General features: G+C 42.3%; 2 protein-coding genes across 5 annotated transcripts; one reads left to right on the forward strand and one right to left on the reverse strand.

The window, feature by feature from the left end:
- Positions 1-10,109: 10,109 nt before the first annotated feature.
- LOC134205678 (uncharacterized) lies at positions 10,110-65,059 on the forward strand. 4 transcript variants are annotated; one of them, XM_062681189.1, is made up of 6 exons: positions 10,110-11,310; positions 47,279-48,954; positions 49,017-49,225; positions 60,323-60,672; positions 60,735-60,898; positions 60,956-65,059. In XM_062681189.1, the coding sequence occupies exons 1-6, from the start codon at positions 10,685-10,687 to the stop codon at positions 63,796-63,798; spliced, it is 5,868 nt and encodes a 1,955-aa protein (XP_062537173.1). In that variant the 5' UTR covers positions 10,110-10,684; the 3' UTR covers positions 63,799-65,059. The 4 variants fall into 4 exon arrangements, with proteins under 4 accessions (XP_062537173.1, XP_062537174.1, XP_062537175.1 ...); XM_062681190.1 differs by having other exon boundaries at positions 60,968-65,059; XM_062681191.1 differs by having other exon boundaries at positions 60,735-60,877.
- Positions 65,060-80,527: 15,468 nt separating this feature from the next.
- Positions 80,528-81,635, reverse strand: LOC134209802 (uncharacterized). The gene has a single exon (XM_062685832.1). It carries the CDS (start codon positions 81,124-81,126, stop codon positions 80,821-80,823), a length of 306 nt encoding a protein of 101 aa, XP_062541816.1. The 5' UTR covers positions 81,127-81,635; the 3' UTR covers positions 80,528-80,820.
- Positions 81,636-132,446: the final 50,811 nt, after the last annotated feature.

A 132,446-nucleotide genomic window follows, 5' to 3' on the forward strand; every position in this document is an offset into this window, starting at 1 on the left:
TCTCTGCTTTCTGTTCCGTAGAGCACCATAGCTCTTGCCATCCGGAAGATGCTCCCAGTCGAACCATTCCTCGAGCACGACGACACGCCACATCGTCCTTGACGCCAAATACCCGGATGAGAAGCTGAAATTCCCTGATCCCAAATCCTTAGCCCTGTCCATCCTTAAACATTGTAAACTAACCTCGATTCACCACGAGTACGCTGGCTTCTACCCCTCTCTTACTAACTGAAAAATTAAATGATATTGATTGTATATATCACAAAGAACCATGGCTCCGTAAAGTGTTATACACGCCTGAGCCTACCAAATAAACGAACTTGGAAAAAAAAAAAAATACCGAGCTGATGTTTGTTTTTAGTGAATCCATATGTGCACTCCACGAGAGTTTCGAGTCAATTACCAAGCCAAGGCGTTTGAAAATTTCATTCGTGTTTGTACTGTGGTAGGATAACGAAGTATCATCAGCAAACATCCGAGGTTTTCCATGCAGTTTCAAATTCGACAAGTCATTTATGTAGAGGAGGAATAACAGTGGACCAAGAGAACTGCCTTGCGGAACACCGATGGTTAATGGACGTTGAGAGCTATTGTTATTATTCACGTGGACAAATTGAGTTCTTCGGGATAGATAGCTATGGATTAGGTCATTTGATATTCCTCGAATCCCATTGAAATCCAACTTGCGCAATAATATGTCATGGTCGATGGTGTCAAAAGTCTTTTTTAGGTCAAGATAGAGTACTCCAGGGTCTGGGTCATTTTCAAATAAAGAAATCACTTCCACCATCGCCATACCTTACGCCAACGCCCAGAATTAAATTAACTAACCTTATTCAGGGAAACGCCTACATCCAGAGGATAACCCAACAAACATTGGGAGCTCATAGAGCGCTTATACAACCAAAACCAGTCTTCTACAGCTAAAAAATAGCTTATTCAGCTTGAATTGCTTGTTGGGGAATCACATCTACCATTGCCGTATTCTGAACAAACTTCTATATCCACAAAAGGAATCACCTTTACTTAAAAAAGGGATCAAATCCGCCATCGTGGGAAAACACCTACTTTTAAAACAGGTATCCCATCCACCAGGTAAATGCCCAATTTTAAAGAAGGTATCACATCAACTATTGCCTTAATCCGGGCAAACGCCTAATGTTAAAGAAGGAATCACACCCACCATTGCCCTAATCCGGGCAAAAAGTGATCACATCAACACTTGCCTTAATCCGAGCAAGCGCCTAGTTTTAATGAAGGGATCACATCAACCATTGCCTTCATCCGGGTTAGTACCTGCTTTTAAAGAAAGGGTCACATCCACCAGCGCCTTACGCCAAGCACACGCCTTCATTTAACGAAAAAGATCATATCCATTATAGTATTTCGTGCAAATGAATACTTGTAATTCCAGGCAAGCGTCTACTATTGAAGAAGGGAACACATTCACTATTGCCATTCACCATTTCCCCAATCCGGGCAAGCGATTATTTTTAAAGAAGGGATCACACCCACCTTTGCCTTAATCCAAGCAATCGTCTACTATAAAAGAAGAGATATAACATTCATCATTGCTTCATACTCGGCTAATGCATGTTTTCTTCGAAAGGATTATGTCTTTTAAATATTATTATCGGGCTGTGTTACATTCACCATTTCGGTTTTTTTTTCAGTACCACTTAGTTTTGTGACTAGTTTCATGAACACAAAAAAAATATAATATATGTCCGTTATGCCAAATGACCCTCACTTTGGTCGCTGTTCTTAATTATGCCAAATGGCCGTTATGCCAAACGGTCTTTATGCCAAATGACCTTATGCCAAATGGCGTTATGCCAAATGACTTTATGCCAAATGGCTCGCTCCCAGTACTCCAACCAGTTTTCTGGAGTTTATAGCAGCATATATTTCATCAATAAGATCACATGTCGCTGTCAGTGTGCTAGATCCTGTTCTGATGAAAAAATAAGATGGTGATCCTTGATAAATTTCACTGGTACACCGTCCGGTCCACTGCTTTTGTTCTGTTCAAGATTTCTTATCTCAAGTATGACTTCATGTTCAGTTGGAATATTGATGCATTCAATGGCGTAAGCGTATCGTACTTATTGATGTCCTGACGACTGTTGATAGTTGAGGCAAGCTGGAGTCCAATAGTACTAAAGAATTGATTGAATACATCTGTTGTTTCTTTTCCACTGATCGACCTCCCATTTGACGATAGTTTTATCTCTGATGAGCCGTCATTCATCCTTTCCCAAACTCTGTTCAGGTTACTCCAGTTCTGCTTATGGTTACTGGATCCGAACATTTTTTCGTAGTAATCCTTTTTACATTTACAAACATGAGTTTTACTTCACTATCATTTTTTTTCATATAGGTATTTGTATTTGAATTTTTTCTAATTTTCGTATATTTATTTCCTCACATTTCAATATTTATATGTTCTATATTTACTTAATTTCATATTTTCATACATTCATATTTCTTAATTATGCTATTTTTGATCTTCATTTTTTTTTTATGCTTTCATAATTTCATAATGTTGTATTCTTATATTACATTTTTTCCTATGTGTAAATTTTTATATTTTCATTTCATCTTATTTTCACATTTTTGTTCTTTCATGCGTTCATATTTTCATATGTTTATGTTTTCATGTTTTTATGTTTTCATATATTTATGTTTCCATAGATTTATATTTTCATATTGTCAAACCGTCATATTTTCATATTTTTATATTTTCATTTATCCATAGTTATCATAACCTTATAATTAAATGCTTCATATTTTATCATTTTATTTTTTTCAAGCACTTTTTAATTCAACTATCTATGCTCATTCCGCGGATATAAATTAGACTCGATTAGTGGGTGATCTGGTGACGCTGATTTCTTGAAGCTGAGGTCCTTCGGTCAGGGACCCTGTGAACTATTTTTTAAATAATGTAATCTGAAACAAGTGTAGCTGGTGAAGTTTGTGTCCACCAAGAATCAATTTGCTCTCCTTTGATTTTCATAAATTTAAACGTTTTTTTCTAGAAGTATATATACTTATTCTTGATACTGCTATACATTTCCTTAAATTACCACGGAGCTCCAAATATTTTAAATAATCTCGCATAAACATTTATAAACAATCATCTTGTCATAAACGATAAACCTAACCAAGTGACAATTATTGATCTTCACTTTCAGAAACATTTGGTGCTGACGAAGATTCTGAAGCAGCTCACACTACAAAGTCTAATATTACTACAATTTATTATTTCAGAAATATACTGCAGATTGCAAAATCAATGCAATTGTTTTGCCAAAATCTATTTATTCATATTACATTCAAGAACAAAACATCATTTTTTACAATATCAATAACAATAAAAATATAATATTTACGCTTTTTTTGCCAAGAAAAGCACCCCTTAATAACCCATCCAAACTCCAACTCCAGATACCTATGCTGCCGCTAACCGCAAGTCGAGCACATCTGTATATGGAGCCCCATATACAGATGCGCTCAACTTGCGGTTAGCGGCAGTATGAAGGTCGCACGAGTTCTCCGCATCTTCTTAAGTAGGTATCTAATCAACACTTCCCTCCCAAATCTCTACTGATCGTAAGAATCTGGCCAGGTGTTGAACAAAGGAATCGTTGAATGAAAAACATGCCAAGCCCCAGGTTGTTTTTCTGGCGCATCTAACGTCCCTATCGACAGCCAACCCAGGATAGTGTGCGGTCAGATATGCTATTTCTCATAGCAACGAGCTTTTTTCAATCTAGTACCCACCTCAATGCTTCTTCCATTCCTCGATCTGGCCTTATCCCGATGGTCCCTTAAATATCGAGATGTAGAGAGTTGACTGTATTTGACCATAAAAATATTAAATTAAAATTGTATTCAAATAAAAATCAATTCAATAAAAATTTCGCGAAAAAAATAGATTTTGTTTGGTTTCGTCAAATTTCGAATCAAACGGAACCTTAATTTTTAAATTTCGAATCAAACGGAACTCCCGTCATGCATCACAAGCCACATACCACACATGCAATGCAATAATTCCTATGTCAGCGTCTGCTCGTGACATAGGCGTAACTAGAGTCTCGGTCTAGGGGGGGCCATGGCACCAGCTGGTGGGATGTAATTTTCAAAGGCGATTTAAAGCACTATGCGCATGGATTGCAATAGAAATTGTTTGACTAAGTTTATCGCTCATTCGTCCTAGAACTAACATAAAAAAATCGCGAATAATACAATTGATTTCCAATGATGCTGTGATTGCTTCAAAACGCTGTGTCTGTGTCAACTTGTCTTCTCCATGTTACTAAATGTGGATAATGGTGTAATCTAAGATTCAAGAATCTTCTTCGAATTATCTATAAATGAAATTCGACATGAGTATATTTCTGAAAGTTTTCAAGCATTTCCATGATTACTTAATGCATAAAGATCTCGATTTTTTTGAAACTTGAAATTTTTGAAACTCTTTAGATGTGGAATAAATTCCACGAAATTTTGTAATCAATATAAGTATTCATGCAATTCCAAAATGTATGCTATGTGCTGAAATAGTAAAGTACCGATGAACACAAATTTGGAATCCTAAAGTGTTTTTATGAGTCATAAATTCCATGAGTCATAAAATTATTAGTCATAAATCAAATTCCAGAATAACATAGGGTTTTTGTAGTTACTGATGTTATGAAGAGGCTTTATTATGGTTTTCTTTCTCTGCAAAAATCAAAGAGACTTGAGAAGCAACCAAATCGATCTGAATTGTGCTGCAAAAGAAATGTTTTCTGATACGAACTGGTTTCTAAATCTATTTTTTTTATCCTTAAAAACAAAATCTAACTAAAGCAAGCACAAAAGAGTTTTCCGATGATCCTTATGAAATCGCCAAAAAATTTAATGGATCAAGATCTTTTGTGGATTATAAAAATATTTCTTTAATGCAATCTCTGTTGTGAGTGCGAAGGTTGCCTAAGTTTTGTCCTAATACTTTCAATGGAATGCGTTGTTGTTTTCTGTCATTGTAACATTGTAAATTCTTAAGTTTTATAATTTTATATCTTTCTGTGCCAGAATTATATAGCGAGAGCAAAAAGCTCCATAGGAATTTGATCAACTGTTTTGCGGCATACCTTGCGTTAACTCGAAGATTTTCGAAAGAATGGTCGTTCGAAATTTCATTGACCGGATTTGTGTACATGTGCTCATTTTGATGTAGTTGCTTCAGTCTTTTTTGAAGCGGATGGTAGTTTAATAGAACAGAAATATTTATATCTTAATACAATTATGTTTTTATGTTTCTGCGACCAGGATACTAGTCAAACAAATGCAGAACAAATTTATTATTTTAAGCTAGCAACTGAATTAGAAGCGGTATTGATTTTAGCCTCAAAATCGAGAAATCGAGGGTCCAACTTAAATATTTCGATGCTTTGCTGAACAAATGATCATAGATGTGATAACGCAACAAAAAATATGTTTATAGAATTCATAATCAAAATTAAGAAATATGTAGGAAATATGTAAATGAAATAAAACTGACTAAGTTGGAATCACTTTTCAAAATTTTCTGGGGGCCACAAGTAGGTCTGGAGGGGCCAGGCCCCCGGCCCCCCTCATTTACGCCAATGGCCCGTGATCATCTGATTAATCCTTAACTAATTTCCGATGCGTGTTGGAATTGTCATTGAAGGCAATTTCCGGTCACTGATATTCAATATGAGGGCTGCAAAATGGTGGGTTGACATAAATGAAGAAGCGTCCAATATAGCTCTGGTCCTAACGAATTCCTATCTCACGCTTCCATGGATCGACCGATGACAAACTACCAGCTAATGGTTGCGTACTTAGCTGGTAGTGCAGTCTGGGCACTGTTGTCTTTCTGACATCAGCTAGAGTGAGAAGGTACACCTCGAGCGTCTGTTCACCAGGAGGCTCAAACAGCGTCTGCCTGGTTTCCAGCGGCTGATTAACGAAATGCTGTATCGCATCAGCTATACCTAAGGTGGCAGCCCCATCATCGCGATGTAGGTAACGCGACCCCGGTAAGGTAGCTTACTGAAGCCTTTCAAATACCACGAAAAATGGAGATAGAAGAAAAAGAGAACGTTATTTTTGGCAACCGACCCGGCAACGAAATAAGGACTATGATTGGAAACTCGGTACCTGGAATGTCAGGACCCTAAATGAACCTGGACGAGTGAGCCGTGGCTGCTATTCAAGAAGTCCGATGGCCTAGATCCGGAGAACGTGAATTCCGAGCCGTGGACCCCACGACCAATACTGCATTCAAGTATAACATCTATCACAGCGGCGGTGAAAAAGCAGAGCATGGAGTTGGTTTCGTAGTGATGGGCAAGCAGATGAAGCGAGTGATGCGGTGGAAACCCATTAGCGAACGAATCTGTGTGTTGAGGATACGGGGCAAATTCTTCAATTACAGCCTAATCAACGTTTACGCACCGACAAACGATAAATCCGACGACGTGAAGGACACGTTTTATGAATGTCTTGATAAAGCCTATGGAGAGTGCCCAAAGAATGACGTGAAAATTGTTATCGGAGACGCTAACGCTCAGGTCGGTAGAGAGGACTTTTCCCGTCCCATAATCGGTAGGGAGAGCCTTCACTCCGCTACCAATGACAACGGCCTACGGCTAGTAAATTTTGCTGCTGCCAGAGGGATGGCCATCAGTAAAGCAATTCCTATTTTGCACGAAAGAATATCCGAAAGCACACCTGGAGACACCCAAATGGTGAAACTTGCAACCAGATAGACCATGTTCTGGTGGATGGGCGCCATTTCTCGGATGTTATCGATGTGCGGACATTCAGAGGTCCGAACATTGACTCTGATCACTACCTTGTTGTCAGTAAAATTCGATCACGGTTGTCAACTGTATCGAACGAAAGATCACAGCGAACGATGCGTTACAATATCCAGCGATTGTCGGCGGAAGGAGTATCGGCTGAGTACCGCCAGAAGCTCGACGAACGGATAAGTGCAATCAACGTTAGCGACAACATCAACGATCTATGGGAGTCGATCCATGGAACGGTGAGCACAACAGCACGAGAAGTGGTAGGCACTGCACAGAGGCGACCCAGGACGGGTTGGTTCGATGTGGAGTGTCAGAGAGTGACAGACGAGAAGAACGTTGCCAGAAGCCGGATGTTGGTGTCAGGTACCCGATCGAATAGAGATCGGTACAAGGAAGCAAGAGCAGCCGAAAAACGAACCCACCGCAGGAAGAAAAAAGAGTACGAAGAACAAGTTATTAGTGAAGCGCAGGAAAAAATGGAGCAGAACGATATGCGGAGGTTTTATGAGTCTGTCAATGGCGTGCGGAGAAAGACAGCGCCATCTCCCGTCATGTGCAACGACCAACAAGGGAATTTGCTGACAGATAAAACTGAAGTGGAAAACAGGTGGAAGCAACACTTCGAGACTTTGTTGAATGGAGGAAGTGACGGTGCATCGGTGAACAGAATAAATATTAGCGACGATGGACAAGCTGTGGAGTCACCTACACTAGATGAGGTTAAAAAAGCTGTCAAAGAGCTGAAAAACAATAAGGCTGCGGGGAAGGATCAGCTCCCGGCTGAACTTCTCAAACATGGCAGTGAGCAGCTTTATGAAGTTCTGCACCATATTATGTTGAAAATATGGGAAGACGAGGAAATGCCTGCTAGCTGGTTGGACGGCCTCATTTGCCCTCTCTTTAAGAAAGGGCACAGACTGGAGTGCGCCAATTACCGAGGAAAAAAACCCTCCTTAATTAGGCGTACAAAATTATGTCCCGTTTTCTGTTCAACAGATTGAGACCGCTTGAAGAGTCCTTCGTCGGCGAATACCAAGCAGGTTTTCGTGAGGGCCGATCAACGACGGATCAAATGTTTACCCTGAGACAAATCCTTGATAAATTCCGGGAGTACAACTTGCAGACACATCATCTGTTTATTGATTTCAAAGCGGCGTACGATTCAGTGAAACGGAATGAATTATGGCAAATTATGCTTGAACATGGTTTTCCGGCGAAACTGATACGGCTGATTCGTATAACGTTGGACGGATCGAAATCAAGTGTAAGGGTGGCGGATGAAATATCGACGTCATTTGTTACCTTAGATGGATTAAAGCAGGGTGATGCACTCTCGAACCTACTGTTCAATATAGCGCTCGAGGGAGCGATTAGGAGATCTGGTGTGCAAAGAAGCGGTACCATTATCACAAAATCGCATATGCTCCTGGGATTTGCGGACGATATCGATATTATCGGAATTGATCGCCGTGCCGTGGAAGAGGCTTTTGTGCCTTTTAAGAGGGAGACAGCGAGGATTGGACTAACGATCAATACCAGCAAAACGAAGTACATGGTCGCTGGCAATCAACGTGGGTTCATTAGTGGTGGTGGTAGCGAAATGGTGCAGGATGGTAGAATATTTGAAGTGGTAGAAGAATTTGTGTATCTTGGAACATGAGTGACGTGCGATAATGATGTTACCCGCGAGGTTAAAAGGCGTACTGCAGCTGCAAATAGGGCTTATTACGGACTTCGTAACCAGCTTAAGTCCCGTAGTTTGCAAACGAAAACAAAACTCGCGCTGGATACTACTCTGATTCTTCCGGTGGCTTTATACGGCCATGAAACATGGACGTTAAAGGAGGCTGATCGGAGAGCTCTCGGAGTGTTTGAGCGTAAGGTGCTGCGGACAATACTCGGCGGTAAACAGGAGAACGGTGTCTGGCGGCGTCGCATGAATCACGAATTGTACCAGGTGTATAAAGGGCTGGATATTATTAAGCTTATACAACACGGCAGACTACGGTGGGCTGGTCACGTTGTTCGTATGCCGGAAGAACGTCAAGCGAAGATAATATTTAATAGAGAACCCGGAAGAGGCCGCAGGCTTCGTGGAAGGCCGCATACACGATGGCTTTTTGCAGTTGAAGAGGACCTGAGGGCGCTCAATGTTCAGGGCGACTGGAAACGATTGGCCCAGGATCGAGTCCAGTGGAGAAGGATACTCCATTCGGCGTAGGTTCATCGAAGAGCTGTAGCCCATCAAGTATCAAGTATCAAGTAAGTATATTCAATATGAAAAAAGGGAAATCAAATTATGTGAACATATGGCAAGAAGATTCAAAAACTTACTCAGATGTTTAAAAAAGCACATAATTTAATTTCAGTAGTCTTTTTGAAGTAATTTAGAATCAATTTACTTGAAAGTTCGGAAATATTCTCGACCAAAGGATTGCAAAATGTTGGCTTTTTGGGGAATTCATACATTTGAAACCCTTCAGGGATGGTGGGATGTTCTATAAACTTAAAAAAAATTCCGGGAAATTTGGATAATTCACTCAACATTTTGTTTTTCTAATAGGCATACATTTCATACTCTAATGAAGTTAGCACTAAAGTGATGCACAATGGAAGACCTCAGTGATAACAATGATTCACAAAAACCCGACTATTCATACTATGAGCTTTATTACTTGATAAAGAGTATCTTTGTATCTCATATTTTATTCTTACTAAAAATTAGATCTGGTAACTACGACATCGTGATATGTACTATTTACTAAATGTTAAATTTTGTATTCTGAATAGGTTATTAGTAGTACGAGGTGAACCGGCCCAGGGCCGAAAACCTCACAAATAAAGATAATAATAATAATAAATCCAGGTTATTAGTCGAGTTGACAGTGCCCAAGGCTGAGGATCAAAGTACCTAATGTCGAAATGGTTCTTATTCTACGTTTGCTTTCTTCTACACTCAATGCGGTAAAAATGACAACGTTCCCTGCCACTATCTTCCATCGGAGCATTCAATGCTGTTCTCCCCTGGCAAGGACATTCTCGTCCTTCGCAGGGAGTAGGTTTGTGTACATACACCCATACACGCGCACACGTGCCCACCCGCCGCTCGCTCGCCTGAGAGGAGAGAGCGCGCGCGGAAAATGCTTCGCTCCTCGGCTGTGGTGGCGGGTGGGCTCCCACTGAATACATTGAATCCATCATACACAGAATTTCATCTCCTGGAATTGAGAGCGAGAGTATGCGTTCGGGGTGGGAAAGTGAAAAAATAGAATTAAAGATGAAAAGTTTCATCTTGACGAGTTTTTCGCCGTTTTAAAGTTGCAATTTTTACAGGGAAAAGTTTGACTTTAATGGTTGAAAAGTTTTCCAAAACAGAACGTGCCCGGGCCCGGAACTGGATTACGTGAATTCAAGCGCGGTCAATTCTTTGGAATAGTGGAAAATTGGGCTGAAGGCTGATGGAATAGTGATTTCTGTTGGATCGGGCTAGGATTTTCCTCCCAAAAATTGCAAAAGTGGGCTCCATCATCGTCGTCATCGCCGTCGTCAGTCGGGCAGCCGTCGACATCGCGGGGCTGGCATTCAGCCTCCAGGATTTTTTTGTGCTGTTCGGCCCTCGCTCGCAATGTATGGTGATAAAAGTTAGACATTTTATTCGATTGCGATGTGAAAGTGAATGTGAGAGTGAAATAATGGGGGCTGCGAAAAAAAGATATCTGATGCAGTCTGCCAGGATGATGGAAGCTCGGGCGCTTTCTTAGGCATTTAAAAGAAGTGAAAATTTCTGTTCAAAGTGGTTGGAAATGGTGACTATTTCCTGTGGCGAGTCGTTCGAGGAAAAATAGTAGCCAGGAATGCGTGATACGATGTCAAAAGTGTTGGACAGTGATACGGAATCGGAGATACCAGCCAGTATTCAAAGTAACAACAATAGTGAACCAAATACGGATAATGAGGAGAAACCGGAAGCGGACGCCCTTCCTGTTGAGAGGGCATCGCTTTCAGCAGTGGAAAACGGAAACATCAGCGATACGGATAGCATATGCAGCAACCAGAGCAATGCTCGAATATTGGCCAACGGAAATGCTCTCCAGACCGCCGGACCAAGTCTTCCTTTAGTCAGAGCACCAAGCCCACCAGCAGCTACTACCAACGGTAACAGCTTATCCAGCTGTACATCGAATAACCCAAACACCAGCGGCAACATCAGTTCCGGTAGTAGTAGTAGCAGTATCAGCAATCCGAATTCGAACCGCAACACGGCAGGTACGCCGGTGGCCCTCGCGGCTGCTGGTGATCGGGTGAGGAAGTACCGGCACCAGAACTTTAGCAAGAATATCTACATCGGTACGAAAAATGCGGAAAAGTGGGACACCTTGCGGAATCTATTGCAGTTCAAGAACGACGTGGAATTCGTTACCTTCCTGCTCCGGCTTGCGGAGGTGGATGATCGGAAACGGAAAAATCGAATAGCGAATGGGTGAGAGAATAGAATTTGTCAAGTCCTTTTTTGTGGGTGGGTTCCAGACAATAGAAGATAAATGCAGTTTTCCTCCGAAGACAATACGCATTCGTATTCGAACGAATTGGATTATACTGATTGGGTTGGGGAGTTTTGTCGGTGATGGGCGGTTGTTGGTGGGGCTCGGTTGAGAGATAAGTTATGATAGAGATACCGAAGTGGATACAGTGGGATACCATATTTAGGGAAGGGCTGCTCAAAAGAGGCAACAATGTTTATATTTGGGTGTGTTTGTGTTCGCGGTCGATTGAGAGAAAAGAAATCTTCGGATATAATTTATTTGAATTGTGTGCACGTTTGCTGTGAAGCAAGGGTAATGTTTAATATTTTTCTACATATTTCAATACGAAGCCCCAGCAGACAAGCAATGACAGTGACAATGCTATTATTTGCTAGCTCAGCAATCGTTTCGGATTGGTAAAATGAAACATGTTAACCAGAATTCAACCTCTTAATAACGTCAAACATTTGCATTTCCATATTCGAAAAATTCTACGTTTCAATAATATAGATAATAGCATTTATTAATATTTACTTTCATACGTTTAAATTGAAGATTGTTGCTTTTTCACTTAGTTACTATCATCTAATGATTAGCATAGCAGAAGTTGTAAAAAAAGCCAATATGAGCAAAGCTACTAGAACGCTAACGGCACTGTACTAATTTTAAAATATGTGTTTCTATAGGCTAAGCTTTACTCACAAAAAAAGCATTCACGAATTCGTGAACAAGCATAATTAGCACGGCTTCAGAAACATTAGTTGCGTTTTTTAATCGTTCTGGAAAACGTGACTTGTGATCAGTGAATCAGTGATTCTAATCACGGTGAAGTTTTGCTGGTTCACGAATTCGGGAACGCTTTTTTTGTGTGATGAATTGATTGCCAATATAGCTTCTATTCGTGTGATCAATTGCTTTTGTTACTCCACATTCCAACTGGAGCTTGACCTGCTTTTCAACTATAAATGGCATTTCCTCAGCTAAATAAAAGATAAATGCCTATTTTTCGGGTATTGGCCACTCGACATGGTCATTAATCTGCAAAGCTCCGATATATATTATATGCAAGATTTGGATTTAAAAATGTATTGGAGGTAACCTCTGTTATTCGATGGAACTCGAGCTCATGACCCTCAGTACGCTAGATTAGTGCTTTTAAACAACTAAACTACGAAGGACCATCGTCGGCCTTCACATATTAGCGGCTAATGAAAGAGCCCAAGATTCCCAAATCGGACGCATAGTCGAAGCACTCACTTTCCCAAAACTATCAAGGTTAAACACATTTGACCGACCGCACAAAGCAGAAAAAACTATTCCGATGATCACGCGATTGTACTGTGTGGTCAACGAAAAATGATAAGATGCGCATCAATTTTCATTTGTTAATCAGTTTCCGCACTCGCACAAAGCAGAACAGACTTCCCAACAAGCAATGGAAGATGATAGAGCGCTTATGCAACAAAAATAGTCGTCTTCAGTAGAAATACTAGAATAAGAGATCGGCGAAGACGCCATCTTGTTTCCAATCGAACCGTCAAAAGCGGTTCCATTTCGACTTGTTTACTTTTTGCACTCATAAGAAGCAAGCAAAAAGTTCAAGTGCTGCCAGTATCATTTTCACGATTTCATGCATTTTCATACGTTGCCATTTCGACGGTTTTTCACTCCGCCGGTCTCTGGTTATAGGGTTGCTAGTCTTCAACTACAACACAACACTAATTAGGCCGTTACAAATATTTAATTAACTTTTTGTCCTACTGGTCTCTGAAAGGTCAAGCGGGGGGGCGGGAGGTAATAAAAAATAAATATTAAAATGAAAAAAATAAAAAAGCTCCTCGGATTTGTTAAAGAATGTTTTGAAAATCCTCAAAATTATCCGAATTTTATTTTGTTGCCCCCTCAAAATATTATTTTTTGGCAAAAAAAATCCGAGGGGGGAGACAAAATAGTTCTTAAATATTTGTATCGGCCTTATTCACGATCGTCCTGTCCTGTGTGATCATCGAAACACGAAAGAGCGCGCACTGTTTTTTATTCGCTTATCACTCGTATGCAAAGTAGAACAAACTTTTCCGATGATTGCGCGATCGTTCTTTTTGATCAACGAAACACGATATGACGCGAACTTATTTTTATTTACTTACTAGCAGACCCGGCATACGACAGTATAGACCGCTTATAGCTATGGAAAATTATAGACGAGAATAGCTTCCCTGGAAAACTTACCAGACTGATCAAAGCAATGATGGATGGTGTACAAAACTGTGAAGATTTCGGGCGAACACTCCAGTTCGTTCGAATCGCGCCAGGGACTAAGACAAGGTGACGGACTTTCGTGCCTGTTGTTCAACATTGCACTAGAAGGTGTCATGCGAAAGGCCGGGTGCAACAGCCGGGGTACGATTTACAACATATCCGGTCAATTTATTTGTTTCGCGGATGACATGGACATTGTCGGCCGAACATTTGCAAAGGTGGCAGAACTGTACACCCGCCTGAAACGTGAAGCAACAAAAGTTGGACTGGTGGTGAATGCGTCAAAGACAAAGTACATGCTTGTGGGCGGAACCGAGCGTGACAGGACCCGCCTGGGAAGCAGTGTTACGATAGACGGGTATACCTTCGAGGTGGTCGAGGAATTCGTCTACCTACACACTTGAAATAAATCGCCGAATTCGGTAAAATTGTACCGAAATCTCAACAGCAGAACTGTTCGGTAAATAATTTAACTGATTTTCGGTGATTTTGACAGTTGAGCAATGGAAAAAATTACAAAAAACCTCAATTAATTGCATATTATTCGGCAACTCGGCCGTACGAAAACCATTTTTTTGTTAAATATCTTGGCTGTGCATATGCACAGCATATGTTTCGAAAATGGACAAATTGATATGAAATTTGCGAAAAAGAATCCACGTGTCTTGGAGGGACTCGAACCCTCAACCTCCTACTCTCTAGATAGGCGTGATAACCCCAAACTCATCAAATGCTTTAGCCAAGCAAGCCTTTGGCACAGCAGAGTGCGATTGAATTCGCATTCTATACCGTCCCGCCCAGACAGTTACTGGGGGGCATGGAGTGCGATCCTCTCGTTTAATAAACAATGTGCACTCGCTTGGCTGTGGATATACAATAGTAAAGCGCATGTGGAGATTGGACAAATCAAGCATCCGAAAGATATTCAATTTGCAAAAAAGAGAGCTAACCGCGGTGGAGGTTGGTACTCGGATTCTGATGGCTTTTCCGCAAACGTGACCTTTAAGTGGTCTTGTTGTGTAGGGGTTATCACGCCTATCTAGAGAGTAGGAGGTTGAGGGTTCGAGTCCCTCCAAGACACGTGGATTCTTTTTCGCAAATTTCATATCAATTTGTCCATTTTCGAAACATATGCTGTGCATATGCACAGCCAAGATATTTTACAAAAAACCTGTAAAATATATTACCGAACAGTTCTGCTGTTGAGATTTCGGTAAAATTTACCGAATACGGTGAAATGAGTTAAGTGTGTCGGATCATTGCTAACGGCTGATAAAACTGTCAGTAGAGAAATACAACGGCGCATCATAAGTGAAGTTTCTACTCCGGGCTCCAGATGAAACTGCGGTCAAAAAAGATTCGCCACCGCACCAAATGTGTCATTAACAAGACGCTAAGGGGTGATTCAAATATGACGTCCACTACTTTTTGGGATTTCTGGACCCCCCCCTCCCCCCTCTGTCACGCTTTTTTGTATACCTAGTACATGTACTGTCACAAAATCTTAGACCCCCTCCCCCCCTATAACCTGTGACATCATTGTTGAACGATCCCTAATAAGATCGGTTGTCTTCTACGGACATGAAACATGGACAATGCTCGAGGAGGACTTGCAAGCACTCGGAGTAATCGAGAGACGGGTGCTTAGGACCATCTTTGACGGTGTACAAGAAGACATTGTGTAGCGGCGAAGAATGAACCATGAGCTCGCCCAGCTCAAAGGCGAACCTAATATCCAGAAGGTAGCAAAAGCCGGAAGGGTACGATGGGCAGGCCAAGTTGCAAGAATGCCGGATAGCAACCCTGCAAAGATGATGTTCGCTTCCGATCCGGCAGGTACGAGACGACGTGGAGCGCAGCGAGCGAGATGGGCAGACCAGGTGCAAAACGACTTGGCGAGAGTGGAGCGTATTCGAGGATGGAGAGATGCTGTCTCGAACCGTGTATTGTGGCGTCAAATTGTTGATTCAGTAATATCTGTTTAAATGTAGACTAAATAAATGAATGAATGATACACGCGCGATCTAATTTGAGTTATCCAAGGATCTGTTTCTTATCGTTTTCCACCTTTCTTTTATGAGTGAGTAGATTTTCCTTCTAGCTTGACATGACAGCAGCGAAAATTTCCAACTGATCGCAGTTTCTGTCTACTTCGTTCTTCTGAAAAATCGTTCCGTAGAGTTTCCCATGAACTATTTAATGGTAATCAACACGTTGACTTAGAATACTTCCCTTAAAGGGTGGTATGGACTTCTAAAGTACTGTGTAAATCGTGTAAATAGATAGGACAAGTAGTAGTCAAGGAATGATTTTGCTGCTGACATTCCTTGAACAGTACGGAGCTGCCAAGGAAAACGAATGATTAGGCAATAGCAGGCGTGTTGCAGTGAATAAAACACGGCGTCTTTCCTTGCGGAATAATGCACTGATGTATTCAAGATGAATACACCACTAGGTGTTCCAATCTGCCAAATTCACGATTCAGCCATCTTGGATTTTAGTATGGGAGAGCCAGCCAGTTTGTTTATGTTTTGCACCGAAAATGAATTTTTCACCCCCGCCTTCTTCTCGTCCATAAACTTGGCAAATTGAAACACCTAGCTGTGTATTCATCTTGGATGTATTATTCCGCAAGTAAAGTGACGTTTTGTTTTTTTCAAAGTTTTTTTTCGAGATTAGTTACAGATCAACTATTTCTCGGTTTTAGTGATCTGCAGATGTACCGATACGGAAGAAAGTAAGTTCTTGCGAATGGCCATGTTCTCGAAAGCGGCGAAATCAATTAGTGGCAGGTTGTTTGCGTTCTTCAGCCAGGAGTTGAACTTTTCAATGCCAGGACTAATCGCTTCCTCCTGGCCAACCTGGGCCTTAAAGTATCGTATGATGATTTCGATAGGGCAGCTTGAACATCTGGCGTATTCATAATGCGCGTACATATAATGGGTTGCCATCATCAGTGCATTTGGAATGTGTATGCATCTCTGAATTTTTTTTCAGCACTACAAAAGGTATTCCCAGATCGTGTTGTTGCAGCTCTGGTAGATGACATGGCTACCTCTAAACGTTCGCACCATTTTTCAATTCTAATACACCTCCTGAAGTGCTACGATATCGAATCCGAAATTATGCGTTTGCGCTCAACGAAAAGATTTGCAGTTCCAATTGCTGTCGTAGCTGTGGTCTTTGCCGACCGTTCCGGTTCGTATTCGCTAGTTGATTATTATCGCTTATGAGCGATGATAATTCCTTTTTACAATGTGCTCATATCGCTCTAGTACTGTTGGATAGTGCATTAGTATTAGGATTAGGATAGTGCTAGTATTAGCGAATATGTAAATGGGCCATTAGTTTTTAAAGGTTGGCTAGAAGGGCCTCCAACACCAAACCATACATTTCCGAAACATCATAGTTTACAGTTTTGCTTAGCGACCCTCGCAGGCACTTGGACGATGTTCAGCCGCATCTAACGAGGCGAACTAGCCAAAAATGCCAATTACTACCACCATATAAGTAGAAATGTGCGCTGCCGCGCACGTAGCCATCATCAGTGGTTTTCTCACGCCATAGCGGCCGTCAAGAATAAATCGACGCGCAATCGTAAGAAAATTAACCACGCCGCCAATTATTTTATATCACGCCGATTTGCCTATTATTTGGAAAACGAACCGACGGTAGCAATTTCTGGACAATTTTTTTAAAGAATACCGTAAACGAATTTCCGGGGGAATTTGTAGATGATCTAGGGATTCCTTCGGAAGTTCCTCCAGGAAATCCTTCGAAATTTCCTTCAGGAAATCCTTCGGAAGTTCCTCCAGAAATTCCTTTGGAAGTTCCTCCAGGGATTCCTTCGGAAGTTCATCCAGGATTTCCTTCGGAAGGTCATCCAGGAATACCTTCGGAAGTTCCTCCAGGAATACCTTCGGAAGTTCCTCCAGGAATTCCTTCGGAAGTTCCTCCAGGAATTCCTTCGGAAGCTCCTACAGCAATTCATTTGGAAGCTGCTCCAAGCATGCCTTCGGAAGTTCCTACAGCAATTCTTTTGGAAGTTCCTCCAGGAAGTCTTTCGGAAGATCCTCCAATAATTCCTTCGGAAGTTCATCCAGGAATTCCTTCGGAAGTTCTTACAACAGTTCTTTCGGAATTTCCTTCGGGAATTCCTTCGGAAGTTCCTCTAGGAAATTCTTCGGAAGTTCATCCAGGAAATCCTTCGGAAGCTCATCCAGGAATACCTTCGGAAGCTCATCCAGGAATACCTTCGGAAGTTCCTCCTAGAATTCCTTCGAAATTTGCTCCAGGAAATCCTTCGGAAGTTTCTCCAAGAATTCCTCCGGAATTTCCTCCAGGCATTCCTTTGGAAGCTCCTCCAGGCATGCCTTCGGAAATTCCTACAGCAATTCCTTCGGAAGTACCTTCAGGAATTCTTTCGGCAGATTCTCCAAGTATTCCTTCGGAAGCTCATCCAGGAATACCTTCGGAAGTTCCTCCAGGAATTCCTTCGAAAGTTCCTACAGCAATTCCTTTGGAAGTTCCTCAAAGCATGCCTTCGGGAATTCCTACAGCAGTTCCTATGGAAGTTCCTCCAGGAACTCTTTCGGAAGAACCTCCAATAATTGCTTCGGAAGTTCATCCAGAAAATCCTTCGGAAGTTCATCCAGGAATTCCTATGGAAGTTCCTCCAGGAACTCTTTCGGAAGATCCTCCAATAATTCCTTCGGAAGTTCCTACAACAATTCCTTCGGAATTTCCTTCAGGAATTCCTTCGGAAGTTCCGCAAGGAAATTCTTTTGGAAGCTCCTCCAGGCATGCCTTCGGAAATTCCTACAGCAATTCCTTCGGAAGTACCTTCAGGAATTCTTTCGGCAGATTCTCCAAGTATTCCTTCGGAAGTTCATCCAGGAATACCTTCGGAAGTTCCTCCAGGAATTCCTTCAAAAAATCCTACAGCAATTCCTTTGGAAGTTCCTCAAAGCATGCCTTCGGGAATTCCTACAGCAGTTCCTATGAAAGTTCGGAAGTTCATCCATCAAATCCTTCGGCAGTTCATCCAGGAATTCCTTCGGAAGTTCCTCCAGGAATTCCTTCGGAAGTTCCTCCTAGAATTCCTTCGAAATTTCCTCCAGGAAATCCTTCGGAAGTTTCTCCAAGAATTCCTCCGGAATTTCCTCCAGGCATTCCTTTGGAAGCTCCTCCAGGCATGCCTTCGGAAATTCCTACAGCAATTCCTTCGGAAGTACTCTCAGGAATTCTTTCGGCACATTCTCCAAGTATTCCTTCGGAAGTTCATCCAGGAATACCTTCGGAAGTTCCTCCAGGAATTCCTTCGAAAGTTCCTACAGCAATTCCTTTGGAAGTTCCTCAAAGCATGCCTTCGGGAATTCCTACAGCAATTCCTATGGAAGTTCCTCCAGGAACTCTTTCGGAAGAACCTCCAATAATTGCTTCGGAAGTTCATCCAGGAATTCCTTCGGAAGTTCCTACAACAATTCCTTCGAAATTTCCTTCAGGAATTCCTTCGGAAGTTCCGCAAGGAAATTCTTTGGAAGTTCCTCCAGGAAATCCATCGGAAGTTCCTTCAAGAATTCCTTCGGAAGTTCCTCCAAGAATTCCTTCGGAAGTTCCTCCAGGAATTCCTTCGGAAGTTCCTACAGCGATTTCTTCGGAATTTTCTGCAGGATTTTTTTCGGAAGTAGGAATTCCTTCCGAAGTTCCTCCAGGTGTTCCTTCAGAAATTCCTTTGGAAGTTCATCCAGGTATTCCTTCGGAAGTTCCTCCAGGAATTCCTTCGGAAGTTCCTCCAAGAATTCCATCGGAAGTTCATCCAAGAATTCTTTCGGAAGTTCCCACAGCGATTTCTTCGGAATTTCTGCAGGAATTCTTTCGGAAGTTCCTCTAAGAATTCCTTCTGAAGTTCCTCCAGGTGTTCCTTCAGAAATTCCTTTGGAAGTTCATCCAAGAATTCCTTCGGAAGTTCCTCCAGTAGTTCCTTCGGAAGTTCCTCCAAGAATTCCATATGAAGTTCATCCAGGAATTCCTTCGGAAGTTCCTACAGCGATTTCTTCGGAATTTTCTGCAGGGATTCTTTCGGAAGTTCCTCCAGGTGTTCCTTCAGAAATTCCTTTGGAAGTTCCTCTAGGAAATTCTTCAGAAGTTCCTCCAAGAATTTCATCGGTAGTTCATCCAGGAATTCCTTTGGAAGTTTCTTCCAGGAATTCCTTCGGAAGTTCCTTTAGCGATTTCTTCGGAATTTTGTGCAGGAATTCTGTCGGAAGTTCTTCTATGAATTCCTTCGGAAGTTCCTCCAGGTGTTCCTTCAGAAATTCCTTTGGAAGTTCCTCTAGGAAATTCATCGGAAGTTCCTCCAGCAAATCTTTCAGAAGTTCCTCCAGGAATTCCTTCGGAAGTTCATCCAGCAATTCCTTCGAAAGTTCCTCCAGGAATTCCTTCGAAAGTTCCTCCAAGAATTCCTTCGGAAGTTCCTCCAGGAATTCCTTCGGAAGTTCCCACAGCGATTTCTTCGGAATTTTCTGCAGGAATTCTGTCGGAAGTTTCTCCAGGAATAAATTCAGAAGTTCCTCCAGGTGTTCCTTCAGAAATTCCTTTGGAAGTTCCTCTAGGAAATTCTTCGGAAGTTCCTCCAGGAAATCTTTCAGAAGTTCCTCCAGAAATTCCTTCAGAAGTTCATCCAGGAATTCTTTCGAAAGTTCCTCCAGGAATTCCTTCGAAATTTCCTTAAGGAATTCCTTCGGAAGTTCCTCCAGGAAATCCTTCGGAAGCTCCTCCAAGAATTCTTTCGAAATTTCCTCCAGGAATTCCTTTGGAAGCTCCTCCTGGAATTCCTTTGGAAGTTCATCCAGGAATTTCTTTGGAAGTTCCTCCAGGAATTCCTTCGGAAGTTTCTCCAAGAATTCCATCGGAAGTTCATCCAGGAATCCTTTTGGAAGTTCCTCCAGGAATTCCTTCGGAAGTTCCTACAGCGATTTCTTCAGAATTTCCTTCAGGAATTCTTTCGGAAGTTTCTCCAGGAATTCCTTCGGGAGTTTCTCAAGAATATCCTCCAGGAATTACTTCGGAAGCCCTGCTAAAGTACTGTGCAAAAAGATAGGATAAGTAATGGTCAAGAAGCGATTGCGCTACTGAGAATTCTTGAATAGTACGGAGCTGACAAGGAAACCGAATAATTAGTATTCTAGTGAAGAAAACACAAACTGATGTCTTCCCTTGCGGAATAATGCAATGATGCACACACACACACTTTTTGCAGCGGTACAATGTCGAATCCGCATTGCTTCAGTACAATGGCAAATGTGCTCTCCGCCTAATGAAGTTAGGCGATTTGCAGTTGCATGTCCGAGCTTAAAATCCCTATTAAATTTAATAAAATTAAGTCCTATTCATCGCTGTAGTTTTCTACATTTGTTTGCGAACCGGACTTTGCGGACTTGTTGATTATTCGTTGCTTGGATTTTAAAATGCTGGCTTGCAAGGCATGACACGAACCCGCTGAATTTCCGATGAACCCTTAGTTCATGGCTTGAGGTTCTCCGCAGGCGTTAGGACGATGTTCAGCCAACCTAACAAGGGAAACAGACGCTATTGTGGTCCGCGCGTTCTTGGTGAACAGATGATCGATCAGATTTGCACCTCCGGAGAGCAATAAACGACTAAAGTTCCCATCAGTTTTTTTCCTTTATTATTGTGTTTTTATTTAACTTCTTCTTCTTCCGGAGGAATTCCTAATTGAACTTCCGGAAAAAATCCCAAATGAACTTCCGGAGGAATTCCTAATTGATCTTCTGGAGGAATTCCTAAATAAACTTCCGGAGGAATTCCTAATTGAACTTCCGGAGTAATTCCCAATGGAACCTCCGGAGGAATTCCTAAAGGAACTTCCGGAGGAATTCCTAAAGGAACTCCCGGAGGAATTCTTAATTGAACTTCCGGAGGAATTCCTAAAAGAACCTCCGGAGGAATTTATAAAGGATCTTCCGGAGGAATTCCTAATTGAACCTCCTTAGGAATTCTTAATCGAACTTCCGGAGGAATTTACAAACGAGGAATTCGTAAAGGAACTTTCGGAGGAATTCTTAATTGAACTTCCGGAGGAATTCCTAAAGAACCTTTGGAGGAATTCCTAAAGGAACTTCTGGAGGAATTCCTATTTGAACTTTCGGAGGAATTCTTAATTGAATTTCCGGAGGAATTCCTAAATGAACTTCCAGAGGAATTCCTATAGGACCTTCCGGAGGAATTCCTAAAGGAACTTCCGGAGGAACTCCTAAAGGGACTCCCGGAGGAATTCTTAATTGAACTTCATAAAGGAGCTTCCAGAGCAATTCTTAAGGGAACTTCCGGATGAATTCCTAAAGGAGGATGAGGAGGAATTCCTAAAGGAGGAGGAGGAGGAGGAGAATTCCAGAAGGAACTTTCGGTGGAATTCCTGAAGAAACTTTTGGAAGAATTCCTAGAGAAACTTCTGGTGGAAGTCCTAGAAGTATTTCCGGAGCAATTCCTAAAAAAAACGTTTGGAAAAATTCCTAGAGGAACTTCCGGAGGAATTTCTAGAGGCTATTCCGGAGGAACTGCTAAAGGATCTTCTGCATGTATCACAAGAGGAATTCCAGAAGGATTTTCCGGTGGAATCCCTGAAGGAACTTCCGGAACAATTCCTAGAGGAACTTCCGGAGTAACTCCTAGAGGATATTCCGGAGCAATTCCAGAGGAACTTTTGGAGAAATTTCTAGAGGATCTTCCGGAGGAATTCCTAGAGGATATTCCGGAGGAATTCCTAGAGTAAATTTCGGATGAATCCCAAGAGGAATTCCAAAAGGATTTTCCGGTGGAATTCCTGAAGGAACTTCCGGAGCAATTCCTAGAGGAACTTCTGGAGTAATTCCTAAAGGATATTCCGAAGTAATTCCCAGAAGAACTTTTGGAGCAATTCCTAAAGGAACTTCAGGAGGAACTGCTAGAGGAATTCCAGAGGAATTCTTGAAGAAGCTTCTGGAGGGGTTCGTAGGAGAAATTCTCGAAGGAGTTCATGTAGTAACTTTCGGAGGATTTCCCGAAGTAATCTCTGGAGGAATTCCTGTTAGAACTTTCTAAGGAATTCGTAATAGAACTTTTGAAGGAATTCATGGCAATACTTTCGGAAGAATTCTTGATAGATCTTTTTGATGAACTTTCCTTGATGAACTTCCGGCGGAGCTTTCGAGGACTCTCCTGGAGGAACTTTCGGGATACCTATTGGAGAAAATACCGAAGGAATACATGGAGGAACTTCCGGAGGACCTCCTGGAAGAACTTACGGTGGGCGTTTGACGTTTGCTCACTACCGTCATCTGGTTCGTGATTTACCCAACTCAGTGAAAACAATAGATGTCGTTAGTGTTTGTGCGACGATGAATTTGATGAGTGAATGTTCAATGTGCTATGTCTGTTTGTCTGTGGAGTAACTTTCGGAGGAATTGCTTATAGAACTTCCGGAGGAATGGATGAACTTCTAGAGAAATTTCAGAAGGAACTTTCCGAGGAATTCCGGACGGATCTTCTCGAGAAATTGCTGGAACTTCCAGAGCAACTTTTGAGGGAAGTTTCAGAAGGAATTTCTTAAAATTGCTGAAGAAACTTCAGAATGAATTCCTGACAGAACTTCCGGAGTAATAGCTGGAGAAATTTCAAGAGGATTTCCTGGATGTATTTTTGAAGAAACTTCCGGAGAAATTTCGGAGAATTTTCAAGGCATGAAATAAGTTCACACTGACTCACGCTGCCGCACCACCGGCGTGACGCCTTCGCCGCTCAATGAAAATGATCATTTTATTTTCAATCGACGTACAGGTCTACTCCTGGGGACCCTCAGAGAAACTACCAGAGAGACCTCTGGCGGTATTCCTGAGGAAATTTCTAAGACATTTATTGGTTGAATCTGGAGGAACTATTGAGGCAACTTCCAGAGGAACTCTTGGGGAAATTTCAAGAGGAACTCGTCGGAGAATCTTTGGAGGCATTCTTGAGGGAATTGCCGTAGAATACCGCGCTCAGAAATCCGGATGATTTTGAGGTGGTCTCTGAAGGAATTTTGTAAGCAATTCTCGGAGGAATTCCCGATGGAGTCAACAGAGGAAATTTTGTGAGAATCTAACATGAAGAAATTTTCTGAGAAAATTTGAGAGTTTCCAAAGGATTTCATTAGGGAATCTTCGCGGGAATTTCGGGTGAAAGTTTTGGAGTAATCTTATGACCATCGGTACTCCGGAATTTCCAAAGGAATTCCTGGGTGGAACCTCTGGGGTAGTTCTCGGAGGTTTGTCAGGATGCGTTTCCTGGGGGAGTTCCTAAGGGAATTTCTGGTTGGTTTCCGAAAGAACTCTGTTGGAAATTTCCTGAGAAACTTCTTGTGTACCTCCAGGGGAATTCCTGGGCGATTTCTCAGGAGATTTTCTGGGTAAATTCACCATAGCACTCCTGGGGAATCCCTCGAAGAAACTCCCTGGCGTACCCCTAAAGAATCACTTGGGAATACTGGGAAGTAATTCTTGTGGAATTTTCGAATGAATTTCCGGGAGAATTTTATTTAAAAATGCTGGGGGAACTTTCAAAAGATTTCCTAGAATTTCCTGGGATTATTCCGGAGGAATCCATGGATAAGATTCCAGGGCCATTTCTAGAAGAGAGATCTAATATCCGGAAAAATTTCTTTGTAAATTTCTTGAGGATTTACTAGAAAGTTTTCCAAAGGTTTTTTTTATTCAATAACTTCAATTAAAATTCCTAAAAGAATTCCCGGGGGACTCCTGACAGTATATTTTTGTGAATTCTGGAGAAATCTGATCAGGATTTCCTAGAGTTTTTTTTAATTTCTGGAGGAATTCCCTTCTTGGAGTGAAGTCCGGTGGAATTCCTGGATGAATTTGAAAGAGAATATTCGGAGGACTTCCGTTAAACTAACTGTAAACTTGTGCATTTTGCTGTTTCATCAATTTTTAAATTTGTTGTCTTGTGTGGTTGCAATAATACCTCCATTATTGATACTATTACTCAAAACGGTTAGAGACATTTGTTCACAAAACATTAATTTGGAAACCCCCCATTCTCTATGAGTAATAGGTCATATATAGACAAATAAATAATATATAAGTTTACGCTGACCCACGATGCCGCACTGCCACCGCCGATGTTAGACGGGCCGACTGAAAATGATCTATCCGTTGCCGATATTTTAATCAGCGCATAGATCAACTCTATATTCAATTTCTGTCAGTAAAAAAGCTCAAATATATTATATATTTGCTGAGTCTTCAGGAAGTTTGATCATGAGAACAATTTATTAATAAGAATTAAAGCTTGCATCTGTTACACCAGAATACTGCCTGGCCTGCAAAAAGGTCGATGTTGAACGGATGTTTTGTTGCGATTACTGTGGCTCCTGGTGGCATTTCGATTGCGTCGGTGATCAAAGCTTATCCAATTCGGACATTTACTTGTCCAAACTATAAATAAGGCAAAGCAGATGATTTAAAATAAAGGACCAGTTATTAGACCAATCACTTACCTGATTGATGATATTTACCAAATTGATTGACGGATGAACACTAAACATATTTCTTCGCCTACTTTTTCGACTGCATTGAATAGCCAAAATTACTTTGGTAATTAGATCATATTTTCCTTGAGCATTTTCCTTGAGAACTGCATACTAAGCTTAAGCTGAAAGGCAGTTGTTGTTGCGAAGCGATTTGTCTTTTGGAAGCCAAGCTATGAAAATTTCCAGATTGACGATGAGGCTCACCATTCTCACACTGTGTTACATGAAGTCGTAAATCTTAGGCCGGTGGCGTTTTGATCGCCTTTTCTGCTTGCAACCTGGAATAGCTCTGGGTAAGACCGACCCTGTCGTATTGTCTAGTCAGTATAATAGTAATATACCTTCCACCAGATCTTAGGGCGCATCTGGGTAGCGTGAACGATCACATTGAATCCATAAGGAACGTTTATGGAAGATTGTATCACAAACGCCCGAATGACACTCGCCCAAATTCCATTCGCCCGAGTGACAAACGCCCGAATGTAACAGTCGCCCGAATTCCATTCGCCCGAAAAGACCATTCGCCCGAATGGCCACTCGCCCGAATAGGTCATATATTTATGTATACCTCCAGATTCTACAACAACATGTTATTTTCCTAATTATATTAAAAGAAAAAGTATGTCAATCACCTAATAAAACATAATTAATGTTACCTTGCAGACAGTTGAAAGACTCGAATTCCTCTTGTTTGAGGCAAACTGTATGCAGCGGAAACAACTTTTCAAGCAATTAGTTAAAAAACCTCAGTACCCGGTCCTAGGCTGAACTAACTGCTGGAAAAAATCGAGTTTGGGGTTTAAATACGTACTAACTCTTCTTGAACTGGTGAACAATGGTAGTAAGAGGAACACAAGGAAGTTCTTATTACTGAACAAATTCTCTTGCTTGAAATGGTCTTGTAGACAGAGCTAAATCCCGGGTTTTAAGAGCTTACTGGTGATATTCTAGAAGCAAGAAAAGGACGTGGCTAGGGCTCCGATGCATGGCCAAAACAGTATTACTGTTCTGTTTTCTCAAGAAAGGATTGATTTTCTATTGATAAGGGGCGCGCCTTCAATGGGATTACTCTCTATGAAGGGTCTAAATAGCGGGACCTTGCCATGGTGGTCTTGAGAAAACAAAACAACAACTGTATCGAAACCGATACTGCATTGCACTGGAGTAATTTGACATGCACTTAAACACTAAGGATACGGGTAACGCTACAATAGATCTAATAATTGGTCACAGTAGCACACCCGAACAGGAAAAAAAAAATGCCTATCACCTGGAATATATGAACGTACCAGTTTGTTTAGTTTTTCATTCTTTTCTGCTATTTTAGATGTCTTCTTAGCCTGCAGTGGTCGCATTTCTTCCTTCTAGTTGGAATTGTTTTGGAACGCTGTGAAAAGGAGGACTTCCTCATTTCAAAAGCGTATTCCACTTATTGTTCCACCCTAAAATGTCATTGTCGTTCGAGGAATATTGTTTAGGGTATTTTCATAGACCGACCATACTACCCTTTTACGCATAATTGTCCCATGTTAGTTTTTGTGGATTCTGACTTTTCATCATAGAGCAGTTGTAAGTAACGGCTAGCTCAGGGCTACTCTTTGGTTCAGGGCCGGCTTTCACGTACTTGGAGGACTCCAGATATGCAAAGTGGACATCGACACATCAAAGGACAATCGCATAGAGACGGACTTGCATGCATACCTAAGGCTCATAGTCTGATAAATAATAAGAAATTTGAGATTTTCATTTTACCTTTTTTTTTATTCAACGTGCATAGGAAAGGTAGGGGGGGGGGGGAGAGGGGGAATAAAGGGAACGATGCGGCCGATCAGCTACTGTTGGGGCCCTTTAACATGCGACGGGGAACGAGATTAAGAGCATTGACATACCTGGATCTTCGGGCAATGTACCGATCGAAGAGGTGCTCACGGTAGGGGAAACCACATCGGTTACAGTCACTGACGAGCGGGGGCGAACCCTGCCGGGCCTCGCCAGGATGCCACCTCCTTGTCGACCGATTCCCCGCACCTAGACCGTGTATAGCCACCCGAAATGACGTGGGGGACTCGGGTATCTATCTGCACGCTCACTTTCGGTATTTTCGATGACTTGGCAATTCTTCTCCCGCGTTCTCGACGATACTCTGCTTGAATCCTCTGAGCTCGGCCACCGGTTGAAATTTCGTCCTGGCTGCTATTACGGTGGTCAGCGTTCAGTGCTCACGGTAGGGGGAAATCACATCGGTAGCAGTCGTTGACGAGCGGGGGCGAACCCAGCCGGGCCTCGCCAAGATGCCACCTCCTTGTCGACCGATTCCCCGCACCTAGACCGTGTATAGCCACCCGAAATGACGCGGGGGACTCGGGTAACTATCTGCACACTCACTTCCGAAACATCGGGGTTGGATAAGGCTCCGACGACGTTTTCTGGTAACTTGCTGCTGTCTTCCTGGAGCAATGCCACTAGCTTCTAACACACGCGGAACAGGTGTCTTACACGTGGGTATATGGCTCTGGAACACTGGGGTCACTGGTTGGTGGCGCAAACACGGCTCACCGATTCTCTGGACCAACCAGAAGGCTTCTGTTGGGTCGGGAGGGAATATAACTTCTTCCGAACTATCTGTACGAACCCTTTAGATTCCGATTTCCCAAATACTTAGGACCACTACTCCGTTTCCACGACACACGTTGTCTCTTTTTATCAAATCGCGGCGTTAAACACCAAACCGTCTGACTTGCTTCGTGGTTCTTCTCCAACTCCCCGTTCATCGGTTATCGTCCAACCTTTCTGCCCATTAGCTCTCATCTCTCTTTCGTTCTCTCTCTCATTCCCCTGACCGTCGACTCCCGATGATTCCGGAAATGGGTAAACGTTCCCATTCCAATCCGTTGGGGATGCTAGCCGTGCTCCCGTACACTCAGCAACCGAATTAGTAACTAGTTAGAATAGGTTTAGTATTATTTTTTGTAATGACCCCTAAAAAAACTACACAAGCGCGTTTTACGTTTTTTTAGTTGTGTCTAATTAAACTTCATGCTTAGTTTTACAAATTCAATCAGTTAGTAGGTTAGTACATATGTGTTAAACAAAATTTAACAATTTTTCATATATAGTATAAACCAAAAGCAAAATCGAATATAATTCAAATGTTTTTTTTTTATTTTTTATTTTAATGAAATTGGAGCCTTCCTAAAGACTAATTACGACTTGAATTTCAGGGTTAGTAAACAAAATCTAGCTTTCTAATTAAGGTTAATATTTTATTGGGAAAAAACACACATATCAGCCTTTAGGTGATTGTTCAAGGTCAATGACCGGTAACACAGTCTATTTTGATGCATACTTTTAGAAAACTCTAACAGATTTTGAACTTTGTTCGGAAAATCATTGAAAACAACTTAGCCTGTCCCACTGGTTTAATGGGGGCAATTTGTACAATACTTATTCTAAGCAACATAATCACTTCAACCACGTGGATGGTTCACTTCCATAGATAAAGCATGTGGAGACATATATCAATCGCAGTAGTCATTCACGAAATCATGCACTGAACGGGGCTGATATGCGTAGAAACCACAAAACAAGTGCTCTATTTCTCAGCATAACTGTCCCGCCAAACTATTTTAACGATCATTGTCGCAAATTATATTTGTGGTTGAAAAATAAGAATGATTTCAATGAAATTAAGTCTTCTGAATGGTTCTGTGATGTAATAAACTTATATTTCATTTAGGTTATACAGGTCAGCATGAAAATTAGGGTTCAATTTCAAATACCGTTTTCCCAATTTTTGTTTTTTGAATTTGGTACAAGCATGCCTAGAACGGCAGCATAGTGAAGGGGAGAAAAGGGACAGGACAGGGAAGGACAAAAGGTCGAAAGGACAATAGGACGAAGGGTCAAAAGGTCGAAACAAAAAAACTTCGTCAAAAGGTCAGACGAAGGAAAAAAGGTGGAAATGAAGAAAGACCCTTTGTTTTCTTCCTTCTTTATTATTTTGGAAGGGTGTTTTTCGACTGGATTGGTTGGCTTTCCCAGTCTGAAGTATCAAAACGATGGTTTATTTACTTGCCCGACGTTTCGGCCGATGGGTTGCGGCCTTTTTAAGGGTCGCTAAAACATGTAATTACATTTAACATATAACATGAACACATATAACATAAAACATAAATGTTGAACTCACTACAGTCCATCGTCTATCGTAAATTATTGTAAACCACGTTCGATCAGTGGTGGATAGGGTGCTTTTCATGCTTGCCTGAATGTTGAGTTAATGAGTGATTACAATTCGAAATGTGTGGTAAATTATAAAACTTACTTTTTGTAAATTTTTGAAAAAAATTGTTTAAAACTGGGTTTGTTTGTTAACATACAACAACTGTAACTGCTATTTCAAAATGGTAGGCACATTAATAATGGGTATTGGCCTTCGTTTATGGTTGTGTGTCGTGATCTTTATTTTGGGTAATTTGATCATGGTTGGATGCAACATTTGGCATATCGAACGTGGTTTACAATAATTTACGATAGACGATGGACTATAGTGAGTTCAACATCTATGTTTTATGTTATATGTTAAATGTAATTACATGGTTCAATTTACATCCAGCTGTCTGCGTTGTTTGGATTCCGGATGGCAGGTTGATGCAGCATATATGGATCTGAAAGACGCTATCGATACTGTGGACCATGAAATTCTGCTTGCTAAGCTGATGTTACTCGGCGTCTCATCAACGGCTGCCGACTGGTTTAGGTCATATTTGCAGAATCGTTTGATGCGTGTGAAAATTGGCATGTCAGAATCAGAAGTTTTCGCAAACAAATCGGGAGTACCTCAAGGCAGCAATCTGGGCCCGCTACTATTCTCGATCTTTATTAATGATATTTTCATGGTTTTAAAAAAAATTGTCTTCCTATTACTTCCACTAATTCGGAAAAAGGAAAACAAAATTTTTAAAACCGTGTAACATTTTCTTCTAAGACGCTCGCAAATAATTATTAATGATATTTTCATGTTGTTGTCACAAGTCTGCCGCCTCTTCTAACCAATTAGTTTAAGTAATATTCATTAAGACATTCATTGTCAGTTGAATCATTTCAATAAATAAACAACAATAAACAACACATGTTTTAGCGACCCTTGAAAAAGGCCACAACCCATCGGCCGAAACCATCGTTTTGATAGTTCAGACTGAGAAAGCTAACTTCCGAATAGTTTATAATTTTGTCTTCCTTTTACCTTCTATCTTCTTTCTTGTTTCTTTTTTCTTTTTCCTTCTTCCTTCTTACTACATATGCTTCTTTCCTTCCATTCTTCTTCCTTCTTTCTTCCTTTCATATGTCTTCCATATTTCTAACTTCTTTCTTTTTTTGTTTTCATTTTTTCTTCTTTTTTCCCTTTTTTTCGCTTCTTTCAACCTTCCCCTATCTTATTTCTTTCTTCTTTTTTTCTGTCTTTCTTCTTTCTTTCTCCTTTTTTCCTTCTTTCTTTCTTTTTATCCTTTTTGATTTCTTCCTTTCTATCTTCTTTCTTCTCTCTGTATTCCTTCTTCCTCCCTTCTTTCTTTCTTTTTCCAGTTTTTCAGGAAACAGTTTTTTTCCTTCTTTTTTTTATTTCTTCACTCTTTCTGCCTTCTTTCTTTCTTCCGTCTTTCTTCTTCCTTCCTTCTTTTTTCCTTCTTTCTCCCTTTTTTCTTCCTTTTTTCTCTCTTCCTTTTTCCTTATCCTTTTCTACCTTCTTTTTTTGTTTCTTGTGTCGTCCTTCCTTCTTCCTGCCTTCTTCTACTTTCCTTTTAACTTCTTTCTTCATTCTATCTTCTTTCTGCCTTCTTTTTTCCTTCTTCCTTTCTTCTGCCTTTTTTTCTTATCGATTCTTTTTTCTTTCTACCTTCTTTCTTACTTATTTCTTTCTTCCGTCTTTCTTCATTCTTCCTCCTCCGTTCTTCCTTCTTTCTCCTTTTTTCTTTATTTTTTCCTCTTTTCTTCCTTCTTTCTTCTTTCTTTCTTCTCTATTTCTTCATTCTTTCTTTCTTCCTTCTTGTTTCCCTTCTTCCCTTCCCTTCTTCATTCATTCATTCTATTTTGCTTCTCTCTTCCTTTTTTCTTCTTCCATCCTTCTTTATCCCTTCTTTTTTCCTTCTCCTTTTCTTCCTTCTTTCTTCTTCCTTTCTTCTTTTTTTTTCTTTTATCTTCATTCTTTCTTACTTATTGCTTCCTCTTTGTTCCTTATTTCTTTTCTATTTTTCCATTTCCTGTTACTTGCATCTTTTTTTTGCATCCTTGTGTCTTCTCTCCTTCTTCTTTTTCCTTCTTTCCTCACTTCTCACTTCTCACTACTCACTATTCACTTTTCACTTCTCACTACTTACTTCTCATTTCTCACTTATCAATTATCACTTCTCACTTTTCACTTCTCATTTACCTTTTCTTACTTCTCACTTTTCACTAATCATTCCTTGTCTTTTTGTCCTTTCGACCTTTTGTCCTTCGACCTTTTGACACAGATTCGGAGAAAAGTGGGTCTCTAGTGGTCTTTTTGTGCGTCAATTGACGACCATTCACTTGAGTCCGCTACGTTAGGTATAAGTACGTTAGGAATAATGGACGTTTGGTATAGTTCTGCCTTCTTGATGTCATGTGCTGTTCTTTGGGTCGTTTATGTATAACATCCATTATGCCTAACGGGTACACCCCCTATTCATATAATACTTGCTTAATATTCTTCCTTCCGTAAGTTTACTAACGCTGTCAAGAAGAGCGCGAAAGTTTTCACCGTAAACTAGTACAGAGGTGTAGGGACGATTATCGTTGGGGAATGGATATGAAATGGTGAACGAAGCCTGAGATACCTGGTACAGATCATCCGAAGCAGGCTCGAAACAAGTGGAAGGTATTACGCCTAGAAGTTTTGGTTCGGCGGCCGGCGGTTTTGGCTCGCTGTGATGGCGTTTTTTAGCAGCACGGACAATGGTTGGACGAATAGCTTCGGAATCCACAGTTCTCGCACAGTACTCCTTTCGGAAGTCGGCATTGGTCCATCCGATGCCCAAACTTGCCGCAATTGAAGCAGTGGCGACTGGAGAGAGGCTGATGGGACTCGATCATGTCTTCGAGTGTCGCGTGCGACCGAGTTGGTCCACGGGGACCAGCGGTTCCGCCCTGGGAACCCTTTTGTTGCTGGTTCGATTGCGAGAAGGAGTGGCCGAATTGAGGCGCCGGCTGGGACGAGCGTTGCTTGCTTGTTTGCTTCTCCTTTTTCGGTTTAGGGGTCTCAGAATATTCTACCGCATTCACCGACTTCTCCGACCCAAAGACCTTATTGTACACGGAGAAGTTGACAGCGTCTATCTTCTGACCGGTGGACACCAATGTCTGGAGGTCGGCGATAGGAAGGAAATTCAGCTGTTTTTTATAATCGATCCGGACATTCTGCATCAGAATTTGAACCTTTTCATGTTCCGGAATGGGAACACTCATAGTTCCAAACCGTTCCTCCATACTGTGTTAGTACTGGAGAAACGTTTCGTTCCGCAACTGGTGACGCTGATAAATTTTTATCATGGTGTCTAGATCGGGGTGCATGAATGTCCACCTGAGCTCTAGAACCAGGTGCTGCCAATTCAACAAGCGACCGGCGGCCCGCATGGTCATATACCAATGCAAGGCGGGTCCCTTGAAGGGTGAATCGCTGAATCGAATAGCTCGACTTCTGAGGCATGCTCAGATACGGCCATGGCATGGACCATTCCAAGGAACTGGTTCAACTTCAACCCTTGATCGCCATCGTATTTGGAGATTGTCCACTTGGACACAGGTAAGCTGTGACGCCCTGATTACCCGAGAGCGTTGCACTGTAGGGAGTGAGAGATGGGTTGGCGTAAGGAAATGAAGTTGAGGGAGCAGTTCCCGTCCATGGATTGGTCGATTGAGTATTTCTCAAAGTCGGATTCTGAGACCACGAAGGGTTCGTACAGGCACTGCTCAGTGACGGATTTCCGAGCCAGGGGTTGAAACTCGGCGTGCTATTCACAGCCGAATGGACTGACCACGGCATTGAAACCGGCGCCGTACCTATGACTGGATTTCCGAGCCAAGAACTAGTAGCGGAGAAGCTACTGAAAGGCTGAATACTCGAAGCCTTCTGAAGGTGGTCCTGCCAAGAGGTAGAACACTGAGGCAGTGCTGACGAATAGCTCTGAGGAAGCGAGAATGTGACGCTAGTACTCTGTCTTGAGTGAGAAGCCACCGTATGGGTTTGTGAATTCGTAGAATAGGCGAAACTGTAAGCATAATGTTCGGTGGAAGGCACCGATTTACCGGAGCGCGCAGTGCCGGTATTGTTGAAGTCCTCAGAAACTGAGCGGAATAGGGAGTGAACGGAGGTTTAATCATCGGAATACTAGGTACTCCGGGCTGTACATTCGATATATTCGGCAGAGTTCCACTCGGAACACCGGATATATACAGTACAGAACTCTTATCCCGTTGCTTATCTTTTCTATCCAGCTCCGCTTCGAGCTCTTTAATCCTCGCCATCAACGAGGTGCAACATAACCCAAGTAACCAAAAGTTCCTTTAAGAGTACGTTTTTCGCTTAAGCAGCTCTGTGAAGCTGATTAAGCGAAAAATGTACTCTTAAAGGAACTTTTGGTTACTTGGGAACCCTCTGCACTGAACAGATCCACCAGCGAATGGTCCTCCGGATCCTCCCTGTTTTCCACTCTTTGTTCCTCAGAACCCCCATAAAAATGATTCAATAAAAGTTTCACCACGTCTATCAACATCGCTTTTAAAAAGTTTTCCGCTTCTCCCAATTGCCTAGCATTGTTAACTAGAAGGACAATTCGGTGGCCAAAATGCAGCAATCTTGCTTGCCCTCTCACCCTGAGAATCTTGTCATTCTCCTTCAGAACTTCTACGATCTCGTCAAAATTCCATCGGCAAAATTGAATCGTTTCCTCCCAATCCACATCAAGTGCTACCTCGATGGTTTTCTGATTTTCCTTCTCGTTCTTCAAATGATCTCAAAGGCTTCTGTACCTTCGAGAATACGTGGGATCGTCGCGGATCACTATCGATCGGATATTGAGCTCAAATTCGAGCTCATAGGGCATTAAATGGTCCACCCTTAAGGAGTGGTACCATTCTAGAATTTTGTCGACTGCCTGGGAATAATCCATCAGTGCTTCGGCCATTTTCGAAACCGAAAATGCTCTAAAAAGATAATAAATGCGAAAAATATATACAATAAATTCTACCAAATAATCTAAACCTACAAAATTTACCCCTAATTAGCTATTATCCTCAAGAAATGTGAGAAAAAGTAGCTTAAATAAAAAAGAAGGCTAAATTCAAGCCTATGCTGTCGCATAAATTATGCGTAATAAAGAAAACACGTTATTCTGTTTTCTTAAACTAAACCCTAACCTAAATTATAAAAATAGAAATTTACAATTTGAAGCACTATGTAAATGAGAATTTTATTTAGAATCACTTATTATAAGCTTAACTATTTACAATGTATCAATGACTAAAAGATTAAATTTCTAAAGCCGATAGAAAGGCGACAATAATAAAGGATTTCTCATCATCCGAACCCATACGAGAAAATGGAAAATTGATGAATGCAATTATTATAATGAATACAACCTTTTCACTTTATAAGAACAATTGGAATAAAGGATTCCAATTCCTCCGGAGCTTACTTGAAGAGGGTTCCACTTTATGGTTAAAGTGGAAACCTTTTCTTTTAATTTTTCTTTTGCGTTGAACGCCAATTGTTAGAGATTCTTTGCTGGGGGCTTTCGTCTGCCCTTTAGTGACCTCAGGGTCGTTCTTCTGGTAGCTCTTAGGAGAAATTGGAGGGGTAAAGGTGGAAATACTTCAAAAAAAAAAAAAAAATGAAGTGGACCAAGCAGCAATTTAGTTGAATACATAGGGAAATAGGAAAATGAGTACATTACCGAAACATCGACCCCCTCCGGTGCCTCATGGTGAGTCTTTCGTGCCTTCCCGCCGAGGAAGGGCCAGTGGGGATGACATAGTAAGGCTGGGAAACGTGGCTTCGGACACCGTTTGGAAGGTTCGTTGACCAGCGAGGCTACGATACATTCTTTCTTCGCTTTCACCTCTGGGATGAATGGGCGTGATGACGCGGCTTCCTGGTAGCCTCCACTTGGCACCTGCCATCAGCGGTCGGTCGATTCGTTTGGATGTTGCACTTTTCCTTTCCTCCGTCACTCGTGCCCTTCGGATGCACGGATGGAAGAGTACCCGGAACTACTTCCGATGTTTTTCACTGGGACACTTTCGTTCTTCTTGTACGCGGCCGGACCAAAATCGACACGTGGCTCGCCGGCGGCGATCGAACAAGGGCTTCACAAGATGGCGGAGCTGGTACACTACTTTCTCGTCGACTATCCAGCCAGGTCCGAAGCGGAACGTGGCAAACCGCACTTGACTTCTAGTTGAACGGAGTTAAACGCACCTCGCGACACTTTCAACACTTTTGGCGACGAGTACCAGTTGGAAAAACTACTCAATACCGTTAGGCTGGATGCGTTGATACGAACAATCAAAGTTCACCTTCTAGAGAGCCTGTCCCAGCGATGACAGGCCTTTTTATCTCCTTTCGTCGTCTTCGGTGGATGCTGACCCGCGCCGATGACGATGTCAAAAAATGTCATAACGTTTGTGATGAACTGTGGCTCGTTGGGGGTCGGCCGCAGCATGCGTAACGGGTTTTGGCAGGAAGGTAGGGATGTGCGGGGACGTATTTAATTTCAATTTATGTTCTTTTATGTAATTCATTCTATTTATTCTTTATTTTATTCAAAGTCGTTTTTCTACGTTTCAACTTTAGACTAGTATTTATTCGGTATTCACAAAAAATGTAGCTTATATTTAAATAATATAAGGGTTTTATGTTAATTATTTACACTACCGCAAATGGAACCATTTCACGGGTTACAGCATGAAAAATAATATTGATTATTATTCGATAGCTGATAAGATTCATTAAAGAGTGCATGCTCGAGTTTGCCCACACACATGTGAAAGTTGTTGTGTAAATCATCGCACAGATGGCGTTAGTGGAATAAATTGCCACGAATTTTGAAGAACTGTATATGAGAAGGCACGTCGGTTTGTCGGTGATGCTACATCATATCCTTCCACCGTAGACAGCAGTCCATTAGCTACGATTATTCAATCACAAATCAGGCTCTCTCCCGTGTTTCGCAAGTTCGTGATTTGGGTGTAACACTTCATTCGGCACTCACATTCCGGATACACTATCAGTCATATATAAAGGGGCCCTCCTTAGTCGTGCGGTAAGACGCGCGGCTACAAAGCAAGACCATGCTGAGGGTGGCTGGGTTCGATTCCCGGTGCCGGTCTAGGCAATTTTCGGATTGGAAATTGTCTCGACTTCCCTGGGCATAAAAGTATCATCGTGCTAGCCTCATGATATACGAATGCAAAAATGGTAACCTACTGGCTTTGAAACCTCGCAGTTAATAACTGTGGAAGTGCTTTTTTTTTAACCATTTCATTTATTTGGAAGGCTCAGTCGTGTGTGACACTTTGCGGAGCCGCAATTCTTAAGTATGATATCAATACAATGTGTATATCATCTTATCATTAACAGTTAGTTGGGAAGGGACAAAGACCAAAATACTCGTGGTGACTCAAGGTTAGAGATTACTTTATTCAGGATGGACGGGGTAGGGATTTAGGTTTAGGTTATTTCAGCTGCACATCCGGGTTATTGACGTCGTGACTGGTGTGGCGTAGCGTCGTGCTCGAATTATGGTTCGTATGATTCAGTTCATCAGGGAGCATCTTCCGGATGGCCATAGCTTCGTGGTACACGGAACAATAAGACAAAGACAAGAAAAAAAACTGAGAAAGAAAAAAAAAATAGGGGTATTAGACTTTAATGTCAGATGAGCAAAGAAAGGCATAGATGGCCTGCAAATAAACCACATCGTGATCCCCCAAAACGCCTCTTACTTCCCTGTAGGGTTGTTTACCTCGGGCCACAAGGGTATCCAATAGTTGCACTCTTGACGCGTCATTTTTCGTGCAATACCAAACTACGTTATCGATGTCATCGTAACCGGCTCCACACCTACATAGGCTGCTATCGACCAGATTTATTCTATAGAGATGTGCGTTTAGTGAATAGTGATTGGACATAAGCCTCGACATCGTGCGAATGAAGCCTCGGCTTAAGTCCGCACCTCTGAACCACGCTCGCGCAGAAACTTTAGGAACTATGGAAAATAGCCACCGTCCGAGTTCATTGTGTGACCAATTCATTTGCCAATTTTGAAGAGTACTCTGACGGACTAATGGGAAAAACTCGTTATTCGAGATTTGTCTAGCATAAACTTCACCTTCCTGTGCGCCCACCTTTGCTAGCGTGTCCGCCTTCTCATTGCCATAGATTAGGCAATGGGATGGGACCCATACAAAGGTAATCTTGAATGATCTTTCGACCAAATCACGCATCTGCTCTCTTATGTTTGTAAGAAAGTGAGATGCGTGCTTAATAGGTTTCATCGAACGGAGTGTCTCGATAGAACTAAGAATATCCGAGAAGATGAAATAATGGTCTACGGGCTGATTGGAAATTATCCACAAAGCGAAACTAATTGCTGCCAGTTCAGCAACATAAACCGAACACGGTTCTTGAAGTTTTCGGAAGGTGGTCGAATTCTCGTGGAAGACACCGAAACCAGTGGATCCGTTGATACGAGATCCATCAGTGAAATATCTATTGTTGCAATTGACATGATGGTATTTTTCAGTGAAAATCAAGGGAGTAGAAATATTTCGAAGATGATCCGGTATTCCTTGAATAGCATGTTTCATTGACAGATCGTATTCAATGGAGGAACTGTCGTTGGTGAAGTTAACTCGAGGTGGGTTATAACATGGAAGACAAAGATCTGACGATATGTAATTGAGATAGACTCTCAGAAATCTTGACTGACGAACCAGGTCAAGCATATTATCGAAGTTTTCTAAGACAAGTGTGTTACTTGTTCCACATTTGATTAGTATTCTAAGTGAGAGTTCCCAGAAACGGTGCTTTAAAGGAGTGACTCCAGCAAGCACCTCCAGGCTCATATTATGCGTTGAATGCATACAGCCAAGAGCAATACGCAAACAACGATATTGAATTCGTTCCAGTTTGATTAAGTGGCAATCAGCTGCTGAGAGGAAGCAAAATGAGCCGTACTCTAAAACAGAGAGAATAGTCGTTCTATAGAGTTTGATGAGGTCCTCCGGGTGAGCACCCCACCATGTTCCGGAGATAGAACGTAGAAAATGGATCCTTTTCCGGCATTTCTCTATCAAATACTCAAAATGAAGTTTCCAGGTACATTTAGAATCAAACACGACCCCAAGGTATTTGGAGGATAAAGATTGGTTGATGTCATCTTTCAACAGCTTTAGTTTCAGTTGAGCAGGGTACCGCTTCTTTGTAAACACAACCAATTGAGTTTTTTGCGGTGAAAACTCGATCCCTAAATGTCTGGCCCAAACAGTCAGATTATCCAGGGTACTTTGCAATGGTCCTTGCAAGACATTTGCACATGGACCTCTTAGAGAGACCACAGCATCATCTGCAAGTTGTCTGAGCGTGCATTGTCCTTCCAAACAATTGTCAATATTTTTCACATAGAAATTATAAAGCAAAGGACTTAGACATGATCCTTGGGGAAGGCCCATGTAGCTGTTTCTGGAAGTTGTCAGAGTGCCGAGAGTAAAGTTCATATGTTTTACTGACAACAAATTGTACAAAAAATTATTTAAAATAACGGGTAATCCACTACTGTTCAGATTGTTTGACAGTACTTCTATGGAAACTGAATCAAAAGCGCCTTTAATATCCAAGAACACTGAAGCCAATTGCTCCTTGTGCGCAAAGGCCAGCTGAATATCTGAAGAGAGCAACGCTAGACAATCGTTTGTTCCTTTACCTTTTCTAAAGCCAAACTGAGTATTTGATAGTAATGCATTTTGCTCGACCCAATGGTCGATTCTTGAAAGAATCATTTTCTCCAATAACTTTCTCATGCATGATAGCATGGCAATCGGTCGGTATGAATTGTGATTAGACGCTGGTTTTCCAGGCTTTTGAATAGCTATTACTTTGACCTGTCGCCATTCTGGGGCACAATGTTGTACTCCATGAAACAGTTGTACAGGTCAAGTAATCGTCTTTGCGATATCTGGGAGGTTTTTAAGAAGATTGAATTTGATGTTATCGCATCCCGGAGCAGAGTTATTCGATGAAAGAAGAGACATAGAAAGCTCCAGCATTGAGAATGGTCCACCCAAAGAACCGGGATCAGTGACTGATTCTCGAAATAGCGGTTCTGCTGGTACGGAATCAGGGCAGACCTTTTTTGCGAAGTTGAATATCCATCGATTGGAGTATTCTTCACTCTCATTGGTGGAAATGCGGTTCCGCATGTTGCGGGCCGTTTTCCAAAGTGTTGTCATTGAGGTTTCTCGTGATAGTCCCTCGACAAAACGTCGCCAGTAGCTACGTTTTTTAGCCTTGAGAAGGTTTTGAGCTTTCTTTCAAGTCTCAGGTACTCCTCAAAAAGCTCAGACCTTCCGTGTTTACGGAAAGCCTTGAATGCATCAGATTTCTCGGAATACAACTTAGTACATTCATCATCCCATCCAGGAGTGGCTGGTCTTCTTACGATAGATATACTTGGAACGCGTCGTTTCTGAGCTTCTAGTGCACTTTTATGAATTAATTCGGTAAGGAATCGATATTCATCCAGTGGTGGGAGTATATCAGTTGATTCAATACCGATTTTTACCGCCGATGCAAATTTTTGCCAATCGATATTCCTCGTGAGGTCAAAAGGAACATTAACTGACTCTGATCGTTGATAGCCACTTTTGATTGTAGCGACTATAGGCATGTGATCACTACCATGGGGATCTTGGATTACCTTCCACGTGCAATCTAATGATAGTGAATTTGAGCATAAGGACAGATCAATACGGCTTTGTTGACCATTTGGTCCTATTCGAGTTACTTCACCTGTGTTCAAAATATTCAAGTTGAAATCGTCGCACAAATCATAAAAATGGGCGCTCTGTTATCGTCTCTGGTTTCGCCCCATGCAATACCATGTGCATTCATATCACCCAGTATTAAAACTGGGGATGATAGAAGAGAGACTGCGCTCCAAAGATGCCGACGATTAAGCGAGGCATTAGGAGGAATATATACTGAAGCTATGCGAAGATCTTTATTCTTTACAGTTACTTGGCAAGCGACGATTTCTAAGCCATTAACCGGAATGGGGTTCTGTAGAAAGGGTAACATTTTTTTTATCCCCAAAAGAACGCCACCATAGTGATCATCCCGATCTTGGCGAATAATGTTAAAATCGTGGAAGTTGATTTCATCTTCAGAAGAGAGCCATGTTTCACAAAGTGCAAATATATCACAATCAGAATTGCGAATCAAAAACTTGAACACGTCTAGTTTATTTTTTAGACTATGGCAGTTCCACTGTAGCACAGTGATCGTATCTTCTATATTGGCCGTATTATCCATCGAAAGATACGATTTCTGCAAGAAGGGGCCATGAGACAGTCAATTGCTTCAGATAACTTTCAACTGTTGGAATAAAGAGGTCAATGATTGGCCTCAATGAATTCGGAATATTGAATAAGTTCAAAATACGATCCACAAGGTCCTTAAAGGATATCAATCCTCGCTTGGACGAGATTCTTTTCTTGGAAGTGCGAGTAGCAGTTTTCTGCTGAGAGATATTCCTTGACTGATGTTTCTTTGTAACATCAGTTTTAGGCAATGGCGGGAATGTCTTACTGCAACATGGGTCAAAAGGAGCAGTATAGACAGGCTGCTTCGGAATTTTAAATAATCCCCCATTACCATCAGATTTCGGCAAGCTTCTAGGGATGATTTTTGTTTTCTTACGGCGCAATCCCGGGGAAGACAGTTTCTTCCTCTTTTCGGGTACGTGCACACTTAATCTTATTTACCGAGCTCGGTTACCAGTTTACCGATTTCTCAACAGCTGAGCTCTCGGTATCCACCTCAGTAAAATAGTTTAAAAAGTTACCGAGGTCTCGGTTCTGAGTACCCGGTGGCGAATGTCAGTTATAACTGAGCACTCGGTAAATAATACCGAGTTATTTGCACGTACATTACGGATTTCGGTAATGAAAAATACCGAATAAATCGTAATTTGGGTTTCTGTTTTTTCTTAGATAATAAAATAAGGAAACACAAGAATTTTGTCATTCATCGATTTATTATTATTCACTGACAAGCATATTTTATTATATTTCAAAGTGAATTGGTGTGCGTTCGTAACCGCATAACTTCCAAACAGCTGGATGGATTTTCTTTACTCCTCCAGTACGTTATTATCTCCAATATTTCCTCATAAGAAAATCATCACCTATGGGGGAAATCGTCTGTCGGGTCAGCTAGTAATATTATATTTTTGACGAATCCAGCTAGGTTAAACAGCGAGATAATTTAGCCTTTTGTCTGGAAATTAAAAATATCATGTTCAAACAGTAATGGTTGATGAAATGTAACAAACAGTAATGAAACCTTGAAACCTACCTGAACTACTTAAACTTTCAACCCGTAAAATATTACTCTATTATATGTACTGCAAAGCCTTCAAATTAAATGAAGCAAATCGCTCGTGCAACAATTTCTTTCAAATGAATCGGAGATGTGTACTTCATAAATATGGCGTCGCTAAGCAATCACCATCGGTGATAGCGTCACATCGAGCTTTGCTGAGAACTCCGTACTTATTTCACCGAAAGCTCAGTTAAACGTATTGATTTTTACTGAACAAACGGTTTATTTTTGACAGTTACAGGAAGTTTTATTTGGAACTGAGTTGTTCGGTAATTTATACTACCAGAGATCAGTATTTTATTTTGAACAGCTGAGACATCGGCAAAAATATTTACAGAAATCGGTAAACTTATTTTAAATAACTGGGCTCTCGGCTCAAATTTACTTTTACCGATTGAAATCAGTAAAAAATATTACCGAGCTGAGATTCTGAATTTAGGTGTGTGTACCTCCGCAGAATCATCCATATCGGCTACGTCAGAGTCCGATTCGTCTATGGAAATGACATCATAAAAATCACTAACTTGAACGGCAGCTGAAATAGCAGCCGTTGCGTTGGCAGTTGCGGATGTGTCTTGCGACTTCACCATTTCCGCATACGACTGCTTGGAGCGCTGTACCAACGAACGCTTCACCTTTTGGGTGCGCTTTTTGTACACTGGGCATTCTTGCAAACCATGGGGAGGGTCCATGCCACAATAAGCGCACTTTGTAACTTGTTGTTGGCAGGACTCCTCCTGTGCTTTTCAAAACATTTGCCACAACGGGCTTGTTGTCGCAAAACTCGGCGGTGTGCCCCAACTGTTTGCAGTTGGTACAATTGAACACCCGCGGCACAAAAAGTCGCACCGGAAATAACATATTTTCAATATCTACATATTTTGGGAGAATCGAACCGGCGAACGTCACCCGAAGCGAACCTGACTTAGAATACACTTTATTACCATCTACCATGGCAGCTGAATGCAACTCCTTGCAATCCAAAATATCCACGGTAGACTGTATTGCATTCTTTAAGCGGCCTTTTCCCGCAAGTACATCCTTGCAAGTCAGGCTCGCTGCGTTGATCACACCTTCGATTTCGACCTCCCGCGAGGGGACATAAACCAAATATTCTACATTATACAGTTGGTCTTTTGCGATAGCATTTGCATCCTGATATGTAGGTGCAGTTACACGAAGTTTGTTCCGATTAATCTGATGAAAATCAGTTTTCGGAAAACGACGCGTCAAGTCACGTTTGATTCCTAGAAAATCAATACTTTTCACTTTCTGCCGAAAGTAAACAACCCACGGCCCAGGCGAAGAAGCTTGGTAGAATCGCGTGCGAATTATATTGTCTTTGGGAGGCGTTTCGCCTCCTTTTTCTTCGTCCATGTAATTAACACAAAATCCCCAAAAAAATAATAATAAAAAGAATATGAGAAAATACTAATGAGATTTAACTATAATAATAATAACAACAACAACAAATGTTTCGAAATGGACAAATTGATATGAAATTTGCGAAAAAGAATCCACGTGTCTTGGAGGGACTCGAACCCTCAACCTCCTACTCTCTAGATAGGCGTGATAACCCCTACACAACAAGACCACTTAAAGGTCACGTTTGCGGAAAAGCCATCAGAATCCGAGTACCAACCTCCACCGCGGTTAGCTCACTTTTTTGCAAATTGAATATCTTTCGGATGCTTGATTTGTCCAATCTCCACATTTGCTTTACTGTTGTATATCCACAGCCAAGCGAGTGCACATTGTTTATTAAACGAGAGGATCGCACTCCATGCCCCCCAGCAACGGACTGGGCGGGACGGTATAGAATGCGAATTCAATCGCACTCTGCTGTGCCAAAGGCTTGCTTGGCTAAAGCATTTGATGAGTTTGATTGCCTTTACGTAAACGGTCGCGTGTACTCAGACGACTAATGACGGTGAAAGACCGACACTTGATTACAATTAATTGCATATTATTCGGCAACTCGGCCGTACGAAAACCATTTTTTTGTTAAATATCTTGGCTGTGCATATGCACAGCATATGTTTCGAAATGGACAAATTGATATGAAATTTGCGAAAAAGAATCCACGTGTCTTGGAGGGACTCGAACCCTCAACCTCCTACTCTCTAGATAGGCGTGATAACCCCTACACAACAAGACCACTTAAAGGTCACGTTTGCGGAAAAGCCATCAGAATCCGAGTACCGACCTCCACCGCGGTTAGCTCTCTTTTTTGCAAATATAAGATATTTAACAAAAAAATGGTTTTCGTACGGCCGAGTTGCCGAATAATATGCAATTAATTGTAATCAAGTGTCGGTCTTTCACCGTCATTAGTCGTCTGAGTACACGCGACCGTTTACGTAAAGGCAATCAAACTCATCAAATGCTTTAGCCAAGCAAGCCTTTGGCACAGCAGAGTGCGATTGAATTCGCATTCTATACCGTCCCGCCCAGTCCGTTGCTGGGGGCATGGAGTGCGATCCTCTCGTTTAATAAACAATGTGCACTCGCTTGGCTGTGGATATACAACAGTAAAGCAAATGTGGAGATTGGACAAATCAAGCATCCGAAAGATATTCAATTTGCAAAAAGTGAGCTAACCGCGGTGGAGGTTGGTACTGGATTCTGATGGCTTTTCCGCAAACGTGACCTTTAAGTGGTCTTGTTGTGTAGGGGTTATCACGCCTATCTAGAGAGTAGGAGGTTGAGGTTCGAGTCCTCCAAGACACGTGGATTCTTTTTCGCAAATTTCATATCAATTTGTCCATTTCGAAACATATGCTGTGCATATGCACAGCCAAGATATTTAACAAAAAAATGGTTTTCGTACGGCCGAGTTGCCGAATAATATGCAATTAATTGTAATCAAGTGTCGGTCTTTCACCGTCATTAGTCGTCTGAGTACACGCGACCGTTTACGTAAAGGCAATCAAACTCATCAAATGCTTTAGACAAGCAAGCCTTTGGCACAGCAGAGTGCGATTGAATTCGCATTCTATACCGTCCCGCCCAGTCCGTTGCTGGGGGGCATGGAGTGCGATCCTCTCGTTTAATAAACAATGTGCACTCGCTTGGCTGTGGATATACAACAGTAAAGCAAATGTGGAGATTGGACAAATCAAGCATCCGAAAGATATTCAATTTGCAAAAAAGTGAGCTAACCGCGGTGGAGGTTGGTACTCGGATTCTGATGGCTTTTCCGCAAACGTGACCTTTAAGTGGTCTTGTTGTGTAGGGGTTATCACGCCTATCTAGAGAGTAGGAGGTTGAGGGTTCGAGTCCCTCCAAGACACGTGGATTCTTTTTCGCAAATTTCATATCAATTTGTCCATTTCGAAACATATGCTGTGCATATGCACAGCCAAGATATTTAACAAAAAAAAATGGTTTTCGTACGGCCGAGTTGCCGAATAATATGCAATTAATTGAACAACAACAACACAAACACAGAAAAAGCGAAATTAATTAATAATATTTCAGGCAAACTTTTTCGCTTTTTGCCCCACTGCAAATAATCCACCGGTACCGACTGTACCTAACTATAGGCAGAACACAAACCGGCACCACTGAAGTGTGGATGAATCGAATCCAACGGGACAATGGGATACAATATTTTACTTAGCCTGTTTGCTGCCTACTCTCCCGAGTAGGTAGCTTTTTAGGTGACGGCGACTCTGCTGCTGTTTGTCGTCACCGTAATGCTTTCAGGAAAAAAAAAATAACTTTACTTTCTCACGAGACTGCGATAGCTTTGCTAAAACAGCTCGCTTCCAAAAGTCGGTTGGACAATCACCTTGTGACCCAACTTATCACTCGCGTAGGGAACTTAAAGATATAAAAACGACCCTCCGCTCCGCTTGAGGGAAAAAAAACTCTACGGGATCAAAGCGCGCCACGTGATGAGACACGGAAGATTGTACGTCCGGCTCGTCCAAAAACACGACAAGGAATGGTGTGGAAGTGCTTAATGAACACTAAGCTGCGAGGCGGCTCTGTCCCAGTGTGGGGATGTAATGCCAATAAGAAGAAGATATATATTATATAGTCTATAACGACATGATCTCTAGAGCCAACCGGCAGCTCAGGTTTATTTTCAAAATAACTAAAGAATTTCATGACCCGCTATGCCTTCGATCTCTGTTCTGTGTCGTTCGTTAGATTCGCTTTACGTGGTCTTCATTGGCGTGATCCTTTAAATTCGCTACGATATGAAGATCGCTGTAGACTTCTTGGAATCGAAATCCTTGAGCAAAAAAGGAAATGCTCACAAGCTGTATTCAGCTGTAATCAAAAAATGTTTCCCAATAATTTTGAAATTTCAGTTCTATTTTTTAATAATTAGTGCTTAGCCTTTGTAGTTTCAATGTCAAGTAGCTCCTAATCAGTATTGATAAGTGTCATTTGGGTCTCATAAAACTAATCTGTGAACAACTTTTTTAAAAGTCCAGATTGAATATTCTGATCAAATACCTAATTCAACTCTCTATTCCACATCATGTAGTCGAATCATGCTCCAAAATGAATTAACTAATTCTATCAAGAAATTTTATTTTGCAAACTCGATTTCTATGTCCAAATCCTCAAAATCTTTAAATAAAACACATATTTGAGATCAACGAAATAAATAACCTAGTATATGGCAAATTGGTTTACCAATTTAATGTGTCCAACAGTTGCAAATAAATTTAATCTTAAAATCAATTCCGAAATATAAACTCTAATGCGTATTGTCGAACCTACTCTTTCTAAACCAATTAACAAATACTCCTCTGATTCAAACTACAATCAATTTCTTCTAATCCAATGTATGCATACAATTGTCTAATGCAATCTTCAAATATCCTAGTCCGTACTGTGAATCTAATCTCTAATCCCGTATTCCAATTATTCAAACCTCTACTCATTAAGTTCTAAATTTAAAAAAGTGTCAATCACTAAATCCAAAATCTAATCAAAACATAACCAATCACAATTTCAACAGGGAAAATCCATTCTTTAATCAAAACTAATCAATCTAATCTAATCTGTAAATCTAATCAGCCAATCTGATCGCAAAACCGAATCTGTATGCAATTTCCCCGACATATAATCTCTAAAACGTATTTTGGAACCTACATCAAATCCAATTTCATACTATCCAAATATAAACTGTGAATCTAATCTCAATTCTAAATTCCCATCTAAATTACATCTATATTTCAAATTAGAAATTTTAGTTTCTTAATTTTTACTTGAAATTTAATCCATAAATCCGCTCTTTTAATCCATATCCAATTTAATCTCCAATTATAATCCAATTGGATCTCAGAATACAATCTAATCCGGATCAAAACTAAGTCAACCAATTTTTTCTTATTAACGATTTAACCTCTATTAACATGGATATTTTCTTCTCCACTTTTCATTGAAGGCTAAACGGTGATGCCGACTCTCTGCAAGATGTTCCGCCAGGTGTACTGGCCAGCAGCAAAAGCGACCAATCGAACGGAAAACCTAGCACTAAGAAAACCAAGAGAGTACAATTCCAGGAAAATGTAAATATAATCAACGACAACAATAGCAGTAGCAGTATGCGAATCTCTGGCGGTGGCCCAGGGGTATTTGACTTCCACGAAGACGACGATGATAACGAGCACGGGATAGAGTTTCGGCGTCGGCGACCGCGGGCACAGCAGCCGTTGAGATCTCCCCTACCGCCCAATGAGGATGATCACGGAGATGAGGATGCTGCTGCCGATGGCGGCGACGAAGACGAGGAGCGATTCATTGTGCAGAATATTATCAAAAAGATTCCGGGAAGGGTCGGACAAAATGGCAATGAAGTGCAACAGGATTCCATTAGTAGTACAATGGGGTCGGTGTCGGAGGATTCGTTGCATACCGAAACGGAAGTATTGGATTATCGTATCGCAGAGAAAATAAAAACCGAATTGGAAGAGAAGCAAAAACTCGAGCGAAAATCGTTTGGGGAAGATATGCCATCGACTTCGAATTTCTCGGAACATTCCGATCGTCCCTCGGATGACGAAGCATACGATAATAAGTTGGACATAAAGAAGATCGATATACGGAAAGCACCGTTTGATCCGAAGCTCGGAACGAGTAGGAAAATAAAAAGAGAAACGGGGTCAGTTGATCTTCGAATAGAATACGAAGAGCAAGAATATCGACCGTTGACTCCGGACGAACGCAAACCTCTGCTACCGCCGCCTAAGAAGCCTAGAAAAGCGCCTACAACGAAAAACAAAGCCTGTACGGGATGCGGTTTGAAACATGGAACCGATCCATGCCCACTGAATTCTCCGTTGGCAGTGATCAGCAACAAAATCGAGCTTAATGATTGGATAGAACAAAACGAAGACCTAATAAAGAAGCACAAAATTATACTGAAACCAGAAAATCCAGAAGACATGGACGATGAAAATGAAGACAACTACGATGACGACGAGGAGGAAGACGAAGGAGATGAGAACGAGGATAATCCTTTCGAAGAGAAACTCGACATCATTCCATCATTTTCCGAAACCTCGCTACCGTCAGAGTTCGAACTTCGATTAGCGCCACTAGCAACAACGATCAGCACAGTTACTGCTGCGAGTACTGCAAATGTTGGTCAGCAAATGCAAATCGATGCCAGTGAGTCATCGTGTTCGTTGGCTGCGTCACAATCCGGTGAGCAACAATCCACACAACTTCCTCCACCAACGGCCACGGTTACCAATACGATAAACCACGGACTGAGTATTTTCACAAAAATATTCATCCCGAAGTATACCCAACTTGGTCCGGTCATAGGCCTCATTGCGAAGGAAACGGAAATTCAGGACGACTGCAACATGCGGTACATCTACGAAACGTTCGATGGAACCAAGTCGTTGTACATCAACATGGAGAACAAGAATCAGGCCAACTGGTTGCGCTACCTGCGACCGGCTCGGCATCGTGATCAGAAGAACTGCGTGCTGAAGGTTCGCAACGAGCAGATTGTGTTCGTGACCAGTGTGGATCTGGATGTGGGCAGTGAGTTGCTGTACTGGAGTGACGAAAGCAATTCAGCTTGGGGCAAGAAGAAAATGGAGAAAACGAGTAGGGCTTTGAAGTTTGACTGAATGTGAGTTGAGGATTTACCCGGTTGTTCGTATTTTCAGATTGCGGTGGATGTAATTTGAAGTTTGACCATCCCTTGTACTACCGCACACACTGTTCGGTATTCCACGATCCGGCCTTCAGTTTAACCATTCGGAAGTACCACTGCAAGGTATGCGGGATTGCGGTGCTTGGAAAGGAGAATATCATGAAACATGCAGAGAAAATGCATGACGGTAAAGGAGCTTATCAGTGCCAGTTCTGCTCGAAGGTTAGTAAATGTTGCGATTGTTCAAATTTTGCATTAAAATGTGGTGTGACCAGAATTTTGTTTTCAAAAAATTGTTATTTAGTTTAGTGTGGTCCACACCTAAACAGGTATTTGGAAGAATCCTAGAAATATTGCCCTTCTTATATATCTGGTAAACACTCGTCGTACTATGACAGGCGTATTAAAGAGCTCCATCTTCGTTGGTTTTGGTTAATGTTTTTTTGGTTTCCTTCATCGTTGTGGTTCCTTCTCAGGTTTATTTCCACCTCGTGCAATCAGTGTGTTCATTGTTTTCCATGAAGCGCTTCGTTCTCTAGCTAGTTCTCTGTTCAATATTCTCTCTGTGCTCATGCACTTCTTCTAAAATTCCGGCCCCTAGCTTATGCTAGTTCACCGACTGGCTGGCTAATCCACTGCTACTCGATCCCTCGGCGGTCGTGCCACAAACTTCCTAACTCGAATCCTCCTGACTCCCTCCGGCGTCGAGGGTGGTCCACCAGTTCCGGTGAAGGAAACTTTCGCACTGGTGGCCCGACTACCGGCGGCTATCGCAGGGGACGCTTTCGCGCATTGCGTCGTCTTCGGGTTGCAGAGATAGACAGTTCCGGTGGTGGTGGATGGACGTCCGCACTGGCGGTGCCCTACATACCCGAGACGCTTTCTTCTTCTTTCTTCAGCAGGCTGTTCAGGTGCCAAGGTCGGTCCGACGATTCGGGTTGGTAGAAGACTTCCGGTTCGCCGGCGCCTCGACGACCCGAGGCCAAACACTGCACACTGGACTCACACCGGATTTTCCCCCGAGACTATGCTTATTCGCTGGTCACTTCTCCACCTACGCTGCAGCTTTGACGGTATTTGCGTCACGACTTTGCTGACCACATTCCACGTGCCTTTTTCGTGACACATGCTCTCTGCGATGTTGTCCGCCCGTAGGGAAGGCATTCCTCTACGTACTTCCGCAAACCTTGGGCAATCGAATACCACGTGTTTTGGAGTCTCTTCGACATTCTCACACTCTGGACATAACGGTGAATTAGTATGTCCAAACCGATGTAAGTACTTCCGGAAGCATCCGTGACCCGACAGAAACTGCGTCAGGTGAAAGTTCACTTCACCATGCTTTCTGTTCATCCACACCGACAGGTTTGGGATGAGCCGGTGGGTCCATCTCCCTCCTGACGACGATCTCCATCCGCTGGACAGTGGTGGAAATCTGCGAACCTTACTCACAAAACAAGAAGTAGGCAATACAAAAGACTCGCGAACATTCGTTTTGCCTTTTCTTGCCTACCTACTACTCGCAGAGAAAACGAAAAAACGAACCCCGAAAAATGTTCGTGAAGCTTCGCGAGTCATTCGGGTTAATTTGCTAAAAGTCACAAATCAACTTCGGAACTTGTTTCTCACTGATGTTCGAGCAAAAACACAATTGTTTATTGTTATTGTGTTTATGTCAAGTCAAATCTATCAATTGTATTCGAAGTAATCAAAAATACTCGCGACCGTGATTTTTAGTTCCGAACAAAATACTGACCTGCCTTTTTGTTATTGATCTGCCCGTACTGTTCGCGCTGAAACCCACTTGTTGCGAAGCATCCATCAGTATTATTCCCCAGTCTGCCGGCGAAGCAAACAACGCCTTTTTGTTCGAGCCGAGCATCATGATGACGACGACGACGACGAGGCGGAGCTTGGGTGCCAACCGTGTCGGTGCCAACGCAACAAATCTGATTATAAAAGTGGCGCACGCCACGAGTGTTTTGTCATTGTTAATTTGTAATTCAATTTGTAAACAGAATAAAAACAGCATAAGAAGAAGAAAAGTGGCTAGTCTTTCCTTTAGACATTCTTCCAGCCGAGTCCATCTAAGCAGCAGTCCACCCGAGGAGGAGCGATCCATTTAAGCCGGTTTTTACAGTCCGCCGGCCATCGAGTTGTTGCTTCAACGGACTTGTGGAACCCAAACCGCCCTTTTCAGGGCAAGAGAGTTAATTCGCCTTCCACAAGTTCCCGAGAAGAACATTCACCCACCCCGACAGCTTCCTGCTTGAGCGACACCATTTTCTTTCCTGACGTGTCAGGACGTGTTTGTTTTGTCGCGAGAGAGCAGGGAAGCAATTCCGTTCATCGTTTGGCGACCGGATCGGCCCCGACACGTACTCGCGAACAAAGCAAGCACCAGAAAAATGCAGGCAGTATAGATTCGCGCGAGTGTGACATTTTTGGTAGGCCCAATTACACTCTTTTCTCACTCGTGAAGCGAGTATTTCCACCACTGCCGCTGGATCATTTTGCAGTTGGTGATTAATAGCAGTCGCGCCCATCACCGCTTCTGACACGTCGTTCGCAAAACCCACGATTTTCACTTTCCTGGGTAGCTGCAAAGTCAACACTCCATCGTACATCCCGTTCCAAAGAGTTGGACCAAGTATGGAGCCCTGGGGAACACCTGCTGTAATGCGCAACGATTTATGTCCTTCGTTCGTATCGTACATCAGAACTCTACCCTGAAAATAACTTTTCAGGATATTGCACAGATAGTTGGGGACTCGCATTCTGTGCAGCGCCGCCGCGATGGCTTCAAAGCTGGCGCTGTTGAACGCGTTCTTCACGTCTATCGTGACCACTGCGCAATACCGATCTCCTCGTCTCTTCTGCTTGGACGCCTTCTCAGCACTTTCGAGCGCTGTTCGAATTGCATCCACCGTCGATACTGCTTTACGGAATCCAAACTGCATATTCGAAATTCCGCGTTCTCCCTCTGTACATTTCGACAGCCTATTGAGGATGATTCTCTCAAGTAGCTTCCCGAGCGTGTGTAACAGGCATATAGGCCTGTACGCGGCCGGATTGCCAGGTGACTTTCCTGGCTTAGGCAGCAACACCAGCTTCTGGATCTTCCACATTTCTGGAAAATTGCCTTCGTCCAGGCACTTTTGCAGCGCCTTCCTGAACATGTCTGGGTATGCCAGGATCGCAGCTTTTAACGCAACGTTCGGTATTCCATCCGGACCCGGGGCTTTCTTCGCTTTCAGTCGTTTAGTCGCTTCTGCAAGCTCGCTATTGGACACTTGTCGATCTACGGGGTTTGCTTCTCCTTCTTCGTCGTACGGCGTTGGCGGCCACATGGTCGGATCATGTTTCGGGAAAAGACCCTCCACAATTGCCTTCAACTTGTCCGGGCACATTTCAGCTGGCGTCGATGAGCCTTTGATCTTCGCCATCACTGTGCCCGCCTCCGAGCTTTGAGGCAAGCAGCACGTAACGTACTGAGCCTGTCGTTTCATCAGTAAGCTGGATGCCGATTGTTTCTCGGTTCTAGTTTTCGTGGCATTGTAGCGTCGCAAGCCCTTACCATCACGCTTGTTAGCTCGGCCGCAATGATCTCGGTACTCGAAGTATGCACATCACCCGATCCATCGTCGCTTTGATCAACCGTTACAGTTTATCCAGAAATCCGTTTTCGTGCATTAGCTGCCATAGCTGGTCCCGGTCGATGCGGCTTTGAAGTCTATGAATAGATGATGTGTGGGCACGTTGTAATCGCGGCATTTCTGCAATGCCTGATGTACGGCGAACACCTGATCTGTTTTTTAATGAGTTATGACACTTCTGTCTGCACTTCCTCGCAAAACTGCTTGGAAACATTCACCATCACCCCTTGCTGCCTGCTAGGGGGATTGGGCTGATCCTCGTTATCGCGTTCATTGCCTTCGCCGACTTTCCACAGGCGTAGTCGACATGGCTGTTGCAGTTCAACCGGTCATCAATCATCACTCCCAGGTGCTTCAGTGACCGTTTCGATGTAATTTCATGCCCTCCGACTACGATCTCCATCCGTTGGATTGCTTTGCAGTTGCTGACTAATAGAACATCCGTTTTTTGATGAGCTATCTGTAACTTACCTCCATTCATCCAACTCTCGATTGTGGTTATCGCCTCCGTCACAGACGCCTCCACTTCTTTGAGTGTCTCGCCCATCACTGTTAGTGACACGTCGTCCGCAAAACCCACGATTCTCACTTTCCTGGGCAGCTGCAGTGTCAGGACTCCGTCATATATCCCGTTCCAGAGGGTTGGGCCGAGTATGGAACCCTGAGGAACACCCGCCCTAGCACCCATCGACTTTTACCCTTCGTTCGTGTCAAACACCAGAACTCTGCTCTGAAAGTAGCTTTTCAGAATGTGACACAGATAGCCGGGAACCCGCATTCTGTGCAGCGCTGCGGCAATAGCTTCAAAATTGGCGTTGTTGAACGCGTTCGTCTATCGTAACCACTGCACAGTATCGATCTCCTCTTCGCCAAGATCGCAGCTTTCAGAGCCACGTTTGGGAAGAGACCTTCCACGACTTCCACGATTTCCTTCAACATTACTGGACACATTTCAGCTGGCGTCGACGGGCCTTTGATCTTCGCCATCACAATTCTGTACGCATCACCCCAGGGATTGGCGTCTGCTTCTCGGCATAGCTCCTCTCCTTATCAATCCTCTCCTACTTCGTGTTGTCGCAGGGTTTCGTTGCCCAATACAATAGCGAATTGCCTGGTGATCGCTATGGGTGTACATTTCACTATCTCTCCAGTTTATGTTCGGCATCAGCGGAGGACTGCAGAACGTGATGTCGATGATAGACTCCCTCCCGTCTCTCCGAAATGTGCTGACGGTGCCTTCATTGCAAAATCATACATCTAGCATCGCCAGAGCTTCCTGCAGAATGTATCCCCTCGTATTGGTTACTCTGCTGCCCCACTCCACAGCCCAGGCATTGAAATCACCTCCTATAACTACCAGTCCTCGTCCGATCAGCTTGTCGGTTAACTGCTCTAGCATCTGGCTGAACTGCTCCACGGTCCACCTTGGAGGTGCACAGCAACTGCATATGTAAATGCCGTTGATCACGGAAATCACGAATCCTTCACATAAACTCTCCACCACTTCTTGGATAGGGAGTCTGCCCATAACTTGTATCGCAGCCATTCCCGTTCTATCAGCCACCCAATTGCCGTTATAAGGGGGAACTCGATACGGCTCTGCAATTATCGCTATGTCACACATCGCTTCTGTTGTTGACTGCCATAACAGTTGCTGTGCAGTTTCGCAGTGATTCAGAGTAATCTGAATTATCTCCACTACTGCTGGCCTGCGATCGCCCTCTTGTAGGCAAGGCATTTGTAACCACCGGTCTGATGATCATTCCTTTCTTCCGGTGTGCAAAGCATACACTTGGGTTTTGCGTGCAGTCTTTCGCAAAATGACCTGTTCCGCATTTCCAACACTTATTGGATCTGCCCGGACCCTTACAAGCCCCTGCCCGATGTCCGAAGCCCAAACATTTGAAGCATCTCTCCGCTTGTTTATTCAGTGGCGGGGCGGCTTTCAATGGTCAATCCAACAGTCAACTTGCCTACCTCTAGAGCCTTGTTAGCAGCGGTTACTGGCAGACGAATTATCGCTGTTTGTGTTCCCCCGAAACGCTTTCCTTATTCGGTTTGCCATTTGCACCTCGCCCAGGTTACACTGTGACTTTAGAGCATCCTTGAGCTCTTCTTTCGACGTGATCTCGTCTACATCCCTGCACATAATCACCATCTCTGGGGCCAGGGATGGCGGAGAGAAGGAGGCGGGGGTGAAAAATTCATTTTCAGTGCAAAACGAAAACAAACCAGCTGGCTCTCCCATACTAAAATCCAAGATGGCTGAATCGTGAATTTGGCAGATTGAACCTAGTGGTGTATTCATCTTGGTTCACTCATCCACTTCACAGAGCGTTCGCTCATAAATCCCGCCTGGTACTGCCCCACGAACTCTCTTGCAATTGGTGTTAGTCGACGGCATAAAATTTGGGTAGCTTTTACCGCCCTTTTTGTAGATAAGGTACACGACATCTTCCATCCACTCCTGCGACAATATCTCATCCTCCCAAGCCTTGGTAATTACTCAGTGCAGCGCTCTAGCCAGTGCCTCATCACCGTGCTTGAATAGCTCTCCTGGTAGTTGGTGAACCCTAAGGGCTTTGTTGTTTTTCAGCCGTTCAATCTCCTCCAGGATTTTTTGGATACGCGAAGCCGGAAAACGTATGTCCTGTGCGCGTGCTTCCAAGTTCGCCACCATGCCGCCATCTTCGTCTGCCACATCGCCATTCAGGTGTTCTTCGTAGTGCTGCCGCCACCTTTGGATCACCTCACGTTCGTTCGTAAGAAGGTTCCCGTTTATGTCCTTACACATATCAGGCTCCGGCATGTGGCCCTTACGTGAACGGTTCAACTTCTCATAGAACTTTCGTGTGTTATTAGCGCGGTACAGTTGCTCCGTCTCTTCACGGTCTCGATCTTTCTGCTGGCGCATTTTCCTCAGGAAAATCAAGTTTTGTCTGTTCCGCGTCCGTTTATATCGTGCCTCGTTCGCCCACGTGCGGTATTGCAGCAATCTTGCCCATGCTGCATTCCCGGAGACACCGTGCCTAGTGCAGCGGTTGCGGTACTACCAATGGCGGATCGAATATCTCTCCAGCCATCTTCAAGAGACGCTGCGCCTAGTTGCTCTTCCGTTGGGAGTGCCACTTCCAGCTGCTGCGCCTATCCTTGGGCTAGTCTACCGTCTTGTAGTTGCCCAATGTTAAGCCGCGGCGTTCGACTTCGACGAATGTTGTACACCGTCGAGAGTTTTGAGCGCAGACATACTGCAACGAGGTAGTGGTCGGATTCAATATTCGCACTGCGGTAAGTGCGGGCGTTCGTGATGCCAACAAAAAAAAATCTCATGGATTTGGTTTTCCGTTTCATAGATGTCATTATTTTTTATTTATTTCTTCAGACTAAGGCCAAAGTGGCCTGTGCGGTATATAAAAATCTTCTCCATTCGGCTTGGTCCATGGCTACACGTCGCCAACCACGCAGTCTACGGAGGGTCCGAAAGTAATCTTCCACCTGATCGATCCACCTTGCCCGCTGCGCACCTCGCCTTCTTGCGCCCGTCGGATCGTTGTCGAGAACCATTTTCACCGGGTTACTGTCCGACATTCTGGCTACGTGCCCGGCCCACCGCAGTCGTCCGATTTTCGCGGTGTGAACGATGGATGGTTCTCCCAACAGCTGATGCAACTCGTGGTTCATTCGCCTCCTCCACGTACCGTCCGCCATCTGCACCCCACCGTAGATGGTACGCAGCACTTTCCTTTCGAAAACTCCAAGTGCGCGTTGGTCCTCCACGAGCATCGTCCAGGTCTCATGTCCGTAGAGGACTACCGGTCTAATGAGCGTTTTGTAGATAGTCTAGTCAGTTTGGTACGGCGGCGAACTCTATTCGATCGGAGCGTCATGCAGAGTCCAAAGTACGTACGATTTTCAGCCACTATGCGTCTCCGAATTTCTCTGCTGGTATCATTTTCGTTAGGCACCAGTGAGCCCAAGTACACAAATTCTTTTAACATCTCGATTTCGTCACCACCGATGCAAACTCGCGATGGGTGGCTCACATTGTCGTCTCTTGAACTTCTTCCTATCATGTACTTTGTCTTCGACGTGTTGATGACTAGTCCGATCCGCTTAGCTTCCCTCTTCAGTCTGATGTAGGCTTCCTCAATCTTCTCAAAGTTACGTGCCAAAATATCTATGTCGTTGGCGAAACCAAATAGCTGGACGGACGTGAAAATTGTACCACTCGTGTTAATCCCTGCTATTCGTATTACCCCTTTCAAAGCGATGTTGAATAGCAGACACGAAAGACCATCACCTTCCCGTAACCCTCTGCGGGTTTCGAAATTTGGGAGCGTACCTTGTAGGCGGCGTTCAGCAATGTGATTGCGCGGTAGTTGCTACAATCCAGCTTATCGCCCTTTTTGTAGATGGGACACACGACACCTTCCATCCACTCCTGTGGTAAAATTTCCTCCTCCTAAATCTTGGTAATGACCCAGTGCAGCGCTCTAGCCAGTGCCTCACCACCGTGTTTAAATAGCTCTCCTGGTAGTTGGTCAACCCCAGGGGCTTTGTTGTTCTTTAGCCGGCCAATCTCCTCCTGGATTTCCTGGAGATTCGGAGCCGGTAAAATTATGTCCTGCGCACGTTCTCCCAGGTCCATCACCATACCGCCATCTTCGTCTGCCACATCGCCATTCAGGTGTTCTTCGTAGTGCTGCCGCCACCTTTGGATCACCTCACGCTCGTTCGTAAGAAGGTTCCCGTTTATGTCCTTACACATATCAGGCTGTGGCACGTGGCCCTTACGTGAACGCTTTAACTTCTCATAGATCTTTCGTGTGTTATTAGCGCAGTACAGTTGCTCCGTCTCTTCACGGTCTCGATCTTCCTGCTGGCGCTTTTCCTCCGGAAAATCGAGTTTTGTCTGTTCCGCGCCTTTTTATATCGTGCCTCGTTCGCCCTCGTGCGGTGTTGCAGCAATTTCGCCCATGCTGCATTCTTCTCTTCCACTAACTGCTCACATTCGCCGTCATACCAGTCGTTTCTCTGATCCGGGGCACCGTGCCAAGTGCAGCAAGTTGCGGTGCTACCAATGGCGGATCGAATATCTCTCCAGCCATCTTCAAGAGACGCTGCGCCTAGCTGCTCTTCCGTTGGAAGTGCCACTTCCAGCTGCTGCGCGTATTCTTGGGCTAGTCTACCATCTTGTAGCCGCCCAATGTTAACCCGCGGCGTCCGACTTCGACGCGTGTTGTACACCGTCGAGAGTTTTGAGCGTAGGCATACTGCAACGAGGTAGTGGTCGGATTCAATATTCGCGCTGCGGTAAGTGCGGACGTTCGTGATGTCGGAGAAGAATTTACCGTCGATTAGAACGTGGTCGATTTGGTTTTCCGTTTCTTGGTTAGGTGATCTCCATGTGGCCTTGTGGATATTTTTGCGGAGAAAGAAGGTGCTCCGGACTACCATTCTGCGGGAGGCTGCGAAGTTTATGCATCGTTGGCCGGTGTCATTAGATACGGTGTGCAGACTATCCGGTCCGATGACCGGTCTATACATTTCCTCCCTTCCTACCTGTGCTTTCATGTCACCGATGACGATTTTGACGTCCCGCAGTGGGAATCCATCGTATGTCTGCTCCAGCTGTGCATAGAACGCTTCTTTCTCGTCGTTGGGTCTCCCTTCGTGTGGGCAGTGCACGTTGATGATGCTATAGTTGAAGAAACGGCCTTTAATCCTCAGCTTGCACATCCTTGCGTTGATTGGCTGCCACCCAATCACGCGTTGACGCATCTTACCCAGCACTATGAAGCCGGTTCCCAGCTCGTTGGTGGTGCCACAGTTTTGGTAGAAGGTAGCCGGTCGATGCCCACTTTTCCACACTTTCTGTCCTGTCCAGCAAATCTCCTGCAGCACCACGACGTCGAAGTTGCGGGGATGTAATTCAACTTAGATCATCCTGTCGCAACCTGCAAAACCTAGCGACTTGCAGTTCCATGTTCCAAGCTTCCAATCGTGATCCTGTATTCGTCGCCTAGGTCTTTGCCGATTATATCGAGTCGCATTATCTCTTATATTGTTCGTAATGATTGGTTTTCCAGGCGGCTTATTGGGCCTGCGCAAACCTCCTGTCTCGTCGGAGGGCCGTCGTGTCAGGGCTATTTAGCGTCCCACCTAACACCAGGACTTGGGCTTGTGCGCTTTGAGCGGCACACGGTCGCTTTGGTGGGGCCTACTTGCGGATACATGCAGCTTTTTATAGAGGTTTAACAGGGCCCACTGTCAAACCCCACCACATCCTAGACAAGCCCCACAACTCGCAGATGGCCTGGGGAGGGATCGTCAAGCCCTTGGACATAGTCCCTGCCAGGGCTGACAATCGTCATCGTCATAGCACGAAATGCCACAGTAGCGACGAGTTGCATTGTCTTCATTGCTACTCTACACATCGTCAATGACGCGCACGACGTTAGCTGAGGCGTGTAACCAAATCGTCATGACGACATCGAAGAACGAAGACTTCATACCGTTATTTTTCAAGCGGCAGCTACCATGCGAAGATTATTACTAATCCTTTGTAATAATGAATTTGAAGCAACGTATGAAAGCGTTATGAATGTTATCGATACATTTATGTTACCAAATTTCCTACTATTTGTTTATTTGAGACGCTATTATGTTTTTAACCAGTCCGTCTATAATGACGTGCAATCAATTGTGTGAAGAAGTGACGACGAAAATCGTCATAACTTTTGGCTGCGCGACTATCGTCGTGGTACGCATGCGGCGCGAAGAAAACGAATAGGTGTTGCGTCGTGCAATGTTATGACGAAGACTAATTTTTTTCGCTTTCTTCATACGACGAGAATGACTATTGTCAGCCCTGGTCCCTGCTGCCCATTCATGGATGTCACCGATGACGATTTTGACGGCTCGCAGTAGACATCCATCGTATGTCTGCTCCAGCTGTGCATATAACGCTTCTTTTTCGCCGTCGGGTCTCCCTTCGTGTGGGCAGTGCACGTTGATCATGCTATAGTTTTATCCTCACCCAATCACGCGTTGGCCCATCTTGCCCAGCACTATGAAGCCGGTTCCCAGCTCGTTGGTGGTGCCACAGCTTTGGTAGAAGTTCAACAGAGCTCACTGTCGAACCCCACCACATCCTAGTCAGGCTCCATAACTCGCCTTTTGCCATGGGGAGGGATCGTCATGCTCGTTAGTCGCTCGCATTTGATGTCTATTCCTGCGATGCACGATCGGGATTGGCTGGTTTACAGATTTCAAGAGTGGCTGTTGTTTTTAAAAGTTTTTTGAAATATAGAAAGAGTTTGCTGATCGATTGATACTAAAATCTCAATTATCGGCTGGAAAAAGGCTGAGCTATCAACCCAGACTTCCTGACCACTTTTCGTGACGGTCTCAATTTGAATGACTCCCTTATTTTCGCAAAGAACGAAATTCCACTCCAAACAATCCTGATCACCTTTTTCAGGCCGTCGCCGTTCTGCCTTCAAACTGGACTTCAACAGGGACTTCCATTTCTGCTTCGCCACTACGACTAGGTCACAGAGAGTCAGCGTAATCCCTTTGAAGTCCCTGCTGTATTTGCAGCGGTTGACGGCAGTGAAGTAAGCGCATTCGAAAATAAATACCTTCATATCTTTATTTGCAGTTCTTCCTCCGTCTGAATTACCTGGAGATGCATCGAACGTACGGCTGCAGTATGAATCCTCAGCGTGCGCGCCCGCTGTGCGACTTCTGTGGTCGGAAGTTCTGCCAACCGCAAAAACTGAAGGTTCACATCAAACGAATGCACAGCGACATGGCCGAAGTACTGCGGGACTTCCAGTGTAAGCTGTGCTCAAAGCTCCTGGGATCGCGAGCGGCCCTGCAACGCCACTCCAAAGAGGTGCACAGCCGTAACTCCGCTGTTGTCAGCTGCCCGCGGTGCCAGAAACTGTTCCAGAACAGAAGCAACCTAAAAATTCACATGTTGACCCACTCCGGGGTGAGACCATTCAAGTGAGTATGCTCGGTTCGAGGGTGGATTGGATTGCGATATTAATTTGATGGATTGTTCTCAGGTGTGCAGAGAACGAGTGTGCAGCAGCCTTTACAACGAAGCAGTGTCTCCAGTTCCACTACAAAAAGGTGCATGGATATACGCAGGAGCAGATGCCGAAGATCGAGCGCAGCGTGGCGTACACATTTGATGCATATTCGGGTGGTATGAATGATGGATTGGTTGGTAAGTAGCCTATCCGCCTCCGATTTTTTAAGAATTCTGTTGTATCTGTTGACGTAGATCTTCTTACAGATGGGCTTCAGCGCAGGCAGCGTAGGAAGCTGGAACCGGGCGAAGAAGGTGGCAGCGAGAAAAGGAAACGACCGCCGAAAGATCTGCCTGGAAACATCCTGAAGACGAAGAATATATTGGAGTCATTCAGTGAAATATGCAAAAACGATAGCAATTTATCGTTATTGTCAACAAAGATTTCTTCGATATTGAGTGGAAATTTGAAGGACTTTGGAAAGGTGCCTGGAGGGTTACCTGGTTTGGATGGCGAAGGGGTTCGAAAGGAAGAACTGGATGACGATCTGGATTCAAATGAATGTGGTGAACGAGACGAGCGTTTGGAGGCAATTCAGCGTCATCTGAATCAACCGTTGTCGGATGAAAAACACGACGAGTTCAGTCAACTGCACTCGCGTTTATCGAACATATCAGCACAGAGCGAACAGAATGCAATGCACTACAAGCTGTCCAGCAATGAAGATGAGAAACCGTTGACCGATGGAGATGGGTTCGGTGATTTGAACTCACTGGCAGCGAGTAATCAGAAATATAAAGAATTTATGAACGGTGGAAATCCGGGACTGGTTATTAGTAAGGGTAGCAAAAAATGGATTAGTGATAACGGTCACATGCAAGATGACAACAATTCGGAGAATATGTTGGCGGCGGCAGCAAATCGGGATTTTCTGACAAAGTTGATTATGAATGGCGGAAATGTGGGTCACAATTCTTCGCATAACCATGTGGCGGATGATGACGAGGACGATGATGATAACTCGACTATTTTGGATGTGGTGGACAACCAAAATCAACAGAACACCAATGTACAAAATCAACAGCAGTCACAGCAACAGCAGCAGCAACAACAACAGCAGTATACATCAAGTTTTGCAGGATTGAATAATTCCTTACCAGATTTGCCTGCTTTCCAAAGCCACTCGTTCCCGACACATTTCAATCATCAATCACTGTTGGGGAGCTTCTACAACAATAATAGTGGAGTGACAGGTCGTAATGCCATCAATACGATACCCACATCAGCCAGCATGTTGGTAGAAGCGGCTTTGAATTCAGTGAGTAACATCATTAACGAAGCAGAAATGAATAACAACAGCAACGAAAATCAGAATCTTCATATGGGAGACATCGATGGCGGCAGTGCGACACCCGCTGAGAACAACCTGCAAGCAGATTCCTTCAATACGGAAGGCATTAATGGTTCGGTGGACGAACTGAAGATGCTTAAGCCGCATGGCTTCCCACTTCCTATGAACTCTATGTCTCAGTTTTCGACGCACTCTCCGGATGATGCCAGTATTATACAGGAACGCAGCGAGCTCGAGGTTCGACCGAAATCACGCGACAAGCTGCCGAACTATAACGATGGTGAAATGCTTGGCTATGACGATCAACCTCATCAGCAACAACAGCAATCACAGTCATCCCTACACAAGCACACTCCTAGCGTAGATTCGGTGCGTAGTGCATTGTCTCCAGATCAGAATGACTTCAACTTTTCCAACTCGAACGGAGCTCAAAGACAACAGCAACAACAGCAGCCACAACAAACGGCTACGGACTCACCTGCTCGATCTGTCTCAAGACAAATTTATGGAGAGCATGATTTGATTTCTCCAGCATCCACACCGTCGCTACCAAGGTACGACTTTGGGGCAGATAACAATAGCTATGCACGACGACAGGAAAAAAATATTAGCTCTTTAGCTTTAGAGAATTTTGAATCCAACCTGAAGAGCCAACATCACATGCAGCACTTATCTAGTGACGAGGACAGCAGTATTGTGATTGCTGAAAACTTGTCCGTTAATGCAAGCAATAGTGAATCAAAACTGAAGATTACGAATCCAACCTCCGGTGGAGACTTCATCACTCCGAATGGTGGCAGTGGTGGCAATAAATATGACACAGGACGCAATAACTTGGGACCGGATTTATCGACAGACCTTAGATTGAAGTACAATTCGGAACCCAATGTAGATCTTCCAGATTTTCGTTCCAGCAATGCTATGAATGAATCATCGGACTTCCAAGGCCTGGACATGACTTCCAGAGCAGGGCTTCCATCGAGCTACTCGCACAGCAATTTCCAAGTACCATCAAGCGGCGGTAATCTGAACTTCAACCGATATCATCACCATATCTACGACATTCTCAACGAACGTGAGCAGCACCAGCAGCAACAACACCAGCAACAGCACCACCAGCAGCAGCAAGAATTTCAACTGCAGCAACAGCAACAACAACAAATGCAGCATATGATTCAGGACCACATTGGCCAAGACACTGAACCGGAACAACCAGCATCAGTGGACCTCAGCCGCACATCCAACTACTTGGTTCCATCACCTCCTTCCCCCGCCCTTCCTTATTCCCATCCACATCCTGATATGATTCGTATGGTTTCCCTTGATCTGAGTGCAAACAGCGGAGGAAACATGATTGTCGGGAACGCCCCTCATCATGTCCGTCATCCATCCTTTTTGTCCTCGCAGATTCAGCATTCCAATCGCGACTCCCTTCCCGACCATCATCGACTGTTGGCGAGCGAACAACTTGCTGCCACAAACCATCGATTGTTAGTTGACCCGGCCGCACATTTGATATTCGAACAGAACAATCGCCTTCTTGCAGAAACCCCAGGACCGCCACCTACCCCAAGACACGTCGTGTCTCCGCAACGAGGCTTCGGAGCCTACCATCATCACCATCACCACCAGGTTGGATCGTCCAACTATCATCACCATTCAGTTAAGCAAAATTTGACCTCTCCTCCGTTGAATCAGCACGCTTCGGCAGCTGCAAACTATCATCCCTTCCCGACCTACTACTGAGCATAGTGGTCATCGTGGAATCAACTGTCACGACAAATCTGAAGCACAGAGGACACTGTAGAACGAGTAGAACGAGCTCAAAAATGTTATATGAGAAAAGTACCCACCAAAACCAAACTAAAAGAAAATTGTAAAAAGGCAACCGAAAGTTTCGGTATACGAAAGAAAGAATAACCATTTGTTGGAAGTATTTACGGATTATGAGCATGCATGATTCATTAAGCAAATCCATGTGGCACATGAGGCTTATCACAACTCAATTCGCAAAATGAGTTTAGTGGGCAATATTTTAATTGTTTTTACTGTGCAATCAATTGTATTTTTGTCATTGTAACAATCAATACGATCTCTATTTTTGTCCGTTACCGTACTTAAATTAATCGCATAAAATCAATCAAAAAGAAAACGACGATATCGCGCAAAATGGTAAAATTTACACATAATGAAACATTATAAATGTTTTTCGTCCTATTTTTGTTTAATATCTATTATTAGCACGAATTGAACAGTGAGTTGCTTTCCAGCAGCTGGTAAAAATCTTACCATAGTTTGTAATATTTATTCTGAATAAATTAGACAAGAGGGAGGACTAAAATTTAACATACCAAGATATACCAAAACCCATACGCATACAGATGAATCGACAGCATTGTGCCAAAAACTGAATAACAGGAGAAAATAAACAGTACGAATAAACGAGTGTTCTTTTGTTTGTTTAACAATCTTATCAAACAAAAATCATCAGTCTTGTCAGTCAGTCGTTTTATTAGTATTAGCTGTAACTGATATTTATAAATAGATTATAACACAAAAAGAAACCATAGTCTGTATCTGTGTAACACATTGGTCGCCACTAAAATAAAAGAAAAGTGTTCTATTAAAATGTGGCATTAGTTCCACACAAAAATACGAGAAAGGCAAATAAAAACAATTGTACTCATATAGAAATATCCAGGAAATCAATTGAACTCACTACTCCAAGCTGTTCCAACAAGGCATGCGCTAGCTCATTTTTTGACCAATAGTGATCAACAATAAACCAGTGAGCCCCAAACGATATAAGTTTTGGTGACGCATTAGAGCTACAAAGGAGATGTTTCACTAGCGAACATATTCATCAACTACTTAACGCAACACTTTTCACCACATAGAGAAGAGAAAACCAATAATCTCCAGAACAAATTTAGATGCAAAATATGAAAAAAAAATCAATCTGGCATATGTATGATACGAAAAATAAATAAAGCAAAATGAACATGAATTGATAATGCGTTTGATTCGTTGTGATGACCGTCTATGGGAAAATGTGAACCATTGGCGAAAACTATATGGAATGGTGGTACAGCGCAACAGCGACTATGTCCAAGGGCTTGACGACCCCACTCCATGGTCACTGTGAATTAGAGGGTCTGCCTAGGATGTGGCACATAATCATGTATTGAACTGGAAGCTATCTCCACCCGGAATATGTGGATCAACCTCGGCACTCGTCCGGCCACTCGTGGAAGTGAGAGAGTGCTTAGGACTTGAGCTGATCTATGAATGCGCTGACCAGGTGTAAGAGTAGTGTTGGTAGTGTAATAAGCTTCCACGGTTGCGGGTCGTCGGTAGTGGGAACGCTTCCACCTGTCGGAGTAGGATAGATTAATGTGGCGTCTGCAACGATTTGGATGTCGTCGGCACAAAGTCGAATTTTCCCGTGAGTCACTAACTCTGTTTTTTTTTCTATCGGTGGTAGAATCCCAAGCTCGTGTCAAAAGAAGACCATATAGCATGACAAATGTATTCCTCCGGGAATTCCTCCGGAAGTTCCTCCGGAAGTTCCTCCGGGAATTCCTCCGGAAGTTCCTCCGGGAATTCCTCCGGAAGTTCCTCCGGGAATTCCTCCGGAAGTTCCTCCGGGAATTCTTCCGGGAATTCCTCCGGAAGTTCCTCCGGGAATTCCTCCGGAAGTTCCTCCGGGAATTCCTCCGGGAATTCCTCCGAGAATTCCTCCGGAAGTTCCTCCGGAAGTTCCTCCGAGAATTCCTCCGGAAGTTCCTCCGAGAATTCCTCCGGAAGTTCCTCCGAGAATTCCTCCGGAAGTTCCTCCGAGAATTCCTCCGGAAGTTCCTCCGGGAATTCCTCCGGAAGTTCCTCCGGGAATTCCTCCGGAAGTTCCTCCGAGAATTCCTCCGGAAGTTCCTCCGAGAATTCCTCCCGAAGTTCCTCCGGGAATTCCTCCGGAAGTTCCTCCGGGAATTCCTCCGGAAGTTCCTCCGGGAATTCCTCCGGAAGTTCCTCCGGGAATTCCTCCGGAAGTTCCTCCGGGAATTCCTCCGGGAATTCCTCCGGGAATTCCTCCGGAAGTTCCCCAAGTAACACCGAAAACATCATTATTAACGAAGATCTAATAATGATGTTGAATAAAGGTCGGGAAAATGAAATACAAAACATGTTATGTTCAAGGAAAGCTATAAGGTTTTTGAAAAACATACAGTAATTTGATCATAAAAGAAGTTTCATACTACATTCTCACAACTTGCTGATAACATGTCGATTTTTGACATTTGTTTGGCTTTTTGAGATGTTTCGTTTTACATTCTCACAACATAAAACATGTCTACAGGAAGATTTTACGAACAAGGTCATAAAATGTTCATTTTTTGACATTTGTTTCGTCAAAATATATACCCCAATGATAGCAGTTTAGCTAAAATATGCATTTTGAACGTAATTTCAACATCTTTTAAGATCAATGCAATGAACTTTTCTCATCGACCATGTTGTTTACCGAGAACTCGCCATATTATTTTTTCCTTTGCAGATTCAAGAATTTGTTTACATATCAATTTCAAAATTATGCTTTGGCATAGTTATATTTTTCTTCAATCAATGGTGCATGAATTTAGGAGAAGTAAACTGAAAAGTTAGCCAATGAAACATGAGCCGCATATAATGTTTCGACCGAGACTTCGAAACAAATTTGATTTATTTATTCAGTTTGTATATATTTATAATTATTATTAAAATGGTGTTCATCATTTCATGCATGCTTGTTTTCATTCGTTTTGTGTATAAAATTTATTTCTTTGAACGTGTTGGTCAGCATTTTTGTTTTGGTGTTCAATTTGACAGAACCATGTTAAAAGTCGGTTATTGAAAACATCCTTAGTACTTAAGTTTAGTCTTGTGAATGTGCAATCAAAAACAAGGTTGCGACTTAAAGATGTTGAAAATACCGATAATTTTTGCGCTGTTTGGGTCGTGTGAAAGTAATCAAAGGAGTTTTTCATACCAAAATGTAACAAACTATATGTTCGAAAGATGTATTTTTTACACTCATACAACAAACCGTGTTACTTGGGTCCTCCGGGAATTCCTCCGGAAGTTCCTCCAGGAATTCCTCCGGAAGTTCCTCCAGGAATTCCTCCGGAAGTTCCTCCGGGAATTCCTCCGAAGTTCCTCCGAATTCCTCCGGAAGTTCCTCCGAATTCCTCCGGAAGTTCCTCCGGGAATTCCTCCGGAAGTTCCTCCGGGAATTCCTCCGGAAGTTCCTCCAGAATTCCTCCGGAAGTTCCTCCGGAAGTTCCTCCGGAATTCCTCCGGAAGTTCCTCCGAATTCCTCCGGAAGTTCCTCCGGGAATTCCTCCGGAAGTTCCTCCGAATTCCTCCGGAAGTTCCTCCGGGAATTCCTCCGGAAGTTCCTCCGAATTCCTCCGGAAGTTCCTCCGGAATGCCTCCGGAAGTTCCTCCGGGAATTCCTCCGGAATTTCCACCGGAATTCCTCCGGAAGTTCCTCCGAATTCCTCCGGAAGTTCCTCCTGGAATTCCTCCGGAAGTTCCTCCGAATTCCTCCGGAAGTTCCTCCGGAATTCCTCCGGAAGTTCCTCCGAATTCCTCCGGAAGTTCCTCCGAATTCCTCCGGGTGTTCCTCCGGGAATTCCTCCGGAAGTTCCTCCGGGAATTCCTCCGGAAGTTTCTCCGGAAATTCCTCCTGAAGTTCCTCCGGAAATTCCTCCGGAAGTTCCTCCGGAAATTCCTCCGGAAGTTCCTCCGGGAATACCTCCGAAGTTCCTCCGAATTCCTCCGAAGTTCCTCCGGAAATTCCTCCGGAAGTTCCTCCGGGAATTCCTCCGGAAGTTCCTCCGGGAATTCCTCCGGAAGTTCCTCCGGGAATTCCTCCGGAAGTTCCTCCGGGAATTCCTCCGGAAGTTCCTCCGGGAATTCCTCCGGAAGTTCCTCCGGAAGCTCCTCCGGGAATTCCTCCGGAAGTTCCTCCGGGAATTCCTCCGGAAGTTTCTCCGAGAATTCCTCCGGAAGTTCCTCCGGGAATTCCTCCGGAAGTTCCTCCGGGAATTCCTCCGGAAGTTCCTCCGGAAATTCCTCCAGAAGTTCCTCGGAAATTCCTCCGGAAGTTCCTCCGGGAATTCCTGCGGAAGTTCCTCCGAATTCCTCCGAAGTTCCTCCGGAAATTCCTCGGAAGTTCCTCCGGGAATTCCTCCGGAAGTTCCTCCGGGAATTCCTCCGAAGTTCCTCCGGGAATTCCTCCGAAGTTCCTCCGAATTCCTCCGGAAGTTCCTCCGGAATTCCTCCGAAGTTCCTCCGGAAGTTCCTCCGGAATTCCTCCGAAGTTCCTCCGGGAATTCCTCCGGAAGTTCCTCCGGGAATTCCTCCGGAAGTTCCTCCAGGAATTCCTCCGGAAGTTCCTCCGAATTCCTCCGGAAGTTCCTCCGGGAATTCCTCCGGAAGTTCCTCCGGGAATTCCTCCGAAGTTCCTCCGGGAATTCCTCCGGAAGTTCCTCCGGAATTCCTCCGGAAGTTCCTCCGAATTCCTCCGGAAGTTCCTCCAGGAATTCCTCCGGAAGTTCCTCCGAATTCCTCCGGAAGTTCCTCCGAATTCCTCCGGAAGTTCCTCCGAAATTCCTCCGGAAGTTCCTCCGAATTCCTCCGGAAGTTCCTCCGGGAATTCCTCCGGAAGTTCCTCCGGGAATTCCTCCGGAAGTTCCTCCGGGAATTCATCCGGAAGTTCCTCCGGGAATTGCTCCGGAAGTTCCTCCGGGAATTGCTCCGGAAGTTCCTCCGAAATTCCTCCTGAAGTTCCTTCGGGAATTCCTCCGGAAGTTACTCCGGGAATTCCTCCAGAAGTTCCTTCGGGAATTCCTGCGGAAGTTCCTCCAAGAATTCCTCCTGAAGTTCCTCCGGGAATTCCTCCAGAAGTTCTTCCGGGAATTCCTCCGGACGTTCCTCCGGAATTCCTCCGGAAGTTCCTCCGGGAATTCCTCCGGAAGTTCCTCCGAATTCCTCCGGAAGTTCCTCCGGGAATTCCTCCGGAAGTTCCTCCGGAATTCCTCCGGAAGTTCCTCCGAATTCCTCCGGAAGTTCCTCCGAAATTCCTCCGGAAGTTCCTCCGGGAATTCCTCCGGAAGTTCCTCCGGGAATTCCTCCGGAAGTTCCTCCGAATTCCTCCGGAAGTTCCTCCGAATTCCTCCGAAGTTCCTCCGAATTCCTCCGGAAGTTCCTCCGGGAATTCCTCCGGAAGTTCCTCCGAAATTCCTCCGGAAGTTCCTCCGAATTCCTCCGAAGTTCCTCCGGGAATTCCTCCGAAGTTCCTCCGGGAATTCCTCCGGAAGTTCCTCCGAATTCCTCCGGAAGTTCCTCCGAATTCCTCCGAAGTTCCTCCGAATTCCTCCGGAAGTTCCTCCGGGAATTCCTCCGGAAGTTCCTCCGAATTCCTCCGAAGTTCCTCCGGGAATTCCTCCGGAAGTTCCTCCGAATTCCTCCGGAAGTTCCTCCGGGAATTCCTCCGGAAGTTCCTCCGGGAATTCCTCCGAAGTTCCTCCGAATTCCTCCGAAGTTCCTCCGAATTCCTCCGGAAGTTCCTCCGAATTCCTCCGGAAGTTCCTCCGGGAATTCCTCCGAAGTTCCTCCGAAGTTCCTCCGAATTCCTCCGGAAGTTCCTCCGGGAATTCCTCCGAAGTTCCTCCGAATTCCTCCGGAAGTTCCTCCAGAATTCCTCCGGAAGTTCCTCCGGGAATTCCTCCGGAAGTTCCTCCGGGAATTCCTCCGGAAGTTCCTCCGGGAATTCCTCCGGAAGTTCCTCCGGAATTCCTCCGGAAGTTCCTCCGGGAATTCCTCCGGAAGTTCCTCCGAATTCCTCCGGAAGTTCCTCCGAATTCCTCCGGAAGTTCCTCCGGGAATTCCTCCGAAGTTCCTCCGGGAATTCCTCCGAAGTTCCTCCGGAATTCCTCCGGAAGTTCCTCCGGGAATTCCTCCGGAAGTTCCTCCGGGAATTCCTCCGGAAGTTCCTCCGGGAATTCCTCCGGAAGTTCCTCCGGGAATTCCTCCGGAAGTTCCTCCGAATTCCTCCGGAAGTTCCTCCGGAATTCCTCGGAAGTTCCTCCGAATTCCTCCGGAAGTTCCTCCGGGAATTCCTCCGGAAGTTCCTCCGAATTCCTCCGGAAGTTCCTCCGGAATTCCTCCGGAAGTTCCTCCGGGAATTCCTCCGGAAGTTCCTCCGAATTCCTCCGAAGTTCCTCCGAATTCCTCCGGAAGTTCCTCCGGGAATTCCTCCGGAAGTTCCTCCGAATTCCTCCGGAAGTTCCTCCGGGAATTCCTCCGGAAGTTCCTCCGAATTCCTCCGGAAGTTCCTCCGGGAATTCCTCCGGAAGTTCCTCCGGGAATTCCTCCGGAAGTTCCTCAGGAATTCCTCGGAAGTTCCTCCGGGAATTCCTCCGGAAGTTCCTCCGAATTCCTCCGGAAGTTCCTCCGGGAATTCCTCCGGAAGTTCCTCCGAATTCCTCCGGAAGTTCCTCCGGGAATTCCTCCGGAAGTTCCTCCGGGAATTCCTCCGGAAGTTCCTCCGAATTCCTCCGGAAGTTCCTCCGAATTCCTCCGGAAGTTCCTCCGAATTCCTCCGGAAGTTCCTCCGGGAATTCCTCCGGAAGTTCCTCCGGGAATTCCTCGGAAGTTCCTCCGGGAATTCCTCCGGAAGTTCCTCCGGGAATTCCTCCGGAAGTTCCTCCGGGAATTCCTCCGGAAGTTCCTCCGAATTCCTCCGGAAGTTCCTCCGGGAATTCCTCCGAAGTTCCTCCGGGAATTCCTCCGGAAGTTCCTCCGAATTCCTCCGGAAGTTCCTCCGGGAATTCCTCCGAAGTTCCTCCGAATTCCTCCGGAAGTTCCTCCGAATTCCTCCGGAAGTTCCTCCGGGAATTCCTCCGGAAGTTCCTCCGGGAATTCCTCCGAAGTTCCTCCGAATTCCTCCGAAGTTCCTCCAATTCCTCCGAAGTTCCTCCGGGAATTCCTCCGGAAGTTCCTCCGGGAATTCCTCCGGAAGTTCCTCCGGGAATTCCTCCGGAAGTTCCTCCGAATTCCTCCGAAGTTCCTCCGGGAATTCCTCCGGAAGTTCCTCCGAATTCCTCCGAAGTTCCTCCGGGAATTCCTCCGGAAGTTCCTCCAGGAATTCCTCCGAAGTTCCTCCGGAATTCCTCCGAAGTTCCTCCGAATTCCTCCGGAAGTTCCTCCGGGAATTCCTCCGGAAGTTCCTCCGAATTCCTCCGAAGTTCCTCCGGGAACTCCTCCGGAAGTTCATCGGAGAATTCCTCTGGAAATTTATCCGGGAATTCCTCCGGAAGTTCCTTCGTTCCGCCGGAAGATCGTTCGGGAATTCCTTCGCAATTCCTCCGGAAGTTCCTCCGGGAATTCCTCCGGAAGTTCCTCCGGGAATTCCTCCGGAAGTTCCTCCGGGAATTCCTCCGGAAGTTCCTCCGGGAATTCCTCCGGAAGTTCCTCCGGGAATTCCTCCGCGAATTCCTCCGGAAGTTCCTCCGGGAATTCCTCCGGAAGTTCCTCCGGAAGTTCCTCCGGGAATTCCTCCGGAAGTTCCTCCGGGAATTCCTCCGGAAGTTCCTCCGGGAATTCCTCCGGAAGTTCCTCCGGGAATTCCTCCGGAAGTTCCTCCGGGAATTCCTCCGAAAGTTCCTCCGGAAGTTCCTCCGGGAATTCCTCCGGAAGTTCCTCCGGGAATTCCTCCGAAAGTTCCTCCGGAAGTTCCTCCGGAAGTTCCTCCGGGAATTCCTCCGGAAGTTCCTCCGGGAATTCCTCCGGAAGTTCCTCCGGGAATTCCTCCGGAAGTTCCTCCAGGAATTCCTCCGGAAGTTCCTCCGAATTCCTCCGGAAGTTCCTCCGGGAATTCCTCCGAAGTTCCTCCGAATTCCTCCGAAGTTCCTCCGAATTCCTCCGGAAGTTCCTCCGGGAATTCCTCCGGAAGTTCCTCCGGGAATTCCTCCGGAAGTTCCTCCGGGAATTCCTCCGGAAGTTCCTCCGGGAATTCCTCCGGAAGTTCCTCCGGGAATTCCTCCGGAAGTTCCTCCGGGAATTCTTCCGGATGTTCCTCCGGGAATTCCTCCGGAAGTTCCTCCGGGAATTCCTCCGGAAGTTCCTCCGGGAATTCCTCCGGAAGTTCCTCCGGGAATTCCTCCGGAAGTTCCTCCGGGAATTCCTCCGGGAATTCCTCCGGAAGTTCCTCCGGAAGTTCCTCCGGGAATTCCTCCGGAAGTTCCTCCGGAAGTTCCTCCGGGAATTCCTCTGGAAGTTCTTCCGGGAATTCCTCCGGAAGTTCCTCCGGGAATTCCTCCGGAAGTTCCTCCGGAATTTCTTCCGGGAATTCCTCCGGAAGTTCCTCCGGGAATTTCTTCGGAAGATCATCCGGGAATTCCTCCGGAAGTTCCTCTGGGAATTCCTCCGGAAGTTCCTCCAGGAATTCCTCCGGGATTTTTTCTGGAAGCTCCTCGCTGAACTCCTCCGAAAATTCCTCCGGGAATTTTCCCCGAAAGATCCTCCAGGAGTTCCTCCGGAAGTTCCTCTGCAAATTTCTCCGGAAGCTCCTTCAGGAATCATTCCGAAAATTCCTTCGAAAGTTCCTCCCGGAGTTTCGTTGAACTTTCCTCTGGAAATATGTCCAAAAATCGACTAGGAGCCACTTTAAAACTTCGCAATTTCTTCACAAGATCTATCGAATATTCCTGCTTTAATCTTTCTCACAAACATTTTATTTAATTTTAATATCTCAGTAAATTCCTTGCTATATTCCGGACCAACTTTTCCAAAAAACGATTTTTTCAATCCATTAACTATTTCCAAAATTAAACAAATAAAAAATGCTGCACGCGTAAACCAGACTGAAGAATTGGCATGAAGATGATTCAAAATCTGTTAAGAATGTTAGACCAATTCAAAAAGAACTTTTTTTCTATGTTTGTTTTATGTTAAAAAAAAGTTGAAGGCGTTAAATACAATGGTTTGTTCGGAAAAGTTGGCTTTGAATAAATTGAAGAATCGATTGAGCGGAAAAAAAATTTGTGATGGGAAAAATCATTTTTTTTTTCATAAACACAATGGAATTCCTCCGAGAAATCTACCGGGAATTTCTATGGAAAGTCAAATGCGAATTTACCCAGAAAATTCCTTTAAAAAAATCCTCTGTAAATACATCAAGTTATTCCTTAAGAAGTCTGAAGGTTAGGAGATCAGAAAAACCAGGCTGGAAATTCTCCAGAAATTTTCTGACGGGATTCCTCTGTAACTGCTTAGTTAATTAAATAAGTAAACACCTTAGCATTTTTTCTGGGATTTTCTTCAAGAATTCCTTTGAATATGCTTTAAATATTATTCTACCATTCTTACAAAAAATCTTCTGCTATTCCCCACGAAAGTCTCTAAAAATAATCCTACAGGCATTTCGCCGGAAATTACTTCCAACTCTTCCAGATATATTTCTAAAAATTTCCCCTCAAATTTATCCAAAAGCTACTCGGGGAATTAGAGAATTAGAGAAAACACTGCCAACACTGGCCGCGTGACGTAGCTTGTTTTTGCGCTCCGTAGTTTCTTCCCTAAATTGCTAGTAAATCGTATATTTTTCGATACCCAACTGTTTCTCAACGCGTTTTATAATCTGAAACATATGTAGCGGATGTAAAATCGTATTTCTGAAGCATTATCTGACCGAAAATCGCGAGTTTCCAAACTTTCAAACGTGAGTGAAAAGTGCAGCGGTTGGACATAACCTCAATTTTCCGAATCGAAATTAGCAAGAGTTATGACAGAAGAAGTTTGCAACAGCTATCATAAAGAAAACCCCCCTCGAAGAACAGGCAAACGTAGTGATACCAATATAAGCTGGATTTGTTGCGACGGATGCTCAAAGTGGTTCCACAGCGTATGTGTTCGTATCGGTGAACTTATTGTGAAGGAAGTAGTCAAGTACTTTTGTGAAAGCTGTACCATCCGTGGTAGTCTCATTCTGAAATCCGATACCTGTGCCCCTTTCTTCTTCCGTCGATCTAGAACCAATCCACAAGCAGAGTTTAGAGCTCACCTCGTCGATTCAAAAACTGCAAAACGAGTTACTTGAGCTCTGTTCCTCCGATAAAAAGCAAATCGATCGTCTGAAAAATTATTTCAAGAACACGGACCGAATCGAAGAGCCCTGCCCTTCGGTTCAGAAAGGGGAATGGGTGCGTTCTGCCAGGTTGGTCGAGGCAGATTTCTATCGAGAACAAGCTTGATATGGACGTTCAAAAGTGCCTGGCTGAAATATAAAGCTTGTGAGGATCGCTAGAAGGTGGGATGAAAGATCATTCGTCTATAATTTATTGTATGTAAAAGAAATTTATTAACAGCATAATATGTAGTTTAAAACAAATTGTTATAAATTTTACAAATTATAAATCTCACTCGCGTACTCTGATGATCTTATCTGCACCCGTCGAACCATTCTGAACGGCCGTCGTGAGAATATCACCTTCGAAATACCACTAATCCATGATTTCTCTTTTCTATTTTCATAAATCAAATATTTAATAACTCGGAGGCGGTCCACAACAATTAAATGGATTTCCATCAACATTTTCCACTCCCATGTGCCTTGGACTAAAACTGGTAAAAATGAATCGTAATTTCTGAGAAACAACACAGGTTATTTATAAGTGAGTAGGCACCTAATACACTACTATCGTCAAGGTAAGAAAATTTTGTTTTTTTTAAAGCATATGTTTCAAACTATCAACTATGTATGTAAACTCATCGACATGTTGGGATGACCCACCGAATACATGTTTTATATGGGCAAAGTGGCACCTGGGAAAGTTGAAAGTTGGAAAGTAACGCCAAACTTTTAACAACCATACGAGACAATTATATAACGGTTTCATTATTGATAGTTTCCCACAAATTGAGAGGGATCAGTGTATGATGGAATAGGCAGATCAGACGTGATAAAACTTTAATATACTAGGGGTAATGACGGCTTTGGCAGGTTTTGTTCTATTATTGGCAGGGGGGTTTTTTTATGACTGATTATGCTCAAATTTGCCCCAAACATTCTTCGCATATCAAAGAATATTGTGTGTGGCCAAATTTCATAAAATTCGTTCCACAAAAACCCCCCTGCCAATAATAGAACAAAACCTGCCAAAGCCGTCTGTTCTTCTATCTCGACTTGAAAAATTTCTTCGTTATCGGTAATTGAAATTTAGCTTGTGAAATATTAGTGCAATTGGACGACTTTAAGTTTAGTATTGGACAAATAAATGGAAGAACAAAGAACAAAATAATAAGTAAGACGAAGTGACATTGTACGAAACATTCTGCATAATTATGACTAAGGGATATTGAAAACTAAACATAACACCTTTCGAATCAATATAACAGTATCTCAGTGGACAACATGATCCTTGTACGGTTGATGAAATACGTGAATTTAATTACGTAGAAAACATTAGTTGACTAAAACAGACAACTCCATTCACATATATTTAATAAAATAAAATGACAAGATGACATCCTGCTAACAAATCTACATAACTAAGACTGAGAAAATCGGAAACAATAGGTATCAATCAAACTTGTAAATATAATAGCTTTTGAACCAGTTCAACAGTGTCTATATGGACGACATGATCCTTGTACGGCTGGAGAACTGCTTCAAAAGTAATAAGCTTGTCTTTTTTATGAACCGAAGATTGAATATTATCTTATGCCTAATAAAAAAAACTCTCGATTCAGTTTCTTCGATAAAGTATTGGGCAACATACTTATTATTATTATATTATTATTTCTTTAGGCAACATGCTTCATGCGAGTCGAAAAAAACTTCTTCGATAGATTTTGACCACCCATAATAACAATAGACATCTACATTACATAAAAAATTGACAACATGTTTTGACATTGACAATAAAATGACAAAACTGACTTAAGAAATCTTACGAAGTTTGATACGAATAGACTCATTGACTAATTACCATGAACGTAATTAAACTATATAACACCTTGCCTTTAACGATAAAAAGATTTCGAGCCTGCAATTTGCTCAAACATAAATTAAACGAATACTTTAAAGATAAAGTTAATCACTTTCTCATATAGGTAAAATACATACTCAATTAATCTGTTTACCTTATTTTTTCTTTCATCACACAATAATACGTGGGATCTATCAACATCAACCGGTGGCGATGCGTCGCATAGCACTATAGAGATCATCGAGCTCGACGAATAACATCCTCCATTTATATTATACTTAAATTGATCAACGAATTAACTTTGTTTTTTTTATTGGATTATATTATAGTGAAAGCATAGTGTTACAAATACTTTGAATAAGAATACTTAATTTTTGTTTTGTTCTTGGAATAGATAAGCATACGGTATAAACACCTCCTTCAAAGAGCAATTTGCTCACTGGATGGTGTACATGAATTGAAGAATATGAAAATAATGTAAACTTCAATAATAAATAGTAATAAATAATGTAAACTTCAAATCCAAAACTTGTATACGTTTAATAAAGCTTTAATTGAATTGAAAAAAAAACTATGAAAAACTCCTATTCGATCTTGTAGACTTCAACTTCGACCGAATCTATCTAGTTGGTGATTTCAATATTAACGTTGCTGCAACTGTACCCGCTGCGAACAACCAAGCCTTGGACAACATTAACAACGTTTTCAATCTCACGGTGCTGCCAACCGGTGCTACGAGAATCACAGATACAAGCAGCTCATCCATTGATCTCCTCAGCACAGATAGTCCTAACTCCATTCGTGCATCGTAGACTACCACAGCTAATACGATCTCTGACCATGAAGCAATCTACCTTATTAGTGATATTAGTGTAGCGAACCCGATACCGCGACGAATCAAAATCCATAATGTTAGACGAATCGACCCTGTGCGTCTTCAAGCAGACTTCATCGCCAGAGGTTATCAAGTCATCCTTGTCGAACGTAACGTGGAAACAAAAATCGTCATGGTAACTGATCTACTGAAACGACTTTTGGACGACCATGCACCGGGAAACGAAATTGTCGTCAAATATAGGCGCGCCCCGTGGATCACTGTTGAGGTGAAACAAGCGATAAAAGTCCGAGATCTTTCATATTCTTTGTTCGCTCGAAATCCCAATAGAAGAAAAGGAGACGCTCAGTAGCAAGATTACATAAGCAAGCGTGACAGAGCAGGATTTCTCATCTCCACTGCAAAAAAAACGGTATGCGGAAACACATTTCAGCAACCAACTACCAGCGAAGAAACTGTGGAACAACCTGCGTCGAGAAGACATCCACAACAGCAAAAAGAACACAGCATCCATTGACGAGGGTACTAATGTTGATCGGCTCAACGATTTGTTCACCGAAGGGCATCTACAACTTCGCTCAAGAACCACACAACTAGCCAGAACATCAGCTACAGTCCTACCAGATTTCACCAACTCAGGTTTCCGTTTCTCACATACTAGTGCAGCAGAAGTATCTAGAAAGATCTACGAAATCACTACAAGCGCAACAGGAATAGACGATATTCCCATATCGTTTATAAAGCAGATTGTCCCGCATGTTCTTCCACTATTCGTCCATCTCTTCAATGCGATAATAGACTGCAATACGTTCCCTTCGATTTGGAAAAAAGCTATTGTTACGCCAATTCCCAAATCGACCAGTCCCACCGAGCCAAAAGACTATCGACCGATTAGCGTCCTCCCGGCGCTCTCAAAAGCCTTCGAAAAGATCCTGCTTGATCAAATCTCAAGCTATCTGAACAGTCACCAAACACAACTTCAAGCCAAGCACCAATCTGGATATAGGAAACTCCACAGTACTATCACCGCATTGACAAAGATTACACATGACATCTACAGCAACCTCGACAACGGAAGATGCACTGTGATGGTTCTTGTTAATCTGTCCCTTGCGTTCAACTGCGTGAACCATCAGAAACTCAACAGAAAACTGAAAGACGAGTTTGGCTTCTGTGGTGCTGCCTGCGATTTGATAAAATCGTACCTGAGCGTTCGAACTCAAGTAGTCAAGGTAAACGACACGAAGTCTGCAGAGTAAACACTTGTGGATGGCACACCCCAAGGGTCTTACCTTAGTGCCCTGTTATTTACGCTATACATTAAGGTGGTAATACAACAAAGCCACAAATCGGCCATCTTGGAAACCACGTGCTTTTCTAGTGATTTTTCAAGAACACGGATTGAGAGAACCACAACGCCCACGGGGATGAAACATCCGTAGATGGTTTGCTTACTCATGCTAAACAATCGACTTTAATTTCAGCATTGTACGAAAATTATTACGCTAGATTTGAACTTTTGATATTAGGAGTAGAAAACCGTGTGGTGAATTTGAAATTCACCACATGGCTTGATTGTATAATCACCTTAATAGCATGCCGGAAGTGTGAATATCACATGTATGACGACGACCTGCAACTCTATATTTATGGACCGGTGGAGGAAGTAGACAGAATTATTACCATACTGAATGCTGACCTCGAAGCGATAGAAGGATGGACAGCTGAGAATAATCTTTTCCCTAATCCGTGGAAGACTCAAGCTATTATATTCTGTAAACATGGTACCATCACACCTCAAAACAAAATATTGTTTTGTGGAGAATCCATTCCGCTGTCCAAAGAAATCACGAACCTTGGTTTGAAGATGGACAATAACATGAAATGGAAAGCTCATGTACATGATGTAACCCGGAAAGTTTTCAGTACGATAAGAGTATTTCGTCGTTTTGCACCTGTTCTGTCAATTCCCACACGTAAGAAACGGATGCAGGCGGTCATTGTACCATACCTTACGTATTGCGACACAGTATATTTCCCTGGATTATCTGTTCAGCTTAAAGACCAACTGCATCGAAGCTTCAAAGTGTACAACATCCGAAGAAGAAACTCTACAGCTGCTGTACGTCAAACCATCTTGGGACGTGATCTTATGCAACATTTCCAGTATCTAGGAGCAATTCCTCAAATTTTTAAAGAACAATTCTCATATATTTTAAAAGATTAAATGTAAGGTGGATTTCCTAGAATTTTGTTTTGACCTGCTAAACAAATTTGTGGAAGACTGCAACATTCTAAATCTTATGGATTCCAAAATATCTTACTTATTTATATCAGAATGAACATCGAGCTGGTGAGCACCAGTCACGCAATTTGTATGAAAATCACGACTGCTCCGAAGTTTTGAGGTCCCGAAAGGTCATTTTTGGTCCAATCAGAGGTCTCAACTTCACAAACAAATCTTGGAGGACGGTAAAATTTGTGAGTAATAACATTTTTCAAATCGGTTCACTGACAGCTGAGGAATTGCGATTTGAAAACAGCGTTCCGATTGTATGGGCGGCTTGGTTGTTGGAGTGTTAAATGTGACCGTTACCCGAGTACCATACACTTAGATGAATGGAAAGTTATTGTCGCCATCTTAACCATCATCTTTCACTCCTAATTCAACTAATGAAGCAATCAAAAGAAATTATACTTAAGTTTTGCAAATCCAATGATCCCGGATACAGGAACATCAACAAAGTTTCCACCGCAACGCTATTCCTTGCTTGACAAATGTTTGCACTACTCGACACATTTAGCTATTAATTAGTTTATAAATTTGCCTCCTAAAACCTTAAACAGTCTAAAGGAAACAATTGACAAGCCCAGGAAAATAATGTCAATTCAAGGCGTCACACTACGTGTTTTGACTCAAATTAGGAAATCGTTGGTACCCCGAATTGAACTCACGTGGCCCTGGAGACCTAAAAATATCATTTCGATCATTGGTTTGTAAAATCATGAAGTTTGAAGTGTCACACGACCTGCTTTGGCCTATATTTGTAAATGACCACTTTTTCCGGGCACAACTGACCCTAACTGATTTAGGAATAATTCCGGATCCGCACTGTGGATTGACTCGAAACCAATATGACTCGAAAATTGGGATCCATCAGGGTGGAATACTATGTTCTGAATATTGTTAATTTTTTTGCCTAAAAGCGATTACCCGGGCGGATGGCACTTTTGATAAATTAACACTTAAAAGTTGGTATTAAGAACTATTTTCGGATTTTCGATAAAATTAGAAAAACTCCTTAGTCGTGTGGTAAGACGCGCGGCTACAAAGCAATACCATGCTGAGGGTGGCTGGGTTCGATTCCCGGTGCTGGTCTAGGCAATTTTCGGATTGGAAATTGTCTCGACTTCCCTGGGCATAAAAGTATCATCGTGTTAGCCTCATGATATACGAATGCAAAAATGGTAGCCTGGCTTAGAAACCTCGCAGTTAATAACTGTGGAAGTGCTTAATGAACACTAAGCTGCGAGGCGGCTCTGTCCTAGTGTGGGGACGTAATGCCAATAAGAAGAAGAAGAAGAAGAAAAAGAAGAAAAACTCATTCTAAGTTTAATAAAAGAAAGTTTATATTCTACATACATTCACAATTATACTTTTTGAATAAGTGACAACAGATCAATCACAATTTATTTTTATTATGTCGAAAATAGTTGGCTGCGTGTAGCACATTCCGCTCGATGCTTTGATATAAACTTACAATACTTTGCACTTTATTATCACCTTATCACTAACTATATACAATTCAGGGTTAAATCTCACATTGTAGAAAAAACGAATAATTTCCGACGCAATAAACACACACGAATATTCGAAACGATCGCTCAGTTGTTAACTTTCCTTCAGTACGGGCAGAATGGCGCCGCGGGATAGGGAACACTACCTGGCTGGGCGTATGGCGTTGGATTTATTACCCGACAGATGTCCTTGTACGAGCGTCCCTTGGGCTTCTTCTTGTGCGTTGGACTATATCCTCCTCCACCGGAACTGTAATATCCGTACTGGTTCCCTCCATAGCCGTAGCCAGAATACCCCGGTTGGTACGCCGCGAAACCAAACAGTTTGTCAAGAACCGGCGACGCTAGGGTCACTTCGCTCAACAGCAGCAAACTCAACAGGGTCGACAGCACCAATGACAGTGACCTCATCTTGGTGTGTAGGGCAGCTCTGCGTTTGGGTAGGTTATTTTTAGCTTCACTCAATCAACACGTAATGAAGGGGTGCGCATTCGATGCCGATCAAACGGTGGCAGCAGCTAACACTCTTCTACAAGATTGCCTGTAAATGGTTGGTCCAAGTTCAGTGGTTGTTCACAGCGTTTTGTTTGCTTCCGATCGAGGCCAAATAAATCCAATTATCGTTGATCAACTGTTTTCACACCACGCGGCGATCCTTAGATGGAGAGTGGAACATATGTTTAGACCACTATCACGGTGCAGAACGTGCGCGCAAACTGTAATGTTGCCGATAGAGTCGCACCACCGATCGAGTGCAACACGCTAGATGATCTATTGAGCAAACAGGAGCGAGCCAATGCTTTTATATAAGGGCTATTCGCGCGAAGGCCGTTCTATCGCGGATGGGATGTTTTGCTTTCCTTTTTTGCGCAATTTCGGTTTTGTTCTGATGCTCGTGGAGCGATGGTTCATTCGCTGGTTCTTGCGGTGACGACGGGAATCCCCTTGGCTGGAAGAAAGAAAGGAGATGAGATGATTCATTGACTTTTTTTGTTTTATTACTCGGCCATTATTTCAGCAAGTGACAATAACTGAAAAATGATGCTTGAAAAGCACATTCATAGGTAATCAATCACAGATCAAACCTTCTAAGGATTTGTTAGAGATCGAATTAAAAACACATTAAAAATCCCATGATCGATAAGGCTTATAACGTGTTTCATATACATAAGTCAACTAGCTGTATGTACCCGGCTTTGCTCGGGATTACGAAGTAAATCGTGCAATTCAAATGTCCAATGCTAAGGCTTATTGCAGCGCCAAACGCACATAATGATTTTGTACACTGTTATCGGTTTCTCAATCGGATGGCTATACCGGTTTGTATTTGTGTTAGGTTATTTGGCAGAATGCCGTTTGGCTTAATAGGTACTGAAAAACACAATTCTCGGGCTAAATATTACATAGGGTCCTTCTTCATTATCCTTCCCGAGCGAAGGGCAATATTTGTGATGGCACATATCGCACGACCTTTCAAATCGACTTCTATAAAAAAAAATGCGTCATGCCAGCCGTATCCTAACGGAACTATCAATGCTATACTTTCGCCTCTAATTCTATCATGAACATGTACGTCTAAGTTTGGAAGATGATATTAGCATTTCCATATCATTATAAAACAAGATTTTTTAGCCGAAGTTTTATCAATGCATATTAAAGATGATTAGAATTGGGTTCCATTCCACTATTTATTCCGAAATTTTGTAGGCTCAATTTTGAGAAAAATCAACATATTTTCACCACATAAATTTATGTAATGTAATATTTTAGCACATAAATAATAAGAATTATTAGTTTGAAATACCTACGATGCTAGATCTACTCGTATTCTTTGTATTGAGCTAACAGTACCCGAAATCGGATGTAAGACGGCGAAAATACGGCCAAAAACTTTTGCCTAAATTTTTCGAGGGTGAACCCAAACTTTTGGCCGGGAGTGTATGATCCCATTGCCTTGAACCGGGGAAATGCCTGTATTGAAAGAATGGTAGTCAGAATGAATGAATGGCAGTCATATCCTCACTAGACCTCTGCCGGCAAATGCATCTCTCAAAGAAGGGATCATATCTCCCCTTACCTTAAACCGATCGCTCAATCGAAAGAAGGAGTCATACAGAGGATGGACAAAATAAGTAGGATGCAAATTTTTGGTAAAATTAGATGTGTTGTAACTGTCTTAGTTATCATCCGATTTTGACAATTCAGGCATGCCTGAACTAGAAAATTAATGCAGTTTCACAGTATGTCCATGGAACCGACTATGGCCACCGGATCCCGGAGATATTCCGGTTTTTTTGGAGGTATGTTCAAAACTGTAAATTTGAGGGTGATATTAGGATAAGTTGTGGTTAAAAATTGAATAATATTGGTAACCACAAATGAAGTAGGGCTCTTGCCGATTGGAGCCATATATGGAATTTGGAATCGGACCAGAATCAAGTATGGCCATTTCTTTATAATCGGTTCCGATCGATACTTATCAAAGGGGTCAGGCCACAACTTCGTTTGCATCTCGCTTTTTGATAGATCGTCTACTTTAATTTTATTCCGGAAGGCTTCTAATGTGTCAAGAATGAAAACCCAATTGAATAAACGGATCCTGGAGTCGCTGGGATGCCCTCGAGGAACCTGTGGAAGGGGACATTTTAGTTTCAGCACCAAAACCAGTCATCCGTTCCCCAGTGGCAATCCGTGGGTCCTGGAAGCGGTCAGAGCAGTCAATGGACCATTTTATTTTCATACTTCGCTTCATGATCGAAAACCATGAAAAAAGAGCCGTCGAATGACTGGTTTTGGTGCTGAAACTAAAATGTCTCCTTCCACAGGTTCCCAGAGCCAATCCCTAGGTCTAGGAAGCGGTCAGAGCCGTCAATGGACCATTTTATTTTCATACTTCGCTTCATAATCGAAAACCATGAAAAAAAGAGCCGTCGAATGACTGGTATTGGTGCTGAACATTGGCGTAACTACAGGGGGGCCTTAGCCCCACCTAGGATTTAGTTAGCCCCCCTAGATTTTTTTGCTTCCTTGCATAAGTATAGTACATAGAATTTAATATAGTATTTAATTTCGAACTAAATGCTAATTCTAAATAATAATGCAAACACGAAGGATTTTACGTTCCTTTGATTCTCAACCCCAGGAAGTTGGAGTAGGAACAATGAATGTTGATTCAATGCTGGTTGAATAAATAATAGTAACAATCTATCAGAACAAACACAACTTCTGAGATTTTGAGAAGGAGAAGAAAATTTAAGTAAAATACTTAACGGCTTATATATAACATTGAGACAATATAAAATTTTACAAAAAATATTTAAGATGTACAGAGACACAGAATGTTTAGGTCACTGAAAAAAATCTATCAAATCCATTGAAATCAGTTTTTAAAGGATTTTATCAGCAAGTAAGCAAGTGAATCCTTTGAGATTTTAAAGTTTTTCCAGAGTGTCGTTAGTAATTAGTCTATCAATGGAATACTTTCGGAAATATGATAGCCAAATTCGCGAAGTCATTAGTCATTAGTTGTGTTAAGTTGTGTGAAGAGTTTTGTTTCGACTTCGCAAATACAAACTATTGTATGACTCTATATAACAGAGAACGGCGACATTCCAAGTTATATAAAAATTAACAGTAAACAGTTAGGGTTATGCGCTAATTCGTCCATGGCGCTAGTATCCGTCATATCAAATTATAAATCACTAAATATTCGCGAATCGTAAACTGAAAAAAATCATCTGGCGAGATAGAAAAAAGTGTACACTACGATCTACATTCATTTAAATTACATTCCGGTGTTACTTACTTGAAATACAGTTAAATTTAACTTTGCGATTGTGACTTTTGCACAATTTCCTACGTTATCCGTGCGACGAAGGAAAATCTATTTCGTTCACTGCTGTAGAAGACGCGCAACATCGTCACCAAAATCAATGTAATTCATTGATTTTCACCGCACTTTTTTACATAAATTTCTCACTGCGCACTAAATAAAAGCAATGTTTATTGCTCAAATGAAAAGTAATTGAAAAATAACTACCGGAAGGCGTTCAAATGCTCAGTTTTTTTCAAACTTTAGAGCGTTTGAAATTTATTTTCTTCGTCGACTTGTTTATAGTCGAAAAACGCATTGCTAAACTGGCGGTTTTAACTGAAATAATCTTATGTTACACATCTGATAATACATCATGCAGTCAATAAAAGTAGGTTTTTCAATTATTTTTCGCTAGCGTAATAGAAGTAAAGTCTTCCAAATAAATATTTTTCATACAAACTCGTCATTCATACTAAAATTTTCTACTATTCCAAAAGTTTGAAACCATTTTTATGCGGTCGAAATAGGATTGCACTAGGAAATTTTTGTTAACTGGAACCGAAATAAACTTTCAAATTTGACTTTCAAAATTGACCGAAATGATAGTTATTCTGCATGAAGTCACAGATAAGTCATCCAGTTATCCAAGAAATGGCTTGAGCTCAAGAACAAAGATTTGCAGTCCTGTTTTAGGTATGGTACATGCTTTTTGTGGTACAGAGAAAGGATACGTAGATGATCAATTTTCCGATTTCAAATATGGAACATGCTCTCTGTAGTACAAAGAACAGAATGCGTTCACAGCATTATGTTCATGGTCATCCAAGAAATCTCTGAAGTAAGGCCTTTCGATCTACACGCGTAGCTGAAGATCAGTTTTCCGGATTCAAATATGGTACATGCGCTCTGTAGTACAAAGAACAGAATGCGTTCACAGCATATATTCTTGGTCATCCAAGAAATTCCTAGAGTACGGCCTTTCGATCTAAACACGAAACTAAAGATCAATTTTCCGGTTTCAAATATGGTACATGCTCTCTTCATAATGGGTACATTACATATTCAGAACAGGTCTGTAGATAATTGGTTACGCGTGTCGACCTGAAGGCCTTCACTTCAGGTATTTCTTGGATAACCGTGAAGATCTTCCATATGCAGGTTCTATCATATGTACCACAATGGGTACATTACATTTACAAAACAAGTCAGTAGATCATTGGTTACGCGTAAAGATCTGAATGCCTCCACTTCAGGTGTTTCTTGGATAACCGCGAACATGCTCCTTACACATATTCTATTCTATGTTTCACAATGTACACATGTCATATTCAGAACAGGCCAAAATCAATTGAATTTATGTTATTTTTATTTAACACGGTATGATACCGCATAAAGAACTGATTTGGTGTACTTGTAGAAATCGCACACCAATACCAACAGATTTATTTGACAGCAATCCATCGAATTTTAGACTGGACGAATGAAAATTCTCATGGACGTAAACAGATTTTCATAAGACAAATTTAAAAAATTTGAAGGGTTTTTATGATTGCCGATTCTCAATAAACTATGATTTGTTCAATGCGCTAATAGTAGAGTAGAGTGGGGCAAGAGTACGCACTTAGTTTGCAATCGATCATGTGGCCCTTATGAAGCAAGCTTCTGCATATCAAATCAGTGTCGATGATTCATATACTCTTCCTTTATGTTACCCAGTGGAGAAAATATTGAAATTATTGAGATCCGTTTTAGTAGAACCCTTATTGCAAGACAAGTGAAAACGCACTCTTACCCCACCGGTGGGGTAAAAGTGCACATCGGGTGGGGTAAGAGTACGCATTTGTCCAATCATGTGCTTTAACTATATATTAACACAAATAAGAGTTAATAACATTTAATTGATGTTTAATGAGTATATATTAGGGAATGTTTAAAGATTACGTAACTCTTGAAGGGGGAGGGGGTCCTGAAAATGTGCACTTTCATACGAAAAAATTTTTTTTTTGTAAATACAAAAAACCCAGATTAATCCACCTAGCGATGATGGTGCCTTTCTCGTTTCTTTCGAGTGAGTAATTTCTACGCACTTTTGGTGAAAAAAAAGTATTTTGACCATAACTTCTGAGCCTATAGTCCGATCAGGCCAATTTTCAACAGGAAACAATGGGACCGGACAAGTGATGAACTCTATAATTTTGAAAAATCACTATAATAAAGCTTTAAAAAAATGGGACCGGATTATGCATCGAATGCAACTTCTTGCGAGCAAATCGGCTGAGGGTACATATGTGACTAAAATGTGTGAGATTTTGAAAAATGTATTTTGGTCATAACTCCGAATCCCATAGTCCGATTCCGCCAATTTTCAATACGAAACAATGGGACAAAATTCCGCGTCGAATGCAACTAATTGCGAGAAAATCTGTTAAAGATAAGTGCCTGAAAAATGGATGAGAATTTCGTAAGTGTTTCTTATTTAAAAAAAATGAATTTTGGCCATAACTTCGAAACCCATAGTTCGATTGGGCCAATTTTCTCTAATATAATCTAATCTCATATATACACACTTGAAAGCATCCTGGAAAATGACGGTTTCTGAATTCCGTCATTTTTCTACGGAGTATGTACCGCAAAGATGACTCCTAGATATTAAGTGACTTCAGGAATACCTAAAGTCACTTAATAGCTTGAAATCGAGGGGAAAGGAAGAAAGCGTGGACCTCCCGTACCAAACGCTTCCAATAATATAGATACCTAATATATATTATAAATCGTGTGCGTGTTTTATGTATGCTGTATATAAGTGTGTATTTGTTTTCTTCCTAAGCAATGGAGGGGGAATCTGCTCAACAGACATCCTGGGTTGACGCCTGCTTCCCTCTGCACGACTGGTATCAAGAATGATGATGCCGCATGCACCCCAAATTGACCTCTCTGCGACAGGGTCTAGTCGCCAACACACAGAGGGACTTGCCGACGCGGTGCCTACGCCTGCCCCAGCCTTGACGAGGACCCCTTTCCGTCCTCGGGCTCGGAACTTGTTCGATAAAAGGATCGAGTTCGACCACAGAGCATGACCACCGGTATGACCCATGAAGCCGACTCCGATCTCTTGGACCACCTCTTATTTGCAACACGTGTTCCGCCGTTTCCTCTAAACCTGCGCACACCAAACACTCGGGCGAGGCCAAGCAAGCCAGCTACATTACCTGCATTGTGATTTTGCAGCACGCTTAAACGCCGGGCACTTCGAACCACCCATGGGGTGCTTGCTGTTCCAGCTTTGCTGGAACAGATCAAACAGTTGGGAGGGTTCGTGCAACATTGTGCCTTATGTCTCTCCAATCCGCAGCGTCGACAGAGCTTGCTTCTGTCAGGGCCTTTGCAGTCCCATTGCTTGTGCCAAGGTCCCAGGCACTTGAAGCAAACTTCTGGTTGCTCATATATGCCCACAGGGCATACCGACCACCCACCTTGACGCTCCCTAACTTCCACTACCTTGGAGGCGTCCGCTGCAGGTAGCCGAACCAATGCTACCTGTGTCCCTGCCGGACCTTTCCGTAGCCGAACGGCTGCGGTGGACGCCTCCACGTCGCACTGTCGCCGCAGTGCCGTGACGAGCTCTTCGACTTCGGTGATCTCGTCCAGGTCTTTAACCCTTAGATTCACCTCCGTCATGAGTGCCCTCACCTTGACCGTCTCGCCTAGGATTTCCTCCGCCAACTTTTCGTAGGCGGCGCCCTTTTGCGAGACGCCCCGCTTCAGCTCGAGGATCATCTCGCCCATCCGGGTACGTCTTATTCGACGTACGTCGGCACCGAGTTCACCGAGCTCGACGTCACTCCTCATCGCCTTCAAGACGTCTGAGTACTTAGCCTCGTCCGTTTTGATGACTAGGGCATCGCCCCTGGAGCTTTTGGCGCCTACCCTAGACTTCTTGCTACCCTCATTCGCCTGGGCCTTCTTTTCGGCCCTTGGCGTCTTCGGTTTCCTCTTGTTCTTGACCAGGGTCCAGGAGGCGTCATCCCCTCTAATTCCCTGGTCTGGTGCGGCTGAGAACTTTCAGCCTGCCGTAACCTTACCACCGTCTTTCCTGAGTGGACGAGCCTTTCCAGGTCCTTCCTCCCCGGTTTTGGAGGTACCTGGCCGGGGTTTAACTTCCCAGCCCCACTACCCTTGCTCGGGTAGTAACCCTCCGCGTTTTGGAGCGGCCCCAGGAGCTCATCCTGGAGACTGTCTCCCCCGTTTTGTGTCTGCTCCGTTGGAGCAGTCACCCCCGACGTACACGCAAATACTTGAGCCTCAGTCTGGGTAGACTTTGGTACCACCGTCTTCGCTGGTACGCCTTCGGTCGATTCGACCTTGCCCGAGTTCGCGAATCCTTGGGCCTCAGTCTGGGTAGACCTCAACTCCACGGATTTCACGGGTTTACACTTGGCCGTCCCGACCGCCCTCTCCAGCTTGGCGTCCAGCATCGACTTTCGAAGTTTCTGCAAGCTCCTCTTGAGGTCCTTACTGATATTATGCTTCTATGACGCAAAGTCGATGATGGCGTCCAGCTGTTCCGTCGCCACCTCGAAGGCCGAAAGCCCATCGCGTTTGCGGTTCATCGCCTCCACAAGCCATGGGCCGTCAATAACCTCTACCGGCGGAGTCTGGGAGATGGTTAAGTGACCCACGCTGGCGCTGCGCACTGAGCTGACTATTGCCTCTGGCCTCCTAGGCGGAGACCTGAACAACCCACCTCTTTCGAAGGGGTTGTCGCCTACACTACTACCACTAGTTGAAGAATCCCACGAGTTGCTCGGGAAAAGAGGTGAAATAAATGAGTGAATAATAATTAGTGATGCAGAGGAAGTGGTCTGAGTAAGGGTGTGTGTGTGTGAGAGAGAGAGAGGAAGATCTTGTTTGTCTTGGGGAAGTCGCGTTGACTTAAAGAAGACACCATCTTTGTTCGTTTTATATCGGGCAGACGAGTTACTTTTAAATAGGCATAATTAACTCTGCGAGCCTTATCAGTGGTGCGAATTCTCAATCTCAGTGACTGAAATTGGTAGGATATTGATACCACAGCCTCTTCACACTCACTTCCTAGCAGTGACAACTGAAAATGGTTAGCAGCAGCAATCAAAGATAAAGTAAACAAAAAACCTCTTTTCTCATTGCACATGCAGCCCGCAGTGAAAGTCCATTCAGTTCCCTCGCTGCTGCGTGAATGTGACGGCCCTATATGAATACATGGGTGAATACTATCACTTGAAAGACAAGGACAGGAAATTTGTGCCGAATGAACATCAGCTTCAGCCCGCTGTTGGCAAACCGAGTTGGTTAAGCTTTTCCTGCTTTGTCTTTCTGACTGGAAGGCACCGTCATAGGCAAAGAGGAGCAAAGAAAAATGCAAAACAAAAGAATCACACTCAGCAGGCAATGTTGATAAATTGCACCACTGAGCCTTATACCGGGCAAACGCGTCCATTTAAAAAAGGCATCATCTTCTCTGTCTGTCTTATACCGGGAAAATTAGTTCTATTGAATAAAGGCTCTCACACTCCTTTTCATAGAATAGTACTTTTCCAGGTTATGATGGGGTAGAATGACAGTTTAAGTCAGGTAATTAGACGAAAAATCAAACCTGTTGGTTAAGCAGAATCTTTAATGCATTTCAAACAACATTATGTTAAACGACCTTTATGCCAAACGGCGTTATGCCAAACGCATTTATGCCAAATGACCTACCGCTATGTTAGCCATCCTATTCGAGTATGTATCGGTGCGTATCGGTTCTAAATGCGCCAACGTGTGATTGGGTGGCATATCTGTATACCGTATTGAATGACGGCCAATGTATAAACTTTGCAGCTACCGGCCGAATGGTACTCTAGAGCACTTTCTTCACCCAACAGTATCCAAAAGGCCATATAGAGATCACCTACCTACACAGCAAACAATTTCGATTTCGAAATTCAACGACATGTAAAATTGCAGCTAACCTCAACAAACGAATAAACACTTGACATTCAATTTTATTGATGCTGAGGGTCTCAAACTGCTAAAATCAAACTGTGTTAAAAACCTTGGTATATTCTCCAGTTTAAAGTGTTTCATAATCAACCGTTAGACTAATTTCCGAAAGGCCCTTTTCCGTCAGGTATCAGAACCCTGGTTTAGGGAGCACCTTTACTGACTTATTTTTTACATTTACCTGATGAAAAAGGAAATGAACAATGACAGGAACAGGAAATACAAATGAAAAGAAGAATGGAACAAGTTTCTGGGAAAGAAGCCCTAGATAAGGACTTCTGAACTAGATAAGGACTGTAAAAAACGTGTATAATTGTTTGTTTGTCTAAGAAATCTAAGCCATTTTCGACTAATAGATACTCGGAAGTAGTGATAGAAAGTTTGTTTTAATTTGAGATAAATTCGGACCATTTTGGCCCAATGACATTTTCGATTCCTGTGAACCAGACAAATGTATTTTGAATTTGATTTTTTTTCTTCTGGGGCTATATAATCTGGTAACGCTTTAAACGAGGCAATTATCTAGATATGCTGAATTCGAGAATCTGCATCATTGATCTACCTCAAAGTTGAAATAGATTGACCTTATCAAGTCAATCAATGTTACCAAACTATCAATAGACCCACTTAAGGAATTTATATATCTTGATCCGAAGATGCCTGGAGTTGGTTTTTTCCGACTTGATCCAATCGCTAATCCTACCTTCTACCAATTCTCTCTAATTTCATTTACGGTCCAGTAGTTTTACTCGGAAATTGGATTTCTAAGTCTAAAGCAACAAAATGATGTTTTTTTTACTTGCCCGACGTTACAGTTGTTGTATGTTAGGGGTCGTTCAATAATTACGTAAGCATTTTTCTTGGTTTTTCGGATCCCCCTCCCCCCTTGTAAGATTTTTCCCATTGTTTATATGAATAATAAGAAAATGACAAACCACCCTCCCCCATATGTGCCTACGTAACTATTGAACGACCCCTTAGCAAACAAACCCAACCCAATAACTTTTCCAACATTTAACAAAAAGCAAGCTTAAAGCTTCCTTTCCACTACTGATTGAACGTGGTTTACCATTATTTACGATAGATGATAGACCTTGAAAAAGGCCACAACCCATCGGTCGAAACGTCGGGCACATAAAAAAATGTTCTTTCAAACCACCGACCAAGGCCTAATGGCGATTCCGAAGGTCATTCGATCCACTCCAAAGTAGGGTTCTTCTTAATGCGACTACGTCCGATAGTGATCCAACCGCTGACCGGCACACTTGAGAGATGGATTTTATTGGCCTAGGTATATTCACTAGTGCGTGAATTCACAACAATGAAATTTGGATTTTTTGTCGGTAACACACTCACTACTGGATCTTCTTCTTCTTCTTCAATGGCATTACATCCCCACTGGGACATTGCCGCCTCACAGCTTATTGTTCATTAAGCACTTCCACAGTTATTAACTGCAAGGTTTCTAAGCCAAGTTACCATTTGTGCATTCGTATATCATGAGGCTAACTCGATGATACTTTTATGCCCAGGGAAATCGAGACAATTTCCAATCCGAAAATTGTCTAGACCGGCACCGGGAATCGAACCCAGCCACCCTCAGCATGGTCTTGCTTTGTAGCCGCGCATCTTACCGCACGGCTAAGGAGGGCCCCACTACTGGATCTATTTTTTTTTTATTTGGAGATATGCAGGTTATAGAGGCTTAAGGAATTTCTCAAAGCAAACGTTTATTGAATCCACCACGCAAAAAAAGGGTTAATTTTGAAAATATCCCAGCTCTTATCATGCTATTTGTTTTGCACGAAAGTAAGGGGCGGCCAATAACGGTTTCGCCAAGGGCGCTGAGAGACCACGTTACGGCTCTGCCTATTCGGCATGAATTGTTTGTTTGGAAGGCTATCGGGATATTGATTCCGCCATTGGACGCACCGCAACCGCTGCACTAGGCACGGTGTCTCCGGATCAGACAATTAATTGGTCAAGCATCGATAAATATGTAGAATTTACATGTTAGATCAAAAATTAACTTTTAAAGATCACATTGAAGTCAAATGTAACAAATAGTCTATAAGCACTTATGAATATAAAAATACATTTTTTTATAAGCCATGTTGTATGCTGTGCCAACATGGATTAGTTTACAATGTTCTGATAACTCAGATAGGAATATGTGCATTATGTGGAAGATTTTGATTTGAAAAATGTATTGGAGGTAACCACTTTCCCTTCGATGGGACTCGAAACCCACGACGCTCAGTACGCTAGACTGGTGCTTTAACCAACTAAGCTACGTAAGACCTCAGTCGGCCTTTTCGCAACTTGGCGGCTACTGAATGAGCCCGAGATTCCCAAATTGGACGCATAGTCAAATCATTCACAATCCATTTGTCAAACCAACCCTTGGAAATTTATTAGTTTGCTGAATACCCGGAAGAAGGCACTTCAGAAGGTTAAAAATAAAATTTTGAAAATGATTCTGAAACTGCATCCCTGGTACCAATGCCAAAGAACTTCATAGAGTTTCTAATATTAAGACAATGCAATGGAATGGGGCATATGTTTAATAACATAATTTTCAATTTTAGCCCAAAATCGTTGCAATTTTCTATTGCTACGATTAGCTTCCTAGCTTTGGTTACCTAAGTATAAATAAAATTACGTTTATTTCAAGGTAAATTCATTGTAACTCCTACACGGCTCATTTTAAACCAGTGGAAATTTGAATATTTTAATAATAAATGAAAATGTATCATAGCAAACAAGAATGATAGTGTTATCAAACACGGAACACTTAGTTGAATGCATGTATTAGATAACTATTAAATAAAATAAGCTGACAAAGTCATCAAACAAGATCAACTATAGCCATTTTTTGAATTATCCCAATCAATTTCAAGGGGCCGTACACATATTACGTAGGCACTTATAGGGGGAGGGGGGGTCGGTCAATATCTTACGCTCCATATAAATAAAAATTCATTTGTATGAAACAATCTTACAAGGGGGGAGGGGAGTCGAAAAACCCAGAAAAATTGCTTACGTAATAAGTGTACGACCCCTAACAGAGAAAAAATGCATATTTAGATTCTAATGTAAAATGTGTCTACCTTTACTTATGTGAAACGACTGTTTGAAGAAGAATCATTAGCGCACAACCGAATTACTTATGCACACGAACAATGAACGCTGGCACGCAACTCAGTTTACCGCATCGTAGTTTGTGACCTCGACGTTCCTGCCACACACTCTACAACAGATAATACAACACCGCGCGTTCATTCATGAATGAGGAAGGCTCGTCCATTCAGGTGTTGATCGGTGACAAAAAGGCGCTGCTAATATTGGCGCAAGTACAGGTATGTTAATTACGATGCAAGATGATTCGATCATATGTGCTTTTTCTTCGGATTGCAGTCCAGTTGACCTTGATAGGATTTACTACAGCTGAGAGTTGAACGACGCAGCTCGCACCGGTTCTGCACTTTAACGGCCAACAGTTCCAAGACCAAGACCCACTATTCGTGTCTTGTAGACAGAGCACAGTAAAAGAAGATCAACTTGCGTCCGACGTGGTGCAGCTCTTGAACTTCAACTTCTGGCTAGTTAGCACATTGAACTTGCTCACAGTCGTCAGCTGTCCGTATGGCGATTTCGCTGTTATTAGCAGTTGCTCATTGACAAACTTTGTAAGCATCGGTATCAAATTCACTTGAACTCCGTTGTGATTCTTCCTGTAGGCTGCATTTTCGAACGGTGTGACCTTCGCGATGGCCACTGCCTCTTCTAAGAGATCGCGAAAAAATTCTAGGCTCTTGCTCACGGTGCACACTCGCTTATCAGCGTATTGTTGTTTACGATTACGGTTTTTGTAACGAACAATAAACAAAAATAACGCGATGTTCCACTTTGGACCGATGGATGCTAACTGAATCAATGTGTAGATTGTTACCGTTTGAAATTTTTCGCGCCAACTTTTACTGCGGTAAGACCCTTGGTTTAAATCTGTCTCAAATGCCACAAAAGGTACATATAATGCCGTGCAAAACCTGTTACAAACTGGCGCTTGCACGGGCAGGTATTTGTTTAATTTAGCTGGCTAAAATCAGGTCGTATGTAATAATTCCGATATTTATTCATGTATGTAATCTCATTTAACAGTACAGCAAAAGATGAAAATTGAAAAAAATAATGCTGGACACGACTTAAAATGAATGATAGGTAAATAAAGTTGTACAAAATACTATTAACAATGTTTCATCTTCAAATATTGCTTTTTGGCTCATGGAAAACCCCTCTGTGGCCAAGCAAAATGCAGACCATAGGCCAAGTGCTTACAAGTAGAGCTTGGGCAATGGACATGCAATACCCAAATAGTCAGTCGGGAACTAACGATTAGCGTTATTTGAGGTTTGTTTGGTGCCATCGACATGTGCCGTGCATGCGGCACTGCACTGAAATGGAACTCCACAAATAGCACACAATAATCAGCTAAGTTGGGTTGGAGTTATTTACAGTTGCAGTGTCTTTGGAGTGCGGAAACTGAAGGCAGGGGGTCTTGGTTTCGAAATAGGCTACCCAGCTGAAAACATAGTTTTGGTTCGCCGTTCCTCGAAATTTATGGCTAATGAGTTCGTTTCGCCGGTAAAAGAGATTGTTCATTTTGCAGAACTTTTGCTAACAAATTTATATCTATGCTGCTTTTGAGCAATGAATTGACTCCGTGTTGTATCTAAAGCCAAGTAATATATTTCCCCTGTATGTTACGTTTGAACTTTTAACTCTCAGCTACACGACGTTATCGTTGGAATCTGTATTACTTGGAAATCAAAATGAATATAGCCAATAGTAGACCTCTGGGATACACAATATATAATTGCATTTCTATAGTTCCATTTCGAAATAGTCGAATAGAGGTAGAGAACAAAAAATGTTGCGTTTATCTTTCGTTTCACATCGACATCGACAGACAGACAGACAGACAGATAATGGAGATCATCCAGTTAAATCTCAATCATTGCGACACCGCACAGCAACTGTTGTGGCAAAAAATAGCATTTTATACCCCGTTCACCTCCATGTTACACTTTTTGTATGAAATATCTGCCCCTGGTGCGATAGATCTTCTTCTTATTATTATTGATATTACGTCCCCATACTGGGACAGAGCCGCCTCGTAGCTTAGTGTTCATTAAGCACTTCCACAGTTATTACCTGCGAGGTTTCTAAGCCAAGTTACCATTACCACTTTTGCATTCGTGTATCATGAGGCAAACAGCCCCCTGAAACGGCTGTCATCTGCATACAATGTGATTGAAGCCGAAAACTTGGTGCTAGCTGTCAAGCGATGGCTTTAAGCACGGGACACAGTGACGCATGCGACAATATCGCTCGAGGGCAGATTTAAAGGCTCCCCCAGACCTAAGCGATTTCATCGCCGCGACGGCGACAACTAGTCGCTGCGATTCTATCGTTGGGTCGCTGCAGGCAATGTGGTATTTATTATTTAATCAGACTAAGGCCGAAGTGGCCTGTGCGGTATATAAGAGTCTTCTCCATTCAGCTCGGTCCATGGCTACACGTCGCCAACCACGCAGCCTACGGAGGGTCCGCAAGTCATCTTCCACCTGATCGATCCACCTTGCCCGCTGCGCACCTCATCTTCTTGTGCCCGTCGGATCGTTGTCGAGAACCATTTTCACCGGGTTACTGTCCGACATTCTGGCTACGTGCCCGGCCCATCGCAGTCGTCCGATTTTCGCGGTGTGAACGATGGATGGTTCTCCCAACAGCTGATGCAATTCGTGGTTCATTCGCCTCCTCCACGTACCGTACGCCATCTGCACCCCACCATAGATGGTACGCAGCACTTTCCTTTCGAAAACTCCAAGTGCGCGTTGGTCCTCCACGAGCATCGTCCAGGTCTCGTGTCCGTAGAGGACTACCGGTCTAATTAGCGTTTTGTAGATTGTCAGTTTGGTACGGCGGCGAACTCTATTCGAACGGAGCGTCTTGCGGAGTCCAAAGTACGTACGATTTCCAGCCACTATGCGTCTCCGAATTTCTCTGCTGGTGTCATTTTCGGCAGTCACCAGTGAGCCCAAGTACACAAATTCTTCTACCACCTCGATTTCGTCACCACCGATGCAAACTCGCGGTGGGTGGCTCACATTGTCTTCTCTTGAACCTCTTCCTATCATGTACTTCGTTTTCGACGTGTTGATGACTAGTCCGATCCGCTTAGCTTCCCTCTTCAGTCTGATGTAGGCTTCCTCCATCTTCTCAAAGTTACGTGCCATAATATCTATGTCGTCGGCGAAACCAAATAGCTGGACGGACTTATTGAAAATTGTACCACTCGTGTTAATCCCTGCTCTTCGTATTACCCCTTCCAAAGCGATGTTGAATAGCAAACACGAAAGACCATCACCTTGCCGTAACCCTCTGCGGGTTTCGAAGGGACTCGAGAATGCCCCTGAAACTCGAACTACGCACATCACCCGATCCATCGTCGCTTTGATCAATCGTGTCAGTTTATCCGGAAAACCGTGTTCGTGCATTAGCTGCCATAGCTGGTCCCGATCGATTGTATCATATGCGGCTTTGAAGTCGATGAATAGATGATGTGTGGGCACGTTGTATTCGCGGCATTTCTGCAGTACTTGGCGAATGGCGAACATCTGGTCCGTGGTGGAGCGTTCGCCCATAAAACCCGCCTGGTACTGCCCCACGAACTCCCTTGCAGTTGGTGCTAGTCGACGGCATAAAATTTGGGAGGAGAGTACCCTGTAGGCGGCGTTCAGCAATGAAATTGCGCGGTAGTTGCTACAATCCAGCTTATCGGACACGACACCTTCCATCCACTCCTGCGGCAAAACTTCCTCCTCCCAAATCTTGGTAATGACCCAGTGCAGCGCTCTAGCCAGTGCCTCACCACCGTGTTTAAAAAGCTCTCCTGGTAGTTGGTCAACCCCAGGGGCTTTGTTGTTCTTCAGCCGGCCAATCTCCTCCTGGATTTCCTGGAGATCCGGAGCCGGTAGAATTATGTCCTGCGCGCGTTCTCCCAGGTCCATCACCATACCGCCTTCTTCGTCTGCCACATCGCCATTCAGGTGTTCTTCGTAGTGCTGCCGCCACCTTTGGATCACCTCACGCTCGTTCGTAAGAAGGTTCCCGTTTATGTCCTTACACATATCAGGCTGTGGCACGTGGCCCTTACGTGAACGGTTTAACTTATCATAGAACTTTCGTGTGTTATTAGCGCGGTACAGTTGCTCCGTTTCTTCACGGTCTCGATCTTCCTGCTGGCGCTTTTTCCTCCGGAAAATCGAGTTTTGTCTGTTCCGCGCCTGTTTATATCGTGCCTCGTTCGCCCTCGTGTGGTGTTGCAGCAATCTCGCCCATGCTGCATTCTTCTCTTCCACTAACTGCTCACATGCCGTCAAAACAGTCGTTTCTCTGATCCGAGGCACCTTGCCAAGTGCAGCGGTTGCGGTGCTATCAATAGCGGATCTAATATATCTCCAGCCATCTTCAAGAGAAACTAAGCCAAGCTGCTCTTCCGTTGGAAGTTCCACTTTCAGTTGCTGCGCGTAGTCTTGTTGGGCTAGTCTACCGTCTCGTAGCCGCCCAATTTAAAGCCGCGGTGTTCGACTTCGACGCATGTTGTACACCGTCGAGAGTTTTGAGCGCAGGCATACTGCAACGAGGTAGTGATCGGATTCAATATTCGTACTGCGGTAAGTGCGGACATACGTGATGTCGTAGAAGAATTTACCGTCGATTAGAACGTGATCGATTTGGTTTTCCGTTTCTTGGTTAGGTGATCTCCATGTGGCCTTGTGGATATTTTGCGGGGAAAGAAGGTGCTTCGGACTACCATTCCGCGGGAGGCTGCGAAGTTTATGCATCGTTGGCCGTTGTCATTCGATAAGGTGTGCAGACTATCCGGTCCGATGACCGGTCTATACATTTCCTCCTTCCTACCTGTGCGTTCATGTCACCGATGACGATTTTAACGTCCCGCAGTGGGCATCCATCGTATATCTGCTCCAGCTGTGCGTAGAACGCTTCTTTCTCGTCGTCGGGTCTCCTTTCGTGTGGGCAGTGCACGTTGATGATGCTATAGTTGAAGAAACGGCCTTTAATCCTCAGCTTGCACATCCTTGCGTTGATTGGCTGCCACCCAATCACGCGTTGGCGCATCTTACCCAGCACTATGAAGCCGGTTCCCAGCTCGTTGGTGGTGGTGCCACAGCTTTGGTAGAAGGTAGCCGCTCGATGCCCGCTTTTCCACACTTTCTGTCCTGTCCAGCAAATCTCCTGCAGCGCCACGACGTCGAAGTTGCGGGGATGTAATTCATCGTAGATCATCCTGTCGCAACCTGCGAAACCTAGCGACTTGCAATTCCATGTTCCAAGCTTCCAATCGTGATCCTGTATTCGTCGCCTAGGTCTTTGCCGATAATATCGAGTCGCATTATCTCTTATATTGTTCGTAATGATTGGTTTTCTAGGCGGCTTATTGGGCCAGCGCAAACCTCCTGTCTCGTCGAAGGGCCGTCGTGTCAGGGCTGTTTAGCGTCCCACCTAACACCAGGACTTGGGCTTGTGCGCTTTGAGCGGCACACGGTCGCTTTGGTGGGGCCTACTTGCGGATACATGCAGCTTTTTATAGAGGTTTAACAGAGCCCACTGTCAAACCCCACCACATCCTAGGCAAGCCCCACAACTCGCAGATGGCCTGGGGAGGGATCGTCAAGCCCTTGGACATAGTCCCTGCTGTATCTTCGTTTACAATAAATATTTAGTCGCTTACCAATGGGCTTCACATGAATTACCTTCTCTACTAAGCAACGATTCCTTCAGTACATTCAAAGTTAATTGCCTATATGCCGGGTATTAGGCCACCCGGAGTGGAAATTAATTACTATGTCTGAAACTTGATTATGCATATGTACAACATGTGATAGATTTAGTTCGGAAAAGGTATTGGAGGGTAACCGCCCCTTCGGTGGGGTTTGATCCCACGACCCCAGTTCGCATGACAGGTGCTTTCCCTACTAAGCTACGAAGGACCTCCGTCGTCCACCGCAGCTTAGCGGGTACTGATGAAACCAAATTCCCAGCACCAGGTACCAGCCGATCTCTCGCAATACATTTCCAGAACTAACTCTCTCAAATGTATTTTTGTACACAATGTCAACCAAGTAGGATGAGTATTTAATATTGTCCGGCTCCTACACACTTGCTTCATCAGCAACGGCGCTCAATGAAGTAGGGTTGTGTGAGGTTGTGCCAGTTTGGTCGTCAGATCCCAACACGACCACACAAGCGAAGAGATCGCCACTCGAGATCAGTACATTCAAAGTTAATTGCCTATATGCCGGGTATTAGGCCACCCGGAGTGGAAATTAATTACTATGTCTGAAACTTGATTATGCATATGTACAACATGTGATAGATTTAGTTCGGAAAAGGTATTGGAGGGTAACCGCCCCTTCGGTGGGCTTTGATCCACGACCCCAGTTCGCATGACAGGTGCTCTCCCTACTAAGCTGCGAAGGACCTCCGTTGTCCACCTCAGCTTAGGGGGTACTGATGAAACCAAATTCCCAGCACCAGGTACCAGCCGATCTCTCGCAATACATTTTCAGAACTAACTCTCTCATATGTATTTTTGTACAATGTCAACCAAGTAGGATGAGTATTTAATATTGTCCGGCTCCTACACGGCAACGGCGCTCAATGAAGTAGGGTTGTGTGAGGTTGTGCCAGTTTGGTCGTCAGATCCCAACACGACCACACAAGCGAAGAGATCGCCACTCGAGATCAGTACATTTCAAAGTTAATTGTCTAAATGCCGGGTATTAGGCCACCCGGAGTGGAAATTAATTACTATTTCTGAAACTCGATTATGCATATGTACAACATGTGATAGATGTAGTTCGGAAAAGGTATTGGAGAGTAACCGTTCCTTCGGTGGGCTTTGATCCCACGACCCCAGTACGCTAGACAGGTGCTTTCCCTACTAAGCTACGAAGGACCTCCGTCGTCTTCCGCAGCTCAGCGGGTACTGATGAAAAAAAATTCCCAGCACCAGGTACCAGCCGATCTCTCAATACATTTTCAGAACTAACTCTCTCAAATGTATTTTTGTACACAATGTCAACCAAGTAGGATGAGTATTTAATATTGTCCGGCTCCTACACACTTGCTTCATCAGCAACGGCGCTCAATGAAGTAGGGTTGTGTGAGGTTGTGCCAGTTTGGTCGTCAGATCCCAACACGACCACACAAGCGAAGAGATCGCCACTCGAGATCAGTACATTTCAAAGTTAATTGCCTATATGCCGGGTATTAGGCCACCCATATGTAGAAATTAATTACTATGTCTGAAACTTGATTATGCATATGTACAACATGTGATAGATTTAGTTCGGAAAAGGTATTGGAGGGTAACCGCCCCTTCGGTGGGGTTTGATCCCACGACCCAGTTCGCATGACAGGTGCTTTCCCTACTAAGCTACGAAGGACCTCCGTCGTCCACCGCAGCTTAGCGGGTACTGATGAAACCAAATTCCGAGCACCAGGTACCAGCCGATCTCTCGCAATACATTTTCAGAACTAACTCTCTCAAATGTATTTTTGTACCACAATGTCATCAACCAAGTAGGATGAGTATTTAATATTGTCCGGCTCCTACACACTTGCTTCATCAGCAACGGCGCTCAATGAAGTAGGGTTGTGTGAGGTTTGCCAGTTTGGTCGTCAGATCCCAACACGACCACACAAGCGAAGAGATCGCCACTCGAGATCAGGTACATTCAAAGTTAATTGCCTATATGCGGGTATTAGGCCACAGGTGGAAATAGTAATAATATCCCCGGGTGGCCTAACCAACATATAAACGGCTTGAATAAGATCAGTGCAGTAGACATTGAAACAATCAACTGAAAGTTCAGTAATGTGCGCTCACGGAGATGCAGAGCATATCTCGGTCTTTTATAACAATGAGTGTTGAACTAATTTTCCTCTCCTAATCCTAAATTGGCTGTAAGGACGTGACCAGCATCGTTATTGGTCATGAATTGGAAACTTTGAAGCAAGTATACAATAAGAATAACTTTTTTGTAGCCCAAGAATATTTTTAATTGGTGAGCTGTGCATATTTGCTGTTTCACGGATTTCAAGATTATCAACTACGATGTGTATAGTTAATCAAGCTAAGCTCTTCTTTGACTATTCGCACAATATGTAAGGAACATTGAAGATTTGTTGGCATTTCTAGATCTTCGCATGGAATTTGCGAGAAAAAAAAATCCAAAACGGGTTGAAAGATCATTAAAATGGCTGAAAGTTCTTTACTTATAATTGTTTTCAGCTCATACTGACCATAACAGCTGTTCTCATATGCCAAGGGCACACAGATAATAGCTCAGTTCGTTGAGCTAATTGTATATAAGACTATGGGTCTGTGACATTCAATCTGAAATACATGTCTTTGTGCATTTTAGAAAGGTGCACAGGATTCTTCTAAGTATTCATTTTCTAATTTTGACTTAGCTCAATACTATAAGACCACGCTGACAAGACAATATGAAGTATGTTTCAGCATAATTAAATTATTCTTAAGTGAACTGAGGTTTTAAACGAAATTTCTATATTTTTTATAATTACTGATATAAAACTGATATAAAATTGATCATATTCGGGAGCACACGCTCCACGATGAATTCCTTTGAAAGCGGTACAAATTCTGGAGTATTGCCTTATCGTCAATAGTATATGCGGCGAAAATGCGGTGATTTATAACAGACTGCCTCTTCAGTTATTATAACTCTATTGGTCGCAAAACAGTTATTTGACTTCGAAAAAGTGAAATCAGAATTGCGTACATAATGTAAAACAAATTTAATAAAAATTCCGCGGAAAAAAAATAAAATTTCGTTTCGTTTCGAAAAATTTCGAATTAAATGAACCTTGATTTCGTATCGTTTCGAAGTCTCGAAAGTGAATCTATATTTCGTTTCGTTTCGATCCGAATCAACATAGACATTTAAAATTTCGTTTCGTTTCGTTATGAAAAAGTGTGTTATCGCATACCCTTACAAATCCTGAATAACCAGCAAGTCTTGAGACAAATAGCAGGTTGCCGTCAACACATTGTCCCGAGAATTATCAGCACTGGATTCCCTATCAAGCAACATGGCGGAATTCATCTACGACAAGGACAATGGGCACACTTTTAATGTATGGTTCTCTTGATACATCGACTTGTTCGATAAAGATCCCAAGCAGCGCAAGTTAAGTAAATCTGGTTACAGCAGCTGTGACTGACTAACTCAAATGACAAATAGGGGAAAATAGCTAAATATTCTAAATATTCTTCTTCCTCCAGTAGAAAAAATTTTTCATATAAATCGGCCGCATGCTCCTCATCATGCTTCACTCAAATTTGGAACAAATTTTATTAATTATCAAAACTGGCTTTGAACAAAAAAAATAATTTTTAGAATAGACATCAATGTTATGTCATGTAGACTGATACGCAAAATCATTGCGGCCAACTAAAAACAGATGATTACGGCAGAAAGGGCACGCCGTGTCCCAAGCGGCATGTTATGTAACTTCAATGCGCCTCGGGTTTTTCGTCACCAAAAGTTTGGTTACATTCCAAACTATCGATCCACGGTTGTTTCAAAATATTCTATCGAGGAAAAATTAAATAAAGTTAATTTGATTTTTTTTAATTGTTTGACCATTTTTGCCTTTCTCGTACAACAAAGCTGTACCAGAAGGCTATAAAACGGGCTTGGTGGTCATATGGCTACCGCTTCTACCTCATACGCAGGAGGTCGTGGGTTCAATCCCAGGCCCGTTCCATTCTCCTACTTTGTATCTTTTCATTTTTTTTAACCAGTTCATTTATTTTGTAGGCTCAGTCGTGTGTGACACTCTGCGGAGCCGCAATTCTCAAGTATGATATTTTTACATGGTATATCATCCCAAGTAACAATCTCAATGCTTCGAAGATTTATACTAGTTTTATAGAGGTTTTATTACGGCATGTAGAAATGCTTAAAGTTTTATTTTGGTTTTATTCAGTTGTCATTTAATTAGATCCGCAAGAGTACTTGAGAACTACGTTTTGAATTCCAATATAAAACCACAGCTCTTTAGGTTTTATAATGCTCCTGTGTTCCTCCTCAGAGCTAAAAAATGGAACTGACATAAAGCCAGCAGTTAAGTTATATGTTGGTTTTGATCAAGACTTATAAAAGCTGCCAAGCTTCGTAGAGTCTTGTATAAAACCCACATATAACCTTTACTCCTGAAGAAGACCTGCATAGGAATACGAAGCTTGAAACTACTAACTACTAAGGATAGAAACTAAATTTTCAGCACAAATTGTTTGACCCACGGAAGTTTTTTCATTTCGCTTTCAGTCGAAAATGAAAAAAAAAACATTAGCAGTTTTTTTCTATGTCGTGAATTATGTAGGGGAACTGTTCCGATCTCCATCTCACTCACTGAAAATACATTCATCTTATCGGGAAGTAAAGAAATACGGCACCAATTTCTTCGCTTCTTTTTGTCAACATGCGAACTCCTGCTGAAAAAAATCACAAATCAAATACCTTTCCATTGCTCTACCTAAAAAAAATCACAAATCAAATACCTTTCCATTGCTTTTCAATGGGATGAACATCGGAACCATGAGTTGAAATCCAGGAGCAGTTCCCTTATATATTCAAGTCGTTAAAAAACTGTTCAAACAGCATTTGCTCATGAGGGGTATGAAAATATGTATTTAATCCACACATGCTTTGCCAATTTAACACGAGTAAAACACTTTTATGGTACAAAATATACCATTTAACAATTGCCACTATATGCTTTTTAATTGAAACACTTATTTTTAAAAGTACTTGCATTCGATGTCGAGGGCAGAAAAAGTTTGTTTATGATTTTTTTTATATCTGTCTACATTGTCATGTTGTCATTATATATAAAACTAGTCGTAACATGGTCTTGAAAAAGGCCAAGATAAAACCTCTAGGTGTTTGAAATGCCCAGATAGGGCCAGTTCAGGAGTGACGGTTATATAGAGGCATTTTTTATGCAATCAAAGTTTTATTCGAAAAAATGTCGCCGATATGAAAAAAATAATGAATTTCATAATCGAAATATCATGCAAATTTCTGTTTCACCTTTTAAACGGTAAAATTGGACATCCTAATAAGTTTTAGGAACAATGCTTTGATTATTTGATCAACCAAAGTGGTTATTCATTGAAATTATTTTTAAAGTAATTAACTAAGGCAATTAATTAAACTTGAAAAATTCTAAATAATAACAAATTAACGAAGCGCATTGTTAAAATACTGATTATTTATCATGGTTTCACCATGAAAAATCCCTGGCATGCCTTCAAACATGCATAGAACACTCAAAGCAAGATATGAACTTTTATTGAACTGGCTGATAATAAGTCTTTTATTTTTGTTGTTGACATGTAATCCATGTATTGCAGCAAGAAAAGCATATTTTTTTTCGAGTACAAACAATAAACAAATAATCAACCTGAGAGTTGACAACTGTTTCATTATCGGCTTATTTGTTGTTGTATCATAGTCATGAAGTGGTTGTATCATGGTTATATAGTGGTTCTCAAAACCACCAAGTCTAGAGGAGGTTTTATGTTGCATGTTTTATGTGAGACTTGAAGTATATTATAAAACCGTTGGTTCTGAACTGGAACGCATATTTGGTTTTAATGATTGCAATAAAACTGGGCCAACTGGCTGTAACATGGTTTTATAGAAATCTACAGGAGGTTGTGGAAACTGCGAGGACTGCATGGAAGGTTTTGAGATTAGGTTTTGAAGAACGCTATAAAACTCTGATATAACCTTACTTGTTACTTGGGTTAGGTTTTGAAGAACGCTATAAAACTCTGATATAACCTTACTTGTTACTTGGGATCTTATCTTAACAGTTAGTTGGGAGGGGACATAGACCATAATACTCGTGGCGACTCAAGGTTAAAAAAAAAACTTAATACAGGACGGACGGGGTAGGGATTTGGGTTTAGGATATTTCAGCTGCTCATCCGGGCGTTTGACGTTGAACGTTGAAAACGGTTTTGCGTGGCGTCGTGCTCGATTTTGGTTCGTCAGGGAGCATCTTCCGGATGAGAGAAACAGAGCAACAGAATCGGACAAGAAAAAAAAACTGAGAAAGAGAAGAATATAGGCATTAAAATTTGATGTCAGCCAAGCAAAGGAAGGCATAGATGGCCTGCATATATATCACATCGCGATCTCCCAAAACACCTTCTATATCCCGGAAGGGTTGTTTACCTCGGGCCACAAGGGTATCCAATAGTTGCTCTCTGTAGGCGTCATTTTCCGAACAATACCAAACTATGTGATCGATGTCATCGTAACCGGCTCCGCACCTACATAGGTTGCTATCGACCAAGTTTATTCTGTAGAGATGTGTGTTTAGTGAATAGTGATTGGACATAAGTCTCGACATCGTGCGAATGAAGCCTCGACTAAAGTCCTCACCTCTGAACTACGCTCGCGCAGAAACTTTAGGAACTATGGAAAACAGCCACCGTCCAAGTTCATTGTGTGACAAAATCATTTGCCAATTTTGAAGAGTACTCTGACGGACTAATGGGAAAAACTCGTTATTCGAGATTTGTCTATCATAAACTTCACCTTCCTGGGCGCTCACCTTTGCTAGCGAGTCCGCCTTTTCATTGCCATAGATTAGGCAATTGGATGGGACCCATACAAAGGTAATCTTGAATGATCTTTCGACCAAATCACGCATCTGCTCTCTTATAGTTGTAAGAAAGTAAGATGCGTGCTTAACAGGTAATGATGCTTTAAACGAGTGACTCCAGCAAACACCTCCAGGCTCATGTTATGCGTTGAATGTATACAGCCAAGAGCAATACGCAAACAACGATATTGAATTCGTTCCAATTTGATTAAGTGGCACTCAGCTGCTGAGAGGAAGCAGAAAGAGCCATACTCTAAAACAGAGAGAATAGTCGTTCTATACAGTTTGATGAGGTCTTCCGGGTGAGCGCCCACCATGTTCCGGAGGTAGAACGGAGAAAATGGATCCTTTTTCGGCATTTCTCTAACAAATAATCAATATGGGTTTCCAGGTACACTTGGAATCAAACCAGACCCCAAGGTATTTAGAAGATAAAGATTGGTTTATGTCATCTTTCAACAGCTTTAGTTTCAGTTGAGCTGGGTACCGCTTCTTAGTAAACACTACCAATTGAGTTTTTTTGCGGAGAGAACTGGATCCCTAAATGTCTGGCCCAAACAGTCAGGTTATTTAGAGAATTTTGCAAAGGTCTTTGCAGGACATTTGCACATGAACCTCTTAGGGAGATCACGGCATCATCTGCAAGTTGTCTAAGCGTGCATTGTCCTTCCAAACAATTGTCAATATCTTTCACATAGAAATTGTGAAGCTTCCCCAAGGTTCATGTAAAGGGACTTAAACATGAACCTTGGGGAAGGCCCATGTAGCTATTTCTGGAAGTTGTCAGAGTGCCGAGAGTAAAGTTCATATGTTTTACTGACAACAAATTGTACAAGAAATTATTCAAAATAACGGGTAATCCGCTACTGTGCAGATTTTCCGACAGTACTTCTATGGAAACAGAATCAAAAGCGCCCTTAATATCCAAGAAAACTGAAGCCAGTTGCTCCTTGTGCGCATAGGCCAGCTGTATATCTGAAGAGAGCAACGCATTTGTTCCTTTACCTTTTCGAAACCCGAATTGAGTATTTGACAGTATTTGACATTTTGCTCGACCCAATGGTCAATTCTTGAAAGGATCATTTTCTCCAATAATTTCCTCATGCACGATAGCATGGCAATTGGTCGGTATGAATTGTGATCATACACTGGTTTCTCAGGCTTTTGAATAGCTATTACTTTGACCTGTCGCCATTCTGGTGGTACGACGTTGTACTCCATAAAACAGTTGTACAGGTCAAGTTTGTTTGATGAAAGAAGAGACATAGATAGTTCCAGCATTGAGAATGGTCCACCCAAAGAACCGGGATCAAGCGTAGATTCTCGAAATAGCGGTTCAGCTGGTACGGAATCTGGACAGACCTTTTTTGCGAAGTTGAATATCCATCGATTGGAGTATTCTTCACTCTCGTTGGTGGAAATGCGGTTTCGCATGTTGCGGGCCGTTTTTTTCAAAGTAATGTCATTGAGGTTTCTTGCGATAGTCCCTCGACAAAACGTCGCCAGTAGCTACATTTTTTAGCCTTTAGAAGATTTTCGAGCTTTCTTTCAAGCCTCAAGTACTCTTCGAAAAGCTCAGACCTTCCGAGTTTACGGAAAGCCTTGCAGGAATCAGATTTCTCAGAATTCAACTTAGTACATTCATCATCTCATCCGGGAGTGGCAGGCAAAAACAAACTGCGGCCCAAGTACAGGAGGTCGTGGAGAAAAATAAATTGTTTGATTTCAGGTTTCTTTACATAAAGTACTCATTATTGTAAGCGGATGTGTTCACTTAGTTAATTTTTACTTTACTTATACAACAAATGTATAAGAGACCAGAAAATACTTAAATTTGGTGGTCACTTTTTGGCAACTATTTTTATTGTTTTAGTCACTAAAGTCGCTATTATTTATCCCTAAAACCGCTACCAGCCCTGCTATTGTGTCCACTGAGGATCCCATCGCTTTACGATATAATTTGCGAATTGATATTTTTTACGGATGTTTCGGATCTTCCATGGGACCACGCAGTGGACACAATGGTCTGTATGTAGGTCAAAACATTAATTCCATTTGTCATTAGACGAGTTTGTACAATCCATTGAATTCCACCACTTAATTGTATCTTGACAGATACGTATTTCGACCTCAACAGTAAGGCCGTCTTCATTGTCTCGTACTTGACTCGACTTTCGTCGTTTATCGTTACGTATCTGTCAAGATACAATTTTTTTTTTTTTTTTTTTTTTTTTTTTTTATTTCGTCAAACATAATGTAGACTACATTAAAAAACTTATAACTATGTTCTATTGTAACTAATGTTCCTAAAATATTTTCTTAGGCTCATACGAGGCATGGCTAAATCAATTGCTTCACAATACTGATTGTAAACAGACATCATTTGATTCATTGGACTAAATTTTGCATAATTTGTTCGATGATGACAGGTGGCAAACAAGTTTCGATTTCTCAATTGCCGAGTAGGAGTGTAAAAATTTAAACAAGACAATAGTTTGGTGGAATCAATGCGGTGCGAAACAATATCATTCACAAATGAGATCATGGCAAACTCACGACGCTTTTTCAATGATTGGATATCTATAAGCATACATCGCGCCTCGTACGACGGAAGTGGGAATGTTGTCCAGCCTAATTTGCGTAAGGCATATAAAAGGAATTGCTTTTGAATTGATTCTAATCGATCATCATGTGATTTCATATACGGAGACCATACAATACTACAATATTCTATAATTGATCTGACATACGCAACGTACAAAGTTTTAATTGTATAGGGATCTTGAAAGTTATAACTAAATCTTTTAATAAAACTGAGCATATTTGTTGCTCTATGGATAATGGTGTTGTAGTGGTCAGTAAAGGTTAGCTTAGCATCTAAGATTACACCCAAATCTCTAACCCTTTCACATTTTGTACTGGTTGATTTCCTAGAGTTAGAGTTATCGATGGTGTGCTCCGTTTTCTACTGAAAGTGATCAAATTACATTTCTTGACATTAAGTTGTAGTAAGCTTTTGTTACACCAGTTATCAAATATGCGTATTTCGTTCAAGTAGATGTCATTGTCAACAGTATTTTTGATTTCCATAAATAGTTTCATATCGTCCGCATAAATAAGGATTTTAAGATGCTTAAGAATGAGTGATATATCGTTTACAAACAATATGAATAGAAGAGGTCCTATATGCGAGCCTTGGGGAACTCCAGATGTTACATTGACTGGAAGCGACTGTTTCCTTCCTTTTCAAATCGTACTATTTGTTGGCGGTCAGTTAAATACGATTTAATCCATTTAAGGAGTCTCATCTCAATTCCCAATTTCTCAAGCTTGAAAATCATCATAGGAATATCGAGTCTATCAAATGCTTTGCTAAAGTCTGTGTAAAGCGCCTCAACATGACTACCTTTGTCCATAGCATTCAATGAGTAATTTACAAATTCTAAAAGATTGGTAGTAGTCGAACGTCCTTTAAAGAACCCGTGTTGTGCATCTGTTATTATATGTTTTATTTGGTTGAACATCCTTCTACTGTAAAACCTCTTTTTACGCTCCCTCCTTTTACGCTCCCTCCTTTTACGCTCCCTCTTTTTACGCTCAAAATTCCAAATAACGCTCCCTCTTTTTACGCTCCAAATTCGAAATAACGCTCCTTTTTTTTACGCCCTATAGGAGCGTAAAAAAAGTTTCAAGCATTTATATGAGGCAAATTTGGATTAGTTTTGGAGGTTGGTTTTAGATGATCTAAGTACTGCGGATGTTCTAGAAACTGAATATAGGCTTGCATGCGAAGTGGTATTAGCTGTTGTCATGATCTACGAACTCCACACAGTCAAGATCTGTTGATCAACCTTCGTAATGGAGACAGTTATTGAAGAATAAAAAAATTGTTTGACCCCTTCTTGGTATATATTTGTATTCCAAGTAGTTGTTGTTGTTGTCGTGGGCTCCAGGTAGTCTACGAACTCCATAGAGTCAAGGTCTGTGGATCAACCTCCGTAATGGAGGCAGTTATTGAAGAATAAACAAGTTGTGTGACCCCTTCTGGGTATATGTTTGTATTCCTTGTAGTTCTTGTTGTTGTCGTGGGCTCCGGGAAGTTTACCAACTCCATAGAGTCAAGGTCTGTGGATCAACCTCCGTAACGGAAACAGTTATTGGAGAATAAACAAGTTGTGTAACCCCTTCTTGGTATATGTTTGTATTCCAAGTAGTTCTTGTTGTTGTCGTAGGCTCCAGGTAGTCTACGAACTCCACAGAGTCAAGGTCTGTGGATCAACCTCCGTAATGGAGGCAGTAATGGGAGAATAAACAAGTTGTGTGACCCCTTCTGGGTATATATTTGTATTTCAAGTAGATCTTGATGTTGTCATTGATGCCAGGTAGTCCACGAACTCCATACAGTCAAGGTCTGTTGATCAACTTTCGTAATGGAGACAGTTATTGAAGAATAAACAAGTTGTGTGAACCCTTTTTAGTATATGTTTGTATTCCTAGTAGTTCTTGTTGTTGTCGTGGGCTCCAGGTAGTCTACGAACTCCATAGAGTCAAGGTCTGTGGATCAACCTCCGTAATGGAGGCAGTTATTGGAGAATAAACAAGTTGTGTAACCCCTCCTGGGTATATATTTGTATTTCAAGTAGATCTTGATGTTGTCATTGATGCCAGGTAGTCTACGAACTCCATACAGTCAAGGTCTGTTGATCAACTTTCGTAATGGAGACAGTTATTGAAGAATAAACAAGTTGTGTGAACCCTTTTTAGTATATGTTTGTATTCCTAGTAGTTCTTGTTGTTGTCGTGGGCTCCAGGTAGTCTACGAACTCCATAGAGTCAAGGTCTGTGGATCAACCTCCGTAATGGAGGCAGTTATTGGAGAATAAACAAGTTGTGTAACCCCTCCTGGGTATATATTTGTATTTCAAGTAGATCTTGATGTTGTCATTGATGCCAGGTAGTCCACGAGCTCCATACAGTCAAGGTCTGTTGATCAACTTTCGTAATGGAGACAGTTATTGAAGAATAAACAACTTGTGTGAACCCTTTTTAGTATATGTTTGTATTCCAAGTAGTTCTTGTTGTTGTCGAAGGCTCCAGGTAGTCTACGAACTCCACAGAGTCAAGGTCTGTGTATCAACCTCTGTAATGGAGGCAGTTATTGAAGAATAAACAAGTTGTGCGACCCCTTCTGGGTATATGTTTGTATTCCTTGTAGTTCTTGTTGTTGTCGTGAGCTCCAGGAAGTTCACCAACTCAATCAAGTCAAGGTCTGTGGATCAACCTCCGTAATGGAGGCAGTTTTTGAGGAATAAACAAGTTGTGCAACCCCTCCTAGGTATATATTTGAAATCCAAGTAGATCTTGATGTTGTCATTGATGCCAGGTAGTCCACGAACTCCAAACAATCAAGGTCTGTTGATCAACTTTCGTAATGGAGACAGTTATTGAAGAATAAACAAGTTGTGTGAACCCTTTCTAATATGTTTGTATTCCTAGTAGTTCTTGTTGTTGTCGTGGACTCCAGGAAGTTTACCAACTCCATAGAGTCAAGGTCTGTGGATCAACCTCCGTAATGGAGGCAGTCATTGAAGAATAAACAAGTTGTGCGACCCCTTCTAGGTATATATTTGTATTCCAAGTAGATCTTGATGTTGTCATTGATGCCAGGTAGTCTACGAACTCCATAGAGTCACGGTCTGTGGATCAACCTCCGTAATGGAGGCAGTTATTTGAAAATAAACAAGTTGTGTGACCTCTTCTAGGTATATGTTTGTATTCCGTGTAGTTCTTGATGTTGTTATTGATGCCAGGTAGTCTACGAACTCCATAGAGTCAAGGTCTAATGATCATTCTTCGTAATGAAGACAGTTATTTGAGAATAAACAAATTGTGTAAACCCTTCTTGGTATATATTTATAAACCAAGTAATTCTTATTGTTGTCGTTAGTTCCAGGTTTTCTGCGAATTCCATAGAATCAAGGTCTATGGATCAACCTCTGTAAAGGAGGCAGTTATTGAAGAATAAACAAGTTGTGGTACCCCTTCTGGGTATATGTTTGTATTCCTTGTAGTTCTTGTTGTTGTCGTGGGCTCCAGGAAGTTTACCAACTCCATAGAGTCACGGTCTGTGAATCAACCTCCGTAATAGAGGCAGTTATTTGAAAATAAACAAGTTGTGTGACCCTTTCCTAGATATATGCTTGTACTCCTGGTAGTTCTTGATATTGTTATTGATGCCAGGTAGTCTACGAACTCCATAGAGTCAAGGTCTAATGATCATTCTACGTAATGAAGACAGTTATTTGAAAATAAACAAGTTGTGTAACCCCTTCTTGGTATATATTTATGAACCAAGTAATTCTTGTTGTTGTCGTGAGCTCCAGGTTTTCTACGAATTCCATAGAGTCAAGGTCTGTGGATCAACCTCCGTAATGGAGGCAGTTATTGAAGAATAAACAAGTTGTGTGACCCCTTCTAGATATATATTTGTATTCCAAGTAGATCTTGATGTTGTCATTGATACCAGGTAGTCCACGAACTCCGTAGAGTAAAAGTCTGTTGATTAACCTACGTGATGGAGACAGTTATTTAAGAATAAACAAGTTGTGTGAACCCTTTTTGGTATGTTTGTATTCCTAGTAGTTTTTGTTGTTGTCGTGGGTCCATGTAGTCTACGAACTCCCAACTACATCTGTTGGAATGTGTGCATCCCAAGTAGTTAAAGTTGTTGTCATTAGCTTCAGGCAGTTATTGAAGAACAAACACGGTGTGTAACCTCATTTTGAAATATTTGCATTCTAAGTTGTTCTTGTTGTCATGGGTTCCAGGCAGTATACAAAATTCATTCATATCACGTACGTTACTTTTTATTCCTTGGAAATGCAAAATATGAATAAATTGGAACGAGAAAACTTCACGCCGGAAACGTAAGGAAAAAACGGGCTAATATTGCATAGACCATGTACCGTATTTACATCAGGTTAAAGACCAACAAGTTATTAGTGTAAGCCTAGAAGTATTACTTCATAAATTTCTAGGATGGCCATAAGCGTATGCCATGGACACATTTTATTCTATGGACCTCAAAGGGGTTGTACCACTTTTGAATCAAGCCGAAAGATTTCTGGTTACGCGTGTAGATCTTAAGGCCTTTTCAAGAGTTTTTTTTTTGATGACCATGAACCTGTGCAATGGACGCATTATATTTTATGTGTCACAACGAGCTTGTACCACTTTTGAAACAAGGCGAAAGATTTTTGGTTAAGCGTGTAGATTTTAAGGCCTTTTTCTAAGGGGTTGTACCACTTTCAAAACAAGCCGAAAGATTTTAGAATACGCGTGTAGATTTAAGGCCCTTATCCAGGGTTTTCTTGGATGACCATGAACCTATGCAATGGACGCATTCTATTATATGTACCACAAAGGGGTTGTACCACTTTCGAAACAAGCCGAAATATTTTTAATTACGCGTGTAGATCTTAAGGCCCTTTTCCAGGGTTTTCAAGGATGACCATGAACCTATACAATGGACGCATTCTATTCTATGTACCACAAGGGGGTTGTACCGCTTTTGAAACAATCCAAAAGAGCACTGGTTAAGCGTGTGGATTTTGAGGCATATTCCAGAGTTTTTTGGATGACCAGTGCCACAAAGGGCTTGTACCATTTTTGAAACAAGGCGAAAGATTTCTGGCTACGCGTGTAGATCTTAAGGCCTATTCCAGGGTTTTCTTGCATGACCGTGGACCTATGCAATGGACGCAATCTATTCTATGTACCACAAAGGGGTTGTACCATTTTTGAAACAAGGCGAAAGATTTCTGTTTACGCGTGTAGATCTTAAGGCCTATTCCAGGGTTTTCTTGGATGTTCGTGAACCTATGCAATGGACGCATTCTATTCTATGTACCACAAAGGGGTTGTACCATTTTTGAAACAAGGCGAAAGATTTCTGGTTACGCGTGTAGATCTTAAGGCCTATTCCAGGGTTTTCTTGGATGACCGTGGACCTATGCAATGGACGCAATCTATTCTATGTACCACAAAGGGGTTGTACCACTTTTGAAACAAGGCGAAAGATTTCTGGTTACGCGTGTAGATCTTAAGGCCTATTCCAGGGTTTTCTTGGATGGTCATGAACCTATGCAATGGACACATTCTATTCTATGTACCACAAAGGGGTTGTACCATTTTTGAAACAAGGCGAAAGGTTTCTGGTTACGCGTGTAGATCTTAAGGCCTATTCCAGGGTTTTCTTGGATGACCGTGGACCTATGCAATGGACGCAATCTATTCTATGTACCACAAAGGGGTTGTACCATTTTTGTAAAAAGGCGAAAGATTCCTGGTTACGCGTGTAGATCTTAAGGCCTATTCCAGGGTTTTCTTGGATGACCGTGGACCTATGCAATGGACGCAATCTATTCTATGTACCACAAAGGGGTTGTACCACTTTTGAAACAAGGCTAAAGATTTCTGGTTACGCGTGTAGATCTTAAGGCCTATTCCAGGGTTTTCTTGAATGGCCGTGAACCTATGCAATGGACGCATTCTATTCTATGTACCACAAAGGGGTTGTACCATTTTTGAAACAAGGCGAAAGATTTCTGGTTACGCGTGTAGATCTTAAGGCCTATTCCAGGGTTTTCTTGGATGTTCGTGAACCTATGCAATGGACGCAATCTATTCTATGTACCACAAAGGGGTTGTACCATTTTTTGAAACAAGGCGAAAGATTTCTGTTTACGCGTGTAGATCTTAAGGCCTATTCCAGGGTTTTCTTGGATGTTCGTGAACCTGTGCAATGGACGCATTCTATTCTATGTACCACAAAGGGGTTGTACCATTTTTGAAACAATCCGAAAGATTCCTGGTTACGCGTGTAGATCTTAAGGCCTATTCCAGGGTTTTCTTGGATGTTCATGAACCTATGCAATGGACGCAATCTATTCTATGTACCACAAAGGGGTTGTACCACTTTTGAAACAAGGCGAAAGATTTCTGGTTACGCGTGTAGATCTTAAGGCCTATTCCAGGGTTTTCTTGGATGTTCATGAACCTATGCAATGGACGCATTCTATTCTATGTACCACAAAGGGGTTGTACCATTTTTAAAACAAGGCTAAAGATTTCTGGCTACGCTTGTAGATCTTAAGGCCTATTCCAGGGTTTTCTTGGATGGCCGTGAACCTATGCAATGGTTGCGTTCTATCCAATGTATCACAAAACACAGGTTCAAGCTCCAGGAGGTTCTTGTAAAACTTTAAAGCATTGAAAATGATGATGAACGTCTTACTGTGCGTGATCAAGGATCTTTACCACTTATGACTTCTTGATTTCTTGGCGTACCAAGAACATCTTAAGGCCTCAGCACTAAAACAATGGGACGACCATGATAACGAAAACAATTTGGACGACCCTAATACCGAAATAGGTAAAAGACACATCTTAAGACTAAAACTGCGTTAAATATCAAACTTTGCTTACCTAAAAGATTGCAAACTTTTTTTACGCTCCAAATTCCAAATAGCGCTCCCTCTTTTTACGCTCAAAATTCCAAATAACGCTCCCTCTTTTTACGCCCTAAATTCGAAATAACGCTCCCTCTTTTTACGCTCTGATTCCATTTACGCTCCCCCGTTTTGGGCGCAAAAAGAGGTTTTGCAGTATTGATGATTGATTCAAAAAGTTTAGGAATACATGAAATAATGGCCACTCCACGATAATTTCTAATATCAGATTTTTTCCCTGATTTAAAAATTGGTATTAGAAAAGACTTCTTCCATTCTTTTGGAAAGCTACTGGTTTCTAAAGATAACTTGAATAACCAAAATAAAGGTGTCGTAAATTCGCTTGCCAACTTTTTCAAAAACATAGGTGGAATTCCATCTGGTCCGGATCCTTTTGAGGCATCCAAATTCTGTAGAGCTGCCAAAATCTCCGTTGCATTAATTTGGTTTACACCAACACTGCTTAAATAGTCAGGAAAATGTGAAAAATATTCATAATCACGATCACTTTCGGAAAATTCGGTATATGTCTCTTGAAAAAGGTTGCAAAAAGAGTACAAATTTCATCAGCATTATCTCCTAATTTTTCATCTAAAGTCATTTTCGATGGAAAATTGCTGGATTTTAGCTTGGTTTTGGCATACTTGAAAAAGTTTTTTGGGCATGATTTGATTTCATTTTCGGTTTTAGCATTATACTCCGTAAGAGCCGAAGACATGGCTAAACTAAGTTGATCGCAAATATTCAAATAGTTTTCTAAATTTTCTTGACTTGTGTATTGTTTATAAAGTTTATGAGCCTTTTGCTTACGGTTTTTCAAATTTTTGATTTGTTTGTTGAACCATATTGGGTTTTTTGAGTTATAATTGCGACGTTTCCTCACGAGTGGTACTTCATTCCGAACAATGTCTAATAAAATTGCATAAAAGTCTGTAACAGCACATTCAATGTCAGTTTGATTTTGTAAAATTTGTTGCCAATTAGCTCTGTTCAATTTTTGTTTAATGTTGTCAAAATTTGCATTTTATAATCGAGAATATTTTCGAAATCATAGCCATAAGGATCATGATTCCGATGCACAAATACAGAGTATTCTATTGCTGTGTGAAATGCTTCATTTTTCCATAACGGCGATAGAGACTCATTTACACAGAAATCATCGAGAGTGTTTGTAAATAAAAGTCCAAATAGCAATTTTGTCGATTTTTCACATGATTGATTTGATTCAAGCCTAAACATGCAGTTTTTCAAAATAAATTGTAAAGTCTCATTTTCACCGACAACTGGCAGCAAAATACTTTCATTCTCAGAATCTGGAATGAAGTCTGCATTACGTTGGTTGAAATCGCCGTAAATGTGAACTTTGAATTCAGGAGGAAAATGGGAAATAATTTCATCGGCATTTTGGAAGAACTTTTCATATGATGATTTACAAGCTTTGCACTATTGCAAAGACGTGAGTTCCACCATCAATTTGCGTTTTTACCCACACATGCTCAAATTCAATAAAATTGGTAGAATCAACGAACTCCGAATTAAGTTTTGCGAAGATTTCGATGAGAATACCTCCGCCACATATTCTTTGCGCTAAGACGAGATCTCGGTTATCTCTACAAACATTATAATCACTACCAAAAACTTCCTCGCTTTTAACGCTTTCTGACCAACTTGTTTCAGTTCCTAAAATAACCGAGAAAGAGGAACTCAAAATTTGTTTATGTATTTCGTTCATTTTGAAAGCACTTTTCATACGATTGAAGTTCTGACAGTATACAAGTAGTTCTGTTGCCTGTGCGTTTGATGAAGTTTTTGGTAGTTCGTCAATACCATTACAATTTTCTACGACTTCCTCCAATGAGTGCGTTAAGTTGATCGGAAGTACTATTTGTTGGTCACATTCTGCATCTCCCGACTGCGTCAATTCCTTTAAAAACCCGTCTGTTGGCAGGAGCACGAAGAACAGTGATTTGTGAATGAGCTCCTTAGCGCCGGTCCAAATGCCCAATTGGGAGATGATGAACTGTCATGACTAGGGTTCAGTGTTTCTCCTCGTTGAAAATTTATGCCGCGGTTTTTAACTGGTCCCGAAAACATGGCTTTTGCTGCTGTAAGCAAATCCTTATCCGGGGGGAGATTATGGTTGTGCGCGTTATGGTTGACATTCTTGTTGCTATTATTTCCGCATTTATTCCGGTTCATAAAGCTGTTCCGATCATTGTGGTTCATGCGATTATGGTTGTGATTATTGTCGTTGTTTCCATTGAAATTGTTGTTTCTGCTTCTGTTGACCATTTTTCTGCTCATGTCGTTGTTGTTGTGTCTTTTGTTGATGAAGTTATTGTTGCTGGTATTATTGTTTTTGTTGTTGAAATTATTGTTGTTGTATCTTCTGTTGATATTGAATTAAGTGGTGGAATTCAATGGATTGTACAAACTCGTCTTATGACAAGTGAAGACATTCCACTGAAAAACTCAAAATAATTTTCTTAATTAATTCCATATTCACAGTTCGGTTCTAAAAAATTCCGACACTTCACGATAAAGTTTACGAATTGATCATTTTTACGGATGTTGCAGAATTTACATGGGACCACCCGGTGGGCTCTAAACACACACACCTCCAAAAATACACACATGCATTGCAATCCCATTGTCAAAAACTCATAAAAAATACAGGAGAACTGTCTTGCCAACTGCAATGCTGTTGGGTAACTCACATAAGAGTCAAGCGAACGAACTAATATGATGTCTGTGGGTATACATGAATGTGGGAAAAATTTTGAAACAAACTAACCATTTATTTTGCATTAACCCTAATCCGATTTACTCACAACAAGTTGCAAAGTTATGGTCAGAATTCTATTTTTTATAATGCACGAAAAATACACCATTATCGATAGGTGGATTAACCAAGGTTTTAAACATTTATTCCACACAACTATACAAATACTAAGTGGTCGTAAAAGAGGTGGAGGGGTGTTTTCTGAAGGGCCCCAAGAAAAATTTAGTCACGATGGTTGCAACCTTTTCATTGGCATAACGAAAAGTGTAACTTATGTGTACCTTGTTGATCATCATGCCTATCTGAAAATTAATCTTCTGCCGGCAAATGCTACATGCTGTGTCGTGATGATAAATGAGCTGCATGAACCAGGTGTACAATATCTCATGTTTGAAAAAAAGTAACTAGAACTCTTGAACTATTGAGCAGCCAAGAGAGCGTCCTACAAAGCTGATGACATTTAAGCCCATGAATCATGTGTGGTTTAACGACCTATACGTTCCATAGAACAGTTTTTAGGCTCGGGGATTTATACAATCCCGAGCATAAAATTTCACCTGATCGGGCTGTTTTCTCGACAAACGAGCATTACTATCACGATCACGTACGTAGCCGGAGTTCTGCGTTCGTCTCGCGATTCGACCGCGCAGTAGGTTCGTATAGAAATGCCTGACGCAGATCCCAAGAACAATCCCCTCGGCATGGTTTATAATGAATTGATATTCCGGTCAGGCCGAGAGTGGCGACGCATGTCAGTAGGTAAGTGGTTGCTTTTAGCAAACAATTTAGTTTTATATGGAGGAAATTTCGGTACTTCACAGGGATTTTACGGAAAAATCCATATCCATCATCACACACGAAATAGATCAGATCCGTCAGATAGAACGGACCACCACACCGCCATAAAGCTGATCTACGTAGAAAGTGAATTTCGTCACGTAAAATTCGAAAACGTGACTTTGCTGCGGTCCTGGGAGGCGTGTCAGTCTAGTCTCCATTGTTCAGCTTTATTACATAATGCTAATCACGATAACAACTTCCTGGAATGCGGCGATTGTTTCTGGTGCTGATACGATAGCTGCACAACAAAATAAGCTTCAATACAGGTATTCTGCGAATTCTCAGTTGCCATCCGTTGGCCATGGAGCTGGCAACATTCTAGATTTATGTTTGCAGCACGGTGAACTTTCAGTAGAACGACAAACCAAAGTGACCCACGTGGGAAGTTAGTAGGTAAGCAGTTTGCGTTTGCGTCGACAAGTCGTTCGGGATGGTAATTACATCTCGTCATCTATCAAAAAATAAAACACATTTCGTTCGCTTGGTCCTCGTTAGTACGCAGGTTCTTATTGGCAGGGCTGTTTCCGCTGCAATGGTGTACTAGACTGGTTCACATTTGCATGTACTTTTAAATTTAATTTGAGTTTAATTCGGGAAATTAGACCTACAGATACGATAAGGGCTAAGAGGATTGACGCATCGAAAACGAAATACATGATCAAGAATAGACAATGAATGTCGATAAGTTCGATTTCAACAGTTATTTGAAGATACTACATTACTTCTGTTTTAAAGAAATAAAAGGAAAACAAAGTGTATGGTTCAGTCTAATGCTGCACGAGATGATATAGCAGCTAACGTACATGCGCTAAACTTGTTTTATGACTAATTTAATTCTTGAAACGCATGACCGCGGTGCGGTGTCACTTTATTGGCGGTGAATGACTAGAACAACTGGACCACCACCGCTAATTAGTTATCGTTTTATGAGTGATTTATGACACTAACGGTCGATACTGCTGAGTTACAATTAAATGTTTACATTTTGCATATTTTCTTCTCCTCGTCTGGTCGAATTCTCTTCTAAAAGTGGGTCTCTGGCGGCGGCATTTAATAACGATCAAAGTATTATTTTGTAGACGTTATGAGTTATCGAGTTTAAAGACATGATGCGACGTATTTGGAAATATCGCAATTCGAGAGAAAGGGAATTGATTAATGAATTAAAATATAGCACTTAGAAAACGATGTTTGTTTTTTTTCCTTTCATGCCAACTAAACTTATCTTAAATTTCAAATAATAGACATTTAGGCTTGAACAAAATTTCTCTCAAAATAAATAAGTGTACAAGAGCGATCCTAATCTCAATGCTATCCAACGTCGCTATGGCATTCTCATTCTCACAGGAAGACGTTCAAAATACATAATGCCGATTCGATTCGAGATGCGCAATGCCTTCCCATATTATGTCTATATAGATTGATCGGTGCGGAAAATAATGAAATCAGGATGAAATAGGGGATTGAACACATTTAATACATTTTATCATGGAGCAGATCATACTGAATCTGTGGATTAATCAGTGGTAAAAATAATGAAATTAGCTGAAAAAGGGTGTTTGATTGGTTTATTTATTTTTATCATTAAGCAAATTAGATTGAATCTACTAAAAAATCAAAATCCGACAAAAAATCGGTTCATGAAATCGGGTAGCATGTGTGTCATCGCAGGAACTTCATAATTCTGTAAAAAAAGCAGAAATTATGGACTTATCTGGGGGTATTTTTGGACTAGGGAATGCTCATGCCTCGAAAAATTATTACGCGGGTCTTATCCTCATAGCATAGAACAACGATAATAGGGAATTCCCGAAATATTTGAAACGCTTTTTATCAAACACATAACTCATCACAACATCAACCATCACTTAAAATAAAAGGGAACCGAAATCCGGCGGAAATATTTCTGAAGTGTATGAGGCCATGTTTAAGAACATCTTAGTTTCATGATTTTATGAAACAAGCTCATGATCCCACATTTGTAGCACTTACATTTTTGTTGGTTTCGATGGTAGAATTCAACAAAACATTGAAACTTAGCATATAAAAATACAGCATTCAACTACGAAATCATAACAATAATTCCAATTGTTAGAAGAAATTCGAGATTTACGAACAAAATTACACATTTTACACACCAAAATATATCGCAAGGTTGCGAAAAGTGGTAGCCAAATCAATGCACATTCAAAAGATATTGAAGCTTTCTATTACAATAGGTTTTATTTGTATCTTGTTGTATCCTCGTCAGATATTTGTTATTGAAAAATAACTATTTTTCTACATGTTCGGGTAAGTCTTTGGTATAAAATAAATATTTATTTAAAAAATCCACTGGCCTTAACCCGTATAGGCCCAAGTGAAAAAAATCAAATTAAAATGCCACTGCGCATCGAATATTTGAAGGATTTGCTTAATTTTTTCAGCATTGAATTCGTACAGGTTTCTAGTTTCCGGGAACATGTTGCTAGAATCGGAAATGTCCATGTGGCTGGAGTTATCCCGGGGGTTCACTGGGTCAAATGCGGTCAAATTGTCCATTTTTTGGGACCGAGATAATTTTCCTCAATTTCACACAAAATGATTATCACTATTTCCAGGCATCATCTAATAGAGCTGAGGGGTGCTTCGGAACGTCGGGGATCAGTGCGGACCAGCACTGCCCATGATTTCATAGTTGACGTATCAACCATTCACAATTTCAGCAAATTTGATTTATCACGCGTTAGCTAGGCTAATTCAACCGCTGTAACATCGATGCGTTGCATGTTCTAAACCTCATTAAGGCTCAAGACTCCATCACAATGCTTTGCTGTTGCGGTTCTATTTTCTTTTTTTGCTAAAGGAAGTTTTTAATACCACCCGAAGCTATTTTAATTTCAACAGTGCTTCTCAGCGCTATTTGTACCCACTGATCCCGTTACGATCTTTGCAAAAACCCGTGCCTTCGTTTTACGTTGGACCCGTTTGCGGAAGTAAAATTCCGACAAACGGTGGTAATCCTGCAGGGACACCGTTCTGGGAAAAAAAAACCTCTTAGAAGGTCACGTCTCCACGCTCAACAATGAGCATTAATAAAAACAAGAGGAAGGGGGAATCTCTGAAATCTCCACTGACCAGATCAGCTGTTCTTGCACAGGGAACCAACAAAATCTGTTGCTTGGGACTGGCACACATCTCCAAGTACTGGTGATCTCATTTGTAAGGTCATACTGGCGCATGCCACGTCAGAATGCAAGTCAATGTAGGGAAGGGGGAGGAAATGTTGATGCAATCACTCGCCCACTGCAAGCCGAATATACCTCTGCACTTGCCACGAGTTCATGCGGAATCTGTTGGAATTTTTGGGTTGGGGGGGAAATGCTTATCTAATCTTCCGGTCAATGACATCATATAGTGCATATACTCCTGTATATATACGATTGTGATGCATCACCGTAGGGTGGTTCAAAAAATCAATTTTGCTCCACAGTGCTCATCTGATTCTTTACCATGTGCTGAGTGTCCTCTGAAAATTTGAGCTCATTTGGATTAAAATTGATTTAGCACAAGCCGTTTCAAGTTAGTATGGGGAAATTTGTTCGGCTGTTCGGCCACATTGAGAGTTGACGTAAAGTCAATGTCAACTTCTCTCCCCGAACAGCCAAGATAGCTGTGTGGTGTCGGCAGCCAGTTATCTGGCTAAGAATAACGCTACGGATTGCCTGTTCCGGTGGTAGAAGTCCACCATACAGGTGACCCCAAATTCTTGGTGTGATGCGGCTTTATGCTTACCGTGCCTACGAATGAATGAACCTAACCGCTAACGGAGCCTGTGAAGCACCAGGGCACCCTTCACAGTATCTAGCCCTTACTGCGCTAACCGGAGCTATGGCGTAGTTGACTTTTTGCTTCTCCGAAATAATCGGCTACTCTTATTCAATCTCAACTTGAGGTTAAATAAGGGTGGGATTATGAGCATGTTATTATTTAGTTTTGCATCAAACTGTCACCTATATGGATTCGCTTTATGCGTTATACACATTGTACTCTGTGTTTCGTCTTCGACTTTCTTGATAAGATACCAATTTGGTTTCATCGTTGCTGTTCATATTAATGCTGAAGTTGTGGAGTGCATTATCTTAATTTGCAATGGCTTCAGTTAAGATAGCTCAAATCAATCTTCAGCATAAAAGAACAGCAACGATTAATCTTTGTAGACTTATGCAAAATGGCAAATCCCAAGTGGCTTTGGTGCAGGAACCCTATTTTCGCAAGGGTAGCTTCTACCTAGGTAACCTAGTGAACCCGGTTTTTGCTGCTTTCAGTAAAGAAATGGCAAACTCTCGATCAATGCCGCGTGCATGTGTGCTTGTTAACAATGCTATTGTTGCTACACTTATCTCTGAACTAACAACCAGAGATGTATGTGCTGTCACAATTGATGCAACTGGCGGAACCCCGTCAGGAAATACGTCTATTGTTCGGTTTATCTACCACATGATGAACCATCCCCTACGGATGCTTTCAAACGAGTTGTCATATATTGCACTTCAAAAGGCCTTCCGCTAATTGTCGGCAGTGATGCTAATGCTCATCACATCATCTGGGGTAGCTCGGATATCAATCTGAGAGGCTCCAGCTTGATGGAATACTTAAGTAGTACCGAACTTAGTTTACTTAACATAGGCAATCGCCCAACCTTTATGGTATCTAATAGAGCAGAAGTGTTAGACATAACCCTTTGCTCCAATAGAATCAGTCACGAATTGACGAATTGGCATGTGTCAGATGAGGAATCGATATCTGACCATCGCTACATCTACTTTGATCATTTGAATGTTACTTCGCAGACCTTGCGTTTTAGAAATCCCGTTCAACAAACTGGGATCTTTACACAGAGTTGCTCTCTACCAAATTTCATGGATATCTACCTTCAATAGAAACTCCTACCGACTTGGATGATGCAGTTGATACTACAACGTTGCACATCGTGGAAGCTTTCGAAGAAGCTTGCCCTTTACGTTCTGTAAAACCTCAAGAGGAACCCCTTGGTGGAATTCCGATTTGGCTAAGCTAAGGAAGCAGTGCAGAAGGAGTTGGAACAGACGCCATTCAGCAGGGACGGATTCTTTCAAGTTGGCTCGCAAAGCTTACAAGAAGGCTCTACGATCTGCTGAACGATCCGGCTGGAAAAACCTTTGTGCAAATGTTTCCAATTTGAGTGAAGCCAGTCGATTGAATAAAATTCTTGCGAGATCCAAGGATTTCCAAGTTGGCGAAATTCGCAAGCCAAATGGCGACTACACTTCTTCTGATGAAGAATCGTTAGAGCACTTATTTGATACGCACTTCCCTGGATGTGTCGATATAACATCTTCGGATGATCCTGATGTCTTTTCATGTAGCTATGGGTCTTGGGCTCAAGCACGTAGAATCATAACTACTGAATCGATTCAATGGGCACTTAACAGTTTTGCTCCCTACAAATCTCCAGGGGAGGATGGGATTTATTCCGTTCTACTTCAGAGAGGTTTTGAACATATCAAACATGTTTTGAAAAAGCTTTTAGTATGCAGTTTTGCTACTGGGTATATTCCCATATCCTGGCGGGATGTCACTGTAAAGTTTATCCCAAAAGGAGGACGTGCTTCGTATGAAGAAGCAAAGAGTTTTAGACCCATCAGTCTGACCTCATTTCTTCTGAAATGCATAGAACGTATTATCGATCATCACATTCGTGATGACTGTTTGGCAAACATGCCTCTTCATGTTAATCAACATGCTTACCAATCCGGAAAGTCTACCGTGACTCTTCCACACAAGGTTCTCAAAAGCAATCGTGCTTGGGTGCTTTCTTAGATATTGAAGGTGCTTTTGACAACGTGTCTTTCGATGCAATATTGGAAGCCGCACGTTGTCATGGGCTACCTAACATTATTACCAAATGGATTCACCAGATGCTTAAAAACCGACATCTCTACTCGACATTACGTCAAGCAGCGATTAGGAAATTAAGTGTCTTCGGATGCCCTCAAGGGGGAGTATTATCTCCACTTTTGTGGAATCTCGTTGCAGATACGCTATTGAGGTTACTCAATAATGGCGGTTTTCCTACCTATGGATTTGCCGACGACTATCTTACATTGATAGTGGGTTTGTGCATTACTACCTTATTCGACCTGATGCAAAATGCTCTTCAGGTAGTTGAAAGTTGGTGTCGCCAATATGGCCTTTCGGTCAATCCGAATAAAACATCTATTGTTCTTTTCACGGAAAAACGTAATCGTAATGGTATTCGTCCATTACATCTTTTTGGTTCTGAAATCAATGTAACTGATCAAGTAAAGTATGTGGGTCTAATTTTGGATTCAAAGCTTTCCTGGACTCCTAACATTGAGTTCAGAATCAAAAATGTGTGTATGGATTTCGGCCAATGCCGACGAACCTTTGGTAAAACTTGGGGTCATAAACCCAAATATATAAAATGGATTTACATAACAGTTGTACGGCCAACATTGGCTTATGGATGTCTTGTGTGGTAGCAAAAGGGGGAAGTGAGGACAATTCAGTCTAAATTAGGCCATCTTCATAGGATGTGCCTAATGGCAATGACTGGTGCGTTCTCTTCAACTCCCACGGTTGCTCACGAAATTCTCTTCGACGTGGGCCCACTACACATACATCTCAAACAAGAAGCATTTTCCTGTACTTACCGACTAAGAGTACTCGGTTTTATGGGAGAGAATCCTGTAAACCGCAGTTCTACACACACTTCGTTGTTACCACTTATGGTTAATTGGGACAAAATTTTCCTTGCTCCAAGTGATCTCACACACGTTAGTAGTTTTCCTTATAGGACATTATCAACACAATTCCCCTCGCGGATGAGTGGACATCTGGCTATTTGGAGAGAAGTATGTCGGACAGCATTGTTTGTTACACTGACGGCTCCCTCCTCGAAGGTAGAGCAGGTGCAGGCGTCTATTCGCGTGAGCTGAGATTGGAACAGTCACACTCACTGGGTACACACTGCACTGTCTTTCAAGCGGAAATATTTGCCATCATGTGTGGAGTGCAATCTGCACTGCAGCAACGCATTATGGGCAAAGTAATATACTTCTGTTCAGATAGCCAAGCAGCTATTAAAGCTCTCGCCTCGGCCAACTCAAGGTCGAAGTTAGTAATCGCATGTCGAACTCAAATTGAGGAACTGAATTCAGTTAATACTTTACACCTTATATGGGTACTAGGGTGGGACAAAATTTTATTTTCTTTTCCTGCATGGTTTTTGCACGCCTCTTGGGTCCTATAATGCTTGTGCGAAATTTCAGATCAATCGGTGAAACTATATTTTAGCGCCGGCGATTTTAATTTTCCATAGGATTTACTATGGGGAAATTTACCTTTACAAAGAAAAAATCCCCAAGGTGTCCCATTATTCTCTAACGATAAATCGATTCAACTACATCATAGGAAATTTTACCAGCAAACTTTCATTGGAAGACCGCAAAGTGATCCGACGCTCGTGTAAAATGTTATTTACATAAAACTAATTGCAGTATGAACGCAAGGCTCATTGTACTTTTGTTCCAGCATCACTGCCGTCTGCTGCTTGCTGTTGTTTGTACGAGGCACCACTTTGCGTGGAGGATTCGCTTAGCATGAATGAAAAGCGGGTTACTAGGGATACGTTTACTGGCCTTGCTGTTTGAGTCTTCGTCCTACTAGGTAGAAGAAATTCAACCAAATTCCAATGAAGGTGTGATTAACAAAAAGAGGCATGTAACGAACACTTTCCACACATCATGCAACGAAGCGATAATAGATGCGATGTATTAGTTGGGGCCTCTGAATAGCGACGTGAATAGTTCGAAGCTGGTCTGAGCGGAGATTTGTTTTTGGTACCGGTACTCTTTTTGATATTTATATTCCCAAATTCTAAATTTCGAGAAGATTTCCAGTATTTCTAATAGATTCAGATAAGATACACAGATACAAATATGTTGGGATTTTAAATGTATTTTCATGCTCCAAATCATGCAAATAGACGTAATATCTAATCGATCTTATTGTTCCTTTAAATCGAATTAAATTCAAGCTGTGCCTCCTTGTAAAACTCAGTCAATTTTAATTGAATATCAAATGTTAATTCGTTTGATGGAATTAGCAGCAATTTTAAAAGTCGTTGAATTTTCAAAACTATTTGCTGTGTACTTGTGATACTGATTTCCGAAGAAAATAATTTAATGAACTTGCTCTGCTGCGTTGATTCTTGATTGACATGCCGATTATGCAAATCGAAGACTTCTAAATTGTGAAATAGTTTAGGAGATTCCTAGATTTGTTTTGCCTCGAGTTGAAAATATCTTTAATACAGATTATATAGAAAAAATCCAGATTGAATGAGAGATGATTTTCACATCAAAATTTACATCACATCCCTTTTTAAATCATCATCACATCATGGATATTCAATTAAACAAATTTAGCAAAGAAATCAATTATATAATTCTGAAACTATTACCAACATCATTGGGGCTATTTTAAGCCTGTTGATGGAAAATAATAAATAAATAAGGCCGATACAAATATTTAAAATCCATTTTGTTTCCCCCCCCCCCTCGGATTTTTTTGCCAAAAAATGATATTTTGAGGGGGCAACAAAATAAAATTCGGATAATTTTGAGGATTTTCAAAACATTCTTAAACAAATCCGAGGAGTTTTTTGATTTTTTTTCATTTTAATATTTAGTTTTTATTATCCCCCCCCCCCCTTGACTAGTAGGAGACTAGTAGGACAAAAAGTCAATTAAATATTTGTAACGGCCTGAATAAACTTAAAAATTTAATTATAACGATCTTATAGAAATGGATAATATATTTTCCCATAGAAAATAATTTGAAAGCACTTAAAATGAATCTATTTGAAAGGTTGTTTTGAAATGGGTCTTTTGTCTCAAGTATATTAATAAAAATATGATTTTTTTTTTGAATTTTGGTTTAAAGCATATTTATTAAATCTATTTTATGTCACATTCCTACATATAAACTCAAAATATTCGTGTATAAAATCAACGGTGATATTAAGAACTATTTGTACAGTAGTTCATGGTTTTAAAATATAACTATTAACTATCAATATCATTACTGTTTAGATGTAAACTAAATAAATAAATCATCACTTCATAATTTAAAAAAAAAATACGCGGCTGACAGAATAGTTTGTATGAAAGTCAAAGGAATACCCTCTGAAAAATAGAAAATTAGTTATAATTCAAGTCTTTGATTTGACAAGGATGTTATCGATCATTTAGTAATCTGCGTTCGATCATTTAGGAGTTGGTCAATAACTCATTCCAGAGACCTAATTTCAAAATGTATTGTATGGTGGACTTTTAGTGAGAAGGTTTTTCTACAACTCTCCTAAACAGGTCGATGTTTGAATTCCACTATTAAAGGAGTTACGGTGCTAGTTGCTATACTTATACTAAATGATAACAACATATGCAATCATTTAGTCTAAGTTACTGCTACTAGCGCTTTAGTTCCGTTATTAGGCAGAGCTGTAGATAAACCTTTGCACTAGAAGTCCGCTATACAACATATTTTGAAATTTAGGCTCTGAAATGAGTTATTGACAAACTGCTAAATGATCGAAGGCAGATTACTAAATGATCGATAACATCCTTGATTTGAATTATTGGCATATCAATCAAATATCAAATAAGCAAAGCAACTTCATTAAATTATTCTCTTCTGAAATCAGTATCACAAGAATCATATCTCAGTCTTTTAGAAACACCAGAAAGCATCTCGAAAGTAAGAATATGGAAACATAGAGAATTTCCTAAAGAATACATGTATCGAAAAAAAAATCCCGCTCAGACCAGCATCGAACTATTGACGCCGATAATGAGAGGCCCCAACCTATACCTCGCATCTATAGTCGCTTCGATGCATGATGTGTGGAAAGTGTTCGTTACATGACTCTTTTTGTTAATCACACCTTCATTGAAATTTGGTTGAATTTCTTCTACCTAGAAAGACGAAGACTCAAACAGCAAGGCCAATAAACGTATCCCTAGTAACCCGCTTTTCATTCATGCTAAGCGAATCCTCCACGCAAAGTGATGCCTCGTACAAACAACAGCAAGCAGCAGACGGCAGTGATGCTGGAACAAAAAGTACAATGAGCCTTGCGTTCATACTGCAATTAGTTTTATGTAAATAACATTTTTCACGAGCGTCGGATCACTTTGCGGTCTTCCAATGAAAGTTTACTGGTAAAATTTCCTATTATGTAGTTGGATCGATTTATCGTTAGAGAATAATGCGACACCTTGGGGATTTTTTCTTTGTAGAGGTAAATTTCCCCATAGTAAATCCTATGGAAAATTAAAATCGCCGGCGCTAAAATATAGTTTCACCGATTGATCTGAAATTCCGCACAAGCATTGTAAAAACCCAAAAGGCTTCTGAAAAATATGAGGGAACGAAAATTTATTTTTTTCATATATCCATGTCCCAGGCTAATGGGTACCTGGCCATTCTTCCATAGCTGGAAACGAATTGGCTGATGAGTTAGCTCGTAATGGAGCATCGCATGACTTTATTGGTCCTGAGCCAGCTATTCCAATATCCAAGTGTTGGGTGAAGCTTTTGATCAACTCTTGGGCTGTCACTCAGCACAAATGGCATTGGAGTAGTCTGGGTTCATGTCATCAAACAAAATTGTACATCCGGGAGCCATCTCCGGTAGTAGCAAGCTATTTAGCTAATCTGTCTAAACAGAATTGCAGTGTCTTAGTCAAGGCCTTGACAGGTCACTGCCGACTGAACTATCACATGGCAAATATTCAACGCGTTGAATCATCTGTTTGTGATAGTTGTGAATCCGATTATGGAACTTCTTATCATCTAATATGTAACTGCCCAGTCTATGCACAATTGCGCTTCCAAATATTTGGTAAACACTTACTTAGTGAAATTGACTTCAGAAACCTGAACCTTCAGAGTATTTTGTTGTTCATAACCCGTTGTGGTAAGGAGCTATAAGCTCTTGTACGCTAAAGCGTTGTATGCCCTCTTCAAGGGCCCTTTTCCAAACATTTCCCATTCCCACATTCCTTTCCTTTTGTTCACTTCCTTTTCCGTCAGGTGTGTGATGAAAAAGGCTGTGAAGGCGATGGCACAAATCTCCCAAATTGAGGTGAACGTGCCCCTGGAGCCGACGTTCTGATACCTGATACCTGATCACCGTAGGGTGGTTCAAAAAATCAATTTTGCTCCACAGTGCTCATCTGATTCTTTACCATGTGCTGAGTGTCCTCTGAAAATTTGAGCTCATTTGGATTAAAATTGATTTAGCACAAGCCGTTTCAAGTTAGTATGGGGAAATTTATCTTTTCATTAAACTGTTAATGACGTTCCCCCATTAAGCGCAGGTTAAAAGAAAACCTACATAGCTAAAAGGAATACTCAACAGCTTTCACCCAACGAAAACCGCATGTTGATTAATCGCTCCAATAATTAGTAATCGATTTTAAGACAGGTTGCGAATCTTTAGTCATGATCGTTAAACTTCTTTGAGGGCATCACTGAAATGTGCAGTGCAACATAGTAGCCTGAATTTGCGTGCGCTATCTTTCGCGCCACGAGCAGCAATGTTGCCTGTTTTTTTTTCCAATTTCGTTTATTTGGTAGGCTCAGGCGTGTATAACACTTTACGGAGCCACGTTTCTTTCAGATATGTACAATCGTCATAATCTTATTATTAAATTAGTAAGAGAGGGAAATAAGCCAACGTACTCGTGGTGACTCGAGGTTAGGTTTACAATGTTTAAGGATGAACGGGGCTTAGGATTCGGGAATCAGGGAATCATCATAATCATCATAATCAAGGAATTTCAGCGGCTCATCCGGTCATTTGGCGTCGGGGACGATGTAGTTTGTCTTCGTGTTCGAAGAATGTTTCGAATGGGAGCATCTTCAGAACGGCCAGAGCTACGGCGCTCTACGGGACAGAAAGACAGAGACAAAACCAAAAAAACAACTTTGAAGAAAAAGAAAAAACAAAAGTATTAAACTTTTATGTCAGAGGAACAAAGAAAACTATAAATGGCTTGCATATAGACCACATCACGATCCCCCAAAACACCTCTTATCTCCTGGAAGGGTTGTTTACCTCGGGCCACAAGGGTATCCAATAATTGCTCTCTGGAGACGTCGTTTTCCGAGCAGAACCAAACTACGTGATCGATGTCATCATAACCGGCTCCGCACCTACATAAGTTGCTATCGACAAGGTTTATTCTGTACAGATGTGCGTTTAGTGAATAGTGATTAGACATAAGTCTCGACATCACGCGAATGAAGCCTCGACTTAAGTCCTCACCTCTGAACCACGCTCGCCCAGAAACTTTTGGAACTATGGAAAATAGCCACCGTCCAAGTTCGTTGTGTGTCCAATTTCTTTGCCAACTTTGAAGAGTACTCTGACGGACTAATGGGAAAAACTCGTTGCTCGAGAATTGTCTATCATAAACCTCACCTTCCTGTGCGCCCACCTTTGCCAGCGAGTCTGCCTTCTCATTGCCGTAGATTGAGCAGTGAGAAGGGACCCAAACAAAGGTAATCTTGAATGATCTTTCGACCAAAACACGCATCTGCTCTCTTATGTTTGTAAGAAAGTAAGATGCGTGCTTAACAGGTTGCATCGACCGGAGTGCCTCGATAGAACTAAGACTATCCGAGAAGATGAAATAATGGTCTACGGGCTGATTGGAAATTATCCCCAAAGCGAAGTTAATTGCTGCCAGCTCAGCAACATAAACCGAACACGGTTCCTGAAGTTTTCGGAAGGTGGTTGAAGTTATATTGAAAACACCGAAGCCAGTGGATCCGTTAATGCGAGAACCATCAGTGAAATATCTGTTGTTGCAATTGACATGTTCATATTTTTCAGAAAAAATGGAGGGAATTGAAA

This window comes from Armigeres subalbatus, chromosome 1 (assembly GCF_024139115.2).
Source record: "Armigeres subalbatus isolate Guangzhou_Male chromosome 1, GZ_Asu_2, whole genome shotgun sequence".
In the NCBI taxonomy this organism is placed as follows: domain Eukaryota; kingdom Metazoa; phylum Arthropoda; class Insecta; order Diptera; family Culicidae; genus Armigeres; species Armigeres subalbatus.

Bases quoted from the DNA above. Each gene is read 5' to 3' on its own strand.
- LOC134205678 (XM_062681189.1), top strand. From the start codon at position 10,685: ATGCGTGATACGATGTCAAAAGTGTTGGACAGTGATACGGAATCGGAG. The intron at 11,311-47,278 runs GTGAGAGAATAG...TTTTCATTGAAG, and splicing joins AAAAATCGAATAGCGAATGG to GCTAAACGGTGATGCCGACT. The intron at 48,955-49,016 runs GTAGGGCTTTGA...TCGTATTTTCAG, and splicing joins GAAGAAAATGGAGAAAACGA to ATTGCGGTGGATGTAATTTG.
- LOC134209802 (XM_062685832.1), bottom strand. From the start codon at position 81,126: ATGAGGTCACTGTCATTGGTGCTGTCGACCCTGTTGAGTTTGCTGCTG.